A 101,586-nucleotide genomic window follows, 5' to 3' on the forward strand; every position below is an offset into this window, starting at 1 on the left:
TTGAGCACATTCAGCGGTTTGTAATGAAAACTGAATGTTGGAGGTGGAACGTTCTGTGGTCTAAATTTGGCTTTTTACTATTTCCCCAAATGAACTCGGCTGAAACTCAGTATGTCAGACAGAGGTTCAGAGTGCCGTCCCATTTCACTGGCCAGGTTTAAGAGTTTGTTCACCAAGCTTAACAGTATGTGGCGCTAATTCACTGATCAGCACCATTCAAACAATAAGAAGCTCCAACGGTGGAAAGGAATGATTTTACCAGGTAAAATGTTTGACAGCCAGTTCAGACAATGACCTGGCCATGGCCTTCTCCTAGTGATCATTATTATTATTATTATTATTATTAGTAAGGTTTTTAATGCTTCTACAGACATTAAAATCGTTACTTGTTTAATTTTTAAATCTTTTTAATTAAAACAGCATCTGTTTTGTGATATTTTGTTTTTGTTTGATCCATTTAAGGTTTTCTATAACTCATAATGTATATAAACAGCTTTAGACCACAGTATTATCTAGCAGCACTGCAGGTGCCTGTTTCAGGTTCTGACCTGTTAAAACCTGCATTTTAAAGCATTTAGAAGTCAAATATGACTTTAATTTGCGCCACATTGTTTTACTTTCCAACGCTTCAAAAAATAAAGCATCAATGAGTCTAATTAGGAAGATAATAAGAAGGTTGTAGCAGCAAAGTGAGCCTGAACTTGCTCAGTAAACAGTCCGGGATAAAAACCACACATGCCCTGTGCCCGTGGGGGTGGGGGGGCTCCACATGCTGCCTTCAGCAGTAATGAGGACAAAATCTAGACCATGTGAGTAAAGTGTGTGGGTGCTTTGGGGATTCTCTGTGCTGCAGATGGTTTTGCTCGGTTTCAACCCTGATTGGACAGGAAAACCTCTGAGCTGACAGCTAAGAGACAGGAAGCTTATAGCCTGTGTGCTATAGAGGTACCCACAGAGTTAAATAGAGCCTCAGTATGTAACACTTCCACACAAATGTCTCACAAAATCTTCTTACTGGTTCCCAGTCATAATCAGCTTGTTGTAAAAATCTAGAAATATTCAAATTAACCCAGAAAGAACGACAGATTCCACCTCAAATAAATTTTCCGACTGCTTGGACAATGAACATGATTGGAATGTTAAAGGAACTTGCAAGAAAACTTTCAGATTTGCAGGAAGTTTTTCACTCTATAGTTCCTCCATGCTGTGACTTTAGAGACTTTTTGATGCTGAGGCCCCATTTTTTTCAAGAACGATCTGATTCATTTTTCTGTTTTTGTTTTCAAAAAATAACGCATTCACACGGAAACGCAAGACATTGAAAACAATGTAGTTCCCATTGGCAGGCCACCAGTTGGCAGTGTGAGTATAGGCGTTGCAACCATAGCACTCATGTGCCAGCCCCCCCTTCAAAATGTATCATTTTCAGGAACTGGAAACGCCGTTCTCATGAAAACGAGTCCCAAATTGAAGGAAACTGGAATTCTTTTTTAGTTCATGAAGATGTTCCACCGCTCATCGAGGTTCAGAACTCAGTTCAAGGACAGGGACTACCATGACAGATATATCCAAAATACAGCAGGAAAGCAGCAGAAAGGAGCACATGTTAGCATAACAGCACTCTGTCCCTTTGGCATCGGTGAGGAGGCACCAGGGGAGCTGTTGCCACTCCAGCCAGGATTGCTCGAGCTGAAATGTCTCTGCAGGCTGTGCAGAGATGAAGCTTTTCTCGGTGAATGATTTGTAGACAGGAACGATGCTGAGCAGCAGACAGCAGCAGGTGCTGGAGAAGCTGTAGTGAATTTTAATTTGAATCTCTTCACGGCTCCCACATGTTGGCAAACACACTGAAGTAACTTCTCCATCTGGATCTGTTCATGACCGACCAATCTGAAACATGTTTCAGGAAGTCTACAGAGCTGCTCAGTCATGTGCTGTTCGGTTTGCAGTCGTGTTTCCACTGTTGGTAGTATTGGTGGCAGATGCTGAGAGAATAGTTTGGACAAAAATTGAGTGTTTGAACATATTTAAGCTCATCTCTAGAAACGCTCTGGGTGAAATTACTTAATTTTCTGCCAAGCAGCAGAGTTAACAATAGACCTGTAATCACGACGTGTGATTCATCTCGTATCGGGGGAGTTTTTAATCATCAACTGTTGTCTCCAAATGTCTACCACCACCTTTCAAATATGCCCAGTAGTCTAAAAATGATCCTGCTTTGAGCGATATTTTTGCCGAGCTGTTCTGTGTGTGAACGCAGTGTTGTTGTTGCACTGCCTTCTCCTCCTCGGGCTCAGCTGGCAGACTTTCATCACAATTTGTGATAAACTCAAATGTTGCTGTCGTAACACATTTTATTCACATTGCTTCTTGTGGGGAAGTTTGTTACATGTGTGTTGATTGGTGGTCAGTGTGAGTCTGACCCGCCTGAAAACACTCTGTGAATGTCAGACATTGTTTGCTAATACGTCCATTTTAATACATACAGTTTTAGGTCTGATTGTTCTTTGTTATTCAATGTGATCTTTGTGCAAAACTCAGATCATAAAAGAACACACACAGAAACACGTGAAACAACAATATAACAATGTAATAGCTCATGTGGTCTCACCAAGCAGCAACCTGCAGTTTCTCTGATGTCCACCTGAAGCTGTCAGCCTCCTGTCAGGATAACAACCTAAAATATGCATGTAGAAGTGTGATGACGAGGGCTATGATTCCTGATCTTAATTGAAGTGAACAACTGTGTAAAGAGCTGAAAGTCCTTAAACCTGAGAAACCTGGTGGGATCGGTCAGTGGGGTGCTCCATGGGAAATCAGGAAATTGTCTCAGAAATGTTTTAATACCAAATAAAAAGAAAATTCATCACGTTTTCAGGATTTTCATTGTAGACAGACCTCCTGCCTCAATAAACATGCATTAGGAGCCAAGGCCACAGTGAAGTGGCAACCCCCGTGTCTGAAAAAAATCCAATGTGGAAGCACCAAAAGCTGCAGTTCCTCTGCAGTCCAGCAGAGGCGCCACAGTGAGTCAGTCCCCATAGACTCCCATGTTAAAACTTTACAGCAGAGATAAACACGTTTACAGCTGATACAGAAACTGCTTTGTTTATAGCTAATTTCCCCCCTTTTCTTATAACTCACCTGTTTAAATTGGATTAAGGCTTCAAGTCTGCATTCTTAGGGGCGTGGCCTCTCTGACGGACAGGTGGATGGTGACACAGGCGGCTGTAGCTGCTAGCTGTAGCTGCTCACCATTGGGTGACATCTTGGTGGTCCATTGTGGTCTATCGTGGATTGTACATGTAACATGTTAATGTGCCTCCACAATTCCTGCTAATAAGATTGAGGTGAACATCTGTCTCATAATCATCAGAAACCTATGAAGAAAAAATGATTTTGCTTTTGGTTTTGTGTGTTTTCTAGTTTCCTGTGTGAGACACCCACGACCCTAACACACTTTCTTTCGAGCACAGGATGCCTGGTTCCCTCGGGCACCTCTCTGGAGTGCTTCCTTAGGGAGAGTAGCCCATGCTAATCCCCTCATTAAGATAAAAAGTCTGAGCTTGGTTGCAGTAATGTTCTCCAGACAGCTTAGCCAGAAACACCAGTTTACAAAGACATTGTGGTGAATTGTGTCAATCATTCAAACATGCAGAGGGAATAAAAACAGATCCGGTCATAGTGAGAATGAACAGTTTGACTCCATGAATGTAGAGAGGCAACAGCAGGAACGACTGATGTAGCTTCAAGAAAACACAATCCGTGCCTGAAGGAACCAATCAACAATCAATTCTTTACCTTTTTTTCTTCTTAGATCCTTTCTTCTGTTTATATCTCATTTCTTTCTTTCTTGCCTTGCTTTTACAAGTTTACCACTTTTTATCCTCTTATTTGTTCTGATTCCTTCCTTTCCACTTTCTTTCTCCCCTTTTCTCCAGTGTTTTCCCATTCTGTTGTGCTGTTGGATAAAACTTTCTTTAAAAAAACACAAACACACAAAAAAGGGAAACTTATGTGATACAAAGCTTGTGCACACTTGAATTAATCTGTTTCTGCTGTCAGCTCCTGTTTCTCTTCTTAAACACATTAAAGCTTCCTTATAATCCAGGATCCAGCTGTGTAAAAGCCATCATGTCGTCACCGAATCATTTGTCCTCTCCAAAGAAAATGTAGCTTCTTGTAGCATTTCTGTGTATTTTTATGAGACTTAATGAGCTTTTACTGTGTCTCTGTCTGAGGTTTATATGTTAGATTTTCTATCTAAAGCCATATGCTAAGCTGTGAGCTGCAGTAGCATCTGAACGCTGTATCTAGCTTCTTCACACAGTTTCATTTCTTTCTCACAGATGTTTTGGTTTGAATCCACACTGTAACAGTCGGTGACTGAAAGCTGGCTGATGGTTCAACGTTTTAGTCCATTTATTGTATCTGTAACATTATTTCTGTTGATATTCTAATGACTAAGGAAGCATCTCTCTCTTTTGTTGTGGTTGGATCATATCTTTGTACTAAGAATTGTCGTCTGCAGGTATTTTGTCGTCTTTCCATCTCTGAACCTCAGCACTGTATCATGTGACCCAGGTAGCCGCTTCGCCCGTGTTTTAACGATAAAGATGATAACTATTGTGCCTCATAGAAATCTTTAAATAAAAACAAACTTTTTGTCTTCAAAGTCTTGCCACAGAATTTTCTTCTTTCATTTTCGTGTTTTTTGTCCGGACAAATTAATCTCCTTTAGATCGTTCTGACTTTAAGCACTATGTGACATGGTTGACTGTTAATATCTACGTGAGGATTAAAAAAGTAGTGGTGTATTAGCAAAACAGCTGGTTAAGCTCTGGTCAAAGAAGTGATTGCTCAGAGATGCTAATCTGAAAGTGCTGGTGCATTCTGCACCTGTTAGTGTTAAAATTTGATACAGCTTATGTTGGCCATGGGGAACCTATCCCCATCGCCAGGTAAGTAGGAGGAAACTTAGCTGCAAAGATGTTAAATTACAGAGGGCTTGTTTATTTGCTAATGCTAGTTCTGTTTCCGCACAACATGCAGATCCTAACTGATCTCAGAGCAGTGAAAGCAGAGCCAGCAGTAGCTTGTCTAGCATGCTAGTCCAGAGGTTTACAATGTGCAAACAACCTGAAAATGCTGTTGGCCTCTCAGCTTAATAACCTCAATCTATTATTAATGCCCATGAAAACACTGGCTCCATACAGAGTTCAGTGACTCATAGTCAAGCAGAGTTAAGCCTGCTTCCAGAGACATTAACCAGCTGTGGCCACAAGATGGCAGTAATGTAAAGGATGGGTCTAACGGGATGAGAAGCTTTATGGCAGAACAGTGTCTAAGATGAATGGAGAGAGATCATTTTCACTGTGATATGTTTCCACTGATGTCTATTTTAGATTTCAGTAGATCAGCACTGCTTGTTTTGCATGTCCTGGTAGCATGCCACTATTGTACTGGATTAAAACAGATGGTCAAGTGTATTTGGCACAATAACTAGCATTTTGACTCAGATATCACTTGATATCACTAGGCTTAGCAAGCAAGAGTGCTATAGCTTGTTGTAACTTAACTAAGTTAATCTTAGTTCATAACACTGGCTGAATTTGGCTAATAATAATTTTTAAATGGTTAGCCGGGAGTTTGGATAAATTAGCTGACCTTCCCCACTCAAGATAGTATTTGACAACAGCTGTGAGATTTATTTATTTATTATTTATATTTATTATGTTTTAAGTTTTCCTTTAATGTACAGCCTCTTATTTTTTCACATTATTTTATTTATAGTGTGAAACTACAGCATACAGCCTACACAAAGCTTAAACAATGCCTGCCTTCATGTAAAGTGATTTACCTTCCACAGAATAGCTGCAGCATCACTACATGATTTCCCTAATCAGCGATACAGGAACAGTTGACTGTCTCCACCGCTCCACTTTCCCTTAGCGTGACCCATGCTGAGCGCTTAGCTTGGCCGATGCTCTGGCTCGGCTCTACAGCTGCTTGTATGTTCAGCATTACTTGATTGATTTCATTGCTTTGAAGGTAATCTGGTGCTCTTATAATTACGTGATTCCTCGCCATCAACACCTTCGGAAAAAACAAGGTAACTGATAATGTCGATGTAGCTGACTTTGGGCCATAATTTAACGTCATCTACCCAGTCAGTGAGAAGTGACGGGTGAGGCACTGTTACCTCACTGCTTTTTAAAACATCCTTGCAACGTATCCACCTCCGATGTGGTACCATTTAGGCCAGGTAAAAAAAACTGCAGTGTTAAAATGTTTCAATGAACGGCAAGTGTGTAAGCCCGCAACCGTAAACAACAGCGCAAACGGAAGTAAACTACCGGCTTCCGCTATGAATTATGGGTAATGGCGCGAAGTCAGGAATACTGTGGATAAATGGGACAGGTGGTTCCACAGTTGCCTGCCAGACCGTTCCCATTGCTATGGTGGGGGTTCAGGGATGATGTTTCAAAGCCTTCTGTGCCAAATTTAAGACTGAATAAGTGAGTAGGAAAGAAAAGGAAATGGCATATGTTGAAGAAAATGGAGGTGATCAGAAAAAAAATGGCGATGAAAGGAAAGCGGTCCCTGAAATGAACGTGCTGGCTCTGCAGCGCTGACCGTGTGATCACAATGTCCCTGTTTGATTACCAGTCAAGGATGTTTGTTGGATTTAATTTCCACCCTCCTCTCATTTCCTGCAACCTCTCCTCGACCCTCCATCAAATAAAATTAATTAGTAATACTAAATCTATTTAGTGACAACAATATTACAATCAGCATGAGAAGTTTCTCTTTGAAGAGATGGAAGATTTTAAGGCTTTTATCACCGATTTGAAAAGGAGAAAAAATTTTGCTATTTTATTAATAAGCTTTACTGGATTTATCGCTTATTGTTCTCCATGTTAGTCAAAGTGAAATCAGTGTTCATAGACGTCCTCCTTTAATTTATAATTGGATAAAAAGAGGGGTTGATTTATTTATTATCCACCCACAGGAGTCATGTGCCCATTAAATCAGGCTTCAGACTGCTCTGAACAGTCCATGTCACGCAGTTTTTTTTTCTACTCTTAGCTTTGTATGACATCATAAAGAGTGGATATCCTTATATGGTCATCTTGGGCACCAAAGCTCCGCCCACTTTGCAATCATTAGAAAGAGAGGGGGGGCTGTGTTTCAGACAGAGGATGAATTTCGGGGCTGCACCAGTGTAAGAAATAAGGATTATTTTGACCTGTGAATCATACAAAGCCACTCTACAAGAGTTCTACAAGAGATGAGCAGAATATGCACCATTCAAGTGAGTGTTTACTTGAGGAGGAACGGGTTATTGCTTTTGTTTGTTTGTTTGTTAACAACATTACAGCAAAGCTACCAGTGCGAGTCACACCAAATTTGCACTAGTGATGGCCAGTTATCAGAGATCTCCTGGTTACATTTTTGCCATAATTGGGTCAAGATAAAAAGAAAATCCCCATCTTTGGCCCTCTGGAGTCAACAGATGAGCTGGCACATCCAAATGACATCATCAGTTAAAGGTGATGTAGCAGCAGGACGCAGCCTCAGTGAGTCTCCGTTTCAACGCGTGTCAAAAGTGTGCACTTCAAACTAGGTACCAGTTTTTGAATTGTGTTGATAGATGAAGTAATTTGGTTGCTGAGGAACAGATAAAGTTGTGGGAGTGAAGGTGGTGAAAGACAGACAGCAAGTTTTGAAATCTGAGAGATTTTAGTGTGTTTGGAGTGTATAGTTGGTGTGTTTAACGTGTTTAGTATGTTGTGTAGTCATGGGCAGGCAGATGCTGCTAAAAAGTCACCAAAGGCAGACTCAAAGGTAAACGCTGTCTCCAGGTGTACAACAGGAGGAGGGACACACCTGAAACGTCAGGCCTGTAATGGCGCCCTCTGTCTGTGGGGACAGGAACTGTTTTTGGAGCAGCACAAATAATTTGTGGCCTCTTATTGTGACACCTGATTGTCTGTAAATAGCTGTACAAATTCACCCGAGGCACTGCCTGCATTTAGTGTAAATAGCTGTAATTAACTTTGAAAAAAGTTCATCAAATCATATTATACAGTAAAATTTCTTTAAAACATTTTTTTCAGAGGGTAATGGCCTCAGACTCCTCTTTAAATACTGGATGCTGTAATCCTCTAACCTTTCCCTTCTCAGGACTGAATAACTGTGTTCATGTAGTTCATAAAACGTGCGTAAGAGAAGGAAAAACAGCTCGAGGGTTACAAACAGACTCCCGCACACTTTTAACTGAGAAAAAATACCTATTTGCTAAGATTTAAGACTAGATATCAGGCAGTGAAGGCCTACCAACATGCTTTGTTTTTAAAAAATTATATATTTCTGCAACTTGGTGAGTGTGCGGGAGTCTCCCACCCCTTCTCATAATTATACTATTGTTTACACAGAGCATTGTTATGTAATGTGAAATATTCCAAATGCCCACGCACTGATGAAACCCTGGTAACACCTCCAGAATAAAGCCAAACGTTTCACTGGGGGAAACCACACAAATTGTATAAAACGAAGCCTAAATTAGAACAACCCACTGAAAATGAGCTCTGTCTCTTGGAAATTATGTTTCTATAGAACTAAAGTGCAACAGAAAATAGGCTTCGTTTCGCTTTTTCCTCCCCACTGCTGCCAAGCACTCAGAGGACCTCAGTGGGCTTCAGCAGGGTCTTTACCTTACAGAGACGCTGCTCACAAACAACAATGCACTGAATTAAAGTGACACTGCTTTGTTTGAATGTGTGTGTCCTCACTTTCATCTGCTGTCCTCATTTATACTCTTTCATTCACAAATCCCATCCAAACAAAGGGAGACAAATGGCCTCCAGACAAGAGGAGGACACACACACACACACACACACACACACACACACACACACACACACTTGTACTGCATGAGTCAGAGCGCTCGCTCTTTGTAATCAATGAATATTCAATGACTCTTACAAACACATATTGACCCTCGCTCACCTCGCACAGCGCTGTTAATGCCAAACCACTTACCCGCGGCTCTGCTGCGATGAGACACACACTCTCCATATTATCCGTGTCGTGCTTTGTCGTTGCCGTAAATTCAACACATCTGATCGTTAAAACGAGTCCTTCAACCCGGACGACCGCACGAGTGCTTTGATAAAACGGCTCCTTATGAAATGTGAGAATGCTGCACTGAAGGTTTGTCTGTGTTTAGTCACCAGATGAGCTGAGGTGGGTTTAAGGGTGACCTGTTCTGCTCACTTCCAGCTCCATATTTTTATTTCTGGACTCTTCTATGGTGTCTTTGCATGATTCACAGCACAATAATAATCCTTATTTATCTTAAACGGAGCCTTGGTGCAGACTCTCAGTTCATCCTCTGACTGAATCAGGTTAATGTTACAGTCTTCTGATTGGTTGCCCCTTGGAAACAAGTCATTCAAACAACAGGTGGGCGTGGCTTGTGCCCATATTGGGATGCTATCTCTCTATGACATCATACAGATTCAAGAGTAGAAAAAATGTTATGAAACTGACTGTTTAGAGCAGCCTGAGGTTTAGGTTCACAGGGGTTACTGTACATACACTGACCTCATTCTGTGTTTAGTATGAACATCCACAGCGTAACAGGAGACATGTGACTGAAGGAAAAGCAGGTCCAGCTTAAAGGAAGACCAGAGCACTTTTTTAAAGTGTGTCATCATGAATACAGGTAATAGTGCTTTACTCTGTTAGATACTGCAAACCCATCCATCCACCAATCTCCTCACCATGCCAGCATCATTGCCTGTTTACTCAAATGACAGGCTGGCAGCAGGGCCCCAGGCCCCCAAGAACTGCCCGACACCCCACAGAGCCCCCCCTTCCCCCGGACCACAACCCCCAGGGGAGCAGGTCAGCACCCGATGCCAGAACATCCAGGCCTGCTTAGGAACCCCAAGGCACCCACACCCCATGGAGGCGGGGGGCGCAGGGACCAGTGAGGAGCAGCAAGGAGGCAAGGCACAACAAGGCCCAGATCCAGGTGTAGCCATACACACAAACATACATGCATGCATGCACACCCACAGATACACACACACACACAGACTACACGTCACTCACACATGTAGGGTTTTGGAGAGGCCATGGCCACTTGCCTCTCCTTTTTAACTGCATTATAATTGTTATAATTCACAACACATCCTAATACACACCTTGGGGGCAGGCACGTTACCCAGAGGTTGATGAGGTTTCCCCAGTCAGGTCCTCATTGCTGTCGGCCCCTCAATTTTATTTGCACTTTAGACATTGAGGGGTTTTTTTTGGGGGGGGGGGGGGGGGGGGGGCACTGAAGATTAGCAGTTGGGTGCTTGTGGCACAACTGTCCCCTCAATTTTAACTGCATCCTATACACCTCATACATTTACAAAACATAAATACAAACACTTATCAAAACACTTAGCCTAATAGCATAATTAGCATAATACCTACCTAATTCTACTCTGCTAACAGTGTAGATTCATTTAGATAGATATCTCAATTTTGGCCAAAATATGACTTAGGCCATTATGCTATTAGGCTAACGACTTACAAGTTGGGGGGATGTCCCCTTGCCCCAACTTCAGAGGGTGGGTAGATGTGGATGAATATCTTTGAGCATTTGTCAGTCTTTGTGGGTGTATTTGGGTGAGCGAGTGTGTGTGTGTGTGTGTGTGTGTGTGTGTGTGTGTGTGTGTGTGTGTGTGTGTGTGTGTGTGTGTGAGTGTGTATCTTAAAGTAGTTCTAACCAACCTAAGAGTCCAAAAGTCCAAAGACATGCACGCCAGTTCAGTTGGTTTTTCTAAATTGGCCGTAGGTGTGAATGTGAGTGTGAATGGTTGTCTGACTGTGTCAGCTCTGTAATTGATTGGCGACCTGCCCAGAGTGACAGAAAATGGACGGCTAGATTAAATAATAATATATGTGAAGTGTAAAATCTGCCGTGTATGACTCAAATATGGATCTACTAGATGAGAGGTTGTGATTATTTCACAAGCTGCCTCTACACTGCACTGGGCTTCCACCTTTATTCCCATCATAACCACTACAACCACTAGGAGGTGCTTTTGGGGTATTTGTTGAAATCACTGGTGCAGACTCACTGCAGGGCAATAATGCTTAAATACTTTCTATAATCATATTCTGTAAAAGGTGGATGGAGCTTCCAGGTGTGAAGTCAAAGTGAAAATGATTTAAACCTGCGTTCTTTCTAATGGCCAGCAGGGGGCAACTCCTCAAAAAGGATGAAAAAAAGCAGGGGTGATGGGTTTACTATGACCGAGTGTCCTCAGTTTCTAATTCAGACGCGCCCGTCATTCATCACATCTAGTTTCCAAACTGTCATCAAAATGTTCGACTTAAAGCCTTAAGCTAGCTGACCTCAGCGACATCCATCTTTTAAATACAGTCTGTGTTTGGAATAAACTGCCTGTGTGGCCTCTGTTTGTGCATGGACAGTCTGAGTCCAGACATTTTCAAATGTCATTGTGCTATTTTAAAGACAAACTCAGGATTATTACAGCCTGGATCTTATGTTTGAGGTCAGTGAATGTAACCTTACATTTACAGATGATGTAGTAACTCAGTCAAGAACACACCTGTAGAGTCTTTCCAAAGGCCATCTGTGTCCTGAACACCAATGAATGACTCATGCAGCTATGCTGCTGCTTTATAGCTTATTTATGGTATTTTATTATTAGTATTGCACTTTTATGTTAAACTCCATACTGCAGTTGCGCTCCTAATTTTGTTGTTTGCGCTGCTTACAGTGACAATCCATCCATCCATCCATCCATCCATCCATCCATCCATCCATCCATCCATCCATCCATCCATCAGTTCAGTTTAATTTCTTGTATTAAGGCCATGAAGCACTTTCTGTTTTATTGGATCATCTCTGGCAGAGCAGCTGTTCTTCGGGGTGCAGTAAAAATCTGACCTTTGTGATGCAGTAACATTTGTCACCAGTGGGTCTCTTTAATATGACCTTATATATGAAACAATACAGCAAGAACTGTGATGTCTCTGTGAGATCCTGTTCACCAAGTTTCAGGTAAAGTGGTCAGAAACAGCAGGTTGGAGGTCAAACCAGCACAGCTCTGAGCTGAGATGTTTTTAATCTACTTCAGGTTTCTTCTAATTTAGATTTGGTCATAAAAGTAATGATTTTTAAAGTTTAATCAGAATTATCCAAACAGCTCTGAGCAGAATTCATATTCCTAATATTTCCTCTCACAGGGTGACTATCATGTGACTGGATGCTATCTAGTTAGCAGCTGTGTGCTAATGGAGGACAACTTTTGGTGTAACACCACCTCAGCAGAGGTTTGAAAGCTGCCATCAGGGAGGAAGAAGATGGTGGTCTCCATTTTCACACAGTGTGAGTAAAACACGCCCGCCCGGTTAGATCTGTTGTCTGAGAGCAGTTTGGATGTTTCTGTCACTCATGATGTGTGTTTCCAGCTTTGCTGAGTGTTGTGTGTGTGATCAGATACAGAGGCTGCTCTCATTTGTTTGTAGTTCAGTGAGCTTCATGTTTTCTGTGCTGTCATTAACTGTGTGGGGTCTGCAGGAGGTGCTGGTGGAGACTTAAAGGTGGTTTGAATGCGCAGCTGTCCAAAAACACCTTTCAGAGTAAAACTGATTTTCATGCAGCTTGATGTATCTGAACTGGACGAGGCTGCTGTGCTCTTCTTTGGGAGTTGTTAAGACTGGAAAATTGGCTCCACCTGCTGATTATCTCAGTGACCTCATAAACACGTACTGATAATAGAGTATTTAAAAAGTACAACGTGCTGGTTTCAGCTTCTCAGCTGTGATCTAAACATTTTAATTCTCCACGTAATGACTGACAGCTTTATTTTTTTTTAATTACAGACAAAAATAATAACTGGTTTCAGCCTTAGAAAAGCGAATTTTTCCATCCTGCGCTGTGCTGCAGGATTACTTTGAGGTTAGCAGAGTCATCGGTGCGGGGTTAACAACCTGCAGACTCTCGGCCCTCTGCGGCCATTTAACACCTCTGCTGTTCAGGCATAAATGCAGCACTTCCTGAGGCGCCTCCTCTCCAGCCCATCAATATAAGCAGCGCTGATCAGCAGAATGAGAACCTAATTGAGACCGGTCCATCACTCCGCCCTGCAGCACTGACACTGAACCAAAGGAGACGTGCGCATACATCAGTAACACACACACTGAGAATCAGAAGCTTAAAAACACGCCTCTCTCCTCTCTGTGGTCGTACTAGTGATGCACTGAGAAAGGAGAACCATCATCACGCCGCTCATTCAGTGCCTGAACCGTTTTTCTGATGATGTCAGAGCTCGAAGTTTTAAATCTAATATTTTAGGCTTTTGGTGTTTTAATGAGTCAGTTTATTTTTAATTGATCTAAATGATTCATTCAGATATTAATCAGCAGATTAACGCTCCCCGCTACATGTGTCACAGTTCTATCATCATTTTTATCACTTTGTGTGTTATGTAGATTTCCCTTTTATTAGGCAATATAAATATCAGCATAGCCTCACATGTGCCTGCACAGTTATTCTTTTATTTTGACTCACTGGACCTAAAACCACACAAAAAATATAAAATCCAAGTAGAAAAAAGTTTGAATTTTTTGTTGTTTAACAAAGTATTTTAAACAGCACAGTTAAAGCGGAGCTGCTTGATGAATGTGGTTGTTGCCAAATGCAGGAATGTGGGATTATATGTTCGTTACTTTGGCTCCATATTAAAACAGCGTGATGTTACACGTGTGATGTTACACGTGTAACATCACACGTGTAACATCACGTGTGTCACAGTGTTTCGAGTTATGTCATTTCTGTAAAGTTGTGAGCGTTCGGCATAAATGGCACTGAAACCTTTTGGATGCTTTAAAATGCTGATTATGATCAGCCTGAGAGTTTCCAAGATCTTCACTGAGGAAAACATTATTTATCCATTTTACATCAGAGTCACTTTGGCTCTTTGATGTTATTATTTGTGTAAATCTGTGTTTGAGGTACCAGAAAAGTCTTCATGAAATAAAACTGAAGTGCAGGCCGTGAAACCTTTTTAAGCTTTGAGTATCACAGATAAAAAAGACAAACATCTTCTTTGCTGCTAAGAAATAACTTTATTTCTGAGTTTCAGGACCTCTGAGTGTGGCTGGAGCATAAATCCAGGTCATCAGTGTCTGTGTGCAGCATCTTGTTGGCTTTGTGCTGTTTGCTTTGGCTGGTTTGTGTTTGCTGAAGTTGGACATGGGCTGATTTTAAGCTTTGCTGCCAGGTCACAGAGGGGAGGCTGAGCTGGATGTTGGTCCTGAGGGAGTCGGGCTCAGCTGGGCCTCTGACGGAGCCTCCTCCTGTGATGGCTGCTGTATCTGGGTTACCCAGTTCTGTTCTGGCCTCGGCGTGCCCTAGATCAATATGGAAATCAGAAGTTTGAAAATGAACCCCGCAGATGCAGATCGGAGCAGCACACAAGAAAGTTTTCCTGTTTGTGTCACTTTTTCTTGTGTGTTGCTGCGACTGTGTTTGAACTTTGTGGGTTTTTGTAGTAGTTTCCAGGAGTCTGATGATCCAGATTAAAACCTCATCTGGTGTCTGTGAGTGTCCTGAAGGTTTGCAAAGTGTTTGTTTTCCTGGCACAGAGAAAAAGCATCGACATGTTTAGTGTTTAAGTTGGTTTATTGTGAACAAAGTTTTAAAATGGGGCGTCTGTGGTTCAGGAGTTTGAGCAGGTCATCTAGTAATTGAAAGGTTGGTGGTTCGATTTCTGGCTGCTCCAGTCTGCATGCCAAAGCATCCTCGGGCAAGCACTTTGAAATAGAAAACAGTGAATGTGTGAATGAAAATGTGCTGTATGAAGAGCTTTGAGTGCTCAGCTGGAGTAGAAAAGCACTATATGAGACGATGACAGCATTAAAACTGCCGCTCAGGCTTTGCAGCTGAAGCTGGTTTCAGAGCTGCTTCCTTGGACCTGTAGTCTAAGTGTAGATGTTCCACGTGCTTGGAGAACCTCCTTTAGCACCTGATCCAGCCCTTCACAGCGTAGCTTCAGCTCAGTGAGGTTTGCATTCATTCATGCACAGCTCTCTGAAGAAATTCTGACCCTACATCTGACCCATCAGATGAGACAGATCTCCTGTTGTCCAGTTTTAGTGAGTCTGTGTGAACTGTAGCCTGAGTTTCAGGAGTGATACTCGGTGTGGTCCCATCCGCTTCAAGGCTCGACATGTTGTGTGCTCACAGATGCGGTTTTTATGTAATGTTTGATTGTAATGAGAAGTTATTTTAGCTCCTGCTTAAATTGGGTTGCTGCCACATGATTGGCTGGTTCATGAGTCAATGAGTGGTTGAACAGGTGTACCTAATAATGTGGCCAATAGATATAGAATCTGACAGTTTGAAAACATTTTTTAAACAAATAAGAAATGTTGCAAATACTTTAAAAGTTATCATAAAATTGAATTCTCATCATCTTAAAAATATTTATCACAGATCTGAATTTGAAAAATTATTTACATGAAAATGTGTGTTACTGTAACCCAAAGAAAAACAGACACACACAGTGAGGCAGATATTTTTATTCATCATCAAGTTTATAACGGCGGGATAAAAAGCTTCATACGTTCGTTTAGGGCTCGTTAATTTCATGAAGCTTCCTGAATGCATCACATGACAAACGTATTAAAGTCTACATAAAACAGTCCCGCAGGCCGAATGGATCAGGGAAAAGTCCAGATTTCATCAGTTCAAACAATTAATTTAGCCACAGTATTATTGTAACATGACACATTGATACTTTTAGAAACTCAGAAAATCACAAAAGTCCAATTTTTTTTCATGAGGCAAACATTTCTAATTATGTCATTTAAATATGTGAAGGGAAACACGGGGCTCCTGCAGCGTATTCAGACTTCAGTCTTTACTTCTAAGTTTTAGCAGTTTACAAGCGTGAAGTTAAAGAGGAGCTCGTGGGCTCGTTTCCTGTGATTTGGAGTATTTTTAGTTCAGTTCTTCCTCTGCGTGAAACTGACTCCTGTCTCTTTAAGGCCCCGCCCCTCTCTTTAAACTCATCCTCTGATTAGCCAGTTTCCAGAAGCCAGCAGAGGGGCAGCACTCTGGTGAACTGTTCTAAAGGACGTTTCTTCACAGGGATTTCCTTTGCATACGATTTCCTCAATATTTATAACTTTAACCGTGTTTAACGCAAACATCTGACGCTGTAATAACACAAATATGACCGAGAAAAAGCAAAAAGAGTCTCTTTAAAGTCTGAATACAGCAGGTTACATTTGCTTGCAGCATAAATGAGGAACTATCTAAATATTACACAGCCTGACAGTTGTTGACATACATATATTCATTATAATGTAAAAAAGGAGTATTACATCTATATTTACATACAGCAATATGTGTGTTGAGAGTTTTTAAATAAACAGCTTATATGGAGCAATGAGTGAGGACATACAGTGATAATGGAGAGTATGAAAAATAGATGGCTCTGTCCTTCCCTGCAGTCACTCTGTTATTATTTGGATATATTTTTCTGACTTGGATCACGACAACCTGAGATCAGCTGTGCTGCCTTTCAACATTTAAACAGCCAATAACGTTAAAGGAACTCCACTATGTTTAAATCTATTTTTAACTATATAAAGTTTGTTGTTTTAGTCGACAGTAAAACACGTTTTAATAAGATGTGGGCTGCAGCTGGGGCCAATCATGTGATCGATCGTGTGTGTGTGTGTGTGTGTGTGTGTGTGTGTGTGTGTGTGCCCTCTGTCAGTTAGCCACACGGACTCACAGCAGCCGCTGTTCCAGTTCAGCTGCTGTTGTGATTCAGGACAGATTTAGAAAAAAAACTAATCAGATAAACAGATTTTGCAGGTCAGCCTGAGCTCAGATTATTACCAGGTCCTCGCAGTCCTGATTCACGGGAGAGGTCATCATTCTTACTCAGTGTTTCTGTGAACGCAGGGTTAAAAAAGCACAGGCGTCAGATTTTCATGCTTTTGGGTTCTAAACAAAAATGTAGCCCATCACTCTGTGCTGAAAGAAACCAGACTGCTGCCCACTGGCTGAATGTAGTGGAAACTCTGTGAGGTACGGAGGATTGTTCCCGCCACTAAAAAACATAAAAATAAAGAAAAAAAAATCACCATCCATATCTTGAAATTTCGAGTTCGCTCTGCCAATCAGGAAGCTTGGTGAAAGAGGTCATTTCCTTGTTACCCGGAAGCAGATGATGCCGAACATGCACTAAGTTAGCTACAGTATCAGTGAGCTGGCAGTGTGTAGCAAATGTTAACAAGCTGCTGTTTGTGCTGCATAAAAAGAATCAATGTTGTGCAGCTGATGCCTTCAGCCTCCTGCTTCCAGGTAACAAGGAAATGATGAACCTTCACCGAGCTTCCTGATTGGCAGAGCTAACTCATAATTTGGAGGTACGGATGGCGATTTTTTTTTTGCTGTGGTGGAAACAAGCTTCCACAGTGAGGTGTTTGGTGTGATTACATTTTCTCAGATAGTGCTGATGACCAGCTGTAGCTACTGAAACTCTTCCCTGCAGTGCCTGGAAACACGTAACTTCCAACTTTTCTTAAGTGTTTGTATTTATTCCCGAATCTTCAGGTTACGGTCTGCTCGTCTCCTTCCACAGACGGCACAGGTCAGTGACTCTGTCGCTGTGAAACCAGTGAGACCTACAGACCTGAAAACAAGATCATGAACCTCATTTGTTCTCATTTATTTTTCCCTGTTTTGTCCGTTTGTTGCGCTGGAACGTTTCTTTGCTCTGATCGGATGAACGTTGTCTTCTGTTTAGCGTCCAGTGTAAATGAAATCTGAGGAAAAAAAAGGAAAAATAAGCAAAAATAAAAACTCCCTGATGTGCTGCAGAACTGTGCAGCTGCTGACTGTAACACAACAGGAAGACAAACAGATTCCTCAGGACTCGATTTGCACGTCTTACCTCGGCAGTACTCGGGGTTGAAGTTCTCGTAGATGGGGTAGAGCGGGTTCTCCTGCTCGCTGCGATGCTTTCTGGCTCTCAGGACGTCCCGAATACACTGATGCAGGAAGGCATACTGACACTGCAACACAACACAGGTGCATGAGTGTAATGAACACCTTCATGTGTTTTAGAATAATCTTTAAAGCAGATTCATTATTTTACCTGTAACTCACATTTAACTTTGGTCCAGAATCTGCTTGTTTTCCTTCATATTCAGTATATTTAATCCAGCACTGACAGGTGCTTTAAGTCCGGGCATTTTCAAACCAGCAGATCTCATTAATGTTAAGTTTTTTTGTTGCTGTTGTAGCTCCAGTTTAGTCTAAACTAATAACTGGAATATTAGTGGTTCAGCTGCAAAGTTTTTTATGCACAGGAACCAGTTTGGGTTCAATATTGGCTGAAAAAGCAGGAGAACATCCTAATAGTATCAGTTTTAATAATGCATTACCATAAACCATATAGATATCAATGACTGATGAAAGTCTGTGTTGTTTAATTCAGTTTTTACTGCAGTTTTGGAAGTTTTTACTTCCAGTATTACCAATATTTGCGGCTCTACTATTATCTAATATTTGAAGTGTTTCCTTTTTTTTTACTAATATTTAGTTTTGTGAGGCTGGTTGAACCCAATATTTCTTGTTGTTTGCTGTTGTAACCCCATGTAGGGCCGTCCTGATCTCATATTTCAGTTATCAGTAACACAAATATCTGCCGAAGAGGAATGAAATGGTGAAATCTGACAGATCTGCTAAGCTGGCTCTAAGGAGGAGTTCTGATCACCGCTTTGAGTGAGAGGGACGTCAGGTGGAAAAACTATATTTCCACATTAAAAATCAAGCACATTTCCCAGAATGCACAGCTGTATCTGACTGCTCTGTACCTCGGTCTGGACCATGTGCTGGCGGTGCAGTCGGAGGTCGAACACACAGCCGTACAGGTCAATGGTTCCTTTGGAGTCCAGCTGCTGCAGAACCCGATCCAAGGCGACGAACGTCCCTGTGCGCCCGACTCCAGCACTGACATGCAAACACATCCAGTCAGCAAAGATCTTAAGAAGCTACAAGGACTCTGTTTGTTTTTAGCCCTAATGAAGAGCCTCTGTTCTAGCCAATCAAATTTGTCCCTGAGGAAACGCTGAAACATCTGCGTGTCCTACCTGCAGTGAACGACGGTGGCTCCGGTACTCGGCGATCGGTCCACATAGTCCCGGACCGTCCTGACAAACTGGATCAGGGACTGGGTGCTCTCAGGGACGCCGTGGTCGGGCCACACCGTGTAGTGGAAGTGACGCAACACCCGAGGGTAACTGCGGCTGCTCTCCTGTCAGAATTCATTATTTATTAGTATGATTATTTCTGTGGCAGCATTACAAGTAAGAAATTCTTTGAATTTTGAAGCTTTTAGACCTTTTAAGCAAACATGCGACAGAAACAAGCCAAAAATAATGCAGAAAGTCTCCAAATATTCTTTAAGTTGTGAGTCACAGTTCAGGATAATCCCTCTGCACACTGAGCCCTGATGCAGCCCCTCAGTTCACCCTCTGAGAAAAACCCCAAACAGCTTTAGCTCCTCCTCCTTTAACACAACTCTCTTCTGATTGGCAGGTGGGTGGAGCTTCTTTCACCAAGATAAGCATATAAGACATCAACTCCCTATGACATCATCCAGGGAAGGTAGGAGAAAAAACAGCCTTTAGCTCTCAGGGATTACGTGTACATTCACTGTTTGGTTATGTTTCATATGCAGGTAACTGTTAGAATAATTAGAACTCGTGAAAACATCATCTTCATTCTTTAACTCTTCCCTCCTTGGACACCTACTGAGGGTACCCTTGTCTCTCCTTTCTGAGTGGTTTCTGTCATATTTCAGACCTGCGTCCAGAACAAAATGCCTGGCTGTGCATCAGCAGTTAGGGACGATGATCTCTGCCTGAACAGCTTCCTAAGGCTCCCCTTGGAAAAACCCTGAATCTATTCAAACCACGTCTTTGCTGAGACGCACTGAGGTGTCAGAACTCGTCATTAAGGGAACAGGTGAGGCCGTCAAATGTCGTCTTTACCAAGAGTTCAAGGGTTTAGATGTTAGTGCTTGTCTACATATTTTACAGCCTGACTGTGAACTGGAATAATTAAAGAGATAAAGAGCTGCTACCGAGGTGATCTTGAACTCTCGGATGGTCCACTCAGGCAGGACGGACTCTGACAGCATCTGAATGACCAGATCACCGTAGTACAGAGGCTCTCTGTCTGCAGGCCAGTACTGGTCACACTTCACCTGGAAACACAGCGTTCATATATTTAATAACTTGTCAGGGTTGAATTTCACCCTCAGAGTCGTCCACAGGCCCACACGGCAGATTTAAAATGATGTATTAAAAATAAATTAAAGCTACACAATGACACAAACTAACCAGCAAAGGCAGCAGTTTTAGTGAAAGGATCCTGATGGAGAAGAACGGTCACATGTTTGATATTTGCTCAATTTATGTTGTGTGTCTTTGTGTGAACACTTACAGGGTTTATACAGGAATCCTAGAGTTAAATTTGCTACCTTTTACTACCTATTTTTACTACCTCTAAAATATTTTTACTACCAGGATGAAATCGAACTGCAGCCTTTTTTGGGGTAGCGGTGGATTCACAGCACTAAGCCATGTAAGACGATCGCCCATCTCTCACCAAAGACAAAACTGTATCTCACTTGTAACTGTGACTTTGTCTTGACTAAGACCTCATACACATTAATATTCCAAACACATTTCAAAAAGTGGCGCAGTAGGTAGGCGCCCGTCTTGCAGCCAGTGGGTTGCCGGTTTGAGTCCCTGTCCCTGTGCTGCGTTGTGTCCTTGGGCAAGACACTTAAACCACATTGCCTAACGGTTGTGCCGGTCTCTGGCTGCATGACCACAGATGCTCGTCTATGGATGAGTGATCTGGAACGATCATTTCGTTGTGTGCCTTATGCGCACAATGACAATGAGTTGAATCCATCTAAATTTGTTTTTTTTAAGAATATAAACAAAATGCAAAGAAATTCAAGTTTCACAAGCCGATTATTTTATTTTCCAATAAAATCTTGGAATACTGGTTTGCTGCTGAGGTGTGACGGCAATGCTCGTAGCTGACCTTGAGGTTGCAGTTGCAGTGCTTTGTGTAGCACCAAAAAACAAAATAGGAATCTGCTCCCTACGTGCAAATCAGCTGCTGGTGAACGGTGGATGCTCGATGTGATTTAATCGCCGCCACACCGTTTCATGTCAAATTTATATTTTTTCTGGACACTTTACAAAACGCCTCTCGATCATTCCCCATTACCGGCTTAACCCTCTGGGGTCCGGGGTATATTTGGCCATTTTTGACTACTTTTGTTTTTAGCTTCATAGTTGACCTTAGAAACTGTTTACCTTGCCTTGTTTGTTTTGGGTTTTTTTCCAGCACGACCTCATGTGTGTGACTGTATAGTTATTCTTTCATTTTGACATACTGTATTAAGACATTGGACTTACAATCACATAAAAAAATAAATTCAGAGTAGAAAAAAAGTTAATTTTTTTTACTGTAAAAATCACAAACATGCTTAACAAATTCTTTTTACAATTAAAATGCAAATATAAGTTGTAAATTTGCAAAAGTTGTGTAAAAATATAGTAAAGTTAAATACAACTATTCACATTAAAATGCAGGAAAGGCCTCAGGTGTTTTTGTGTACAACTATTTGCAGAGCAATCAGGACTCACATTAAGATGCTACACAAATTATTTATGCCACCTCAAAAAACATTTTCTGTCCTCCACAAGACTGAGGGGCCCATCACAGGCAAAACCTGCCAGTAATGTCTCTTTTACCACTTTTTCACCTGCTCCGCAGCAGCCAAATGCACCCAAATGCATCGTGTTACCGCATTATTTTCTGATTGGTTGATTTTTCCACCAATAGGAAAGGGGTTGTCGGGAGTTATTTTGTTTTGTTTTGTTTTTATTAGCAAGCACTTCCTGTTAGCGAAACTCACATTTTCGCCGTTTATTTCTGCACAAAACGCGCATCGAAGGTGAGGACGATATACAGGAAAAAGTATGACGTAAATTATTGGGCATAACTCTGGTTCTACTTGGCCTATCAACGTCATTTAAAAACTGGTACATAGTTTGAAGTCTGCACTTTCGATTCATGGCAGCAGCGTCCCGATGCTACGTCATCTAAAATCGGCGATGTCATTTTGACGCGCCAGCGCGTCCGTGTACTCCGGAGGGTTAAGCCAGTCTTTGCCGGGTCATCGAGCCAAAGTTGTGAAAACTACATTTTCCCATGACGAGGCGCAAAATGACTCCGCGCATGCGCACAGCAGATCGGACAGTGGAACCGCTCGTCAACGTCAGCTCAGGTCCTGCTGAGTAGTTATATTTCTATACAGATCTTATAGTTAAACGAACTTAAAACAAAAAGTCTGCATCAATGGAAAAGTCAAAATATATTGAAGGGGTGATGAAAAATTTACTACCAAGTCAAATTCTGTTTACTACCTTTTACTAGCCTTAATTTGACTTCATTTAATTTACTACCTTTTACTACCTTTTACTACCCCGCGGGAACCCTGACTTAGTTTTATAAAAGTGAAGTTTTTGATCAGGCGGTGCCTCACCCGCCCTTTCTCCACACACTGCGTGACCATGACGATGTTGTAGACGCCGTGCTCCCACACCATCCGCCAGAAATCATCTTTAGTGCCGGGGAGCGGCCCCTGGGTGGCGATGTACTCCCTGCGGTAGTTATTACCCTGCAGGTGTAGGAGAGAGAGGAGGGGTCAGCGTGTGCATGTCAGTGTGTGTTGAACAAAAAAAGGTGTGTGCTCGTACAGGTATGTAGCTGGCATTGATGTAGTCGGAACAGGGGTCGTCCTCCAGGTACGAAAGCTTCACTCGGGTAGAATCATCTAGAAGAAGGAAGAAGTGAACGAGTGTTATTGTTGTCCTTAAAAGTCTTTAATTAAGACTTGAATCTCCATCGGTTTGACTGCTGTCTCTGGTGGCTCAGCGGTAGAGCAGGTGACCACATACATGCTGTGAGGCAAAAACTGGCAGCGCAGGTTCGAGTCCCGGCTTGTGCTCTGTTGCCACATACCTATACTGTCTATAACATACTGTCTATAAAGCTGCTGCTGCACCCCCCAAATTCAGCTTAAGTTATCATCGAATGATGATTTAAAAAAAAAAAAAAATGTAACCAGGTTAGTTTTTTTTTTTTACTGTTCCTCCTTAAACTTTCCTATCTTATCATTAGTGGTAAAAGATCACAAGCCTCACATTTAACCTGAAGGTCAGTAACCTGAAGGTCAGCTGATTGTGTTCATTCCGTTATTGTTGATCATCACTGTCCTCTCTGAGTGTATCTCTAACAGATCTCTCAGCTTAAGTAATGAAGCTCCTCTCAGCTTTCCTCAGGCTCATTATTATTAAACGTTAAAGATGTAAATGTAGAGCCAGCTTCAGCAATGACTCATTTACTGTTTACTCCTGTGACAGTTAATTATAGAGCTGCTGTTGTAAATGTGGCACCTCAAGTCATAAATCTTTAATAATAAACTGAAAACCTAGATTCTGTTACCAGTCTTAGTGGACAGAGATAGAGTCACTGCTGCCAGTTTGGGGGGGGGGGGGTCAGCCCTTCTAACCCGTGTATTATTGTTGCCATCACTTGCTACATCTATATACTATGATCAACCATTTTCATTAGTGTGGGGATGATGATGATATCCCCCCTCCTGACCCGCTGTCCTGGCTCCCCCTTGCCGTAGCAGTTGTGATTTGAACCCCTGATCTTCTGTTCCAAAGACAGTTATGTTGCCACTACACCAACTAACTAACTATCACTTGACCTATCCATCTATCTATCTATCCATTCATCCTTCCTCCCTTCCTTCCATCCTTCCTCCCTCCCTCGATTGATCAATCGATCATCGATTGATTGAGTGACTGATTGATGGATGGATTCATGGATGGGTGGATATTTATTTCCTTTATAAGTGCATATAACAGATGTGCCAAACAATATTCATATGATTAGAAATCTGTCTCTAAATCATAGCAAACATTTCATTATCATTTCAGACACTCATCAATCATAAATCATCAATCATTCTGTGTCATCCCCAAAGGCCCAAAAACTCTTTCACAGCTGTACGATCAGATTTAAGGCCCGTGGTCGGAGGATTGATGGGATAATAAAAATGAAGCTAATGCTGTTTTCATTCTCTAATTAAAGATGATTTCATTCAAAGAAGTTTTGATCCAGTATTGATGCATAAAACTACTTCCTCCTTTTCTGCCAAGGAAACAAACACAAGTCTTTCAGCCCATCATCATCTGAACGAGCACAAATTCAGTCATACAAACAGATCCAGGTACAAAGATTGCAACACGAAGAGCACACGAGGCAGAATTTGGCCAGATATTGGCATCAGCTGATAGGATACACTGTTTTTAATCTGAAAGCAAATTTAATCTGCTGTTGGGAAAAACATGGGATATCGGTATTTTGTGACATGCTAATAATAAATCATATAGAGACCAATCTGCTGTATGGTAATGAGGAGTGAATATTCTAAATAGATGCAGTATATTCAGTATTATTGTGTAATTATGAATGCTTTTATCACCTCGAGCCTCAGAGTTCATCCTCATCACCAAGGGAACAGGTGCTGCCTCATTAAGTAAAGCTCTTAACGATGTGATAATTGCACTGATTTTCACTCTGATTTCCTCACTGAGGAACTTGAAGGTTGTCAGTAAACTCGTTCTTGTTTTTGAGCAGCAGAAAGCCTTAAAGCTGAAAGCGCACTAACATGGCAGGATGTTGTTGTAGCGGTTCTTTCCTCGGTTTTCTGGCACTCGGGCAACGTCCATCGTCTGGTTACGGCCCACGTCCTTCAGGTCCTGCACGCACGACAATAAATACATTCACGCAACCATAAAATCCAACAGTTCCTTTTATTAAGACAGTTTAAGATGTTTTTGGGCCATTTTCAGATCTAACAGTCTGTGGGGAAATCATTTGTTTTACTGTCTGACTGAAATGTAAGATTATATGAATTTGCTGGAACAGAACCTCACTGAGCTGAAGCATCTCCACTGGTTACAGTGATTTGGTCTCAATAATATCCAAAAACTTTGGTATCATAAATGGTGCGCCCAGTGGGTCTGTCCTGAGATTCAATGATCCCAGTGAAAACTGGAGGCACACCCAGCACCATAATGTTCAGGTAATAATCAGGTACTTTTATGATAATGATCACAGAATCACCTCAAACTCCTCAGACAGCAGGTAGTTGGAGTCGGCCTGCAGCTTGCTCAGGTGTGACTCGAAGTGGCACGCTTTGATGGGACTGAGCAGAGAGACGGACGAACACTCAGCATTGTGACATGTATGTACTGCAGGTATGCTGAAGATGTTTCAGCCCATTTAATTATACATAAAGGTTTTCAAAATAAAGCTTAAACTCACCTGGTGACCCGACGGTTACTGCAAGAGAGGACAAAACTAGTTACTCCACAGGTGACTGTACGATAACCTGATTAAACACAGGCTGGTTTATAAAGGTAGCCTCACAGCTGGGGAGTAACACGGACACAATACAGGAGTGAAAGTCACGAGGGGGCAGATGTATCTGCTCCTGGTAGCGTGATGCAGAAATATGCCATCATTTCCTGCCATTATTGTGCAGTCCAGAGCTGACATTAAAGTCCTTCCTTTTCTTGTCTCACAGAGAAAGCAGCAGATTATGATTCATACAGGAATGCTTTTTATTTTTCACATCCAGTGTCATTAATGTGGTTTTGTGTGAAAAAGGAGTTAAATTGACTCATCTGTCAGTTAATATTTTGATCTTCACTTTGGGCATGAAACATCTCCCAGGAAATCCTGTGATGCTGAACTATAACCTGTCAAACTCGTTTTAGTTCATGGACCACATGTGTGAGCTCAGGTGTGCTGGGTCTTTACAAAAACAGGGACAGTCTGAGAGGTCTCCAGAAAGACGTAATTAGAAATATATGTCACACATTAACGAAGCCCCGGGACTCAAACTGGACCCTGTGGTCAGTTCTGGTCTAAACAAACAGCATTTTTTCTCCTGCAGTTTGTTTCTAAGTGATTCTGAGGTCATAGAAACTGTTGATGCTGCTGCTGAGCAGCTGCTTCCTGATGTACATTCAGTTACAGTAACCACTATAAGCTGTGAGGGTCGATTATGAAGCACAGCTTTGTTTCCCCACTCTGTTACACTCATCAATACACACACACACACACACAATAATTAACAGATGCTGTGGACTGTGGTGGGTGAATGATGAGGTAATCTGAGAGAGGAGTGAGCACTTTATTGGAAACTAATACTTCTTCACACACTCACATATTGGAGGTGGGTGGTGCTGGAAGCTAACCTCTCCCTCTCTCACACACTGAAGAAGAATAATTATAGATGCATCACACACACAAACGTACCTCCGGACGCCCATATACATCCCCGAAGTTGGAACTTCTTTCCACATGCTCATCCTCACCACCGGGTTCTCCTGCACAGCCCTGCACACACACACACACACACACACACACCAATTAGGAACACTGGGATCAGATTTTTGAACAGCTCTCTTAAGATCAAAGCCTTAAACAAATGAAAACATTGGAGCCCTGCCCTCTGCGCTAATAAATGTGTTTACCAAATCACATCTAATTAACTTTGCAAATTAGCTTCACAGCTAAATGACTGCCAGAAAACTGATGTGACATTTTGGAGCTAATTTTCTGTTGTGGCACCATAAACATTGCAGAAAGTCATAAAGGCAGATGGAAATTTCTCAGGTGGCACCGCATTTATTTGATGGTGTAGCATTAAAGCAAGAATGTGTGTTATCCAAGAAAGGCTTCAGATCCAGTAACTCTGCCCTCAAAGGTTTTTTTTTTAACCTTTCAGCATCCACAGGGCACCAGTGGGTCCGGGTTAAGCCAACATCTACGTATTAATGTGGAATTTGCATCGATTTGATATATTCACATGGAAATCTTATAACCAAACAAGTTTGATTTGAACGGTAACAATCTCGAGCTTCTGAGGCCCAGGCAAACAAACAGGTCCCCTTTAAAACACTATTTCAGCTTTCATGATGAGCAACCAGCTCTTCAGAGTTACATTTTCAGACAATATTTTATTTGGGCAGGTCGATTTCCATATTTTTGCCTTCGTATTTGGGCCAACGGTCAGCTCTGGGCTGGAAGTAACTACGAGCATAAATGTGTGTGTTTGTGTGCACTCACACTTTGCGTAGCCTCTGTCTGTAGGCCAGCAGAGAGACGACTGCCACCATCATACCAATGAGGAACATACCAGCACTCAGACCCTCCACCACGCCACCTAGAGGCTCTGACACAGAACACAGGTGAGGTTAGGAAGACCGCGTTAGTCGTGTCAGAATTTTATTTTATGTGCCCTCTAGTGGACGGTGTTGATAAAGCAACTGTCTCTGACGTTTCAGGCATGTTAATGAGTCAGCAAATATTTAAACCTTTAGAAAAAACAAAGTAAGCCGTGCGGTCGTCTCACCTGCGTGCGTCCTGAGCGGCTCAGACAGGTACGTGTCGCTGAAGAGCGGCTGAGGAAACTCCCGGTGGTTCTCATCAATCAGGCGGGTGAAGGCCCGCACACTTAGCCTGCACATGCGCACACACACACACACACACACACACACACACACACACACACACACACACACACACACAGACGGTCATTTGCTGGAGGGATGTGTTTCTTTGCCCAGCGGCACTTCAGCAGCATCAGTTTGTTGTTACCTGTACGATGTTTTGGCTTTCAGCGGCCCGTCACAGAAGCCACCGTAGCTGTCACTCATGTAGAGGGCATCGTCATGGTAATGATCACAGGATCCGCCCAGCCGGTCTCCTCCTGCCCCCAGGTTCACCTCCACCACCTGATCGATCAAACACACAAATATGACAAATACACATGTAGCACAATTTTCATTTAGATGGAGATTATGATGCTTTTTATTAATTTTTAAGACTTAAATTGGTTTACAAAGTTTTGATGTATGATTTTAAAAATTTAATAAAATTAAATGTTTTATTCTAATAATATTTATTAATTGTAATTAATTCATTTGCTATTTTAACTGTCATAAATAATAAACAATGAATAAAAATCTTGAGTTCATTTGTTGGTGCTTAAATAATAAACATCAGCACCTTTGTGACTAAATGCTGCTGTTTTTGTTTGTCAAATAATCCACAAAAAGCAAATTTTGTTTACTTTAACATGTCATTTAAAGCTAGAAATACATTTTAAATAGTTAAGATTAAATCTGATTTGAATCATTCGCTAACGATGAGGGAGGCCAGGTCAGCTATCTGCCTCGGATATGAGTGATACATATGTGAGATCAGGGGAAAGATATCATTATTATCACCAGGCCTGAAGTACCAAAAGGCTGCAGTTCCTCTGCAGTCCAGCAGAGGCGCCACAGTGAGTCAGTCCCCATAGACTCCTATGTTAAAGCTTTACAGCAGAAACAAACATGTTTACAGCATGGAGCAAAAACTGCTTTGGGCTCCATTTTCCTCTTCATAATAACTGCACTGGGGCTGAATATATGAACAATGAACATATTGTCACATTTTGCCACCAACACATTTGCGCTAGCGCACTTTGCAGTACTGTACTTATGCCACAGTTTGTCCCATCAGAAAAATTCAAATGGTTTCTGAAAGCCGAGAAATTGCGCTTCACAGTCAATATGTTGTTATTACAGCAATTTCACTCATGCTGTTGCAGGAAGCCTGCAAATCCACGCACAGTGTAGAGAGCGGTGGAGGTGTGGAAAAACACAGACACGTCAACAAGGATATGCTCTGTGTTAAAGCTTAAAGTTTGCATTATTAGGGGTGTGGCCTCTCTGACTGACAAGGTGGATGGTGACACAGGCGGCTGTAGCTGCTAGCTGTCTGCTGTTTTAGCCTTTTGGAGCATTTTAAATGCAATGATCTGACCAATAATACGGCTGCTGTGCGGTCCTCTCATACACGTGGCTAACAGAAGCCAAAATCTGTGATCTGGCCAAAAATCTGACTTTCAGGCTTCGAAACTAATGGCTATGCCATCTTTCATATACAGTCTCTGGCTGTTACCTGTCCGGCAGAGCTCTCGGTGTCCTGAGGACAGCGGCTGGGGAAGTAGGCGGTCTGATAGGCTCTGACGGATGAGTTGCTGATGTAGTCACGGTATGAGGGTAGTGGGTGGCGCTGCTCTGGCTGCAGCATCTCGTTGGCTGTTAAGAGATACAAAATCAGTTCTACTTCCAGTTTGTCAGCTTGGTTATCGGTCCCCTGATTTAAGCTGACAGTTAAAATGAGAATTTCAACAGGAACTAAATGTAAGTATGATGTAAACATGATGGTGTGCGGTCGCACCATCAGACTCGGCCACGATTACGGTGAAATATCGGACGGCTCCGTTGGCGTCACTGAACCAGGAGCAGTTGAAGCGGAACAAGATGGAGGATGACTTGATCTTCGATGACCGCTTGCTGACCCGCACACTGGGAGGCGGGACTGGAGGGCCTGTGAGGGAACGGGACCGGTTAGACAGACTGTCAATCAAATAAAGAAAGAAACAGAAAAGTGTGGAAAAAACTTGTAGATGTAGTTTTTAGGTATAGAAAAGTATTAATATCAAGAAATGTAAGAAAAAAAATTTTTTTAAAGTTTTGTCAACATTTTAAACGTTATTATCTCGCCCAGCGATAAAAATAGTTCTTTTGAAAAAACTATTTTGGGGAAATATTCCAATATTCCAGGTTCTTAGAATCAATCTTAGAATCAAGAACCAGTTTTTTATTGTCATTACATGTCAAACATATAATGGAGTTCCAGAACACCTTTGTTTATTGTGTGTTTTGTCTCTTTTTTTCCCCAAATTAAACTCACGATAGAAAAATTCTGTAACCAGAGATGTATTCTGCAGGAAAACAGCCTTTTCCTGTTTCCGCTCTTTCATCCTCAGCTTTAAACTTTGTTGGGGATTTTCTGGAGTCATCTGCCGTTTTTCTGTTTCCAGTGCACTTGTGTCAGGATGATTTATAACGCAACACAGGCACGGGGTGGGGTGGGGGTGGGGGGGTTGTACGATGGACATGAACTGAAGGGAACAAAGAGAAGAAAGAAAAAGGTCCTAAAAGAGGAGAGAAGTTTGCAGACTGTTTGGGGTCACAGTGACTTTTTCAAAAAGGGCAAAGAGAAAAATAAAGTGACACTTCAAAGATTAAGAGCCTGTGTGTGTGTGTGTGTGTGTGTGTGTGTGTGTGTGTGTGTGTGTGTGTGTGTGTGTGTGTGTGTGTGTGTGTGTGTGTGTGTGTGTGTGTGTGTTTCCTTTCTTCATTATGAGCACACACTAACAGAAGTTCCCTTTTGTCGTTTGTTTTATTGGAGTCGCTGCAGCAGCTCAAACTTGACCTGGTTAGAGCGAATCAGAGCAGGAAGTTTCACTACTTAGAGGTTTCAGGCCCTTCATGAATCAAAGACAGTGCCGGTGATTTTTCTGATAGTTGTATCTGCAGTGAAACGTGCAACTCAGGGAATACAGTGGAAACATCAACATTACTTTTTCAGTACAAAATGGGTTTGACAGCAGAAAGGGCTCCATAGACAGCCCGAGGATGCTGAGTCAGATCCCGTCTTTAACTAAGTGAGAATTTTCCATGATAGACAACATGTCTGCAGTCGCACACACACATGCACTCTGCCACCTATAACAACATAATAAAGCTGATGGATCAGTCAGATAAGAAATGGGCTTTATATCAAATGACTGGCAATAATCTTGCATCAGTTTTTCACTCATTTCACAAAAGAATTTGATTCAGTTCCAAATTCAATACCCATCAGTTGACCATCTTTTCTCAAAGTCTAGTCTTAGTTCCAGTACAGTTGTTCCAAAACCAGAACGTCAATCATCAAGTCGCCTCGAGGTGCCTCACATTTTTTAGGGTAAAGACCCTACAATACTACAGAGAAAACCCAACAATCAGACAACCCATGAGCAACTATCTGGTGACAGTGTGAAGGAAAAACTCCCTTTTAACAGGAAGTAACCTCCAGTAGAACCAGGCACAGGGAGGGGCAGTCATCTGCTGTGACCGGTACGTGGGAACTATGGACCAAAAGCTCGCCGGAGACTGGAGCAGTTAACAAAAGCTGTGCCAAAGTTGGTGATGCCAGCTGGACGTCTTTCTTGGACTTTCTAATAATAGTCTGTGTACAAGAGCTGCTCTTTATTTTCCTTTTATTATTTACTTCTCACTCCTTTTATTTACCACATTTTTTCAAATGCTCCAGTGTGGCTGCCATCCAAAGAAATCAGCTTATGTAAATATCCAGAGAAAACGAGGTGGTTACCTGTGCAGTCAAACCGAGATGAGTAATCAGCCTGTTCTATATGAGCTACGTTAGTCACGGCAGAGAGTTTGGCTCATGCTAACTGCTAACTGAAGTTCTTCTAATATGACTTGTGATGATCGATTATTGTTGCTTTGGCAACCACAGCAGCAAAGACACCCCTCCGAACATCAGGCACTGAATCCGGCCCCCCTCCCCCACCCCCACCCCCAAACTGTGGTCATTTTTGGCTACAAAAAAACAAAACAAAAAAAAAACAAGACAGCAGCGGACATGAAGCTTAACTCGAGGCTCAACTGAGGTTTTTTCATGGGATTTCATGGAAATATAGCATATTCAGAACTGATCATTAAATCTGAGCGTTGACTCCACTGAAACAGGTAAAGAAAGCTCTGTACACTCAGACTGCACTCAAACTTGGATTTATGAGCCGACTCAGTCCTCAGCTCCCTCTTTGTTTCCCAGGTGAGCAGTCCCATATAAACAGAAGTTTTATTTAAACAGCCAACTCCACTACTTCACCTGAGGGGATATGTGTGTGTGTGTGTGTGTGTGTGTGTGTGTGTGTGTGTGTGTGTGTGTGTGTGTGAGTGTGTGTATACTTGTCTGCCTATTAATGTGAGGACCAGTGAAGGTTTATGTAAAGTGAGGACGCTGTTTCACCAGGTCTGTTTAAAGGGCTAGCTCAGGGCTCAGGTTAGCTGCCTGAGACTACATTGTTTAAATGAAGAGCTTTGCAAACGTGTGTTTAGACTCACGGTCGATCATGGTGATGGTGGTGTGCGTCGCCGGTGGGCTCGTCTGTCCTGCTGATGACACTCTGACTGTCACAGAGTATTTCCTGTATGGCTCCAAGTGGTCCAGTGTCACCGCTGTGACGCCCCCCACCAGCCTCAGTGCCGACATCAGCTCCCCGTCATCATAGCGCCGACACTCGACCTCGTAGGAGTCGAAGTCGGCGTGTGGAGGTGACCAGGAGCAGGAGAGGGAGGAGGAGGAGAGAGGGAAGCAGTGGATGGACTTCAGAGAAGAAGGACCTGGAGGAGTTGGGGAGGAGAAACAAGGAGAGGAGAGAAGTTTGGAAAAAAATGGAGAAGGAGAGACAATGAGAAGTTAGGCAAAAATGAAAGGCAATAAAAAGAAGGTCCAAAGAAATCTCTTTCTCTTACTTTGCTTTTATGTTTGACCTTCATGAGCAAAATAAATTCCTTATGGTGTTTATTTATTCACACCAGTGAACAAAACCGAGAGCGATGAGTCTGCTGCTCTTAAAGTGATCAGACGATAAAACACCTCTTTAAGAGATGATGAATGTGCATAAGAGAGGCCAGAAAGACGAAAGCAAAGGACGACACATTTGTCATTTTGTGGCTGGCAGCAGAAGATGGGAACAAAAAGAGTTCAGGATAAATTTGCACTTTCATATTCACAAGGTGAAAATAAGAGTTTGATCTGTAAAAACACAGCTAATATTACTAAATGTTTAGATTAAAACTCCTGTGAATATTTAACCTCCAAAGGAGGGATTTTGGCTGGTGCAGTACAGGTGCTAGCTGCATTAAATGATGGTTTTTCTCATATTAAGTAATTCTCCTTTTATTGATGTTGCTGATCAACTTTTTACTGATTAGAGGCAATAAAAATGCTTTCCCTTTATCATGACAGCTGCTATGAACTATGTTAAATCTCCTCCCAACTTTAAATCATCCATGAAATGTTAAAAATAATGACAAACCATTAAAGATTATAACACAAACTTCATCTTTTGACATTTAAAGACAAAGCTGGATAGATTTTAATATTCTGCCCTTATGGTTCTCTCTGAGGAGGTAAACATATTAATGGGCTTTAAGTGCAGTCATCCAGGTCTAATGACCCACAGGGACGTTTTGGCCATGTAGAGATCTGGTTTTTAATTTTGTACTTCTCATGTGAGTGAGCTCAGAATAAGATCTTCTCTGCCAGTATCTATATACGTGTTAAATACTTTACCACTTCCTCAACTAGAAATTAAAAAGGAAGCTGTGAAGAGAAACTGGGTCGTATTTATTTAAATACGTGTGACCTGGATATTTTTATTCCTCTTAGTTTCGGTCCCTGCAGCCAAAAACCCTCTGGAAAAACAGAATGTGATTAAAAATGGATTCACCTCAGGAGAGGCAGAGGAGCAGACGAAGGCTGATCGCGGCTCCTTTCACACTCTTTGATCTGCTGCCATCTAGTGGATTCAAAGTATAACTACAGCTGTTCATAAAGTTTCTTTAACACTGTTGAACCCTTTTTTTAACAAAAGACTGTATTTTTTATATAATATTTGCACATTTGACAAAAACATAAGTGGAGGCATAAATAAAGTTTCAGTCTTATGAATCTTAGACAGAAATCAGTGAATGTTTTGTCTGATTGTGGGGTTGCAGTTCTCTTAAGGGTCATATGTGGGTTTGAATGACAGCAGTAACTCCAGGTGAGTCTAGATAGCCTATTAGAGCCACATTTACTTAAAGTGTCAGCTGTAGGTCTGATTGAATTAACCAATTACCAGAAGAGACAAAAAGAAAAAACAACAGGAGATATTAAAGAAAGTAGGCGTGTGAGCTTGATGTAAATAAATCCGATTAAATATGTTGACTGCTTCTGCTCTGGAAAGCTGAACATTTTATTTGGATACATATACATTTCGCATAGTAGTTTTTTTTCTCTCTTTAGGTTTCACCTACTTGTTCTGATACTCCTCTGGATTGGTTGGCTCCTGACTGTAGGCCCGCCCTTGACCCCGCCTCCACTGATGGTCATCAGAGTGAAGTTATATTTTCGCCCTGGAAACATCCCGCCCACGATGTGGCTGGTCAGATGAGTTTGTGTGACTGACAGCTGATCCGGAGGAGTCCACTGCAGGCTGAAGTTACTGTAGTCTCCGTAGGTGGGACCAGACCACGACAGCTCTACCGTGTCATTGGTCGGGCCTTGTTTGACAGACAGGTGGGTGGGCGGTTGGGGAGCTGGAATAAAAAGCAAACAAACAAACTGATTTTTTCATTTAAACTACAATAAAAAATGTGTTTGTCTGTAGTTTAACTTCACTTACAAGTGCGTCCAAATGCAGAGACATTATTGGTCAGGTCTCCACTGTGCGTGATGACCTCAGCGCGGTACAGTCTACCAGGGACCAGGCCAGAGAAGGTGTGACTCGTGTGCTCCACCCCAAGAGTCTGAGCTCCCAGAGTGGTTCCAGAAACGTCGTACAATACCACCTTACATAACATGGAAATGTATTGTAGACTTTTACCAGGATAAATATAAGTAAATGACTAACCAAATTAATAAAAACCTTGATTGTCTGGTTACCTGGTAGCTGCTCAAGCTTCCCTCTCCGTGCTGCCAGCTGACCATCAGTCTGTCCATCTGCCCTGAACTCTCAACCTGAAGAGACGAGACTGGAGAGGGAACTGCAGAGCAGAGAGGGAGGGACAAAAAGGAAAGAGAAATGGTAAAAATACGATTGGAACAAAAGAAGATAAACATCATGGTGGAGAAGAAGAAAAGTGTAAGGAAGAAAAACAAGACAGAAAGTAGAGATAGAAGAGGAGAAACTAGCAGAGAAGAAGAAGAAAATGACCAGAAAGTGGAAAAAATATGTTTAAGATGAGAAAAACTTCAAAGAGTTGAAGATGATGAAATAATGAAGGAAAGAACGGGAATGAATCACATAAACGTTGTGTGATGGTTGTGATGTTTATGTCAATAACCATGATATTACTGACTGACCGGTTCTGGCCAGCACAGACGATTCGCTGCTCATGTCTCTGCTCCAGCTCACCACCTGCAGCTTATACAGGCTTCCTGCTCGCAGGCCGGAGAACACACAGCTGTCCGCAGCTGAGCCCACCTTCTGCAGGTCCACTTGTTCACCTGCGTCCTGAAACACAAGCAGCACACATTGACACGATGTAACAGTTAAGCATGAATATCGTGTGTGAATGTCAATCCCACCTTGTGATGCTCCTTCCTGCTCCCGGGAGAGCCCTGCCTGTGAGTGGCGGTCCCCTCTGTGATGCTGTAAAGGGACAGGTCATAGATGTCGACATGGCCGTCAGATGGACGCCAGGAGAAGGAGAGCGAGGAGGTGTTAGCCGAAATGACCGTTAGATTACTGACTGCAGCCGGACCTGAAGAAGAAAAGATTCATCTGAGGTCAAAATGTGCATCCTAAAGTCCAGGAGCTATTTTAGAGAAGAAAGTTTAATCACAGATTGAATGTAGACCCCAGCAGGCTGTAAACATGTTTATTTCTGCTGTAAAGTTGGACATTTTAACATGGGAGTCTATGGGGACTGACTCACCGGTGGAGCCTCTAGTGGACGTTATTGTGCGACTTTTTATCAGAACAATTTATATGTCACTAATTTTCCTCTTAATAAACAACAATAAATAATGTCTCACGTGTTTGCCCCTCTGCTGTCGTCTCCAGTGACTGTACGCCGCCGCTCAGCGTCACAACCCTCACACGATACCACTTCCCTGACGTCAGACCCTCCAGAAGCTCGCTTCGACTCTCTGCTGCGACTGATTGATTGATCACAATGATGCCGGCCTCATCCAGCAGCTTCAGGCTGTAGCCGTCATACACGCCGACTGGCCGCTCCCAGCTGATGGTGAGGCTATGGGTGGTGTGGTCATTATCAGCCTGCAATGCTGTTACTCTGGCTGGAGCTGTGGGTGGAGGGGAGGAAATTCAGTCTGGATTCATCAAAATGACAAAATTGTAACAATGTGTCAGGTGCCTCACCTGTCCTGCCTGTGGCTGTGTTGCTATTGGTCAGCTTTCCGCTCAGTGATTGGACTGTGATGGTGTAGGCATGACCTGGGATCAGCTCCATAAAGTCCAGTGTGGTGACATGTTTGGGAACGGGACGAGTGTCCACGGCAACTCCGTCCTAAAGACAGGTAACGGTGACAGAAATAATCTGTCATTTATTGCTCCACCACCTACTCATCCCTTCATTATACAGTCTGAACATCAACCTATTCATCAATTGACCCAATACATGCACAAGCTGTTTGTGTTGGTGTGGTAGAGGAAGCACACAAAGTTCTAGCTCTCTTTAGGAGGACTCCAACGTACATGTGATGCACTCGGTTGCAGTGGCGGAAGGAGTTTGATCATAGGTGTAAATTTCAGGGGTGGACGCAGTGGACATAAAGATCAGTGAAAGAACAACACCTCTGTTTTCTTCAACGATGGGTCTTTTTTTAATGTCAGAATATAAATTATGAACCCAACCCATCACTGAATCTTTTGTCCTAAACTTAGGGTATACTCACTCTAGGCATGTTTGCCTCATACCATGTTTCAGCACAATTATCCCCCCCACCCGGCTGGCCTGTGCTTACATTGATCCAACACAGGGCCCACTTCAGTTTGTTTTACTTTCTCAACTCTTTTATGGCTCAATATCTGAGAGCCTCACTATATTATATACCAGTTCACCTTGAACTGTTACCTGGTGCCTGTTTTTTCGGAACATAAATATTCAACAATGTATGTAAACCATGTGAAATGTTTAGAGGTTTCTTTGGTAGTAACTCACCATGGTTGACAGGGACACGATGTACATGTCCAGGTCTCCTTCGCCAGGCATCCAGTTAGCCACAAGTCCACCAAGCGAATCTGTCAGGCCAGGCTGTGGAGTCAGGCGGAGGTTTCCTACAGCTATGGGAACTGAAGAGGAGATCGATTTACTAAACTTGGGCCTCAATGTGTTGAAATGGAGTTGTGACCAGGTACTCTGAATTTCTAACCTGTCCGTCCCTCAATGAACTCAGCCCTCTGATATGATCCACTGAACGTCGACACCACAATCTTATAAAGCCGCCCGGGCGTCAAAGAGGTCAGCCGGTGATGTCGCACCTCGCCACCCAACGTGACCGGAGGGAAAACCCGAGAATCGTTGAAGAGCAGAGTGACCTGGAGGTACAGGAAGTCATGCGATGACTTAAGTTCATCCTTTGGGATCAAGATACTTGATGATAAGTTTGAAAATTTATAGCGTATGATTGGACATTTCGAAAAAATTAGGGCTATTGCAATCATCAAGAATCTTGAAATTAGCCTTACTGAGGTTAAGGCTTGGAAACAAAAGACATACCCCCTACTGTATCCTTACAATTGTTAAATTGTTTCAGTGGGAAAATACATTCAGAATACCTAATTTAATATTTACAAAATACATAATACTGAAATACTATGTTTTTTATAATTACAGTAATTTATTATAACCATATTAACCATCTTGAGCATGCTTAAAGTTCCTACCTATGCTATCATTTGATCATATTCTAATATTTTGAATTCAAGGGACCATTTATGTCTTATTAATGTACATGATGCTGGCATGACTGGAGGAACCTCCTGAAAGGTCCTGGGGGAAATTTTCTCATTTCTTCCCAAACCTATGTTAAAGTTTTCCTCAACCATAAACTGTCTAGTGATCCAGAGCTGAAATATTTAAATCACTAAATTAGTCATTTGATGGAAAATTGTAATTTTCATAACTGATTAATCATTTGAATAACTTTTAGGTTACCACCCACCCACCCCCCTCACCCAAGTGCAGATTCTCAAATATTAACATTCATTGATTTTTCGCCACCTTTTCATGATAATAAAGTCAGCCTTTTGGCCTTTTGATAGCTGCTCACACAAAACAGCATATGTGGTTGATGATATCAAACCAAATGAGAAAAAGTGCTTTCAGACCTGCAAAAGCTTCAGGTGTTTGTCTATGAATTACTTTAGTACTAAAAGTTTTTAAAGCACAGTTTTGTAGATGCACACCTCATAGTAGTCCACGTCTCCAGGGGCGGGGCTCCAGGTGATGTTCAACTCATCTGTTCCTACATTGCTTAATAACAGATTCCGTACAGCTGCAGGAACTGAAAAGACAAAATTTATCCCAATCAGAAGAAAAGGTAGGCACTCAAAAACTATACTGCTCTGTGATGTTACTACGTTGTATCTTTGTTTCTTTATCTCTGACTCACAGGTGCGTCCGTCGGTGGAGACGCTGCTGACATAGTCTCCACTCCAGGTTTCTACAGTGACAGTGTAGAGTCTACCCGGTGTCAGAGATGAGAAAACACACTCGTTGTGTCCGGCTGAGATGCTCTTATTCTGCAGCACGGTGTGGTTGTAACGAATCAGAACCACGTAGTGGTCCAGATCTCCAGCCGCATGCCGCCAGTACACCTGAAAGCACGATATGATATGATAACATATTAATATTTAACAAATTTAAAGAATAGATTTCAGCCAAGTAATCAACTTTATGACTCTGCCAGTCTTAACTTTACTCATATTGGTACATTTAATGAATTAATACTTCACCCAGGCTAATTAATCCTGGTTATGGTGAGTACAGATGCTCTAGTTCAAAGCTGTTATATTGGTTATTCAGGCTTAACACAGATAATACACAAATTTATTTTAGCTGTGACTCCTTTGTTATGTATAAGATTCTAAAAATATCCAAAAATTAAGTTAAAATTTTTATATTTTAACTGAAAATTTTTTTATGTAGAAATCTAAAGTTTATTTGACAGTGAACTAAGCTTTACTATTCACGCTAACTAAATTTTGCAGGTCTTTTTATATCATTTTAGGAAGATTTCTAAGTTTAAGTCATTCCTTTCAGTGCCTTGATTACTGTAACTCACTTTTCTATGTCTGATGTTCTCAGTCTGGGCACCCCTATACAAATCATCTGCCGCTGTCACTGAGTATCACAAAAGAAAACACTTGCTCTGCCATGCACCATGATCCAGAATCATAGATAAAGAAACTCCCAACAATATAGCAATTATTTAAGCAGTCATGGGTAATTTAAACTAGTGAGAACTGTCATTTACTCTACTTTTGTTTCTTATAAAAATAATGACTCTTTTACTTCTTAAATCCTCTAAACAAACCCATAGTTTAGCTGCTCAGGACCTGAGGTTGTTGTACAGGTTCAGAAGTAGATGAACCCAAAATGGTTCAAATACCCTCAAAAGTCTGTTTCTGTGATGTAGATCACATTTCACTAAGCGAGCTTTAAAGTAAGTTATTGATAAAGATAAAACTGCAATAACAACACTATATGTAATTAAATGTTATTCCTGTTTTATAGACACACCTTGAGAAAGTCGTCTCTTGCAGAGTGAACAGCTGTTGGATTTTGCACAGTGGCGGGTTCTGCAAGACAGAAACAAAATGGAACAAAATGCAAGGCAGCCAAGATGTTTCACTTTAATACAAGCAAAAATGGCTGTAAACACATGTGTAAATAGTAAAATAAATATGAACAAAAGACTTTGAGGACAAAGAACTGTATTCTTACGTGTTCGAGCTTGAACAGTGGTGGTGTTCTCCACGTTGCCACTCCTTGTTGTTATGACCACTGAGTAAAGCCGTCCAGCCACCAGTGAACTGAAGGAGCACTCAGGTGGTGAGGAGTGGGACACAACAAATCTGTGGACAAGAACTCCCGTCTTGTCATAAAGGCAGACCAGGTAGCTGTCCACTACTCCTGACACAGGATGCCACGACACTTGCAGCGCATCAGACTTGCCGCCATTTGAAACGGTTATCTCAGAGACTGACTCTGGGGCTGAAAATAAAAGATTACTGTGTTTTGTTTTTGCTGTAGTGTTAAATATTCTTTCTTATAGAGAATAAAAATAAAAACTTTAACAAAATAAAGAAGTGCTGAAATTGTAAGTAAAAAAAATACTAATAGAAAAACAACATGAATCACTTTTATATATCACTTATTTCCTAAAGTTTTCATTAGAAACAAACAATAAAAATGCTGAATAGCAGGTTGGCCAACATTGCAAATATATAGCAATAATGCCATTTACTGACCAATAGAAAGATATCTGAGGGGGTTGTAGATGGAATTTATTTTTGTAAAAGCAGAACAATACACACAGACACATACACAGTATCCTGAAAATAACTGGGACATTCTATGGGAATACAATACAGTAAGTGGTCTGAACAGGAAATGTGTGTTTGCTTATATAAGTATTTATGTGAGGTCCAATATGAGGCTTAGACTTTGTGAGGGCATTTGAAGGCCAAACTTGGTCTTCACGTTTAAACAGGCATTCAGAGGAACACAGTTGGGTCCAGACTTGTTTTGAGGGCTCAGATTAGAATGTGGTTTCAGTGGGACCCACTGGTCCCAAGAAAGTAACATGTCTATCTAATAGTGCCCATAAAGGTAGACAAACAGGCGTGTGTGTGTGTGTGTGTGTGTGTGTGTGTGTGTGTGTGTGTGTGTGTGTGTGTGTGTGTGTGTGTGTGTGTGTGTGTGTGTGTGTGTGTGTGTGTGTGTGTGTGTGCGTGTGTGTCTCAAAGGAAGCCTTTGAGCACTGGGAGTGTCTTTGTGTATGTAGAACATTCCAGACTTTCTTTTTTAGCATTTAGTCATTGTTCTAAAAACCACCTGATGGTATCAGATAACATACTTTTACTTGCTACCTTACTACCTACCTACATCCCATATGACAAGTCGTCAATGTTAAGAAATATGACAATTTTATGCTTTCAGTAAACATAAATAAGTGAATAAGCAATATTTAGATTTTTACAGTGTTTTGTAAACATGCAATTGCAAACAAGTTTTGTTGTTTCTGTTCTTTAACATAATTTGGGCCCATAGAAGAAATCTTATGGTACATTAATCACATCCAGCATTTTTGTGACTGCTAACCAAAAGAAAAACTATCAACACCATTCACACTGTGGGCTCCAGTTCTCTTTAACCAAATTTATATTATTATTATTATTATTCAAGTATTATATAAGCAAAATATAATATATAAACTATTTAAAAATATACTCTGTGTGCAATAAATAAAAACTGGAACCCCACAGTGTGCAAGCTAAAGATTTATATATATGTAGTCTTTGCCTTACAATATAAAGCACCTTGAGGCGACTGTTTGTTGTGATTTGGTGCTATATAAATAAAACTGAATTTGAACTGAACTTGGTGTAAACACAAAAAAGATGCTGAAGGAGGCTCTTAATTCCTCTGACATTTTAAGAAATGTGAATGTATTTGGATAATTTTATAATTTGATCATTTTGATCATTTGATCATTTTAAGGTTTTTAATAATCATACGATGTCACATATGGAAATAAAACACTGTCAATCAAACTTCATTCAAGTTAAAAATAAACAAATAAGTCACGCAAATAATCTGATACTATTATTATAAATATCTTTTTACACCAAAAAGCCCAAACTGTGTTTTAGATTAGCTTAGGGGCTACACAGAATATGTTCTGTACTTTTTAAAATTTCTCTCTCTAATTTTTTTTGTAAGTTAAACAAATTCAGAGATAATGTCTGAATTTCAATATTTAATAATATTAATAAGTTTAATTTTACAAGAGAGCACTGAGTCAAATCAGGACATTTTTCAGTTACTGTAAACTGTTTGTTGACATTTCTGCTCAGACTGTTGTTTGTTTGAGAGGGTCACTGAGTTTTTCCTGTTAACAGAAGCTGACTCTGTTCGACACATGGGAACACACAGGAATATTGTCTCTACACAATACAATCCTGACTGACCGGCAATCAAACAATATTACATAAGCTGTTGTCCATTTGTGTGTTGTGAACATTTCACAGTTTTCTGGCTTCCTGAACAGTAACAGCAGCTGCTATCACTGGCACTTCTTTGTTAACATGAGTTTTTTTCTCATAAACCAGAATTTTAAAAAAATCAGGGTAAATAAATATTGAGTTTTTCAAACAATGTCACACTTATGTGTGCACAAAGAGTTTAAACACAACTGTGACCTTACCATATGCTAAAATTATTTAAATACAAGCTCTGATGAAAAACAACATATTACACTGAAACAATACTTGACTTCACAAAATCTATACTAGAAGCTGAAATTAAGTTCATTTTTTAGTTTTTATTCATTTCTAAAAATAAATTAACAGTGATTACTTGTTTATTTTTTGCTACAAAATAAGTAATTTTTTTCTTATATTAAATTCATTTCTAGATATGTTTTATTTTCAGTTTGTTTTTGTTTTTTTACCTAAATTAAAATTAATGTTTTATATTTCCTATATGTATCTACTATGTCTACTGTTTGGTAAAATAGATAATAATATAATAATAAAATAAATAGATAATAATAATAAAAATAAAAAAAAATAAGGCCTGTGTTATGTATTTTTTCTGTATTTATACTTGAATTTATAATTGTTAGAAAAGAGAGACCTTTTGAATCAATCCACTGACAAAACTTGTTAAATATGTTTTCATATGAGAGACACGAAGCGTTCATAAAATCTCACCTGTGCGTGCCTCCAGACTGATGGGATTAGACTGCAGCTTCCCACTGACAGTGACGGCCTGCAGCTTGTAGGGGGAGCCAGGTGTCAAACCAGTCAGCAGCAGAGAAGAAGAGCTAACTGGAAGGCTGTAGTTCTGAACCACAACACTGTGAAGGAAAATACAGTTTAAATAAGTATATGCAGTGTGAATAAAAGCTAACTTTCTATTCATCCTGTATAATGAGGGAGTTTAAGGGCTGCTGTGGATGCTGCTGGTTAAACCAATACTTCATGACTGTAGCTGCCTCACAAACCGAAGTGTAACAGTGTTAAGACACAGGCTGAAAAATGAGTGATCTCAGACGTGCAACCTGATGTAATACTGTTATTGATTTTACAGGTATTTCAAGTATCCCGTTCACACAGAAGTGACCATCTCAGTTTCCCTAAAGACACACCTATCCTTCAGCAGTGTCAGTGTGTATGAGTCCACATCTCCTGGCGGTTTTTTCCACGAGGCCTGGAGGCTGTCGACTCCTGAGTTACTCAGAGCAATGACCTGCAATTCCATGGGAACTGAAGACAAACAAAAACACACGAAGAACTTGAAATGCTAAAGATGAACATTTTCCCAAAGTGTAAATGCTTCAACATTATTTAAACTATTTAATAAAACGTATCATTCCCTCAGTTTTAAAACTATGGTTTTTATCACTTATTTTAAACTTTTTTTTTTAATTGTTTTATCAGTGCTGTTATTGTGGCATATTATTTTGGCTATTGTGGCATAAAATGAAAGTGTATATATAACATTATTTTATATAACTTTATAACTTAATTAATTAATTAATATTAATTTATAAATGTGATTTAAATTCACATTTATATGTCTTATAGAATTCATATATTGATTCATTGATCACTGTTCAAGCTGTACTTAAAATTCACTTAGCTGAGAAAGCGTTTCATGTTTTAGCATATTAAAATCAGTTGGTGTTCTTTCCTACAGTGCCCCATGGGGACCCACTGTTTTACTGTCCCCAACATGTCCCCACAAAGCGGTACAAAGGCATGCACCTGTTCTCCCCTCCACAGACACAGAGGTGTTCAGTTTCCCACTTCTGGTTGTCACGGTGATAGTGTACTGTCTCCCAGGTGTGAGCACATTGAACGTGCACTCCCTCATGCTAGACTCCACCTTCCTGGTATCCATAGAGATGTTACCTATGAGACAGCAGTAAATATAATGAAGAAAAATAATCTGTTTGCAACTTCTGAGTTAAAAAAAGTCAATTTTACATTATGAAACATAGAAAATAACAGTGCTGATATCGAAAAGTTTACCAACAAACAAACAACAAAGACGGCTTGGGTGTACTATGTTATTACCATGGTAAATGGTGAGAAAGTAACTGTCACGTGACCCGAAAGGGGCATGGTTCCACATAGCGCTGAGTGAGGTCTCGTCAGAGTGCCGAATGTGGAGGTCTGACACCGGAGCAGGAGCTGCAGAGACAAATGGAAAAGCAGGAAACTTTATTGATATTTGTTACCCTGCCACCCCAGTACAGGAGTCCAATTCTGCCCTGACTTTGAAGTGCTGAGATTAGTTGGTACCTGAGAAAGTACCATATACTAATCTACGTGCTTTATGTACTTGTTCTGACCTGTTGATCCCTCACAGCTACTCTCAGCCATCAGTCCTCCACTCTCCACTGTCAGCACAGCTCTGTACACCCTCCCTGGTGTTAGTCCTGTCCCAGGGATGCTGAAGTTCATGGCCTCTGATTGCAGAGAGGTGTTGAATACCGGCTGAGAACCATCAAACAGGAACAGCCTGTAGTTCTCCCAGTGACCAGCCGGAGGTGACCAAGCCAGGAAGAGTCCACCAGAGGAGGAGGGAGACAAGGTGAGGAGGGATGCTGCAGCTGGAGCTGGAGACATAATGATGACAGGATAAGGGAAAGGGGGAAAAAGAGAGAGAGAGAGAGAGCGAGCTTCATTTCATCATCTCACCTGTTCGGACAGTGATTTTTGATTGGTTTTTCAATCTGCCGCTTCTGGATGTCACTGCGAGCTGATAGGCTGAGCCAGGAGTCAGGTGATGGACGGTGACCTTCGTGACGTTCCGATGCAGGGTCGTCTCCCAGAGTCTCCCGGTGCTGGATGAGAGCGTGACAATGAGATCGTCCAGGTCTCCTTTGGGCTGTTGCCATGACAACATCAAGCTGGTGCTGTTGCTGTAGTCGGTGGTGAGGTTGGACACAGCAGAGGGCACTGAAGAGAAAACAGGACCAAATATAATATTTACTTTCCTATTTTGCTTTCCCGCCTTTTTTTAATTTGTTTCCTTGACACTCTGTCCTTCTTTACTTCCTTTTGCTCCTTTAGAGCTTGCTTCCTTCTTGGTTTCCTTTCCTTGTTTCGGTTTTTCCCACTGTCCTTGTTTATTTCTTATTTTCTGTCTCAGTTTCTTTTAGTGTTTTACTTCATTTTATTTTCTCTATTTTCTTTTTTCCCTCTTTCATCTTAGGTTCTTCTTTTTTCCCACTCTGACTACTTCATTTTATTCTTTCCTTCCGTCCTTTTCTTGCTTCAGTTTCTGTTCAATGTTCATTTCCTCCTTTTCTTTCTTTTTGTTAGTTTCTTTGTCTTTTGCCTTTTATGTTTCCTTCTTTTTATCCCTTTGTTCATCCTGCCCACCTACCTTTTGTCTCAGTTTCTTTCCTTCTTATTTTTCCTTTGTTGCTTCTTTCTCTCTTCAGTTTGTTCATCATACTTTCAATCCTTGTTTCCTCCTTCCCTTCATTTCTTCTCTCGTTTTCTTTCCTTCCTTCTATCTTTAGCTCTCCCCTTATTGCTTCCTCTCTTTCCTCTCTCTCTCGCCTCACCTGTCTGAGCCTCGATCGTCCGGCTGTTTTGCAGCTCACCCCCCTCCGTCACCACGGTGACGTTGTACAGTCGACCTGGCGTCAGGCCGGTGAGTGTGTGTCGGGTCGTCGTGCTCTCTAAAGTCTCGTTCTTCAGCAGACCTGCAGATGAGAAGAAGTTAAGAGGTTGAGCCAGAAGCTTCAACCTGCTCGAGATGCTCCGTTACAGGCAGCTTTTTTCTGCCCTTCAGTCTGCTAATGAGGGACAGCCAATCAGGGAAATGATGGTTTAATAGAGAGGGGCCTAAAAAGGGAAGGAGCTGAAACAGGGGTGGTAGGAAGGCTCAGCAAAGTTACTCTAGTCGATTCCAAGATTGAATATATGGAGCTGGAAAGGAGCAGTTCCAGGTGACACTCAGCATGAACAAATGATTGCAGGTTGATTTTTCTCAGTGTTTTTGAGGAGTCGGCTATAATAACCAGTCAGACATACCTGACTGATCTGGGCTCCGAGGCTGCTCCCACAGCTGCAGCCTGAAGCGTTGTGTCCGGCCGTTTCCGGCCTGCCAGGAAAGACTGAGGCTGCTGCAGGTCCTGGATGTGACCTCCAGCCCGACCACCGCCGACGGCTCTGATACAACACAGCACAGAATTTAAATTTCACTTTCACGTAAATTGCACTTAACTTGAATTCATGTGACTTAATTATCCTCCTTAATTACTACACACAAAACATAATTAACTAATTAATAACCAACTTGCCCATTTAGGTTGGCTGCACTCATTTTTCTTGTTTTTTTTTGCCCATTTGTAAGTAAAGCCACTTTATTAAACTTTGTGTTTATTTTTGGAGATGCTGCATCCTGATAATTGTATCTGACCTCAGACTGAAGTGGCTCACAACACAAACACACTTAACCTTGTACAGAGAGAAAGACGGTGTGGAAGAAATTCAGCAGGAGCGGTTTTGTGTGTGTGTGTGTGTGTGTGTGTGTGTGTGTGTGTGTGTGTGTGTGTGTGTGTGTGTGTGTGTGTGTGTGTGTGTGTGTGTGTGTGAGAACAGGACTCCCACGGTGTTCAGACTTTGATGGCAAGGCCACGGATGGAGGCGATGGATCCTTTTCCTGCTGAAACCTCCCTGCAGTCCGACTGACCTTCATGTTCAAAATGCATAATTCACCTTAAAGGAACAGTTCCACCGTGTCAGACACAACATGCGACTCTTCTATGTTCGAGCTAAACAAACCTAAACACATCCTTATGTTACACAACCACCACAGTGAAAAACCAAGGCTGCAACACGGCATGTGTGAGCAGGATGCAGGTCGAGGCCCTTTCAGGGGTCCACAGTCATTTCTTCTTCTTTTTTTAAAGCTTTTTTAAAACGGCAAGCTGTGATTAGTCTGAAGAATTTAGGACCGCTCTTAGTAACTTTTGTGTGCCACCATTTGTCCAACAGAGAAAGAAAGTAGATCTTTACTGCTCCTTCATCAGATAAATCAGTGATGTAACTGTGTCAAGAAATGCCACCTTGCTAATGGTTAAAAGACCCTGAAGGAGCACAGACATCATCATAGCTTTCACTGTGAAATCATAGACTACAAGCATAGGATTTTTCATGTGTGGCACTCATTTATGAAAACTTTCAGAACTCTTTTGTAGCCTGAACCCAAAATTAGACATTTCAGTTTTGCTCTGTTGCCTCCAGCTCTCTGAAATAAGCACAGGAAACCTGCACACCGGCTGTAGCTGAGAGCAGAGAGCGCTGCATGCAAATGCTTGTATTTCTTCAGTTTTTGCTTTCATTATATTATATATATATTTCTAAAAAAATCAAAAATGTACAACACTTCTCTAACTTTGGATGTTTAAGACTAAAACTAAGCAGTGATGTTTGGAAGGTTAGTGAAGTTGGGCTAGATTACATGTAATGATGTTCTAGTCTATCTGGTGGCTAGCTACAGAGCTAAGGCTAATATAAGAACATGAGCAGGAGGAAGAATGAAGGTTAAACTGTTCTCAGTGATGGTTCATGTTGATGGTGAGCAGTCAAACACCATCATATGAGAAGATGCCAAAAATGGACCAAAGTTCAGCCAAGAGGATCCGAGATGATCCACGAGGTTCATCGTATGTTTGAGTGGTTTGGATTACTCACTATGAAACAAGTCCTGATCCTGAGCTTAACGCAGCCTAGTTAACTATTTAAGTTATTTAAGCTTTCTTATACTGACTTTGGGTTTATAACCTTCTTTGCTCTTAGAGTCTTGATAGTGTCACCTGGTTCATATATTGGTTGTCAATCAATTAACCAAGCAATCAAATAAATACATATGGTGGCTTCTGGAAGTCGTGGGGAATGAGGTAAAAATACTTCTCCAGTGCACCAAAGGTCAGTGGATGTAACAGCCAGCGTGCCGCCAAAGATAAGAAACCACAAACAGCACAGCAGAAGTGTTTTGCATTGCTGAGAAGGTTACTGCTGGGACTCAACTGGGTGCAGTAACACCCAGTTTTCCCCAAACTCAACACACACACGCGAGCACAAACACAAACTCGCACACACCCTCACACCCTTTCCCAGTGCTTCCCACAGAACAAAGAAACAATGGAGGCAGGAAATGGCTGAACCCTGAGCTCTGCCCACGATGGAAATACACACTGAGGGTCCAACTTCTGTTCTGGATGCCCGCCAGCGTGGAGACACAACACACACACGCATGCACTTTAACAGCTCTATCACTCTCTCTCAGCAGGGCAGGGGTTCCTGTAGCTAATCACAGAGCTGCAGAGAGGGGAAGCTGCCTGACATTAACTCTGAGACACACAAAGACGTGGAGGTCGAGTCCTGTTAGTTCACTTCAAACACGAGAGGGCAGAGGAGAAACAATACAATGAAACAATAGTGTTAGATTCACTACAGTGAATTTTATTTAATTTATAGTTAATTAAGTCTGTGAACCGGTACAGGTACGGTGTGTTTAGCAGCCTGTCAAATTAAATCAGAATTACTGCCTCATATCTCACATTCTAATAAAACCCTACAAGCAGCAGCAGAAATGTGACATGCTCAACATAAATTACTCTGATGTTGTAATTGTGCACCTACTTGTGATGAATACGGATACTTCCTGCAATAGTATCCATATTTTTGTGAATATTTTACACACATCTGGACTGGATCAGGACTTACTGGTGTGCACGGTGATGTTTGCAGACTCCTCATCTCTCTTTGACCGCACCTGCAGGTGGTAGGTGGTCCCAGGCTCCAGGTGATCCAAAACACAGGTGAAGACCTCTCTCACGCCCTTGTTTCCTTCATCCTCGATTCCTAGCTGATTGGTTCCCAGATGGTCTGCTCTGCTTCCCTCCTCCACCACCTCCCCTTCTCCTTGCCTCCTGCTGCCGATCTCATTTGTCTCCAGCTCCGGCTCTTCTCTTCTTCTACACTCAGTGCCGTCTGTATCCGGAGAGGTCACAGTAAAAGAGCAGTTCTGCCCAGGTGTGCTCACAGTCATTGATATGGAGTCCAAACTGGATGTTGGTTCAGATAAGGAGATGCTACATGGGAATGAAGCTACATGTTCCTCTGCTGGAGCCGTGCTGCTCACATCCTGACAAAGATATGAAGCAAACATTAGTGATGAAACACTGCGAGGACAATTTCTGAAATAAAAGTAGAAGCTGAGGTTTTTTCCAATTGTTCATGGCCAACATGGAAACCAGTTAATACCAAGCAACAACTTCCAGGACTGAGGAAGACAGACAAAAGCTGCAGTTCCTCTAATGTCCACACGAGGCTTCAAAGTTCCCCTGTGTTAAAGCTTTACAGTTGGTGCCCTTGGGTGCATCTTTAATTGAAAAGCCTCTGGGCACTTATTTACTAAAAAAAACTGCTCTTATATCTCAAATAATCAAGTCTTAAAAAAAGTGCTTGGTGATTTTGCGTTTACTTGGCACCAATTTGGACAGATGTGAGTCTCGGCTAAGACATAATTCATGATGCCATAAACAGAGATTTAGAGTTTAAGCTCACTGGCTCATTCGCACCGACTCAAACATCATGAGAACACATTCATTGGAGAGATGTAGGCACACCCATTGTCTGGAGATGATGATGATGATGATGATGATGCTGCAGGAGCGTTTCCAGAAGTTCCTACAGACATGTTGATGCTGGAGAGTTCAGGAATCTACAGTCTCTGTTTTCCATGAGAGAGGAAACAACAAACTTTTATAGTCTGCTTTCAAGTCTACAGGAGGCTCATTCCCAAAATTAAGACGCTGGGCGGTACTTTGATCCCATTGTTCTGATAACTTTCTGAAGTTCTGGCTGTGGAGGAATGCAGCCAAAACGTCAGTAATACTGAGGTCATGAGGCCAAACCATCTTCTCCTTTCTTATATGAAATTTTGATAAGCCAGGAAAAACATTTTTCAGTTTTCCTAAATATTTTGTTTCCAAATATTTTTGTGGTCTGAACCCATACATGGATAATTATGGGCCCAGGGGCTTGGATCAGATATGAAGTGATGTTTTATGTTCAACATTGACATGACTCAGTTAACAATGCCCTTATGTCCTGCGGTCTGAGCTGCTGCTGTTCTCTCAGATGCTACCAGTGACCCCTGCTGTGTACAAGGGTGTTGGTGCCCTGATGCTCCAGCTCAGCAATGCTGCGAGGTAACAGCCAGGTTTACAGACCTGCAGACTTGGTGCTGGGATATCAGAGGGGTGTTGGAAACTGGAGTCCTTTCTGAACCTCGTTTTGAACTTTGTTTTTTTTTCCTACTTGTTTCTGGTTTAACTCACTGGTTTGGTTCAGACACTAAAAACTGCTCGGCTGGATTCAGGAAAGGATCGTGGCTCAGTTAGATAACAGAGACACTGATGTCACCAGTTAGGTTTTGGACTCTGGATTTTTAAGCTTTTAAGCCAGAAGTGACCATACTTGACATATAAGAGGGTGCAAGAAGTTATGAGCTAATGCCAGCTATATTAGCCAGCTGCATCCATAGACTGTATGGGCACATCACACAGACTCAGATACCTGCTAATTAATGCTCAGCAATATCCAAATAAAATCCTAGAATTTCACTCAGCAAAACTGGAGCTCCGCCTTCTTGGACTGTTAGTCCAATGAAGCCACAGCAGCCGTATTATTGGTCAGATCATTGCATTAAAAAAAGGCTCCAACACCACCAACACGGTCCAGAGGTCCAATTCAGGGACTCCAGTTAGCTGAGGTGAAGCCTAGCAGACAGCTAGCAGCTACAGCCGCCTGTGTCACCATCCACCTGTCAGTCAGAGAGGCCACGCCCCTAATTATGCAAACTTTAAGCCTTAATCCAGTTTAAACAGGTGAGTTATGACCCCTTACTCTCACCTCCACTCCTTACAGTTGAAATCAGCTCCAGAGACCAAAACAGGCTGTTAGCACGTTTCATTTCTGTGTAAAGGTGGACATTTTAATCCGTCTCTATTGAGACTGATTTGCTGTTAAACCCTCAAGTGAAGACTGGAGGAACTGCAGCTTTTGACTTCATTTTACAGCCCCAGATGCTGCTGCTTTACTGAAACACACGTTTAACAGCATTAACACGACACACTGAAAGATCAGCTTTAACAGTAACACCAGTCACTAATGCAGTACCTCGTTGTCTCAAGCTCCACCTCCAATGGACACCTTGTGCATGACTGAGTCATGCCAGCAGTGCAGTTTTGAAAAATCAAAAACAATTACTGAGAATGAGAGCGAGACACACAAAGTCGCCCAAAAGGAGCACAAAAAGAGTCAAATCTATTTTGGTCACTGTGAGAAGGTTCAATCCAGAAAACCAGACTAACCAATCAGCAGCTGTTTGCTGCAAAATATAAAGGTGAACAGATTTTTTTTTTTTTAGCCCTTTTGGGCTTTGAGAGCTGCAGAGTTTCTGAAGCATCCGACAAACTGCTGTGGCAGTAAATCAGCGGTGCTATTTAAAGAGCTGCAACTGCATGTTTGTGTTTTTACCATATTTTGGGTTTGACTGTTGCATTGACCTCCTCTGTAGTACGATAATAAACTTGGAGATAGTTGCTTTGGTGCTTTTTGTCCTCAAATTTTGGCCAGCACAAGAGAAATAAAACAATTTGTCACTGATAATGAAGTTCAGGGAGTTCAGAGACAACAATGCCGCAGAGAGGCGACAGTCAGGAAGAGCGGGAAACGAGACCGAGGAAAATGGAACCGTATAAATATGAGTGTGGCTTACTCCTCACAGCAGAGGGAGGGTATAGTTAAATAAACCTTCGAAAGCATATCCAAGCAGCTCAAAGTGTGGAGGAAAGTCCAGACAATGATTAGCACAGATCAGCGGGTAAGCACTAATACCTGGACTCCCCCAAACACTAATGTCAGCTGAACCACGGTTTACTGAGAGCTCAGACTCAAACCCGTCCATCCCACCTGGACGACTGACACATCTGGTCCCAGTCTGGGCTACTTTTGACTAAGTGAAGCACTGACAGATGTTTTGTGGGCCAGATGTAGCCCAGAAGTGACAGCATGGCTCACATGTGGCCCGTTTAAGTTAAACCTCTGGCTGAGTCGAGGCTGCCAAAGACAAATACGGCCCGAAGAAAACTGCACATGTGGACCATTTTTGGGCCAAAGCTTCACTGCTGTCTGTGTAAACCTGCTAAATGTGACACAGATAAATAAATCAATGTGTAAATGTGAAAACGATGGCTGTAGATTAGAAAACAAAGCTTTGTGGCTGCTTTTCAGTATTTCTATACCTGAAAAAAGAAACGTGAAATTGAAGCAATATAATAAGATCAACACTTTTTAAACTTCTGAACATTAATTGCATGTTTATTATTTGGAACTGTAATCTGAAAATGCATTCATCAGAAGCACTTTTTCTTCTTCTCTGCTTTTCTGTAATTGCTGATGCCGCCTCAAACACGGCCGTTATGAAGCGCCTGGTTTGGATGGATGGTTCTAACAAACATGTATCTGCAGAAACAGGCTCGAGCTCCTGATGTGGACGCGTCATCATTCAGACGCAGTCACTGCTGGATTTGAGGGTTTCTTCTTTCAGAAGCTAAAATAAACTAAAAGCTGCAAAAGGAAACGAGTTTGTGTGAAAGATTGTTTTGCAGAGATGCTCCAGCGCATGTTGGTGTGGTACGGAGCTCAAAGCAAACCGGCCACAGCAGCAAACACCTCACTTCATGTTTCCCTAATGATGACAAAGTGTGCGTGAATCTCCCAAACCTTCAGAGTGAAGCATCTCACTTAAAGTTCAACATGAAAAAAAAACCTTTTTCTTTTTTTCCAGCCCAAAGTTCAGAGGTCGTTATCTCAGGTAACATCCATCAGGTCTCTGATGACCCGTCTACGGTCTGGGTTTTATCATAGCCTCGAAATAAATATTTTTATCATTTCAAATGAAGTTTCAAACATTTTGACAGTTTTCTTGATAAAATATTTTTCATATTGATGATAAAAACAGGTGAAAGACTTTTAGAAACTGTAGATGTGACCTGATGGATGAAACACAAAGATTTGTTTGTTATGAAGACAAATCATGAAAAAACTGACTTCTCTCTAAAATCCATTGTTGGTCAGGATCCTGCATTTTTGGGAGCTCTCAGCTCAGCACCTGCAGCTTTTATTTATATCAGGTTTTTCAATAAAAATAAAAAAAACTTCACGTTCTGTTCAAACGATAAAACCGAGCCGTGTACTGATGATGTTTTTAGGACTGTGTGTGAATTTATGCTTCTTCCATTTTAAAAACATTCAGCATCTTAGAGGAAAACTTCCTCCCTCCTCTCAGAGCGTTTCATTGCTTCAGTTTGCAGTCACACCTGAACGCTTTATTAAATATGTTTCAGTTTGTGTTTTAAATTCAAGAACTGAAAGAAAACATGATATTTGTTCACGCTGCATCAGCTGCACAGTTTAAACAGCAGAATCGTGGCGGTGAGGTCGAGTGCAGCTCACAGCACGCTTTCTTTCTTTTCTTGTTTTAAAAAAAATAAAACTATGAAATATCTGATTACTAAACTTGCTAAAAATATAGATATTTTTAATGGGTTGCATTTGAGATGGACCACAACTACAGCAGCATGCTAAGTGGTCAGATTTGATTCGTCTTTGTTGATTTCATACACAGATCATGAACATCGGACTGACCTGCAGCAGCAGCAGCAGCAGCACTGAGGTGAACCGCAGGCAGCAGAAATAACTGCAAACTTTACATTTCAGCATTTTGTTCGTGTTTCAGATCTCCACACGGAGCATGCACCACCATAATCCTGAGTCTGCGGCGGGACACGTTCGTTTGGATTCACTGTTTCAGGTCAATGGTAGATTATTTCCTTGTCTTCAGCCTCTTTTGTCTTTAGCAAAGAATCCGAGTCCCAATGAAAAACTGAAGGAAAAAAATTATGAAATGTCCTTTTTAATCACAGAAAAAGAGAAACTAATTCCTTATTTGACCGAAAGCTTGATTTCTCCCAGAAAATGTGGATTTATTTATCCGTGGTCTCTGCTCTGCCTCGTGTCCATCCTCTCCTCGACCCTCTCAGAGTAAAACTCGCCTTTTCCCTCTCTGCGCTCCCTGTCTTACCAGCTGTATGTCTCTCTTCCTGCCTGTCTGTCTGTCACTCTGTAGCACTGAGGTTGGGACTCACTGGCGGACTTCCTCAATCAGGCCAACAGATCTGTGAGTCACTGCAAAGGCACGGCTACAAACCCAGCCTGGATGGAGGCTAAAAATAGGCCTGTAACTTCAATAGCAGCACACCTTGATGCACTAACAGCAGAGGTAGAAGTTAAAAATAGAAATGTGTTTGATTAAATCCCGCTGAGACTGGATCGTCGGCGGGGTTTAAAGTTTCTGTGGCTCTATATTCAGCCCTCCTCTGGTTTCTGCTGATGATCAGATTAGAGTTTAACTTACTGACGTTTCATCAGTTAAAAACTGAAGAATGTTTTAATTTCTTTTAGTTCAATCAATTAGAAAATGATGTACAGGAAACCAGAGGACCTGTGCATAAAGCCGGAGTCCCTGTAGAGACTAGAACCTGGTTGGTAGGTGTTGGACTCCGGGCTGCCCTTTGTCCACAATTATGTGCACTGGTTTTACAGCCTTTCGTGATCACATCCACGGGGTGAGAAGGTTCCCGTTAGGCGGTCTTTTTGAGGGTGGCTGCATTGCAGCAGTTTGCAGCTGAGGGCAAAGCTGCAGCGATGAGAGGTCGCACCTCCAAGTCTGAGGCCACGGTTGGACTGTCCACTCAGGGTTGATGAGGAGGTGCTGCCTGAAGTGGACGAGTTTAAGTGTCTGTGGGTCTCATTCCTGAGTGGGAGAGACCACTGCTCCTCCACATCCAAAAAACATGAAATTCAATGTCTCTTAGGTAAAATGATCCATGCATTACTACCAGCAGGCAGCCCTGAGGCAGACCCTGGACCTGCTGGATTGAAGCTCCTGGCAGGCTTGGAAACTCATCAGTGTCACCCAGGGGGGTGGGGGTGCGGTCCCCATAGTTTAATCTGTCTTTATAATGAGACGGGCAGTAATTATAGGGAAAAATATACATACAAATATACAAATAATGCTTTACTGCTGCAACCAACACGTCTGAAAAGGAGCAACTTTTAATTTGAAAGCAAAGGGTCTCTCTTCTAAGGTAGTAGTTGTAGTAAAGTAGTAATAGTACTAAATAGTACTAATTGTACTAAAGTAGTAGTAGTAGTAGCTGAGTGAATACACACTTTCCCCCCGTGAGGACCCTGAGGGGGTCACGACCTCTCTCAGTGTGACTGAAGCCTGCAGTATTTAACACAGACACAGAAACACACCAACTAACCAATCAAAACACTGGATTCCAACTGACCGAGAAACAGAAAAGTGAGCGCTGTAATTATCCACGATACAAAGACAGATCAGTCGATCTCTACTCACACCCTCTAAAGATCACATCTGAGCCAGAAAAGGTCAGAGGTCATGTCTCTATGAAGCAGCGTTACAAGTTAAAGGCCAAACTCCTTTTGTTTCAGTTGGTTTGAGCCACATTTAGTCATCCACACCTCTTTCCTTCCTTCCTGCTCCCCTCCTCTCAATCTCTCTCTCTCTCTCACACACACACACACACACACACACACACACACACACACACACACATAGTTTCTAGGAACAAAAGTTTCCAACACGCGCGTTGGAATAACTGATCATCAGACCCTCGGTTTCTGGTCTCTGGTAGACGTTCCCGCTCGCAAACACGTTCCTGTGGATTTAAAGCTGCTCCCGCCTGTTCTGCCTGTATTTGCTCTGTAAGCTCTTTAAATGTGAACGGGTCACATTTTCACGCCATCACTGCTTCCCTGCAGTCTCTGCTCAACGGGGACGTTTAGATGCTTTTGTAATAGCACATTTCTTCACATACCTTAAAAAGATCTGCACATACAAAAACATGCTGCTTAGTTTTACACAGGGAGACGCCTCGCTCTCAGGTCTCCATTTAAAAAATCATGTAACTGCTGCATATCGATGTTGGTGTCAAATTTAATCTTAATAAATTAGTTCTCAACTCTGCCAGGATCCATACATATCACATTAATGATACTTCTAAATACTTTTGTTCCATTTATGTTTTTACTCACAGTATTTGTTACTTCAAGTTCTTTCTGATTTTTTCACAATTACCATATAATATTATTATTATCATATTAGGTTGATAATATAAATTTCCATTTGGTGTACCAGACTGATTATTATACATGTACCAAACTGTTTGTTTAGAAATTTAGATGTAATGAGATCATTTGAACACAGCAAAGGTTCCAGTCTTCCTGCTGCAGAAAGTTTTGCAAAGTGTAAGAAATCAGTGAAGTTGCTGAAGTCTTTTTCAAGAAAATGCACCAGACAGGAGTTCAAAAATAACTAAATAAATAATTATGTTTATTCCTGACTATATGGATATAAAGCTACAGCTGTTTTTTGCTGTAAAACACTTAACTGAGATGTTCAGGAAAACAATCTTTGCACTGAAAACTGTTTCCTTTAGAATGTCTGAAAATGGGGGGAGTATGCATAAAAATGGCAATTAATGCAATAATTTAGTTCAGTCCTGCACTTCAGTCACATCCTGAATGAATTTAAAAAAAATTGCATCACTGTCCCAATATTTATGCATCCAACTGTCTCTGCTGTTAAACCTTCAGCACTGACAGAAAACTTCCATCAGCTGAAGTTAACCCGCGTCTGTAAACTAAACCTGTTGAAGTCTTTGCTGCGGTGATTTATTCTCCTAGTGTACGACATACACTTGAAACATCTTGGATATTTTGTGGCACAACATAAATTTAAGTCATCTCTGAGCATATATGCTGCCATCTTGGTTCTGGCTTCATTCAGTTCTGGATTTAGATGGATTGTAAATATAAACCTGGAAACAGAAAAGCAAGCAGGAATCCATGTTTTTCATGTCCAGTGTTTTTAATGTTCAGGTTACAGGTAACATTATAGATATATATGTAGATAGAGTAGATAACAAGGTTACAGCACTACTCAGTGGCTAATGTTCTGGACTATTACAACATTCAAGTTGGTTAGTAATACATTAAAAAGCCATGTTTCATAAGTATAATAGTTAGACCGTACGTACACTAATCAGCATCAAGTGTACTCTGACTGATCTGTAATGCCCACACAAAAACATTTAAAGGGACCCTAATATTCTTATTTTTTACTTTACAAATAAAATTGATCTTGCAGTTAATGCATGTGAATGGCTTGTAGCAGAATTGGCAAAACTCAATAAAGCAGTATTTTAATATATTTATTCACTTAAAGAAGTCAATGCCACTTAAATCAGTTTGAACTGAAAACTGAATTAAAACAGCTTTGAAGCACTGCGCTGGAAGCTTTTCAGTAGCTTAATGAGCAATTTTAGCTAATGTTAGTAAAAACGTAACATTTTTAATAACATACACTAAATCAGCCCATAACAATGATATCAGCTTTGACTGAGGTTAGTGAAAGAACAAAGACTTTCAATGAGCTGAAATGGATTTTACACAAGCTGAAATCAACATTTGTACTTGAGCTAAAACGAGTTCATATTCTGACTAATGTTGCTAAAGTTAGCCTCTGACATCACAGGACTGTGCAGATAATTAGCCAGGTTAGGAACATTATACTTGGTATTTCTATACATTTTAAACTTTTTGGCTAAACTGGTTCAATTTAGTTCAGCTCAGTTATTCAGTACATGAGCGAAACGCAGCTTTTCAGGTCCCAACATTTATCTAAGTTGGTTTATCTCAAGTTTAAAATGTCATAAAGTGCAACAGCATGCTAAACTGTACAAGACGGCAAAAGCCAACTTCAGTCACTGGAAGTTTTCATTTTGTTTAATCATTTCTGTTGTTACTTATCTGGAAAGTGTGAGAACATGTTGATGACTTTAAACTTTTCTTTGACTTTTTTAATGCGTTATATCATTAGCCTAATAGCATAATTGCCTAAGTCATATTTTGGCATATTTTGAGATACCTACTCTGCTAACAGTGTAGATTCATTTAGATAGATATCTCAATTTTGGCCAAAATATGACTTAGGAAATTATGCTATTAGGCTAACGATATAGAACTATGCTGAATGGTATGATTTTTTAATTGGCAAATTTCACTCTGACTAAAGAAATTTACACTTAAAGCTTGAAACACTTACCAATCAACTGAAAGTTGAACATCTTCTTAAAGGCTAAAGCTCAGTAGCAGTAACCACCAAGCTGCAAATTTCATAAATGAAATGAACTTAAGTATGAAGTTTGATAACTCTTTAAACATTTAGGGTCCCTTTAAGCTCCATCAACAGTCAACAACAATACAAGTACAGGACATGAACCACATCCTACTGTACATACACAATACTACGTCAGAGGCAGTGTGTGTTGTTGTACCCGCTGCTGTAGAGGGCATGGAGGCTGGGCTAACCTCACTTTCACTTCAGTCAGTTCAAACAGAGAAAACTGTATCACCACTGAAAAATCCGGATTCGTCATCCAGTTCCTGAATTTGCTGAAGTGAATAGTGGGCTGATGATGGTCCCAGGAGGCACGTTGGACGTGCAGACAAAGAAAGTCCCATGATTTTATCATAAGTAAAGAAGTAAATAAAAATATATCGGTACATAGAAAAAGTCTTCAAAGTTCCTCTCGTTTACTGTCCATTAACGGTCTGATCCCAGTGCTCCCAGTTATAGCAGCAAGGTTTCTGTTTGTGATGTGCGGTTTGAAAAGGTAACTGCCCATGTTAGGTTTAATAGCACTTTAACATGTACTGTACACAGTTTCCCATTCACACAGAGAAAGGATTACACGATAATGTCAATGTTCTTCATTACTTCCTGTTGAAACCTCTGACCGAGGAACTTAACGACACCTCAGGATTTTCTTTTGGTTCAGAATATGTAGTTACTGTATTGGTTGTTTAAAAAACTGATTTAATGACAAACTAAAGAGCCAGTACTTGTAATTTATTCTCTTTAGTTGTCATTTTTTTGGGAAATTTAGAAATTACTGCTCCACCATTAATATTGATAAACAGAACTAAGATTTGAGGTTGTGTGCACCTGTTCTTCAAGCATGAATTTTCTGTCTCCAGCAGACCAAAAACGTATTTTTAATTCAAGCTGAACATTTAGAGATAATGAGATGTGTAGCATAAACAGCTACAGTCGACACATGGCTAATAGCTGCTAAAGACATCGAAAACATGTAAAAACTGTATAAAAATAAAGTTATTATTACTTTGATACACCAAAATAACACTCACTAGATAACATAATTTACAACAGCACATCGATCTGATGACTGCACCATTTTGACTAATTTTTTCACATTTTTGGTATAAAGCAATAAATCACACAACAGGGAAGCCACAAGACTAACTATATGGAGTGTAAACTCTGAGACCACGCAACACTAATGTTGTATTTGTGGTGTCAGGAGTGGTTTGTGTTTTTTGACCCTGTTCTAGAAAGTCATACTTCAACTAAAATGGCAACATTGAGCTTAGAGAGGACTTACTCTGCTTTGCTACCTCCTTTGTTACAGGCATATACAAAATACTGCCAAAAGTATTCACTCATCTGCCTTCACAAACATATGAATTTGAGTAACATCCAATCTTAATCCAGAGGGTTTAATATGATGTGGGCCCACTCTTTGCAGCTATAACAGCTTCAACTCTTCTGGGAAGTCTTTCCACAGGTTTAGGAGTGTTTATGGGAATTTCTGACCATTCTTCCAGAAGCACATCTGTGAAGTCAGACGCTGATGTTGGAGAGAAGGCCTGGCTCACAGTCTCCGCTCTAATCCATCCCAAAGGTGTTCTATCAGGCTGAGGTCAGGACTCTGTGCAGGCCAGTCAAGTTCTTCCACACCAAACTGGCTCATCCATGTCTTTATGGAGCTGCTTTGTGCACTGGTGTGCAGTCATGTTGGAACAGAAAGGGGCCATCCCCAAACTGTTCCCACACAGTTGGGAGCATCAGATTGTCCCAAAAAGGGAGTTTTTTTCTTCCCGCCATCGCCAAGTGCTGCTCACAGGGGGTCGTTTTGACTGTTGGGTTTTCTGTGTAATTATTGTAGGGTCTTTACCTACAATATAAAGCTCCTTGAGGGGACTGCTTGTTGTGATTTGGCGCTATATAAATAAAATTGATTGAACTCCTGAAAAACACCCCCACACCATAACCCCCCCTCCACCAAACTTTACACTGGGCACAATGCAGTCAGACAGGTACTGTTCCCCTGGCAACCACCAAACCCAGACTCCTCCATCGGATTGGCAGATGGAGAAGTGTGATTCATCCCTCCAGAGAACACGTCTCCACTGCTCTAGAGTCCAGTGGCGGCGTGCTTTACACCACTGCATCCGACGCTTTGCATTGAGCTTGGTGATGTAAGGCTTGGATGCAGCTGCCATGGAAACCCATTCATGAAGCTCTCACTGTCCTTGAGCTGATCTGAAGGTCACATGAAGGTTGGAGGTCTGTAGTGACTGACTCTGCAGAAAGTTGGTGACCTCTGTGCACTATGACCCTCAGCATCCTCTGACCCCACTCTGTGATTTTACGTGGTCTACCACTTCATGGCTGAGTTGCTGTCGTTCCCAAGTGAGGAAATTTCAGGACTGGACCTTTTGCACAGGTATCATCCTATCACGGTACCATGCTGGAGTTCACTGAGCTCCTGAGAGCGACCCATTCTTTCACTAATGTTTGTAGAAGCAGCCTGCATGCCTAGGTGCTTGGTTTATACACCTGTGGAAGTGGAAGTGACTGGAACACCTGAATTGAATGATTCGGATGGGGAGTGAGTACTTTGGCAATATAGTGTTCATTCATTTTAACTGTGAATCATGCAAAGCTATCCTAGTCCGAAAATTAAAATACAGAGCTGGAAGTAGCAATAATAGGTCCCCTTTAAGCAGGGTGCAATTTGCTGTGGGGTGGGGTGGGGGGGGCTTCCCTGTCTCTGCTAAAATCTTCAGTGGGGTCTTCACTAATTACACCCTGTGTTTAAGTGTAGATTAAATGTATGAATTTAACAATTAACCACACTACTTGTGAGACACCTTGTGAGTCACCATTTTCCATTTCCCTATGTATTTGTTTTTTGTATTAGTCATTGGTATTTCTAAGGGTATTAGCTAGGTGATTAAGAAAAATAATTATTTCTTCAGCATCGAAAAATTACAGCTATCACATTACTAAGACTTGGCATTGCTGCCAAAGCTTCTCTGGAGCTGTACTTGATGAATAGTACATAAATAATTGTTGCCAGTATTATACAAGCTTGGCTTAGCAGTAAAATGCTAGATTTAATTGTTTTAACAAAAATATTGCATTAGCATAATGCACTAGTTAGAGCTAACTGGTTAGTATATATTTATTAACATTAAAGCAATAAAACTATTGGAACTAGAATCTGCCACTAATTGTTTTGCTTTACTACAAGAACTATAGCTTTGCAGGAAATTAGCATTAATATGGTTTGCTAGCTTTTAGCATGTGGCTTGAAGTAGCACCATTTGGGACCTTAGCACTAGCTGGGAAAATTGCAGAAATAAAAATGAAGTGTTGCTTTTATAATAGGCAACTATTGATCAGTTTGTTAGTTGTCTATCCATTAGCTTACCTATCTAACAATGCCAGGTGTTGATGTATCAGAAATTAGCATTAGCCCTATTTGATGTCAATTTCACGTGTTTTTTTTGGCATCTCTGAGAAGTTTAACGCGCAACAGTCGAGACATCATTGAGACTGTGAAAAGAAAACCCAGTGCTAATTAACAGAGTAGGAAATACGCGGTGACTGAATTACAGAGTAATAAGTGGCATGCTGAGGTCACAAACAGGGCTGTAAGTGTTGGGTCAACAGTGCTGTAATAGTTGAACCATGGTGCAGCCAGCTAACAGTCGTTTTTCAGTAGCCATTTTTTTTATAAAAACACCACATTACCAAAAAATTAAAATTCTATAAGACACAGAAACACATTAGTGTTACTGAACAATGTACCATCAATTTCAGTAACTCGAACAGTTTTTAAACGACGTTATGAGACAGTCTGGTTAGTTAAAACACGCCCCAACAGTCAGTTGGTTAAGAGAAGTGACGTGGACGGGTCCACAGAGTTCGATGAAAAAGAAAAAACAAAGATGAATACATTCCATTTTTCCTTTAGCAGATTCTTCCCAAAACTGTCCTGTTTGATTGTCCATGTTTTCCATCAAATTCAAAGACTTCCTCCAGAATTTCCTCGACTCAGAATTGCCAAACCTCAGTTCATACCTGCAGAGGACTTGCTGATTTAGCACACTTCCAGGTTAAACCTGCACCCTCGTAAGGTGGCAAATCCTCACTGGTCGGTTTCTGCAGATAGGCGGGCCTCATATAGGCTCAAGGCATGATGGACAAACTCATACTGCTCAACTGTTTGGATCATCCCTCCTCTGCATGAGGAAAGAGAGAGAGTGATGCTAATCAGCACACAGTAGGGACAACTTTCAAGTGCTGCCAATAAACCATGTTTCAAAAGTACAGATATACTCAAATTTAGGATTTATGCATCTTATATAACTTAACAGGGTGCTGATATATTAAAATTTTCCAAAACAACTGATAAACTCAATAAAACAAAGTCAGTAGGCAATATGTATAATGTATATAAATTAAAAGAAAATTATCACAGAGGTCAAAAACGGCTGGACAGAAACAGATCATGTACACAAATGGAAATAAAACAACCAGAACGAGGGAAAAAATGACCAAGAAATCAAAAGATAACCACAAAGAGGCCTAAAATGGAAACATATGGAAACAAATAGACAACCAAAATGACCAAAACGGGTAAAAACTGACACACAAAATACCTATAAAGAGACCTAACATGATCGCGAACTAAAATGAAAATGACCACAAAGAGGTCAAAAACTACCACAAAAATAGTCTGAAACAACTGCAAGGATGTCAATAATGACCACAAAGAGAAACCAACTTACCACAGAAAGACATCTACAGTGTTTCTGCTACAACCATGTTTCCCAGTCACTGATGGTGCTTTCTACAGGAGGCTGTTTGAACTTAAATTTGGGCCTTTCAACACCAATAAATTGTTTTAACCACGGAAGTGAAATCCCTGTTTTTTTAAGATTTTAAGGACCTGCAGGTAACCTGTAAAAACCACATCAGCGTAAGTGCAGCAGTATAGGTGCGTTACCTGTCGGCTCGGAGCTGGCAGGTGATGCTCAGGACATCCACCACTCCCTCCAGCTGCAGCTGCCGGCAGCCTAACGTCGTAGCGATGAAGCATCCTGTCCGGCCAATCCCAGCGCTGCGAGCAAACGAGTGGTGAGTTATTTCAGAATTATTTATTAGTGACAGAAGTGTCGTGGAGTCCGTCGGTACCTGCAGTGGACTATGATGGGTCCCACAGCGGCAGCAGTCCGTCTGTCCGCCTCAACATCGGCCATCAGCTGCAGCAGCGGCAGCGCTGAGTCCGGGGTTTTGTGGTCCGGCCACGATGTGTACCAGTAATGCTGCAGTGTACGGGTTTGATTCCCACACTGCACACATGAAAACATGCATGATGTATTCATACTGAGCCTTAACTTTAAATGACTGTCCTCCTCTGTGCAGTGCGTACCTTGAGTGTGAGGCTGCGAGTGGTGTAGTGTTCACACTCTCGGATGCTGTTCACCAACACTTCAACCTTCCCGTAGATCCCTCTCTTCTCTGGCCAGTACAGAACACACTTCTACAGAGGCACACGGAAAGATGGGGTGGAAAAGTCAAAGGATCACACTGTTGCAGGATCTGCTCATTAACTACAGTTCATCTGCATTATATTTTTCACTCCTGCACGTTCCAGATCGCTCCATCAGTTGTTTCACTTACATATATTATTTTGAAAATTACAGTTCATGCGGTTTTTGTTGCCTGACATTATGTTACCATTATATTATTATATATTATATACCCAATTTCGTTATATTATGATGGAATGTCGTTATATAATTTGTTGTATAATGATTAATTTCGTTGTATGTATAATGACAATAAAGTTCTATTCTATTCTATATTACAAGAGGTTTGGTTGGGCTACATGTGAAACTTTCCCAACAGGCCAGGATCATTCCAACAACTGCTGGATATGGCAAAGGAGACCACACTGGTGCTTTGTTCTACACTATACAAGCCTAAAAGTGCATTAATAACATTCATCAGAAACTCAGTGGGACTGTGGAAAGGAACGCTGGAGGCCACAAGTCACCATCAAGTGCAGAATAGACCAAGGTGATGAACTGTCCCCACTGGTGTGCTGCAGAGGCCTCAGCCCCCTAAGAGCAGATACGTCACCTGACCTAAATCCAATCAAACACCTCTGGGACATCCTTGAGAATTCCAGGGACCTCTCAAAGGTTGGGTTTAATTTTATTTTCCATTTGCATGCTTCCTTAAGCCCAGATGTTCCAGCGTCACTATATCTTGATGCTAAGACTTACATTAGCATCGAGATCCCCCTCTTTCTTTCATAACCATATCTCTGCTTTTTAAACTCGCAGCACTCTTACCTCGTTCTTCTCCTTCAGTTTGGTTATCATGACGATAACTGGCGACTCCTCTTGCCAGGCCATCTGCCAGAAGTCATTCACCGTGTTCACCATGGGACCCTGAGTGGCAATGTATGACTTGTCATCCCCTAAGTAACCCTGCAAAAGGAGCCAATCACACAACAGGGTCAGCAGGTTGGTACCAACACTGTCGACTGGAGCCCTGGAAGACTTCTCGAGGTGAGACAGTCTGTCAGCAGCATTTTACACAAAACAGCAGACAAACTGTGGCAGGCTGGATTTTATGAAACTGGAAAGAACCCATTAAATGTTGGAATGCACTCTTAAAACCTTAATAATCAGTCTATTAATCTACATTTGTAGCATTTTGACACAAATAAAAACAGCATGAAAGTAATAGTAGAAAGTTTTAAATAAAGAACCTGACAGATGTCATTAATTTTGAATCAGTTGTTCAGCTGATTCATTCGCTCATATTCACCAATCACAGCAGGCTAAATGATTTATAGCTGTATGTGAACATGTTTAACAGGGGTTCAGTGCTCTCCTGCTGATACAGCCTTCAAAGCTGGATCGTAGATCAGATCTGTCCAAAAAAAGGCACCATTTTTCATATTTATCACGCTGTCATTTTCATGTACTTATTCTGGACAAATTTTCACAGTGTGGGTACTACTGTGGGGTACAGGAGAACAAAGAAATGAAACAGCCTCGGCTGTCTCACTGGTCTAAACTGTTTCAGTGGCATTTCCTCACAGGAAGACCGTCCATTGTTTGGGAGTCTGAGAGCGACATTACAGACTTCTACAGGCAAATACTTTCACTGTGCAGGTCGAGGAGGAAGCCAGAATAAGACAGAAAAGCCTGTTTACATTCCAGATGAGTGATACTGACAGCCTTTTTTCAGGTTTAGAGAAGATTTAACAAAACAAATGTCATCATTAACGGGAGTAAAGGTCTGAGTGCCACAGCGTCTTACATAATAAACAGACCTGCAGAGACAGCTATTACAAAACCAAGACATACAACACAAACCAGGTGAAAAAACACAGTTTGTCTGGTGACTGCCATTACCCACCCGTATGTAGTTAGCATTGATGTAGGTGCTCAGCAGGTCGTTGGAGCTCTTTGACTTTAAGATCACTCTGGAATGAGGGTCTAGGAAACATACCAAGGAGAGGAGATGAGGACAGAAGGAAGGATACAAGTTAGAAACTTAAGGAGTGTAAGTTACATTTATAAAGTTAGAGGCTCCGGAGCATTTTCTGTTCAACACAACTTAGTTTTGAGCCTAAATTATGCTCCTACGTATCATTTTTTTAACCCTTTAGATTCTTTATCGACTTCTTTTTCAGACTATTTTGGACTGACATGACTCGTTTTGTAACCTTTTAGAGTCTATAGTATAATGGCCCCTTGAGACTGGCTCAAGAGCCAAGCTCAGTTAAGTATATTTTATTTTAAGCCTGTTTTCTAGTCAATAGTAGCACTCCCACGTAACATCAAAGAATATGGAAACATCTTGTTAACTTTAGCTGGAAAACCATCCATCCGTTTTCTTCCACTTATGCAGGGCGGGGTCGTGGGTCAGCAGCCTAAGCAGAGAAACCCAGACCTCCTTCTCCCTAGCCACCTCCTCCAGCTCATCCAGGGGACACTGAGGCGTTCCCAGGCCAGCTGAGAGATATAATCTCTCCAGCATGTCCTGGCTCTACCCCAGGGCCTCCTCCTGGTAGGACATGTGCGTAACACCTCACCCAAGAGGCGTCCAGGAGGCATCCTAATCAGATGCCTGAACCACCTCAACCGCCTCCTTTCGATGTGGAGGAGCAGCAGCTCTACTCTGAGCTCCTTCCGAATGCCTGCACTCCTCACCCTCTCTCTAAGGCAGAGGCCAGCCACTCCTTGAAAAAAGATGACCACAAAAATAAAATGCCAAACCTGAGGCTTCAATATAATCCTAAAAAACAAAATAAAATCCATACATGATCACAGTGGTTAGATCTACCTACAAGATCTAGAGTTGGTAGAGCTGGTGTCTGTTTTATGCTTTGTTCAAACATGCTTGAAGTCGAACTCAGGCCCTCGTACACACTCACTCAGACTCGCCTCAGTCCTGTGTAACACAGTTAAAGACAACACCGAATCTGGAACAGAGGAAAGGCTTTGATTGACAGCATCTTTAGGTGTGCATTCCTTTCTCTTGATTGGTCGGAAGGAAGGAACAGTGCTGTATTGATAACCCCGCCCTCCTCCCAAAGCACGGCTGCATAAACCAACAACTATCATTGTGTGCATGTTACATAATGTCTTCATCAGGATAAGTGCCTGTGAGAACAAACTGTGCTCAGAGGAAAATGTATTGTTCTGTCTGTTCGTGGGGAAGAGGGAGGTGCGATAATAGCTGTCCTCGCAGTTGTTGGCCTTTGACACTAAGCCCCTCCTACATAATAAAACAACTTCCTGGTTCAACAGGAAATCAGAGACGAGGATTGTTTTGGAAGTGTTTCTGCTCCATAGCAACTCTGAAAGTACTCACTGGGCAATATGGTCTTATATCTGTTCTTGGTCCCGTGATTTGGAATATCCAGCTCCTTGGGATCAATGAAATTCATTGGGATTTCCTGAAATTTAGGGGAAGACAGGATTCGGTTTTATGGCACATTTCATACCCAGGTTAAAACACAAAATACTTTGCATCAGTATTGTTTCACCTGCAGAAGGATCTAATAGTCTACAGCAGGGGTCTCAAACTCCAGGCCTCGAGGGCCGGTGTCCTGCAGCTTTTAGATGTGTCCCTGATCCAACACACCTGAATCAAATGGCTGAATTACCTCCTCAGTATGCAGTCAAGTTCTCCAGAGTCCTGCTAATGACTTCTATATTAGACTCAGGTGTGTTGAAGCAGAGACGCATCTAAAACCTGCAGGACACCGGCCCTCGAGGCCTGGAGTTTGAGACCCCTGGTCTACAGTGTGCCGGTTACAGGAGCCTCTGAGGCCATCCCAGTTATTAACCTGAGCGCATTATGAAAGACTGCATCACCAGGTCTGAGAGCAGAGGCATGAAAATGTAATTCAGCCCTTTAACATTTCATGCCAACAAATGTAGTGCTTGGTGAGAAAGCTTTGACATTCTTACTCACGGCGAACTCGGCGTGCAGCTTGTGCGTGTTGTTGATGATGTCGCGCAGCTGCTGTCGAGTGAGCGGCCGGCCGGCCGACAGCAGGTACTCCCGAGCCGCCGCCTCTCTGGGGGTTACCACAGCGACATTAAGGGGCTCCACAGTGCCGAGAGCAGACATGTCCAACACCAGAGAGACGTTAGAGCCCCGTCTGCAGAGGAAGGATGGGAGGGAGGAGACAAAGGCAGCTTTCACTAAAACTGGAAAGGCTGAACAAGCGAACGAGTTCCCTTCCTTCCTCCATTTTTATTGTACTTCGCTGGTTTGTGGGTTGAGATTTATAGCAACATGTTCTGCTGTAGTTTAAATTTCCTAAAAACGAATCTAACCAGCAGGTTTTATAGCAGGGCTGTAGTTTCAGGTTGGCCTGATCCTGGGTCAGTGTGGGCCTTTGGTCTGCTGCCAGTGACTGGGTTTCCTTATTTTACTGCCATTTCTGATCATTTGATTAAAAAAAGCCTTTTCCTTCAGTATATGTAACCCCAGTAAACAAAACATTTAATGAAAACATTTATTTATTTTACAACATTAGTGATTTCACAAATTCAACAAACACACTTCCAGAATGAACCATTTTTTGGCAGCTGGAAAAATGGAGGCTGCTGACAAACCAGCCAACACTGTAGAGAGGTCATCTGTGTGGTTATTTCCTTAATGACTCAAAGCACAGAAACTTTGCAACTAGCAGCTCAATAACCAACATGGAAAACTGCTCCCACTGCAGTCCTGTTTGCTTCACTCTGAAACTCAAACTCACTCCTTTTATATCGTTTCAAACCTGAAATACTAATTAAAATATTTTGTTTTCTTGTCAGTGGAGCTTAAATATCTGCATACAGTGGATTAAATTACATGACTCCAAACAATCTAGATTTATCCATGTATGGGAAAAAAAATAATGATTCAATTTAATTAATAGCTAACCCTGAACCCTGAACCCTAACCCTAACCCTAGCCAGCAGACGTTAGCTTGCTTGCATGCAGTTACGTGCTGTGAATTCTCCATCAGACCAGGACTCCACAGTCCACTCACACCTACAGTGATGAGGATGTGCACGTCTCTGGACCAAGGAGGGGGCCTTAGAGTCTTCCACCATCTTACAGTGCTGTGGCTGAATGACTGTGACATTTGCATTTTAATGATCATGAAGTGGAGCTCGAGGCTCATTGTAGCTTCAGATGTTTGGTGATGTAGTGTTTGTAAGGTTGGGGAAATCTGTAGCCAGCTGAGACTGATATAGCCCCCCCCACTGAAAATGTGGCGTCCAGATGAACAGAAGCATCCGGAGAGTTTAGATGAACATCCAGACGAGAGCTCGGAGTACGATTACAAAGACAAGCGACTGGAGAGACTCGCGTGTTACTCTGAATGTTGAGCAGGCAGCAGGAAGGCCTCTGTAACAGAGTTTGTGCTTTTTTATTACTAGTTACATACTGTGTGTGCTTTAGTTGTAGCACACACTCAAACATGTAACGCTGCCATCCTGTCCATGGCGGACACATTTGCCTAAATAACAAAGACATCAATATAATATTTTTTTTAATAAAACAGAGGAAATTCTTTATTGGCAGCAGATTAATAACCAACAAACTTCAGGTTGAACTCAGGTTTTTGTGTCACAAAGGCATCAGAACAAAAGGCCGAGAGGCAGACAAGACAAGGTGGGCTTTAATGGGCTTCATGTGGGCGGACTCTCTTTGTCTGGCTACGTGTCGGCCAGTTTCCGCTCCAGGATGCTGCTACTTCCAATTTGTCTGATTGCCGATTGGCTGCCATCCAGAGTGGACAACACACACACACAAAAGAGACACATACACCGAGAAAAACATCCTGTTCTCACTCCGAGCCTGAAATCTTCCTTCCTTTTCTTACCTTAAGGAACTCTGTGCGTGTAATTACCTCGCTCTGATGTAACCAGAACAAAATGGCCTCCGAGTTCTGAATGTGATTTACAGGAAGACTTACGAGCAGCAGATAACGGCTAAAGTGCTCGACATGGAGCTGAGGCGCAGATACAAATGTTTTCTTTTCAGTTATGAAACCACTTAAGGGGGAAATGAGCCTCAGCCAAGTCTGAAAGAGCTCAGAGGCAACAACTCTATGAAAATATAACTTGGGACTCTCAACATGTCTGACTGTGAAAAATGAGGTCAAACTAATTTACAAACCAAATCCAAGTTTATCACAACTCAATGTGGCTCATGTAAAAATGACTTGCTGAAGGGGGACCCTTTACTGAAACAATGTGATGAAAAATATCTTAGTCTGCAAAAACATGAAACAAAACCAATGTTTGTCAAGCTTTTATTCTTTTAAAAGGTATAAGGTTCCCATAAAGTTATTAGTTAAGGTGTTAAACATGCTTTATGAAGGTATGTTTAAAATGAATGCAGGAATCGTTAGCTTTGGTAGATGGATGCTTAAGAAAAACGCAAACAAAATATGGAGAGGGTTTATTCAGAGTCTGTTAAGATAAATGTACTCATCATGCAGCAGAGTTGGTGAGCATGCTACAGATTCACGGTCCCACTGCTTTCAGTTTATGAGTAATCAGATATTCCCCAGCTTTGCCTCGATGATGATTACTTTGGTTCGTTTCAGGGATTTCATATCAGACACAGGCCGAGGAATCTGGATTAGAGGAGCCCACCTTCCAGCTGAACAGTTTCTGATGATGCTGCAGCAATTTGAGCCACATTAAGTAATTATAATAGTAATAAAAATCACAAATCCTAAAGTATTTCAGAGTTCATTCCCTCTGCACACGACCTTTATCATGTTGGACAACTAGAGCATGAACCCAGCAGACATGGGAAACTCTGAACATCTATTTCCAAAGTGAAGCTGAAGGACGTTGAATTAAAAAAATAAAACCTGCAGCTACCACAGCTTCACATGGCTGCCATTATACCAGAATAGATTCAACTTTATTATCATTGTACACAAGTATACAACGAAAAGTATGTTCCAGAACACCCATCCAAGAAACAGGTGTCTGCGGTCATGCAGCCGTTATACCGTATGTGTATGAACTGACACCAGTACAGAAGCTACCAGTAAAATCATCCCAGGGTATAATTTAATGCTGCCCGGCTGCGGTGATATCAGCTGCTGGGAGAGACGCCTGCATTATGAAGTTTGGAGGTGTCATTACAAGAATCTGCTTTTTTTTTTTAAGTTGAAAATTACTTGGTTAAGTTCAGGAAAGAAAAACATCAGAGTTTGAGTTAAAAATGTCGGCTGTAATCAGGAACTAGCTTCTTATCTCCATCAGACTCTCAGACAGCTCCTGTCAGGGAGGGTGGCTGCACCGAGGCCCGGCGTAGGATAAAGAGGGACTGTTTATTTAAACTTCACAAGAATAAAATGTGGAGCTGAAATGAGCATGCTTAAATTAAAGTACACAACCAAAATCAGTAAAATGCTGCGACTCTTTCTGCAGGAAAGAGAGAATCAGTTTACTGCTGCAGAAACCTGAACTAATAACACAACATGCAACAGCTCTAAGCAAGTCTGTCCAATGAAACACCTCCCTTCATATAAACACCAGCCTAAGGACCTGCTGAGTCCTCTCTGATAAATATGAACTCTGTAGCCTGATTATGGAGGAAACCTACGTGACTGTCTAAATGGAAGCCTTAATACTGATAAACAGGCAGGTGATAAATTAAAAGGGAACCGCTGAACCCTTGACCCCTATGCTGTGCCCTCCACAGCAGAGCGGAGGCCACTTGTACCCTTAGAATGAAAGGTTGTTGCAAATCACCTTCATCCTGTAACATGTCTTTCCTGATGGGAGTGGTCTCTTCCAGGATGATGCCTCCCTCCAAAGGGCACAAGGGCTCACTGAGTGGTTTTAGGAGGCTGAAGATTAAAGGTCATATATGAGCCATACAAAGTCAACAAATCTTAATCCAATTCAAAATCTATGGGTGATTTTGGACAAGATCCTCCACCACCAACAAAAATCCCAAATGAGGCAAGAAGAACAGCATTCATTCCTCTAGCGGAGAATTAATGGTAAGGATCACTAATAAGACTGTTAATTAGCTTCATTTTTCACCAGTCAAAAACCTTAAATACCAAAACCTGCAGTTCCTCAAATGTCCACTGAGGGCTGCGTCCACGAGTGAGTCAGTCCCCACAGACTCCCATATTAAGATGTCCAATCTTAGAACAGAAATAAACATGTTTACAGCCTGCTACACAAAACTGTTCTGGTCTCTATAGCTAATTTCCCCCAAAATCTGAGGGGGTGAGATTTAAAAATCAAAATTTTTTTCGGTGATCTGAGACGGAATGACCCCCGTACATAACAACTGTACCTCTGCAAAACACGACCTGATCGTGGAGGAGGGGAGTGTCTCCCTGTGATCTCTGGGCCTATGTTGTCCGGGGCCTTTTGCCCCCTGGTAGGGTGTCCCAAGGCAAATTGGTCCCGAGTGATGGGCCAGACAAGGAGCGCTTCAGATGACCCTTATGACAGAAAGATCAAGGGGCTGTTTACCCTGCCCATGATAGGGTTACCAGGGCCCCACCCTGGAGCCAGGCCCGGGGAGGGTGCTCAAGGGAGAGTGCCTGGTGGCCGGGCCTTAGCCCGTGGATGAGAGGGTCACTTCCCTGTGCCTTTGGTCCAGGGAACAGGTTCTGACTATTGTTTTCACTTATGCACCGAATGACAGTTCAGAATACACCACTTTCTTGAAGTCGCTGGGTGGGGCGCTCAAGGGTGCTCTATCTGGTGACTGCTGTTCTTCTGGGAGACTTCAAGGCTCACGTGGGCAACAACAGTGAGACCTGGAGGTGTGTCATTGAGAGGAATAGTCTGCCTAACTTGAACCCGAGTGGTGTTCTGTTATTGGACTTCTGCATCATCAGATCTGCAGCCGTATGTTCTGGACACTCGGGTGAAGCGAGGGGCTGAGCTGTCAACTGATCACCACCTGGCGGTGAGTTGGATCAGGTGGCGGGGGAGGATGCTGAACAGACCCCGCCCACCTAAATGCATGATTAGGGTGCGCTGGGAACATCTGGCAGAGGCCCCGGTCCACGAGATCATCAACTCCCAAATCCAGTAGAACTTCAAACAGCATTCCAAGGGAGGTTGAGGACATTGAGTTTGAATGGACCATGTTCTGTACCTCCATGGTTGAGGCTGCTGACTTCAACTGAGGATATAATCGGGAGGTGGAAGAGATCCTTTGAGGATGTCCTTATGACATCTTCTGCAGAGGAAGCAGAGTCTGGGGATGAGGCCGGTGACTTGCCCATCCACTAGGGGTGAGGTTGCTGAGGTAGTTGGATAACTCCTTGGTGGCACAACCCTGGGGCTGGATGAGATTCACCCTGAGTTCCTGAGGGCTCTGGATGTTTGTAACAGTTGTAATTGTGATGTCTCTTTACAACAGTCTGGTCTTTTTGTGTTGATGATGTCACCAGTGTGCGCCCACCGCTCCTCAGTAGAGAGCGCGGGAGATGTGTTTTGCAGACGGACATTTTGGCTTGAGGCGGACCCTTTCCTTTCCTTTATTTTTTGTACCGTCATAGGTTGTATGAACACTGCTCGTTTTCATGTGTGTTTATGTAGCAGCCGTTCAGCCCGGCTTCATAAGGTTGTGAAGATTACGTTTATTAAAAGGGCAACACTGAAATTCCCAATGCCAGTGTGATTGTGCGTTTTTTTGCTGCCAGATAAGCACGCCCGCTGCCTCCTCTTCACCACCGAACACAACCCAGACGTTACATGTTGTAGGGCTGTCTTGGTTGACACGCCTTTGCAACGTCGCATGGAGAACTGGGGCGGTGCCACTGGATTGGCAGATTGGGGTGGTGGTCCCCATCTTCAAGAAGGGGACCAGAGGGTGTGCTCTATCACAGTCCTCAGCCTGCTCAGGAAGGTCTATGCCAGGGTGCTGGAAAGGAGGGTCCGTCTGTTAGCTGAACCTCAGATTCAAGAGGAACAATGCAGTTTTCATCCTGGTTGCAGACTCGTTTCCTGTAGGTGTTGGACTTTGCCAGGGCTGCCCTTTGTCACCAATTCTGTTCTTAATTTTTATGGACAGAATCTCTAGGCACAGCCAAGTGGCAGAAGGCGTCCACCTTGGTGGACTCAGAATCTCGTCTCTGCTCTTTGTGGATGATTCGGTCCTGTTGGCTTCATCAGGTGGTGGCCTCAGCTCACAGTGGAACAGTTCACAGTCGAGTGTGAGCGGCTGGCATGAGAACTAGCATCTCTAAGTCTGAGGCCATGGTCCTCAGCCGGGAAAGGATGGAGGGCCCACTCTGGCTCAGGGACGAGTTGTTGGATAGTAGTGACCAAAAGAGTAAGATTGTGAATACAAGCAGCAGAAATGAGCTTCCTCCAAAGCTTTGTAACACAACTAATACCACATTATCCAAAATTCATTTTTTCATAATGTTATTCTGTAATAATTAAATAATTTAGATGTGTTATTTGTTGTGCTACCAGTTTATTCTAATCTATAATAAAATCATCCAAATCATTTATAAAACGAATAAATTAAAAAAAAATAAAATGTACCTTAAATACTTGTTTTGTCAAATCGTACTTAAAATGAGATGAAAATGAACTTCATCATTACTGCTGTTGTTGCAGGACTGAATGAATGCTCGGCATGTTTGTGAAGGCAAGAACATGCTGTGTGTGTGTGTGTGTGTGTGTGTGTGTGTGTGTGTGTGTGTGTGTGTGTGTGTGTGTGTGTGTGTGTGTGTGTGTGTGTGTGTGTGTGTGTTTAGAGTACAGTAACCTCTAACCTGTGATTGTTGGAGCAGGCAGGTGTTGGTCTGTGTACGTGCTCACGAGGAACCTTTAAACAGATGTGCTTACACAAGGTGGAAGGTTCGGCCTTCTGGCTACATGAAGTCAGGACAAACATTTACTCTCATTGTTACTAGAAAACTAAAAGCTGGAAACACGAACAAAACTGTTACAAAACGAGGAACTCTGATGTTGGAAATCTAAACATAAGGTGTGCAAAAAGAAAACTGCAGAAAATTCTGGGCACTGGCTGCTTCCTGAAATCAAATGCCAGCATCTGTGCAGTTTTCTCCTGTGCTGTCTTCTGACAGCGTAAGCTGCTCTTTAGCTGTGGTGTTAAATTCACGCAGACAGATTTCATGTCAGACTTTACCGCCTCGCTGCACTCGTACAGGGACTGAATGGACCCTTGTTATAGGCCAGAAACCCCAGCATTCTGCGACCAGGGTCAAAACCGCATTGTTCCTCTTGGATCCAAGGTTCGACTAACGGAGGGACCCTCCTTTCCAGCACCCATCATAAACCTTACCAGGAAGGCCGAGGAGTGTGATCCTCCGGTCCCCCTTCTTTAAGATGGAAACCACCACCTGCAGGAGGCGCCATAAGGGTCGGGTGAAGTGTGGTGGGTGGCGGCCAAGGGCGGAGGCCCTGGCAGATCAATCCAAAGATATCAAGACTGACTTTACACTTTAGACCATTATGATTTACATATGACGTTCAGTTTGATGCCGCTCTTAATGTGACCAACTGTAGTTTGGTAGATTTTGGTAAGTTTGGTCTCCGCCCCCTCTTAACGAGGGGGAAATCATCATGTCGGAGCAGATGTTCACATCGATTAGAAACACTTCATTTCCTTCGTAAGAATAAATTCTCACCTTTCTTGCAGACCTGCAGCTGGTTTCATCCTGAAGGGGGAGGGGCAGGGCTTTAGCTCGTTACTGGCTGTAACTGGGGCGGCGCTGGGTGGGGGTGTGTGATTGGTGCTGCAGATGATGGGTACAGGTGCGGGGGCGGGGCTACGAGGAGAAAATAGAGCACAGTGAGCCTACACTGATGAAAAACCAGCAGGGTCACATTTATCACAGCAGCTCGCTCTGGAGCTTTCAGCCACGTCACAACACCTTCGAGATTTGGATCATTTCAGTTCTGAGCCTCTGCTGATGAAGACCACGTGACACAGTGGAAAAGTCTGGACTCACAATGTAAGGAGCTAAAAGGTCAGATTATTGCTTTATAAAAGAAAAATGTCCAAAGCATCATGGGAAACAGAGCAGATAAATTAAATAACCTTGGCAGCGGGACGACAGGAGGAGCGAGGTGGTAGCAGGCTGCGATTGGCTGCTGCTTGGGAATGGGTGTGGCTACAGCAGGCGGAAGCTCAGCTTGGACCATGCTTCCTGACGTGACCACCTGCAGAACACATGCTCATTAATCAGCATTCCTCAGATACCTGGCTGTTTTTAGACAAACTGTTTGGGTGCGTGTTGTTGACCTTGGTGCCCTTTGACCTCTGGGCAGGGTCTGGAGGCACTGTCGGGGTTAGGTGGAGGTCAGGGGGCGGGGCTTTCAGCTGTCTATCCGAAACCTGCACCTTTTCCTTCAGTCGGTATAAAACCTGAGGAAAGAAAAAGAGAGTGAGTTCAGATGTGCTGAGTGGAGCTGCTCCAGGCTGAGAGTCCACAGCACAGCAAAGCAGCAGAAATGAAACGCTCTATAACGACAAATTATGCTTTCATTTTTTTATTCATTTATTAAATACTGAAGGTTTTTATTACAGATCTTTTTGGCTTATTTTTTTAATTGTGTCTTATTACTTGATTTTTTAACACTTTTTCTCTTCAGGCAGGAAAGGAATTTTTCATTTTCCAATATTTGGTTTTATTTTCCTGCAGCCGCATTAATTTTTATTTAGTCTTTCCCACATCTTTGTTTCTTTTATCAGTTGCTGAGTGACTGATTTTCTCATTTCCAGGATTTTTCTTAATGTTATTTTCCATATATTTGCAGTGTTGAATTCATTTTACATTAGTTTCCTTTTTTATTCCATTTATTTTTATTTTCTATATTATTATATATTTTCCTCAAATATTTTTTTATTGTACATTAGTCCCCCCCCCCAGCAGTCACTTTTAGATTTTTTCAATAATTACAATTTTAATATTTATTTATTTTTAATTGATTTCCTATGAACATGGATACATTGTTGCTGTGGAACAGTCATGAGTAAAATCAACCAAATGTGTAATACATGAGTGCGTGTGATACCATATGAATATTTATTAACAGAGATGCGTCTGTCTAAGCCCACTGAACAAACACACTGACGACTTCTTATTTTAATTATTCCTGTTGTGATTTGTGAGAAATTTAATCATCGCCTCCAGTTTTAAAGCTTTTCTCGATTCAAAACAGGCGAAAATCTGCACTCAGCTTTCACCGCTGATTCTACTCTCAATGATTCAGTTATGCCACCGAACAGTCGGGAGCCCAAAGAGTCGGCAGGAACTCGGCCGACAGAGCGCGGAGCTCACACATCAGTGGAAACAGAAAAATAAAGACGGGCTTCATATAGTTTCTCTTTTCTTCTACTCTGTGAGTGCTGCAACTGCAGCAAAGGAAGCACACAGAGGAGCCATGAGGGGGTTTGTGTGTACAGGTGCGCCCTCATGTGGACAAGATGTGACACTGCAACTGAGACCACACACACACACACACACACACACACACACACACACACACACACACACACAGTAAAGTTGTTTTTTTATGATGTATTTCTATTGTTTCTTCTGTTTGAGGGTTTCTGATATTGTTTTACTTTTTAAAAAAATATTAAAATTTTTGATTTTATTGAATTATTAAAATTTTACTTTTTCTATTTTGGGGAGTGACTCTTTAATGTTTTTATTAACATTAAGTAAAGTTTTTTCATATAATTGTTGATTTAATTTTTATTATTTTGTTAAATAATTACTTATTAATTTGTTTTTCTTTCTTTCTTTTTAGGGAACAAACTCACGAGGAGACATCTGTACACTGGTCACAGGACCTGACGGCGTTCTCGTTAATGGATTTATTAACTGCATATTGTGGAGTGACAGCCGAGCTGTGAAGCCAGATTTTCCGCTTTGGTCCAACTTCAGCTGATCAGATCAGCAGAATCAAAACTGATATGACTAGTTTTTAGTCTAACGTTATCCATATTAGTGAGTGAGGGTCCAGGAAGCTCGTGTGTGTTGCTGCATTTTACCATCAAGCAGGTGATGACAATGACGAAGACAGTGAAGAAGAGGAGGATGGCGTAAAAGCCTTCACTGCTCCACACGTGGTCCCTCTGCTCGCCCTGGAGGACGTTTTTCTGCAGGAAAACCGAGAGAAGGAAGTCGGGAATGTTTTTAAATCAGTTTCTGGATCATCCGTTCAGCATTTTCTTTTAAACATCCCTTCATGAGCTCCACGTGTAACAGGATGTGAAGGCGTGTGGAGGTGCTGTGAAACTCTGTGTGTACTTAGATGTACGTTGACGGTTTTTCAGCTGTTAGTCTCGTTCCAGTTTGGATCCTGATCAGATGATTCAGAGATCCCGAGACCCTCAGTGATTCAAGCCCTTCAAGGATTTTAACATCTTCAGGACCTGAAGCTGTTCCAATAGTGTGATGTTCAAACTTCAGTCATCAGCTGCATTCACACCAAATACTTTCCAGCTCGTAAAACTCTGTTTTTGCCTTTGATACTTTTTCCTGGTAAAACAGAGAAATGAGGACTTTTGCCCTCAAGCAGCCATCAGAGGACCTGCAGTTTTTGGCACTTGGCTTAATTTTTATCTCCTGGAATTTGATGCTTGTCCAGGTATCCGAAATATTCCGCTTATTTCAGATCTTTATGTTAAAGAGGAAAGAAACAGAGCAAATTAATAATCTCATGTGGCAACATTTAGTCAGGGATTAATAATCTGACTAAATGTTCCCACTGCCGTCCATCTGCCTCTCGCTGACACCTGCAGGGACGTTCTCATTTGTTGCTGTAATATTACCACAGAAGAAGAACTGCGTGTCACAGCTGAGGCTCAGAGTGATAATATTACCATAATGTATAAAACTGCTTCAGTCGTGCTCGGGCTGATCGATGGCGCTTTAATACTTCTATTAAACTTTCAGCGGCGGCGCTCTGCTCGCTAATAATCTCAATCCATCCTCCCCGTCTGTCTCCATGGCAACTAATGAGGAGGCCTGACGAGGAAGTCAAGGAGACACACCAACACCTTCCAAACTCTCTCACACACACACCCACACACCTCAGTGGAGACCTCAGTGATGCCAAAGTGTCCCAGGTGGCGATGAAGCACCCTGACGTTCAGTGATTGGATGACCTCCTCGGCAAGGCGGGGCTCAGAGATCCCCAGCCTATCAGAGGACACAAAAAGCTCGATGCCATTCTTCTTCTCCTGTAAGAGAAGTCTGTCAGTCGAGCAGTCAAACAAGCAGCAGGTGAGCAGAGGGCGACCGCCCGCTTACATTCAGCTGGTTGATGTGGACGTGTCCTACAGGAACGCCCAGCGCCGCCGCCACGCCTTCTCGAAACCACCGAAGAAGACTGACGTTCAGCCTCCTCACATCCACAGCCAGGTACTGAGAGACAGAGACAGGCGAGTTAGCCGTGTATTTTTATTATTTTTATTCTCAGTGTAATTTATTATTATGACACATTTGTTCGACACTGTGGAGGGTTGATTAAAAACATGAGTCAGGATCCGCTCATTGTTGAATCATTCAAGAGGAATCATATATGGATTCATTCAAGGATTCATTTCTGGATCAAGCAATCCAAACATCAACCACCCGTCAGCTTTCCTCCTCCCCTCAGGCCTGAGGACAGAAAAAAACAACTCTGACCTGAAGATCAGTTCTCCTGCAGATGAGGATGATGATGAGGATGATGATGATGATGATGATGATGATGATGATGATGATATCAGAACAAAGAAATCAAAAGAGGAAAATGGAGCTAGAAGGGAAGCTGGAGCTTCTTTCCCAGCTGGAAGAAGAAAACCTAAATAATGAGCATGTTGGATCTTCTGCCCCTGCCTGCAGACCAGCAGTCTGCAGCTTCTTCAAACAGATCAAATCGTCCCTCCATCTGCCTCCACGTTATTTTATCTCTCTGCGCTCACACCCCACCCCCTCCTGTTTGGCTCCTCTGGTTTTCCCAACAGCCTCTCAGCTTCCAGAAACAGTGATATGACAGACACGAATGAATCACTGCAGAGTTTCCTGCAATCTGTGTGCAGAGACACAACAGGAAGCACTTCTTCAGGTGCAGACTCTGGAGGCTGATGAGCACACAGAGATGCAGTGCCTGTGGTGGCTACGTGTCTGAAGCTAAAGGTTCAGATCTATGGACTCAGATCCAAATCCTCCTCCTTCACTAAATCCCATCAAGTCCAGTTCTAATCATTTGCCTAAAGCCAGAGGGTGCTGCAGGTCTGATCAGTTAACTGGAGTTTTTATTGGAGGCTGGAGGAGGCCGCTCAGGGTTTACTGCTGCATCACTGCACATGGAGCTATGTAACTAATGTTAAATATAATAACATGAACCAAAAAGGCCTGGACCTTATTAAAAAAAACAATAATATAATAAACATATTTTCAAGTTAAAAGAAAAAACAAAGCATGGATTTTCCTGATATTCCTCCTGAGATGCTGTTCAGTAGATCAAATATATTAAGTAGACTGCATTCTGTTAGCTAGGTGGCACGCACACACACACACACACACACACACACACACACACACACACCTGCTAATTACTGCTAAATCACATGACAGTAAAATTCTCAAATTTCACTCAGACAAACTGGAGCTGTTCTTTTGGTCCAATGAAGCGCACAGCAGCCATATTATTGGTCAGAGGGCCAATCAGCAGACAGCTAGCAGCTACAGCTGCCTGTGTCTCCATCCACCTGTCAGTCAAAGAGGCCACGCCCCTAATTCCAGTTTGCAAAGAAATAAGCTATAAAAAAATAACTGAGAGCCAAACAGTTTGTATCTCATGTAACTTTAAAACTGGGAAAGCTGCTGTAAGCAGAAGAACGATGAGCAGCAGGATAAAGGATGCTAACACACGGATGCTAACAGCTCAGACGTTTATGACAGCAGACTTATTTAAAGTCTAGTTTTGATTTTAGCTCTGAGTGATAACCTCGATCACACCACCTCACACCTGCTCTGAGACACCGATGAACACAAACACAATAATCTCACACAATCTGATTTTCCTTTAAATGATACAAAATCATGAAGTCTGACCTCCACAGCTCTCCGTCCATCAGCCTCAAACCCACTGCTGCTCTACCCTCACTGTGTGTGTGTGTGTGTGTGTGTGTGTGTGTGTGTGTGTGTGTGTGTGTGTGTGTGTGTGTGTGTGTGTGTTTGCTAATGGCTACAACAACAACATGTTCTGCTGCCACTTAATTCAATATCAGGAACAAAACCACAGGCAGACGGCTCGGCACACACACTGATGTTATTATCTGACTGCGCTCTGTCACACACACACACACAGTGATATCACTGCAGAACTGGACACATCTGAACAGCCTTTATCCAACATTTAAACTGTGCAGGCTGAGCAAAAACCAAACACATAAAAATCATCACTTTAATGTGAACCAAAGCCAGGACTGCAGTCTGACCTCAGACGCTTCATCTCCTGCTGAACAACATCATCAACCCCAAAACCAAAGAAATCCACAAAATGATCAGTTTTATGCTCCAAGCTGACAAACCTGCTCAGACTGCTTCATTTTATGTCCTCTTAGCTGAACATGACTTCACAGGCTGAAAACCTCAAAATTATTTTGTTTCCTGACATCAACGAACAGAAAATCAAAAAGATAATTTAGAAATGTTCTGATATTAAAATTGGCTCAAAGTCAAAAATGATAAAGTTCTTAAACTGAACCACTCCGGTGTCCTCAGTGCTTTAAAATGACCTCAACACTTATTCAAACATCTAAATTTATATTTTTTGTGAATTAAAGTGAAACCGTTTGAGCCTCAAGAACGGAACAAACGCGCATCAGCTGAGCAGCTCAGTGAATCTAAACTGAGAGAGAGCCAAAAATAGAAACAAGCTTATCAAAGATCCTCCTAAAAAGCAGCTACAGCCTTAAATTCATTACCATAAAAAAGAGAAACAGGTGAGAGGACCTGCTCACCACTCACCTACACAGCCTTACCAATCAAACATCCCTGCCGACGGCCACAGGAAGCTTTCCCTGAATGCGCGCGCGCACACACACGCACACACACGCACACACACGCACACACACGCACACACACACACACACACACACACACACACACACACACACACACACACACACACACACACACACACAGAATCAGGCGATGCGCCTCGCAGTCACAGCTCAGGGACTTTTCGCTTCACTTCCTGAGCTCTTCATTCCCTGATCTCTCATTGGCTTAGAGCTCGACCTGCCACCTGATTGGCCGTTGTCCCAGTAATGCCATTATCCCGCTGCGCTTCCTGTCGAGATCAGGTGCTATTTCTGTCCCACATACACATACAAACACACACAGGCATGTATGCGCGCACACACACACACACACACACACACTGACCTGACGCTATCAGCTAATTAGCTGATAGCGACAGGTCAGTGTGTGTGTGTGTGTGTGTGTGTGTGTGTGTGTGTGTGTGTGTGTGTGTGTGGGGGGGGGGGGGTAAAGCAGTGGGGACAAACTATCAAATCTAAAAAGGTTTAAGAGATGGAGCAGAGAGCAAAACAGAAACAACAAAAGCAGGAAAAGGAGGTTAAACTCACTGAGCTCAGCAGCTCATCGATCAGTTTGTTAACACATGAGTAATGGCAGCTATTTAAAGGAAATAAATAGAAAAGCCAATTAAAACCATCCCAGTGGCCTCTGAGGAACTGTGAGGGTCACAGTTTTGTCCTGTTTCAGGGAACAAACTTAGTTATTATTTAAAAACATTCACTTAATAATATCAACATCATGGAAAAAACAGAGTAAAAGTACTCATGCAGAATCATACAGTGTGCATTATTATTATTATGGGATCTGATTGATTCTTTAATGTATATCACTTTAATGTTGCAGCTGGAGTCTCACAAGACCAAGTAATCAGAGAGATCAATAAAACATTATTAGTTGCTGCCCTGTAAATAAGCAGGTTCCATTTAGTTAAACAGTAAATGGTTTATAACTCAGAGGCTCAGAAATGAACCCTGAAGTACTGAATATGCAGTTCCCCCAGTGTCCACCGAAGGCGCCACAGTGAGTCAGTCCCCATAGACTGCCATGTTAAAGCTTTACAGACAGACACACACACACACACAGTTTCACCATATCCCCCAGCACCAGCCACCTTACTTTATTACTTATTTTTTATTTACAGTAGAAATCACCTCAGTCAGAATCAAATGGCCCATGGAGTTTTATCCGATTTGTAAAAAAAAAAAAAAAAATCCATCTTATGTGTAAGTCGGATAAAATACAATTCTTCCAAATATCAGTTTGGGGTCTAACAGTGAATTTCACTAAATTTTCTTCTGCTTCATCTCTGGATTTTATAATCTCATATTTTTGCTCCTAAGTGTGACTTTATAGTTTACGCTTGCCTCCTGCGCTGCCATGATTGCCTCCGGTGAAATGAACTGATTCGCCCGTGCAGCCAATCCAGACATGACGTGACTGACAGACACTAAAGCGATCTGCAGGCGTTGTTAGTGTGTAGTCGTGCATGAACGAGCCGATCCATGGAGACGGGAGCTGAGGAGGGCTTTGGCGCTAAACTCATCCGATTTATGCGATCATATTTAATTGGAAATGTATCACAATGGGAGCAGATTTTTCACCCGAGGTAGGAGAAAATCCAACTTGTATGATCTGACTTAGGAGATGATTTTAATGGAATTAACGTTAGGAACAGTCGGGACCTGCAGAAGGCATCCGACGAAAATCCGATTTGTGCGACTTCGACTTTCTGCTGTATTTTACAGCCACTGTGTTGATGCTACAGTTACTGTGTAGAATTAGTGTGTATATATTGTGTATATTGAACATTTTAATCTACTGTATATACACTGTGTTCATTTTGAGTTTTATTGTATATTTCATGTTTTATATTGAACACTGTGGGTCGTGGGAAACGTGATTTCAGTTCTCCGTGTGTTTCGTACAGTCAGCAGCAACAGTTGAATTGATGAACTACAATGTTGCCTCGCCGGGTGACAAATTAAAGGAAAAACCACCATAAAGTGTGGAGTACAGAGGCCAGGCAAAGTCGTTCGGAACAGTAGGTAATTATGAAATCATTTCATTAATAATGAAGATCATGAAACAAAATAATCCAAGCAGAGAATTCATTTTGACTGCTTAACATCACCTAATTAGTCAGAGACACAAGGCTGCAGGCAGAGCTGGTAAGATCTCCTCTAATGTGATTTTAATCGCTGATTTTTTCATAACTGTGCAGAATCGGCCTCAGTGCAGAACGCCGGCGGGAAAAACGTGAGCGACACGTGACACCCAGCCCACACACACACACACACACACACACACACACACACACACACACACACAGCTGAGTAAGTGGGATAACATGAGGTTTAATTATTCATGCTTGTGTTGCTTCCTTTGAGAAAAATTACTCCTGTTCCATTTTTCCAGCTCAGAGGAGCAGTCACGTGACATTATTCTATTTCAATAGTCTAATCACTGAAGATGGGAATTTTTACTACATTTTGCATCCATATTATCCATAATTATTATCACTGTACTATCTGATTTTGGGGGGATTTTTAGCCTTTATTGTGACATAACAGCTGAGAGTTGACAGGAAAGCTGGGAGAAAGCGGAGGGAAGCCCGGGGAGAAATCAAACCTGGGTCTCTGCAGTAACACTGTGGCTCACCCGTTCAACCCAGGGAGATGATTATTATTACCCATTATGTGATTCTATAAGGGGCTGAAACTTACTTTGAAAGGTGAACTTTTCTACTTCCTGAGAAACTCCTCTTGGCTTCAAAACAAAACTGCAGAGCTGTCATCATTCAGCCATCCAGTAACAAAATACTGCCCTACCATAAATCTGATAACCAGCTGCTGTCAAATACAGCTCCGGTTCCAGAAAGGGTGGGATGCTGTGGACAGTGGAAATAATGCAAATCTCATAAACCCTGAGAAAATGTTCCAAAAAATATGATCTGACTGTGGATAGCAGCAGATTTCTCCAGAATCTTGGAATCTTTTGATGAGATTTTGTTCTGTAGATGATGAAATACTCTTCACAATTTTACATTGAGGAACATCAGTGAACCTTCTACTTCTGAGAACCTCTAAGACCCTCTGTTAGACCCCATCATCTTACTGACCTGCTGCCAAACAACCTGCAAAATGTTCCTCCAGCTGTTGCTGCCCCACCCCCACTATCCTGAGACCCCATCAGATTGAATGCCATGTTGTTTGTGTTCTGCTGTGATGGAAATATGGATTTATGAGGTTTGTGAATCACGGTATTGTTTTTGTTGGTCTGTTTTCTCACATTTTACACAGCATCGTAACTTCGTTGGATCGTTTGGGTCCGAGTTCAGGAGCTGGCTGAGCGAGACGACACTGCCACCATCAGATCGAACCACAAATTACACCAGTGTCCTAAAACCTTCAGTTGTTACAGACCACAGAGAATTCATGCATTTAAAAAAAAAATAATTTCAGTCTGATTCTGTAAAAGTCACAATTTAAAATATCTAAAAAGGTACCTAAGTGCTTCACTGGAAATAAAATTAGACTGCAGTGTTAAACTTCTCTAAAGATCCCAAGTATGCATTTAAAACGCTGCCCAAACACTGTTAACACAAACCTTTATACAGAAAACACACAAACCTGCAGTGTTTAGTAGCTAATGGAGCTAACTGAGCTAATGGAGCTAACTGAGCTAATGGAGCTAACTGAGCTAATGGAGCTAACTGAGCTAATGGAGCTAACTGAGCTAATGGAGCTAACGGTGTGAACAGAGCGGTGGGTGAATCATGTTCCTCTCTGTGGGTTTGAAGTGGCGTCAAAGTTCCCTCCACGATCAGTCACCCCACACACACACACACACACACACACACACACACACACACACATTATTTATTCCCTTAACACAAACACTGTGATGTGTGTAGGCAGAGATCTGAACTCGCCTGCTGAATGTTTAAACAGGATTTTTGCACCTTTGGAAATTTGAAGCTTTTATTTTATATTTTACTGATTATGAAGCCTTTCAGACGTTTACGTGCAAATAAAGCATGACTTAAACATGAACCATTATTTCTGCCACATTATTAACATTCATATAATATGAAAAGTTTAACCTATAAATACCCAATGATACAAATGTTTAAATAAGCACAACACCCTGTATCGTACCCTAGACCCCTGTGGTAACACATCTGCAGAAACTAATGCAGCTACAATACATAATAGGGAAAAGTGATTAAAGTAATCCAGTATTTGTTCCCAGTGCTTTAGATTTTTATCCTTCACAGGGAGGCATCGAACGCATCCCAAATTCCTCCTGCAGTAGAATTCCTGCTGGAGTCGTAAAGTGTCACTTTTATATCGAGTCCAGCAGAATTTATATGCACCAACCAACTCACACATGAAGTGCAGCACACACACACACACACACACACACACACTATAGTGTCTTGCAGGCATGCGATAGGATGCAGAGACAGGAGGTGACTGGGTACCATCTGGGAGTTACGCAACTGCTCTGCTTCTCTCAGCTTCCATCAGAGCATGCTCTTCATGTCATATCATGTCAACATATCATAACACAATAGTAACAACATGAGGCTCAGAAAGAAGCCTGCAAGCCGGCACATTTAAGAAATGCAGCAGAGGAGACTGAGAGCAGCAACTGTAGGAGGTGTGGGGGTGGATGGAGATAAGAGGAAGTTTCAGGTCATTTATGGGGAAAAAACATCTCACCAAGCCAGGCTTACGCATATCATACTTTTATAAAACTACGCAGCCTGGAAATGGCCTGTAAGTGATGACAGGTCAACAGTGTGGCTCCAACGGACCTCATTTTGCTGTCTGACAACAAAAAACAGGAAACAGGTTATTAAGGTGGATGGTGACATAGGCGGCTGTAGCTGTTAGCTGTCTGCTAGGCTTCACCTCAGCTAACTGGAGTCCCTGAATTGGACCTCTGGACCGTGTTGGTGCTGTTGGAGACTACTGAATGCACCACAGTCACCTACAAACTCTGAATAGTACTGAGGCACCATCCTGTCAGACTGGGGTCAACATGTTTTGCAGATTTGTGGGGTACACATATCACTGAGCCTGAGAGTAAATCCTGACAGATAGATGAACTACTGCTGATTGAAACATGCAAATATTATTTTTATATTTAGAGAAATGACCAGAGGAGGCTGAGGTCAGTGCTCGACTGTGACACAAAAACTCTCTGTCCATCAGTGGGGGTGGGAGTGGGAGTGGGGGGTGGGAGGGTTCACAGTGGAGGGCAGCCTGCAGGGATGGTCATGTGACCACATGTGACACAACTAATGGAAGCGTGCACTGAGCCTAGCAGCAGTTTCTCATTGATAAAAGCAGAAACGTCAACAGAGCAGGACGAAGATCCGACTGCGTCCCATCGGCATCACGGGAGCCTCCCAAAATCCCTCAAAGCTGACAAATCAGTAACTCAGCTACACAACTGAATTCAAACTAAAAGTGCAGATAAATTGTGTTAAATTCATGAAGGAAATAAATGCTTGTTTACTGAAAAAAAGTCATAAAAGCAGTGAATCTAATTTCTAAACAGCTGCACATGCATTAGTGTTAGTATGATATTCTCAAAGGGTAATAAGCAATATCATTTGAATATATGGATCGAGCTGCTTTATGGAAATTCTAGGTTACAGTATATTTGGTGAATTTCATGGTTAAAGTGTTTGGTTAAGTATGTTATTTCCTTAAATACAAATGTTTCAGTTTTATTGCTCAAGCATTGTGAAAGGCGACCTTTGACCTCACTGAAGGGACCTACGGTCTGATCCAGACACAAACACAGAGGGAGACCAAACCAAAGAGAGACTTCTCGTTTCCTCTGGAGGTTTCTCCTCCACTCCCACAGGGCATCTGTGGCGACGACACCTGTGACTGAAAGACTGTGGGAGTGTTGGTGGTGAGACTTCACAGTTGCAGATATTGAGTTAAATGAATCATCCACAGCGTTTCCGCTATAAATAAATGCCTGTGTGCTGAGAATCAGATGACTGACCACAACTCTGAAGACACACAAGAAATCAATCACAATAATGTAATCAGTACAGCTGCATCAATCAGATAAAAATGCTGCAGAAACTATTTAATGTTCACATATTTGATGCATGAACTCCTAGAACTAGGGTCATGTAGAGTATCCTCTGCTTTGTTTGCATGAATTTGGGTATGCTTTTTCAGGCGTTTTTGTTGATTTTGGAGCAGCCAGTTAAGGGGTTAAATAAGATAATTATTACTCCTGCTAAGTGAGGACAGCAGCATCACTGAATTGCAGCCAATTTCTGTACAAACTGGTTCAGAGCTTCAGTCAGAACCTCTCCACGGGGGAGGGGGGGGCAGCCAATCAGAAGGAAGCTGTTTTATAAGGAAGCGTTCCCTGAGTCGTTTCAGAAAACTCATTTTGCTGTGACTCATGCAGTTACAGCAATGAGAGGATGAAAATATTTCACAGACTTGCTAAAAAAGAAAATCCTCATGAGAGTAAAAAAGCATTTATAAATGTATTCTTTGTTTCCTCGGCTGAGACCAACACACTCGTGCAGCAGTGTGTGAGCGCAGCACGGACTGCAAACACCGCTGAACCTGCCTTCAGTGTCTGTAAAAATAAATGTTATGGAGCTTCAAACCAGGATTATTCCTGAGAAGATCCCGTCTGTGTCTCCGTATCGCCTTTCCCCATCTCCCTCCCTCACTCACCCGTCTTTGTCTCAATGTCACTCTGAAGGTCGCTGCGGTTTATCCCAGAGTTACGTAACCGCCCCATTGTGAAGGTAAAGTGGGTCTCTCATGCACACACACTCACACTCTCGATCGAGGTTACCATAGCAACAGAGAATGCAGCATCTCTCCTCCCCCGGCGATGTGGATGGAGTGTCTGCGGCTCCTCATCCATCATTCACTTACTGTCCCTTCACTCTGACCTCTGACCTTCGCAGCATCAGGTCCCTGTAACCTCCCTCACCCCGTTTATCTCACAGTCATATCAGTGGTGAGAAAATAAGATGAGTGACTCACACCAGCATCCAGAAATTCCTTATCTGCTCCCCTCAGCTGCTGGAATTATGCGGCTGTCAAACTGACATTTCAGTCAGTTTGGATTCCTGTTGGTCTTCCAGGGATTAAATCCAGGAATGTTACTGTGACTGGAATGCATTTCAGAAACTGAGCATGCTCATCGAGGACCACAGACACTCAATTTTCTGTATTCTGGTGAATTTTTATGCACCAATTTGTACCTTTCCTGCATTGATTTATGCAGGAGAGGCATTAAGGGAAAGACAGAATTCCTGCTTGTCCTGGACTTCAGTGACATAAGATGCTAAAATCATAACCTGGGAAGCTGCATCAAACCCAACACAGGCTGACTGTGTTCATCGCTCCCTCCTCTGAGTCTCAGCAGCTCTGAGCCATAAGAATCCCACTGACATCAAACTACACCCCCAAACCTAAGCCACGCCCACCAAACATTGAGACGTGTTCCTGTGAATGCGCTTTTTTTTCCTCAGAGAACTCACCACAGTAACCAGGTGTCGTGCAGAGACGGCGGCGCGCTCCGGCGGCGCCTCGTGATGCGCCTCGTGATGCGGTCGCGCCAGCAGGTTGAGGCTTCGCTGGCCAGGGTGCTCCTGATGAAACAGAGCATCCGGTATCCCTTTGGCTAACCTGGCAGGGCGCTGATGGTGATGATGATGATGGTGGAGGTGGTGGGACTCTGGCAGTTTGTTCACATCGTCCTGAGCATACAGAGATGGGGGAAATCGACCCGAGTGGCGGAACGGTGAGGAGCCATCAGAAGATGATTCTGTGGAGAAAAGAGAGAAAAAACACTTTTTGGTGCTCTGATTGTTGGACGGGATCACGCAGCTGTGCTTTGACTGCACAGCTGCGTTAATGAATCATGCAGCTTTTTCACTGCGCTGGAGTCAGAGTGCGTGAGAGGAAACCCCTGCACACCAACTGAAGCCACCCAACCGTGATGAATGTGAACACTGCATAATTCACCATCAGAAAACCCTGAGGAAGCAGCACAGCAGTGGCTGTGATATCACACACTGCTCAAATGTTCATATTTTAGCTGCTACCATGTTGTTGCTAGTGTGTGATCATATTTAAATGAGAGGGTACAGTGCTGAGTTATCAGCTAATTCTCACACACACACACACACACACACAGCTGCTAATCAGTGCTCAGTAACATTCAAATAAAATCCTCAAATCTCACTCAGCAAACTGAAGCTCCGCCCTCTTGGACAGTCTGTTACTTCAATGAAGCCACAGCAGCCATATTATTGGTCAGATAATTAAAAAGGCTCCAACAGCACCCACATGGTCCTGAGGTCCAGTTAGCTGAGGTGAAGCCTAGCAGACAGCTAGCAGCTACAGCCGCCTGTGTCGCCATCCACCTGTCAGTCAGAGAGGCCACGCCCCTAATTATGCAAACTTTAAGCCTTGACCCAATTTAAACAGGTGAGTTATATGTGGGCATTAGAGGAACTGCAGTTTTTGGCACTTAAAAATACAGAAATGTTTTTTTTTAATTATTGCAGTAAATGTGGGGAATGTTTACTGCAGAAGTCAAGAATCAGATGAGTTACTAATTAAAATAATTTCAGTGATTACTGGTTATTTGACAGTAGTACTGAGCCTAATATTAGCAGTCTTTTACTTGATATTAATTCTACACGATACATTTGAAAAATCATCTGCTAGATTTTGTTCAATTCAAGCTTTGATTTGTAAGAGAAACACCAGACAAAAAGAAACAACATGATAGAGGCCAAAACTCTGATGTCTGAGATACCTGAGGCTTCAGCATGTTTACAGGCAAATGGGCCGTGTCCATCTTTTATATACAGTCTTAGGTAAACAGTACACAGTGAGAAATGAGCCGTAGAAATCACTGAGGACGGATTTTTCTCAGTCTTTTCAAACAAGACTCGAGGAAGAAGACATGCAGTGAGGAGACAAAGTTTCACTGTTCAGCCGTCCAACTGTTGTACAAACGTCGTGCCGTGTCCTCCTTCTCGTGCCTCTTATCTTTGAGGCGTGCCGTCCTCTGGCACATCACATTCAGCATCTCTCCCAGAGATGAAGAGAACGCAGCAGACGCAATGAGAGCAGGAGATCCCATCTGCCTGCCTCTGCCAGCCCAGAGACTTCCATCAGTCTGCAGGCTGAGAGGAAAGCCCTGCACACCGACCGAAGCCACCCAACCGTGATGAATATGAATGCTGCATAATTCACCATTGGTCTTTATTTATCCTGGGGTGGGGGGGTGGGGGGGGGCACTTTCTACAGCAGCATCCTGTTACACATTCACAGTCGCCCAGACTGGGGAAGGACCTGAGATGGGCCTTTCTATTTAAAGAACACTAAGACATGAAGGAGCCATCAGCAGCAGCCTGAGGTCTTCTTCATCTCCAGTTTGCTGAGTATAAACTCAGCATGAACCTGCAGCTTCCTGAATATGTTTCCAGGGATGCTCACAGCAGACAGACTGTGCCTTAAACCTGGCAGCAGGGGTGAATCCTTCACATGCTTTAATTCAGTCTGCACTCGATTCCAGGATCTGACCAACATTCATGCTGCACACACAAACGTTTAAATACGCCTCCAGAGTTCTTTATGTGTTCATATGTAACCAGCTGGGAATCACAGAAATGTCTTATAGCTGCCGTGAGCTGAGTGGCTTTAACAAAACTATATCTTAACATATGAAACACAAAAATATCATTTCATGAAGGCAGGGAGCAAAAACAGTCACGACTGAATAAAGAAATACAAAGAAAGATCGTTCTAATCTGTTTCTGCTCCCTAGTTAAACAATGCTGTTAAAATGCCGGCTGTGTCGTCAGGAGGAGGAGGAGGAGGGAGCAGATGATGCTGGAAGTTTCTCCTGCAGCTTCAGTCTGAGCTGACAGGCTGTTCTTCCAGCCGTCTGTTAGAGCCAAATGTTTGTTCTGGCACAAAACACCCGGGAAAGAAGAACGTGTCCCCGGACTGCTGCCTGTCTGCAGAGATGAGTTTTCTCTGCTGCAGCAGAGCCAAAAATCTGCTTTCTGTGACTCACACACAGACAGGAAGTGAAGGCGTTCAGAACAAAGTGTTTCCTGTAAAAACAGGTTTGATTGGTTCATTTCAACACAAATGGATCCATTCAATGTTGCCGTGTAACATAAAGAACAACAGGAAGCTGACGCAGCTCCTCTCGTCTCTCTCTGGCATCTTTCCCCTAGCGACAGCGTCCTGGTTGCTATGTACAATGCTGAGCTGAGCTGTGCTCTGATTGGACAGAGGAGCCGACCCTGCCTTTTCTTCATGGGGCCGCCAGCAAATCACAGGCCAAATTACAGCAAGGGTGAAACCTTCAGTGTGTGTGTGTGTGTGTGTGTGTGTGTGTGTGTGTGTGTGTGTGTGTGTGTGTACTGTACATGTCTAAGGAGGAGCCATCTACAAATGATCAAAAACATGGAGGAGAGGTCTCTGACTTCTTGTTCCCTCCGGTCTTTGTAAAGTTTGATCTGCAGGAACTTTTTTGAAAATTGGACAAAGAAAACAAAACTTCACGTAAACTGATCTCAGAAATGTTCCCTACACTGTGGCCTACAGGGAGACTGGATGGGAAAGAGGGGCGTGGCCACTGTGACATCACCGTTTGGTTTCTGGACTCTGCATTTTGAAGTCGTAACGTTCGCTCTCATTACATTAGTTATAGAGACCACAACTGTTTCAGGGCTCTGCAAATCCGGCTAAAAGCAGCATGGATGCCACAGAGTGATGAAGCTTCAGGAGCTTCCTATCAGTCGGTCACAAAGGTCACAGGTCACTGATTGTGCATCAGAGCGGATCAGTGGTCCCAGCAGCTCAGGAGATAAAATAAGCTTAGACGTTATTGTGGCGTTTCTGATTCTCTGATCTACAACGAACATCCACAAGCTTCAGCTGCCAAAGTAGTTTCAGCGTTTGCTGCTTTATGGAGGAAGAAAGAAAAGGCCGCGGATGCTGGAAGAAGCTGAGCCACAACACAAATCCTCCTGACTTAAAACTGAGTTCAGGTTTAGAGATGGAAAATCAGCATGCTGTGGAAAAACCTCCGTGCTGCCTTCTGATTGTAACAGAACCCTTTAAGGTCCTGCAGCTCCAGCAGGAACTCTGCTCTTTCAGTTTTCCTTGCCTTAAAATCAGAAATCCCGGTCAGGAGGTGAGACCCGGATGTTACGGCCGTCCTCGTGTGGGTCCAGAATCACAACCTAACTTTTTAAGGCAATAACCTCCTGAGACCCGAGCTCCTGTCTGCGATGCATTTTCAATTTCTCCTAGATATTTGTGATCAGATGGACCTGATATGTATAGAAACTAAGCTTCCTCTTTGAACAGGAAGTTGTATTTTGTTACATGGTTGTTAAATACCTTTGAGAGAAAAAAGATGTCCTCACTGGGATTATTTTATAGCATAACACAACAAAAACAACATGACTTAACAAATGTAACGATCCCACATGTGCACGCAGGGTCTCAGGAATTCCTGTCAGAACACGCCTGACCCGAGTCCCTGGAAAAGAGGAATTTCCAGATCCCGCCTCTTCTGGGAAGCCTTTTCCCAAATTGGGATAAACCTGATGACGCACCAAACCTTTTACATGACCTCATGCAGAGCAAAGCAAACCTCTGCTCCCTGCCTTTATTAGAGCTATTCCGGTTGTTCCAGTTCACCTGCCTGGGAAAGCTAAAAGCAGCTACCAGGGAATACAGAAGTGCCATCCTCTTCCTGTTTTGGAGGTTTCGTGTTCCCCGGAGGGTTGATGCCCAGTGACAGACGGAGCAGCAATGATGCACTTCATCAGTGCATTCTCCAATAAGAAAAGCTCGTCTTTGAACAACAACACAGCAGGAATCTGATGGGATTTGGAGGATTTTCCAATGCGAGGTTTCCAGTCTACAAAGTAAATGAGCCAAAAAAAGGCCCCAAACAGTAGGAGAAAAAGCTCCAGACGCTGCAGAGCTCCAGCTTTTTCTCAGCCTGCTGCCACAAATCGGTAAAAGTGGAGCCCCGCAGTGAGCGAGCAGTTGGTCTCATTCCTGCACCTCTTTGGCATGAACACAGTCATTTCATCACACCCTGCAGCAATCCTGGGACACATCAGTCTGTGGCTGTGAATCCCTGCAGGGGGGCCACTTCATGTGTAAAATAGAGCAGCTGCCAGTTAGGAGGCAGGTTTGTTGGGACAGGCTGGTGGTTTACTCTGACCTAGTTTCAGTTTTGGGGCTCTGCTCAGGGACTGATGCAGTGAGGATCCCAGCACCTTCAGGTGGATCAGTCACAGGAAAGAAGCTTCTTTAAATGTGCAGGTCTAACAGCACCGTCCTCACACTGATTCATCCTGACAAACACCCCCAGCATGCTGCACAGCATCACTACGTATGCATGCTGCATGCTTCTGTGGAAGGACTGAAGGGAGTGAATGTGCAGTAGTGGTATATGAATATAGCGTCAATGCATAAACTCGTGTTATGAATGCTCGCAGTTATTCTTGCTCATTTGATCAGAGCTGACATTCAGCCACTTCACAGACACGCACAGCTCTCACACCAGGAGCTGAGGGCAGCGCCTCATGTTTCCAGGGTGGATGCTAGAAACATATTTGATGTGCTAATCCTTCCCTTTGCTGCTGCTGATATCGGTGTGAGGTAACAGACGCTTACCTGTGACCAGCAGCTGTGTCCAGATTAGACACAAGCAGAGAAACATGGTGAGAAACGCTCTTCCTCCTCCTCTGCAGCTCTTCTTCCTCTGCAGCCCGAACGAAAACAGATCGGGCTTTTATTCTCTGCAGCTTTGCTCGCTGCTGTAATCACGCATCAAGGAAGCAGCTCGTGGATATTTTCGTTCATTAAGCAGCCGCTGCCAAAGCTCCGGAGATCCGCTCCAAACCCGACTCCCCGCGACTCTCCTTCCCCGCCCTGCGGTGCCCTACAGCGGCCTGGCTGAAGAAGGAAGAGCCGCTCTGCAGTAGCGGCGGCTCCGAGCGCAAACAGAGGGTTCTCTCATCTGACCGCAAGAAGAGAAATATTTTCTGCCGAGATCAGGATCAGGTAAAGGATGAAGACTGGCGAGGAAGAGGAGGAGAGGAGGCGTGGAAAGGAAGAGAGGAAGAAGAGGATTCGTCCTTAAAAATATCAGCGCTTCAAACTCATCTTCATTAGAATAAATATATATATATATATATATATATATATATATATATATATATATATATATATATATATATATATATATATACTTTATACTCTAGAATATAAATAATAATACAAACTGACTGTATTTCAATATATCTCTATATCTATATATAGATATATAGAGATACACACATATGTGTGTGTGTGTGTGTGCCATCATTACAGTTACTGCACATTCAACACAAACAAGCTGTTTTTGTTCATCAATTTGAATGCTCGGAGCTGAACTCCCACAAACTCATGTTACTGTTACAGCGCTTTAATGCTCCCCAGAGGCTGATGCAGGTCATCATATATAATAAACCCCCACAAAACAAAAATAAATACAATCAAAACAACAACAGAACCTGTGTTTTCTTTTGTTTTCCACCTCATGTCCGTCACACTGACGGCTCCTTCTCAGTGTCTAAGAATGAAGGAGCTTCCTGTTCTGTACAGGAAACTCTTCATTTCAGGTTTTCTGCTCAGAGCGGACTTCCACATCAAAGCGCACTTTCATGCATTTCACGCAGCTTCAGCATCTTTCCGGTGACCGACGCTGTAACGCAGATCAGGACAGAAAGAGGAGAAAGAGCGCCCTCTGCTGGTAAAATAAGTGAAGGGCCGTTACGAGTCAGGATTGTTTTTTTGTTTTGTTTGTGCAATGCAACAATATTTACTTATGTGGCATACAAGAGACATGTGATTTACTAACATCAACACAACCAATTTAAAATGACAAAAATGGGGGGAAAAAATGAACATAAAAGTGAAAAAAGTGGAATTAAAATCCACAATTAAATGAGCAAATACAAGTTTAAGCAATAAAATGTTAACAATAAAAAAAAAAACAGTGAAACACAAAATCTAAATGATCAATGAATGAAATTAAAGTAACTGATTCTGAAAGTTTTGGCACAAGCAAGTTCATATTTTCTGTCTGCTGCTCCTCCCAGCTGACCAGCCAGTTCATGGACCCAGTCCAGCCTTCACTGAGGTGTTTCAGAAGCTTCCTCACATCAGGAAGTAACGTCACTCCATGGTCTCAACCCCATATCCAACATACATCCTCCCCACCATGAGTTCATATGCAGATGTTTTCAAACATGTGGCGGGATCTTAGACATGAAGCAAACTGCAGACTTGATCTTTTTCTGAGGGGTCCGTTAGTCTCAAACATATTTTAACCACAGTTCCTCCAGCCTCACATTCACCTCCAGCCTCACGTTCTCCTCCAGCCTCATGTTCTCCTCCAGCCTCACGTTCTCCTCCAGCCTCACGTTCTCCTCCAGCCTCATATTCTCCTCCAGCCTCACGTTCTCCTCCAGCCTCACGTTCTCCTCCAGCCTCACGTTCTCCTTCAGCTTCATGTTCTCCTTCAGCTTCACGTTCTCCTCCAGCCTCATGTTCTCCTCCAGCCTCACATTCTCCTCCAGCTTCACGTTCTCCTTCAGCTTCACGTTCTCCTCCAGCCTCACGTTCTCCTCGGCTTCACGTTCTCCTTCAGCCTCACGTTCTCCTCCAGCCTCACGTTCTCCTTCAGCCTCATGTTCTCCTCCAGCCTCATGTTCTCCTCCAGCCTCACGTTCTCCTTCAGCTTCACATTCTCCTTCAGCTTCACGTTCTCCTTCAGCCTCACGTTCTCCTTCAGCTTCACGTTCTCCTTCAGCCTCATGTTCTCATTCAGCTTCACGTTCTCCTTCAGCATCACGTTCTCCTCCAGCCTAATGTTCTCCTCCAGCCTCAAGTTCTCCTTCAGCTTCATGTTCTCCTCCAGCCTCACGTTCTCCTCCAGCCTCACGTTCTCCTTCAGCTTCACGTTCTCCTTCATCTTCACATTCTCCTCCAGCCTCACGTTCTCCTTCAGCTTCATGTTCTCCTCCAGCCTCACGTTCTACTCAGCTTCACGTTCTCCTTCAGCTTCAAGTTCTCCTCCAGCCTCACATTCTCCTTCAGCTTCACGTTCTCCTCCAGCCTCACGTTCTCCTTCAGCCTCATGTTCTCCTTCAGCTTCACGTTCTCCTTCAGCCTCACGTTCTCCTCCAGCCTCACGTTCTACTCAGCTTCACGTTCTCCTTCAGCTTCAAGTTCTCCTCCAGCCTCACATTCTCCTTCAGATTCACGTTCTCCTCCAGCCTCACGTTCTCCTTCAGCCTCATGTTCTCCTTCAGCTTCACGTTCTCATTCAGCTTCACGTTCTCCTTCAGCATCACGTTCTCCTTCAGCTTCAAGTTCTCCTCCAGCCTCACATTCTCCTTCAGCTTCACGTTCTCCTCCAGCCTCACGTTCTCCTTCAGCCTCATGTTCTCCTTCAGCTTCACGTTCTCCTTCAGCCTCACGTTCTCCTCCAGCCTCACGTTCTCCTTCAGCCTCATGTTCTCCTCCAGCTTCATGTTGTCCTCCAGCCTCACGTTCTCCTTCAGCTTCACATTCTCCTTCAGCTTCACGTTCTCCTTCAGCCTCACGTTCTCCTCCAGCCTCACGTTCTCCTCCAGCCTCACGTTCTCCTCCAGCCTCACGTTCTCCTCCAGCCTCACGTTCTCCTTCAGCTTCACATTCTCCTCCAGCCTCACGTTCTCCTCCAGCCTCACGTTCTCCTTCAGCTTCACGTTCTCCTCCAGCCTCATGTTCTCCTCCAGCCTCACGTTCTCCTTCAGCTTCACATTCTCCTCCAGCCTCACGTTCTCCTTCAGCTTCATGTTCTCCTCCAGCCTCACGTTCTACTCAGCTTCACGTTCTCCTTCAGCTTCACGTTCTCCTCCAGCCTCACGTTCTCCTTCAGCTTCACGTTCTCCTCCAGCCTCACGTTCTCCTCCAGCCTCACGTTCTCCTTCAGCTTCACGTTCTCCTCCAGCCTCACGTTCTCCTTCAGCTTCACGTTCTCCTCCAGCCTCACGTTCTCCTTCAGCTTCAAGTTCTCCTCCAGCCTCACGTTCTCCTCCAGCTTCACGTTCTCCTCCAGCCTCACGTTCTCCTCCAGCTTCACGTTCTCCTCCAGCCTCACGTTCTCCTTCAGCTTCACGTTCTCCTCCAGCCTCACGTTCTCCTTCAGCTTCACGTTCTCCTCCAGCCTCACGTTCTCCTTCAGCTTCACGTTCTCCTCCAGCCTCACGTTCTCCTTCAGCTTCAAGTTCTCCTCCAGCCTCACGTTCTCCTCCAGCTTCACGTTCTCCTCCAGCCTCACGTTCTCCTCCAGCTTCACGTTCTCCTCCAGCCTCACGTTCTCCTTCAGCTTCACGTTCTCCTCCAGCCTCACGTTCTCCTCCAGTCTCATGTTCTCCTCCAGCTTCACATTCTCCTCCAGGCCCAATGAGCTGAGGGGAAGCCTCAAAGCAGCACTTCAGCTAAAAATACTAAACAGCTTTTTTCTGCAGAAAGCACAAAATCTGACATTTGACATATTTCAGCTCCACATGAGACTCAGTAATCCTGGATTATCAGAGTAGGAAGTAGAAGCAGTAGGAACCTAAGCTTCACAGAGGTTTGAATTATGAAGTTTCAGGTGTTTGAATTTCAGTAGTTATGAATATTTATTCCTGATAGAGAGGATCAAAAGGGACAGTCTAACTCTGTCACACAGAGTTAGAGTTTTACTGTTTGTTGCACAGCAGGAGACCTCGAGTCACGTCCTCAGGTCGCGTCCTCGGGTCGCGTCCTCAGGTCGAGTTCTCGGGTCGAGTCCTGACCTCAGTCATGTCTGCCAGAACGTTTCAGTCTGATGTGAAGAGAGAATGTGCGTAATTTGGGGCGGGGGGGGGGTTATGACCCCCCCAATAATCTGATCCAATCACTATAACCCCCCAATAAAGTCACATCATTTCGATTTACAAAAAACATCTTACATGAATAACATGTTATTTTTCTTTATTCATTATCAATTTTAGGTAAACTACTAGCATGTTTAATCATTTGGTAATGTAACCCCCCCCCCCTCCCCACAAAAACTATATATTTGTATATATTTATATTTGGCCAAATTAAAACAGTTTCTTTAAAAGTGGAATGAGGGGCTGCAAAATTAGTAGTAAAACAAAACAAGTTCATGAAAGATATTTGTTACTGTTGGAAGAAATGTGACAAATGTAAGCCTTTTCTTAATTGTTGAAGGTGCAGAGTAAATACAAATAACGTTAAATAAATACATAGTAAAAGCATCACAATGTGTTTCTAATACATTTCTAATTAACCCAACATCTCCTGAATCCTTTTAGAAAAGTAAATGATTTAATAAATAAATAAATAGGCAGAGAGCTTATCCCCCCCCCAGTGTTGGACCCAAAGTTACGCCCTTGGAAGAGAGGACAGAGGTTATAGCAGTGTTTACAGAGGTTTATATCATCAGCTGTCAGTCAGGGATGCCGTGCATCAGGCACTTCAGTCCTCCTCAGAGCAGCTGAGCTTCCTCTCAGTTAATGTGTTGGAGTGAAGCAGGGTTATTATAGTTAACGAAAACGAACGAAATAACGAAAACTGAAATTGAAAGAACATTGCCGTTAACTGAAATAAATAAAAACTACAATTAAAAGGAAAAAACGATAAATAACTAAAACTAACTAAAACTGTATTGTAAAACTAACTGAAATTATTGTGTATTGATCATTTTTCCGCCCTCCGAGTTTAAGCTGGGAGCGCCGTCGGGCAGCTGTGTGCGTGCGTGTGCACGAGAAAGCGGGTCCGCAACGCTGTGATGAACCTGTTCAGTCCTTGTGCGTTTCCGTCTACTTTATCAGTGAGAGAATAACAATCAGGAATAATAATCAAAGCATCAGTATAAGGACTCACAACTGTCAGCAGATTCCTGGAGGGAGACTGCTGTCAAGGATGGACGTGAGGAAATGAAGGAAGTGGAATAACAGGGACAAATATGTTTGCAGCCAAAAAACTGAGCACAAAGAGCGAGGACCAAAAAAAGTCCCAGCTGGCACCGCAGCACACGACCACAAGGTAATAACACACACAGCTACACACAGCTACACAAGCATAAATGCGGACATGAGGTCGGACACTTCATTGTGTACAGAGGCTGCAAAGACCCTGCAAGTCTAATCAGCAGCATCTAACCGAGCAGCTCCAAAACAGAAGAAGCTTCGGGTGGTGAGAACATCAGGATGCAGCTGGATTTGACCTTTGACTCCTTCAAAGTGTTTGTTTTTGTCAAACACCACATGTAGCTGTTGTTAATCTGCTGCACTGACACTGGAGTTTATTGGGAGTTTATTGTAGAAGTTATTGAGTTTGGAGTTCATATTTTTCTTTGTTTCTCCCTGTTGATGTTCATGTGTGTCCTAATTATTACACATTTAGCATGTAGTGCTTCTGTCTGTGAACTGTTGGTTGTTGAATATATTTCTTTATGGTATCTTTTGTTGAGTTTTTTATTACACAATAGTCACTTTTGCGCATTGAATCTTGCACCTGACAAAGTATGAAAATACTAAAACTAAAACTGACAGTAACGAAACTAAACTAAAACTAAGCATTAAACCTAAAATAAAAACTAATTATAACTCTGAAAACTAATTAAAACTAACTGAATTAGAGAAAAAACAGTAAAAACTAACTGAAACTAAACTATAATGTAAAATCCAAAACTATTATAACCCTGGAGTGAACACACTGAGCTGGAAGTGAGTCTCCTCACCCTCTGTGTGAGTCACAGATCAGCTCCTTCCCTTTAAACACAAAACATATGAACATAAATACAATGCAAACACAAACAGACCTCCTTAACATCATCCGTCACTCATACTTCATTTACTCCCTCCAGGTGTGCAGTGCGAAGCAGGACTTCATCTTATCCAGATAACGCCATAAAAGTTGTTGCTGATGTCACTTCTGACGTTTTTTTTGTTTTTGTTTTGTTTTTTGGGGGGGAGGGGGGGGGGGCAAATACATGTGGTGCTCAACGGTTACTGCATGTACCCACGTGGGCCTGAGGAGTGAATATACACTTTTTTTTTTTTTCAGTCCCACTGATCGTTTTTCTTCCATCATACAAAACCAGAATTTCTGGAATATTGAAATAGTTTCACTTTCATTTCTGGTATCATTGTGAAACTGCTCAGGTTGACAAATGTCAGTAATTCCCACTGACAGCAGAGTCAGTGCTTCCTGTCTCTCAGTCTGGTGATGCTCATATTCGCAATCCCTGCTGCCGTCATACGCCCTCAGGTAAAAGAACAGGAAGCAGGGTCTGAGAAAGCTAACCACGCCTTTGTT

General features: G+C 42.5%; 2 protein-coding genes across 2 annotated transcripts; both read right to left on the reverse strand.

The window, feature by feature from the left end:
* Positions 1–15,599: 15,599 nt before the first annotated feature.
* On the reverse strand, positions 15,600–54,315 carry ptprb (protein tyrosine phosphatase receptor type b). The gene is made up of 40 exons (XM_030720073.1): positions 53,907–54,315; positions 48,915–49,335; positions 46,215–46,352; positions 45,743–45,883; positions 44,868–45,128; positions 44,519–44,785; positions 44,241–44,357; positions 43,929–44,075; positions 43,310–43,427; positions 42,873–43,018; positions 39,880–40,149; positions 39,676–39,734; positions 38,546–38,750; positions 38,340–38,437; positions 37,304–37,469; positions 37,093–37,223; positions 36,291–36,438; positions 35,945–36,214; positions 35,495–35,670; positions 35,270–35,420; positions 34,850–34,950; positions 34,590–34,755; positions 34,222–34,503; positions 32,263–32,541; positions 29,522–29,671; positions 29,240–29,379; positions 27,890–28,026; positions 27,645–27,751; positions 27,359–27,464; positions 26,546–26,626; positions 25,547–25,564; positions 25,346–25,427; positions 24,888–24,978; positions 22,903–22,979; positions 22,689–22,823; positions 20,202–20,324; positions 19,207–19,370; positions 18,931–19,066; positions 18,006–18,126; positions 15,600–17,877 (listed from the first exon to the last, which is right to left on the reverse strand). Exons 1-40 carry the CDS (start codon positions 53,979–53,981, stop codon positions 17,855–17,857), a joined length of 6,024 nt encoding a protein of 2,007 aa, XP_030575933.1. The 5' UTR covers positions 53,982–54,315; the 3' UTR covers positions 15,600–17,854.
* Positions 54,316–61,328: 7,013 nt separating this feature from the next.
* Positions 61,329–94,964, reverse strand: LOC115773373 (receptor-type tyrosine-protein phosphatase R). Its single transcript, XM_030720079.1, has 16 exons — positions 94,855–94,964; positions 89,667–89,953; positions 79,340–79,453; positions 79,120–79,269; positions 78,076–78,183; positions 76,318–76,440; positions 76,114–76,235; positions 75,701–75,841; positions 68,008–68,197; positions 67,402–67,486; positions 65,941–66,020; positions 64,863–65,000; positions 63,935–64,045; positions 63,697–63,854; positions 63,509–63,622; positions 61,329–62,741 (listed from the first exon to the last, which is right to left on the reverse strand). The coding sequence occupies exons 1-16, from the start codon at positions 94,898–94,900 to the stop codon at positions 62,648–62,650; spliced, it is 2,061 nt and encodes a 686-aa protein (XP_030575939.1). The 5' UTR covers positions 94,901–94,964; the 3' UTR covers positions 61,329–62,647.
* Positions 94,965–101,586: the final 6,622 nt, after the last annotated feature.

This window comes from Archocentrus centrarchus, chromosome 23 (genome assembly GCF_007364275.1).
Source record: "Archocentrus centrarchus isolate MPI-CPG fArcCen1 chromosome 23, fArcCen1, whole genome shotgun sequence".
Lineage (NCBI taxonomy): Eukaryota > Metazoa > Chordata > Actinopteri > Cichliformes > Cichlidae > Archocentrus > Archocentrus centrarchus.

Bases quoted from the DNA above. Each gene is read 5' to 3' on its own strand.
- ptprb (XM_030720073.1), bottom strand. From the start codon at position 53,981: ATGCTGAAATGTAAAGTTTGCAGTTATTTCTGCTGCCTGCGGTTCACC. The intron at 46,353-48,914 runs GTAAGTCCTGAT...GTGTTGTATCAG, and splicing joins AAACATCACCGTGCACACCA to AGCCGTCGGCGGTGGTCGGG. The intron at 17,878-18,005 runs GTAAGACGTGCA...TTTTTTCCTCAG, and splicing joins CAACCCCGAGTACTGCCGAG to ATTTCATTTACACTGGACGC.
- LOC115773373 (XM_030720079.1), bottom strand. From the start codon at position 94,900: ATGTTTCTCTGCTTGTGTCTAATCTGGACACAGCTGCTGGTCACAG. The intron at 79,270-79,339 runs GTAAGCGGGCGG...CTTCTCTTACAG, and splicing joins TCCACATCAACCAGCTGAAT to GAGAAGAAGAATGGCATCGA. The intron at 67,487-68,007 runs GTGAGTAAGAAT...CCTAAATTTCAG, and splicing joins AGCTGCACGCCGAGTTCGCC to GAAATCCCAATGAATTTCAT.